The sequence below is a fragment of the Xenia sp. Carnegie-2017 genome, unplaced genomic scaffold (assembly GCF_021976095.1).
Source record: "Xenia sp. Carnegie-2017 unplaced genomic scaffold, XeniaSp_v1 HiC_scaffold_6, whole genome shotgun sequence".
In the NCBI taxonomy this organism is placed as follows: Eukaryota; Metazoa; Cnidaria; class Anthozoa; order Malacalcyonacea; family Xeniidae; genus Xenia; species Xenia sp. Carnegie-2017.
The window spans coordinates 5,418,285-5,540,692 of record NW_025813526.1 but is presented as its reverse complement, the minus strand read 5'-3'; the positions used below and the strand labels follow the sequence as shown (position 1 = coordinate 5,540,692).

The 122,408-nt window shown below is 35.1% G+C and overlaps 12 protein-coding genes and 3 long non-coding RNA genes across 15 annotated transcripts; 9 read left to right on the top strand and 6 right to left on the bottom strand.

Moving 5' to 3' along the window:
• Positions 1-8,365: 8,365 nt before the first annotated feature.
• LOC124456991 (craniofacial development protein 2-like) lies at positions 8,366-8,863 on the top strand. The gene has a single exon (XM_047007290.1). The coding sequence runs from the start codon at positions 8,366-8,368 to the stop codon at positions 8,861-8,863; it is 498 nt and encodes a 165-aa protein (XP_046863246.1).
• Positions 8,864-9,202: 339 nt separating this feature from the next.
• LOC124456990 lies at positions 9,203-10,432 on the top strand. Its single transcript, XM_047007289.1, has one exon. It carries the CDS (start codon positions 9,203-9,205, stop codon positions 10,430-10,432), a length of 1,230 nt encoding a protein of 409 aa, XP_046863245.1.
• A 53-nt stretch (positions 10,433-10,485) lies between these two features.
• LOC124456989 lies at positions 10,486-11,160 on the top strand. The gene has a single exon (XM_047007288.1). The coding sequence runs from the start codon at positions 10,486-10,488 to the stop codon at positions 11,158-11,160; it is 675 nt and encodes a 224-aa protein (XP_046863244.1).
• Positions 11,161-26,632: 15,472 nt separating this feature from the next.
• Positions 26,633-27,665, bottom strand: LOC124457805. The gene is made up of 4 exons (XR_006952806.1): positions 27,339-27,665; positions 27,101-27,139; positions 26,956-27,030; positions 26,633-26,887 (listed from the first exon to the last, which is right to left on the bottom strand). It is a non-coding gene; the product is annotated as an uncharacterized LOC124457805 (long non-coding RNA).
• A 2,446-nt stretch (positions 27,666-30,111) lies between these two features.
• Positions 30,112-32,104, bottom strand: LOC124456987. The gene is made up of 3 exons (XM_047007287.1): positions 31,906-32,104; positions 31,611-31,789; positions 30,112-30,669 (listed from the first exon to the last, which is right to left on the bottom strand). Exons 1-3 carry the CDS (start codon positions 32,102-32,104, stop codon positions 30,112-30,114), a joined length of 936 nt encoding a protein of 311 aa, XP_046863243.1.
• An 8,256-nt stretch (positions 32,105-40,360) lies between these two features.
• Positions 40,361-40,670, top strand: LOC124457980. The gene is made up of 2 exons (XR_006952928.1): positions 40,361-40,560; positions 40,626-40,670. It is a non-coding gene; the product is annotated as an uncharacterized LOC124457980 (long non-coding RNA).
• A 784-nt stretch (positions 40,671-41,454) lies between these two features.
• LOC124456986 lies at positions 41,455-44,030 on the top strand. The gene is given in 2 exon segments (XM_047007286.1): positions 41,455-43,123; positions 43,126-44,030. Coding segments are annotated over 2 exon segments (2,574 nt in total).
• A 73-nt stretch (positions 44,031-44,103) lies between these two features.
• On the top strand, positions 44,104-45,822 carry LOC124456985. The gene is given in 2 exon segments (XM_047007285.1): positions 44,104-45,266; positions 45,268-45,822. Coding segments are annotated over 2 exon segments (1,614 nt in total). The 5' UTR covers positions 44,104-44,207.
• Positions 45,823-47,051: 1,229 nt separating this feature from the next.
• On the top strand, positions 47,052-47,248 carry LOC124458195. The gene is made up of 2 exons (XR_006953067.1): positions 47,052-47,138; positions 47,204-47,248. It is a non-coding gene; the product is annotated as an uncharacterized LOC124458195 (long non-coding RNA).
• A 2,065-nt stretch (positions 47,249-49,313) lies between these two features.
• LOC124456984 (G2/M phase-specific E3 ubiquitin-protein ligase-like) lies at positions 49,314-50,338 on the top strand. Its single transcript, XM_047007284.1, has 2 exons — positions 49,314-49,682; positions 49,742-50,338. The coding sequence occupies exons 1-2, from the start codon at positions 49,314-49,316 to the stop codon at positions 50,336-50,338; spliced, it is 966 nt and encodes a 321-aa protein (XP_046863240.1).
• A 50,923-nt stretch (positions 50,339-101,261) lies between these two features.
• LOC124456983 lies at positions 101,262-102,707 on the bottom strand. Its single transcript, XM_047007283.1, has one exon. It carries the CDS (start codon positions 102,705-102,707, stop codon positions 101,262-101,264), a length of 1,446 nt encoding a protein of 481 aa, XP_046863239.1.
• Positions 102,708-103,954: 1,247 nt separating this feature from the next.
• LOC124456982 lies at positions 103,955-106,391 on the bottom strand. The gene is made up of 2 exons (XM_047007281.1): positions 105,927-106,391; positions 103,955-105,883 (listed from the first exon to the last, which is right to left on the bottom strand). Exons 1-2 carry the CDS (start codon positions 106,389-106,391, stop codon positions 103,955-103,957), a joined length of 2,394 nt encoding a protein of 797 aa, XP_046863237.1.
• Positions 106,392-108,547: 2,156 nt separating this feature from the next.
• On the top strand, positions 108,548-112,932 carry LOC124457873 (uncharacterized serine-rich protein C215.13-like). The gene is made up of 5 exons (XM_047008039.1): positions 108,548-108,668; positions 109,460-109,518; positions 111,317-111,478; positions 111,578-112,265; positions 112,581-112,932. Exons 1-5 carry the CDS (start codon positions 108,647-108,649, stop codon positions 112,838-112,840), a joined length of 1,191 nt encoding a protein of 396 aa, XP_046863995.1. The 5' UTR covers positions 108,548-108,646; the 3' UTR covers positions 112,841-112,932.
• Positions 112,933-115,297: 2,365 nt separating this feature from the next.
• On the bottom strand, positions 115,298-116,774 carry LOC124457874. The gene is made up of 5 exons (XM_047008041.1): positions 116,738-116,774; positions 116,231-116,422; positions 115,970-116,140; positions 115,777-115,829; positions 115,298-115,698 (listed from the first exon to the last, which is right to left on the bottom strand). The coding sequence occupies exons 2-5, from the start codon at positions 116,397-116,399 to the stop codon at positions 115,432-115,434; spliced, it is 660 nt and encodes a 219-aa protein (XP_046863997.1). The 5' UTR covers positions 116,400-116,422; positions 116,738-116,774; the 3' UTR covers positions 115,298-115,431.
• A 229-nt stretch (positions 116,775-117,003) lies between these two features.
• On the bottom strand, positions 117,004-121,300 carry LOC124456981. The gene is made up of 11 exons (XM_047007280.1): positions 120,925-121,300; positions 120,736-120,816; positions 120,147-120,512; positions 119,943-120,044; positions 119,400-119,638; positions 118,902-119,071; positions 118,597-118,690; positions 118,190-118,531; positions 117,827-117,979; positions 117,373-117,499; positions 117,004-117,101 (listed from the first exon to the last, which is right to left on the bottom strand). Exons 1-11 carry the CDS (start codon positions 121,160-121,162, stop codon positions 117,004-117,006), a joined length of 2,010 nt encoding a protein of 669 aa, XP_046863236.1. The 5' UTR covers positions 121,163-121,300.
• Positions 121,301-122,408: the final 1,108 nt, after the last annotated feature.

Here is a 122,408-nt window from a genome sequence, read left to right as displayed (position 1 = left end):
AGAATCATAAATACAATAAGAAATATCGTTATAGTTTGCCTCTGGAGAAAGATTAAATATTTATGCTTTAGTAACCATGTGATGCAGCATATTAATCTATAGAACTTTTGGAAGAGAAAAAGGCCATCCCAAGCATAAAAACAATCAAAATATGCATATGGTTGTGTCTAAATATATGTACTTATTTTACTTTGGGAAAAATTATTGAAACAATCTAGTTGCTATAAAGGATTGTTCACTTACATTTTTCCTTGCACACTGCCAATTAAAGACTTACCACGGTACACTCAACAAAAGTGAATGACAATTTATGATGCATGATATTAACACTGGCTTCTTAATTTGCATCTCTTTTGATGGACCAATCACATTACTACTTCTTTATGATGGACCAATTGCATTCCTAATTGGTGAAATGAAGAGAAAAGGCAGCAAAGCAAAGCCACTCCTTTGAAGATTTCAAACTGCCAGAAGAAAATTTCAGTTGTGTTCTCTGATAGGAAGTTACAGAATTTTGGTAAGAGTTTTGTCTTCTAAAAACATGAAAATGATCTCTAAACTGATCCGAGTAGGCTGTTGCTCATATTTTTGTAGAAGAAACTAACAAAAGGTAGAATGTTTTATTTTCTTGCTGATAAAAAGTAATTCCAAAGTCAGAATACTTGACATTGACAGGAAAATGTAACATACATACAACATACAATTTTCCAACTGGTACGAATATATTCTAGGATGTCCCCACTTTCTGACTTTTGTTGCCCTTCCAACGCCTTTAGACAAGTTAATATAGCTATCTTACCAGAAAGATAAAATTCGTGCGCAAATCAATATATTAGGATAAGAGACAGAGCTCTAATTTGCTTTTAAAAGTAGCTTACTTCACTCCTATCGTAGAAATGACTCATCATAGTGAAGTGCTAATACAAAATAGTGTAACGATACGATGATTCGAGACTGAATATAATCTATATCATTCTTTCCTATTCTATTAGGAATGTGACTGTTTCGCCCAATATCAGAGCTCATCAGCATGCCTAGGAACCACACCACGATAGGGTGGTGCAATTCCGAAATGGACAGCATTTTCTCATGATATAATACGAGAAACCTCTCAGCGCATTAAAGCAACCAGTTGCGTTGTCTGAAATTAATGCAGCAACAGCCCATTAAAGCAGCCAGTTGCATTGTCTGACAATGCAGCAATGGCGCATAAGAGCAGCCAGTTGCTTGTCTGACATTTATGCGTCAACAGTGCATTAGAGCAGCCAGTTGCGCATCAACGTATATGCAAGACAGTCAGTTTCTTTACTAATTGATTTTTCATAAAGCCCTAACAATACAAGTATTTGTGACATGTGTTGCTTGTCGTTGAAAAAAAAACAAACGTACTCACCACAATTATGATATTCCAATGTGAAGCTATAAGTTTGATTTAATGAAACAATGTTATCATTATGTTTCCATTGGAACTGTCTTGGTATTTCCCCATTTTAAAAACATTTAAGAGTTATGAGACGACCGACATTTTGCTTGTAAGGCGTTAGTATTTGACAACATCAAACGTCACGAGGAAATATTGTTTTTGAAATGAAAAGGAGTTCATTAATGTACAGCTCATTAGCAATTATTGGTCGCAATGCGTTTATCAAAAAAATATTTGGACTATGATCATATAAGTTCATTCTATAACGCTTTTTCGGCAAAGTTCTTTGAAGTAAAACACGGATGAAACAAAACACCTCGGTAGTGCCTCCTTAACATTTCATGAAAGCACTCTTTATTATTTGGCTGGCATACGGATCGAAGTTTTGACATAAATTGTGTCCTGAATGCAAAACTACGCAATCCAAACTTTTCCGTGTTTTTTGTTAGCAATAGAAGGTAACAATTTATAACCTCATCATTGAGCCATCCTGGTTTGGAAAGAACATATGTATTGTTTGAAAAACCCTTTTCCAAAGATTCAACAGTTTTGATATCTTTTTCCAGAAGATCGTATTCGTGTGCAGGGGCAGATCTAGAGTATGTCAAATCCGTCGCGCGACTGATGTTTGAAATTCAAAATTTACCTATTCATATTAATTAAAAATTCATTAATTCTTACTTTATTATCGCATTTACTTCGTGATAAAAATCCAGCTTTATTTATTATTGAAAACTAATGACTAATCCAATGAATATCTTGTTGGTAACCAGATAAGTTGAATTTTAATTGACCTGGAATAACCGACTGATAAGCGGGGTGGCTTGACTGGTTCGACGGATAAAGGAGTCTATGAACGCCAAAAACGCTTATTTTATTGGTCAGTGGCCAGATCAGTGGACAGTCTGCAATGGTCTCAATTGATAAGAGGGGTGGCCGGACGTATAAGGGAGTCCAATTGCTATCTTACAATTGGTTCATTTGAATTTTTGTTTTATTGTGATTGGTTTGACGGATTTCGACTGATAGCCAACTGAACTAACATAGTCAAGCTCACTGTCTGAATTGAATGTTTGATCGTTTCATAGTAATTTTTATAAGCATGATAGAAACTAAACTACAATCAGATGGAATTTATGAAAATCTTTTACAAATTCATATATTGACATGAATGCTGCTGTCCAAACTGTGAATTTTTTCAAGAGGGTGAAAAATTTATGGATAAATTGCAAATGCTTGGCAAAGACGATCTCGCGAGCGACATTTCAGTCATTAATGTTCAAAAGAAAGCCAACATTGTTTTGAGTTTTATCAGCAGAAATTTACATCGAAAATCGTAAGTAAAGGACAAGTGAAGTGTATGCATGAATGTAATATATCAAAGTCAATTTATGCCAGTGTGTGATGCGATTTGTCTATATGGCGTATGGTAAGCAGATTGATGCTTCTAAAATTGTTGTTGCTGAAGGACTTTTAGCTATGATTTCTTTAGTGCTTGGGGAATCGTGTCCGTTATATGGCAGCGAAATCCTACATTCCTGCAAATATATTTCAATGGACAAAAAATCTGTAGCCATAAGGCGCCATACTATTATTTACTTTATCATAAACAAATGTTTGGGGCTTTTCATTTTATGATCATTGATCATTCAATCATTGGACAGTTATACTACATATTGTTTAAGATTTGAGAAAACTAACATTTATTACATGAGAAGCTGTTTACTATAACCTGTGATTTTGAGTCTTCTGATCCATGAAGCTTTTTATTTTGACAATTTGACTGGAATGGTATTAAACCTGAGTATTTCACATACATGAAATGTTATCCCATGTCACATATTGTCACCTTTTCTAACTGAACACCTCATGTAGAGATGTAAAGGTGTGTTAATCTACGGCTCATACCAGATTGTTTGCCATAAATTCCAAAGGGCTATTGATGTATGAAAAGCATTTTCTATAAAGTAAAAATGTCTTTCTATGTATGCAGATAAACCTCGAAATTTGGCAAAACAGCAAAGTATCTTTCATGATCACTAGGTAATTTTTCTGATGATCATTATAATTTTTAAACTAAATTATTTCAGATTTACATTTAAACAAGCTTTGATCATATGAAAAGATATTTATCATAACCAGTAAGCATGACACATGAACCAATTTTAACATTCATGTAATTATATAATTAAAGACATGTTGGTTACATTCTGTTTGTATTTGCAAATACAATGCTACTAGTGATTGCTATATAGCACACCTTGCATATACTTACAGAAGATAAGAGTCCAGTGAAATGCCTAATAAACATTTATGGCATTAAGCTGTCGTTAACTGCAAATTTTCACTCTGATAATTTTTGCTTAATCTTTGGGAGAAAAAAATTTTGAGTTTTTTCTCAAAAAGTGAATTTGCTGGCACTGATGTGGAGATAAGGAAAGGGTTACAATAAACTTGCATGGTTTGAAGTCTGAGCTTTTCTATATCTATGAACTGTCACTTGTAGTACCAAATTTCTAACTTAACTCATTACATAGAGGTTTCAATGGGGGTCTCTAGGGGGGTCTATGCGTGACAACTTGATAGAAATTTTTAAAGACTATATCTGTTTTCGAACCTAAATAAGCCTAAATATTTGGTAAAACATTCAAGTATTGTTCACTTCATTTTTTTTGTGAAAAAAGCGTAAGCAAAATGTGTTGTTTTCACGCATAAATGATGCCCACAAAATACATTTTGTATTGCTCTAAAATGCTGAAAATGGCATTTTCAAGGCTCTGAAATTCAAAATTTCATGACATGACATGTAATGAGAGAGAAGATGAGCATATAAATACACAAATCATGGAGTGTCATGAGAGAATAAAGGAAATGTATTATTATATAATAAAAGGTAAGAAATTTGAATTTTTTAAAAAAAAAAAGAAAAAAATATGAATTGTTTTAAAGATAAAAAGATAAGAAATGTGAATTTTTTGAAGCTTAACAAAAAACACTGAATAAAAGGATTTTGTAAGTATGAAAAACATTTTAACTTATTATTAATGATGTCAAAGAAACTATTAAATACATCAAGAAACAATTTTCTTGCAAAAAATAATAATTGTCTCTACCTAGTTCATCATAAGAAATTTCCTAATACAAAATGTGATTCTAAAACTCTTCGGTTATTTGATGATTTTCTTTGGAGAGGAAATATTGTTCATTGGTTACAAAATCGGAAAGAAATAACTCAACGCCATCAACTGTTATTACCCAAAGTTCTAGTTATATGATGTCAAAGAAACTGTTCAATACATCAAGAAGCAATTTACATGTAAGAAACGATAAAAATTCAATCTACATGATTAACTATTGTGAAGTTCATAATAGGAAATTTCCTAATGCAAAAAGTGATTGTAAAAATTTCTAGTTATATGATGATTTTCGATGGAGGGAAAATATTGTCCATTGGCTGCAAAATCGGAAAGAAATAACTCAACGCAATCAACTGTTATTACGCGAATCTGAATACGTTCATGTTTGCAGTCACTTACTTTTTGATTATTTTAGGGGTAAAGTGAACTGTATTCCTGATTATTATTACTGATGGTTATATGTTGTCAAAGAAACTGTTGAATAAATCAAAAAACAATTTATATGCAAGAAATGATAACAATTCACTCTACATTGTTAACTATTCTGAAGCTCATATTAAGTAATTTCCTAAAAGAAAATGTGATTGTAAAGATGTTTGATTGTACGCTGAATTTCGTTGGAGGGGAAACATTGTTCATTGGTTGCAAAACGGAAAAAAAATAACTCAATGCAACCAACTATTATTATGCAAAATGGATTCGATACAAGGAGTGCGGTATCATCCATAATAATTTTGTCAGATTGTATTAGTTTTGGGACACACTCATTGGTTTGCAGATTCATCGAAGCAATTTTCAAAAATAGCCAATTACTACCAAGGTACACTAGAATTTGGGATGTACAATTAGTGGGAGACTATTTAAAAAAATTTCAGTCAAATAAAACCTTGACACTGAAAAAGCTAACACATAAATTGACCATGATGTTAGCACATATTTCTGCTCAGAGGTGCCAAACCCTTAAAGCGTTATCAATAGACAACATATCTTAGGATTTTAATAAGTATATATTCTTATAAAAATATCTCGGCCGGAAAACATTTAAAAACATTAATAATTAAAAAAATATGATCCAGATGAAACACTTCACCTGTTCAAACTCCTCACTGAGTTCATTAAAAAAAAACTATTAAAGGAAATTCCAAACATTTATGGACAGCACAAGATGGCTTGAAAAAACTTTAAAGCTTGCCAAAAAAATGAATTTTCTGGCCACAGCACAAGAGCAGCATCATTTTAGCTGCGAGTGAAGTATCTGTTTCAATTGAGGCAATTATTGAAGCGGTTGGGTGAAATAATGCTTTAACTTTTCAAAAATACAATAATAAGCCATTACAAACAAAAGTTGACTTTGGATATTTATTATTGAATACTTACACTAGTCGTGATTTTTTAATATTCATAAATCTGAAATGTAGCCCACCAAGTTCAGGATACTTTTATTACCTGTAGCCAGTATGCTAGAATTTCATTCTATTTTCACTATTGATAAGACTGTTATTTGTTATTCAAAAAAAATAGTTTCTTTACTGTAGAATTACTTCATAATAATTTGTTTGTATTCTGTAAATCACAATGGCAATGAATTTTCTTTTTGTTGAAAACACTTTGCTTTAGGTATCATGATTGTTTCACGGGTCGTCATTTGTAAACACTATTAGAAATCAGGAGGGAGTGAATATTAAAAATAATTTCCAAAGTGGAAGTTTTGACAAAATCTGCCATTGCTTCCATGTTTTTGAAAATACTTCCCTGATCTCTTCAAGGTGTTGCATAACAGCTTCTGCAAGGAAGGTGGATAAAGGAGAACCCATTGGTGTTCCTGAGATCTGTCGGTAATATGAATTTTGGAAGGTGAATTCAGTGGAGAGGCAGAGCTCGAGCAGGTCGATGATATTGTCTTGGTCTACTTCGGTTGTGATTTTCCACGAGTTGTTGTTAGTAAGTAATTCGTTTGTGACTTGTTTGGCTATGTTTAGTGGTATGGATGTGAAAACTGACACTACATCATAAGATATCATGATTTCGTTTGGTTTTAGTTTTACATTTTTAATATTGGTGAGGAAAGTGGTGGCATTTTTGATAGTATGATGTGATGGTTTGAGTAGTGGGTGCAGAATATTAGAAAGATATTTTGATAGTTCATAATAGGTGATCCAGGAAGAGATACAATTGGTCATAGTGGGTTGTTTTCTTTGTGAATTTTGGTAGTCCATAGAATTTGGGGTGGAGGAGTTGTTGGGTCAGATTCTTTTGTAGACGGTTCGTTAATTTTATTTTTGTCTTTTAGTTTGTTTTAATTTCTTGCTGATGCGGTTGGTAGTTGTTTTGTTGGGGTCTGTTTGTAGAGGTTCATACATGTTGTTGTCTTGTAAGAGGGTCCTCGCTTTGTTGATGTAGTCTAATTTGTCCATGATTACAGTTTTCGTCCTTTGTGGGCTGGTAGTATGACTATGTCTTCCTCATTCTGTAAGTTTGTGATAGCTTTTTGTTCTTCGTTGTTAAGTGTGACTGGTCTTTTGAGGCAGAGGTTTGTTGTTACTTTGTGGCGAATGTCCTCTTTGATTTTATCACTTAAGTTGGTGAATTTCAGTGTGGATTCTAGATCGGCAACGAAGTCTAGTTTGTCGGCGTCTTTAATGTTGTAATTTAAGCCTTTGCTTAAAATTTTAGTCTGCTGTTAGGTGAGTGGTTTGCTTGATATGTTCTTGACCCATGAATGCCTGTTGGTGTTAATTTCCTTAAATGATCTCGATTTTTGTAGTTTCCCTTGGAGTTCGTTGTGTCGTTTTGTTTGATACGCGTTTGTTGTTTCTTTGATGGTTTCCTAAATGGATTTGGCATCTGCCTTTGTGATGTGATTCGTAACAGTTTCTCGATGTTGGTTTGATTTTCGTCTGTAGATTCGTAAGCGGTTGTGAGCGTCAGATATGAGGATATTCAGCATACGTCGGTCGTTTGATTGTGCTATTTGTTGGGCATAATTCGTTTTTATTGGTGGTTGGTAGTTGATACTGTTCGGTAGGATTTGCTGTTGTTTGAAGATGTGTAGGAAGTGTAGTTGCTCCAATGTCGATATTTCCTTGCGTGCGAATAATTTCCACTTTCTCGTTATTCTGAGAGTATCCATCTCATATGTTGATTTAATATATTTGAAAATTGGTAACCCTGGCATATTATGATAATATTAAGGATTCTCTGGTTTTTATTTGTTGAGTTCGTGTTACTCGCCATATCACTTTCTTAGTATAATCTATACCTTTTAGTAACAACCACGAGTGAACTTAATGATCGAACTGATTTTTATTATTTTACAAAGCAGTATTTATACTATTTATTACAAACAACAAAATATTATTATTGGCAGGAGTAGTTCCTCTGTTTACGCTATATATGGTATATAAGGAAATTTAACTAACGTCAATAACTGTTCCTTGGCTCTTAGCCGTGTGGGAACGGATACATTAATAAACTAAACTGCACACATTCTATTTCCTTAACATGTTTTTGTGGTTTATGAGCATGACTCAACTCCCCCACTTGCTCATTAACTAAATTAACAAATTAATATCTATTTACCAGTTATAAATGTTTTGAATCTACTTAATTTAATCTTACTTACAGCTTTCGTAAATATATCAGCCACACTTTCATGTGTTGCTACAATGTGGCCTGGATGCTGGACAAGTCAATGCAGCAGACAGGATGCCGACGGATCGACATCAATCCGTCCCAAGCCCGATAAACACAGAGGGTGGATGTCAGGAAGAGCATCCGGTCCTAAAAGAATATGCCACATGATAATATGCCGGAGACAATCAGAAGAGAAGACAATGCTAGGGCATACCCCGTAAGCGATGCGCAGCGGCACTACTGTCTTGACGCTGTGAAAAGAATGCAAGCGAGACAGAACAGACAGAAGAGACAGAAGAACTTGAGAGTTGCGACCCTAAACATCGGGACGCTGACTGGAAAGAGCAGAGAAATAGCAGACGTGATGAAGAGGAGGAGGATCGACATACTATGCTTACAAGAGACAAGATGGACTGGTGGGAAATCAGGAGGGAAGGCAAGAAACATCGGAGAGCTACAAGCTGTACTACAGCGGAGGGGAAAAAAGAATGGAGTGGCTATATGCCTGAGTGAGGAATGGCAAGATAAAGTGATAGAGACCCAGAGAAAGTCCGATAGAATCATAACTATGAAACTGGTAACACCTGACAAGACGTTCAACATCGTGACTGCCTATGCACCTCAGCAAGGTTGTGAAGAAGACGAAGCAGAGATTTTGGAACCAACTTGAAGAAGTGACCACCAATGTGAAGGAAACAGAACAGCTGATCGTGGCAGGAGATCTCAATGGGCACATCGGAAGAGAGTAGAGGGATTTGAGAGATGGCATGGAGGAAAGTCAATCGGAAGAAGAAATGAAGAAGAGATAAGATCTTAGACTATGCAAGGAGCAAGGACCTCAGTGGTAAACACATTCTTCACACAGAGGGATGGAAACACCTACATACAAAAGTGGCCTTAGCCAGACCGTGATAGATTTCATCATGATAAGGAGAGATGACCTAGGCGATGTTAAAATTGTAAGGTTATCCCTGGTGAGGAAATTGCACTGCAGCATAGACTCGTTGTGATGGATTATAAGATCAAGAAGAGGAGAAGAATAAGAAGAGAGAGATCGAAGAAGATCAACTGGTGGAAACTACCTAATGAGGAAGGAGATGAGCTGGAAAGTAAGATCACAGAAATGCTAATGGAACAAAGCATGGTGGGAGAGTGGAAATGGAATGAAACATACCCCAATATACTAGAAGCAGCAAAGGAGACACTGGGAGTTAGTAGAGGTGGGAAATACATAGAAAAAGAATCCTGGTGGTGGAATGAAGAAGTACAAGAGGCTGTGAAGAATAAGAAAGAAGCTTTTAAGATATGGAAGAGATCTGGTTTGGAGGAAGACAGGGAGACTCTGAGAGAAATGAATAAGATCAGTAAAGAAAAGTGTGCGATTGTTAGAGAGAAAGGTCAGGAACAACTATACAAAGATCTGGAGCAAAACGGACCGAAAAGAATCTACAAGTTAGCAAAAACTAGACAGAGAAGAGCAAAGGACATTGACAAGATTACTTTTGTCAAGGATGAGCAGGGAAAGATCGTGAGCGAAGATGAGAAAATCAAGGAGCGATGGAGGAAATATTTTGATAGACTTTTGAACACGAAGAACAACAGGAAAGAACTTGACCATCTTGAACCAGTCCATGGGCCAGTACCAGAGATTACGGAGGATGAAGTGAGAAGACAACTCAAGAAGATGAAGAACAATAAAGCAAGAGGACCGGATGAGCTCCCCATCGAACTAGTGAAGAAATTGGGAAACACAGGAACAGAGTGGATGACATCATGCTTCAGAGAAATAATGAAGACAGGAATACCAGAAGAATGGAGAACAAGCAGAATAGTGCCCCTTTACAAACAGAAAGGTGATCCCCTAAGCTGTGGAAACTATCGAGGCATTAAACTCCTCTGCCACTCACTGAAATTATTTGAGACAGTGATAGAGGCGAGACTGAGAGAAATAGTGAAGATAAAGGACAACCAATATGGATTCCAACGCGGAAAATCAACCACTGAGCCGATGTTCTGTCTGCGGATGCTGCAAGAGAAGTATAGAGAATTCAACAAAGAGCTACATATGGTTTTCGTGGACCTTGAAAAGGCATATGATACAATCCCGAGGGAGCTAATATGGTACTGTCTAAGGAAGCGTCAAGTCCCGGAGGCCTATATTGAAACCATCAAAGATATGTATAAGCGCTCACCACTAGTGTCGCAACGAACGTTGGTGAGACTGAGAAAATTCAAGTAGAGGTCGGGTTACATCAAGGCTCGGCACTAAGCCCCCTACTCTTTATTATCATTATGGATGTAATCTCGGATGACACGACAGAAGACACACCTTGGAGTATGATGTTTGCAGATGATTTGGTCTTGTGTGATGAGAAGAGAGAACATCTGGAAGGAAGACTAGAAGAGTGGAGAAGAATATTAGAAGATGTTGGCTTGAAAGTTAGTAGAGCCAAGACGGAGTACCTCCCACCGAGTGGCTGCATAGGAAACATCAAGCTAAGAGAATATGCTGGACCCGGAAATACAGATCTACCAAAGTGCGAGACATTTAAGTACCTCGGGACCACCATCCATCAGGATGGCAGTTGCAAGACCGAGGTTGAACTACGGATTAGCCGGGCATGGAATAAATGGAGAGAGTTAACGGGAGTGCTCTGTGATAAGAAGATGCCGAAGAAACTGAAGATCCTCATCTACAGAACCGTGATACGCCCAGTGCTTCTGTATGGGAATGAAACATGGCCTGTTACAGACTACCTAGCAGAGAAGATCAGTGTATGCGAGATGAGAATGATACGCTATTGTCTTGGAGTCAGCCTGGAGGAGCACAGAACAAATGAAAGCATAAGAGAAGAAGCGAATGTCATGAGTATACTAAAATTGATGAGAAGAAGCGAATGTCATGAGTATACTAAAATTGATGAGAAGAAAAAGACTGCAGTGGTTCGGACATGTATGCCGGCGTGAAGAAGATGTAGACATTCGGAGAGTTTATGAGATGCAAATGGAGGGGAGACGGAAACGAGGACGCCCAAAGCATCGGTGGAAGGATACCATCAGGAGAGACATGCAGCTATGTGGTGTCAAAGAAGAGGATACCCAGGACAGAGCAGCCTGGAGAAGTCTCATAGAACTGGGTCTCCGGCAAAGACCCGCTACCCGAGCAGGACAAAGCGGAGAAAGGTGACCAAGGTGACCATTTTCATGTGTTGCTACGTACATAATTTCTATTTTACCAGCCCTTATTTCACTTCTAATAAAGTGATATCTAATATCTATGTGCTTAGACCTTTTGTGGTGCATAGGGTTCTTTGCTAAGTTAATTGCGCCCTGATTGTCAACATTCAACAAAACACAGTCGCCTTCCTTACAAATACGCAAATCAACACACAACTGTTTCAAAAATTTTGCTTCCTGAATAGCTTCAGTCAATGCCATATACTCAGCCTCACAAGTTGACAAAGCAACTGTAGATTGCTTCTTACTCCTCCAAGAAATCAAACCACCGTTTTCACTCAACTTGAAACCGTAGCCTGAAATACTACGCCTGTCATCTGCATCGGCAGCCCAATCAGAATCAGAAAAACCAACCAATTTTAAAACACTTTCACATTTTCTAAATGTAATTGTCTGATCTATTGTATCCTGTAAGTATCTGAGAACATGCTTTGCCTCTATTAGGTTTGCTTGTGTCGGTTTGGCCATCTTTTGTGACAGCTTTGTTACAATAAAACACAGATCAGGTCTTGTTCCTGTCATAACATATATAAGACTACCGACAATTTGTCTGTAAAGACTCGGATCTTCTAACTGAGGCGATTGATCATGCGACATTTTATTTGTATCGGAAGATGATGGAGTGGGTTTGGGTTTACACTCCGACATGCCAAATTTTGTTAGTAACTTAATAATATATTGCCTTTGACTCAGTGTTATTTCACTTTCTGAGCATTTGAATTCAGTCCCTAAGAACCAGGACAATATTCCTAAATCTTTCATCTTGAAACGGTCGCTTAAGATTTTCTTGACACTCTGCATTAATGTGTCATTGTTTGCAGCAATGATAATATCATCTACCCATACTATTAGAATAGTAACATCTGTTCCTTCAAATCGCGTGTAAACGCATGGGTCAACTAGTGATTGTTTGAAAGCTTTCCCTATTAAGTGTTCATGCAATACGTTATTCCAATTCCTACCACTTTGTTTTAATCCATACAAAGACTTTTTCAGCCTGTACACTAATTTTTCACCATTTTTATCTACTTCCTCATATCCTTCGGGTTGATGCATATAAATTTTGCAGTCTATTGGGGCGTTAAGATAAGCTGTTTTTACATCCATCTGATGCAATAACATGTTGTTTTGAACAGCGTGTTGAAGCAATACACGGATAGAACTCATGCGTGCAGTTGGTGAAAAGGTTTCGTTGTAGTCAATACCGGGAGTCTGCGAGTATCCCTTTGCTACATAACGGGCTTTATGGGTCTCTTCTTCATGTTGCCCTACTTTTACAGTGTATACCCATTTCCCCCCACTATGTCTCTATTTGTTGGGGGTGGAACAAGTTCAAACGTATCATTGTCAATTAACGCTTTCATTTCATCATTCATGGCTTTTTGCCATTTTACTTTCTCATTGGAGCTTATTGCTTGGGAATAGGTCGTTGGGATGTTGGATACTCTATAGCAATAATCTACGGTATATGAGACAGTATCCTCCCCTGAAACTTCCTCTGTCACATACTCATCAAGATATTTAGGCTTACTTCTTATCCTAGTGGGGTATCTTGATTCTCTAGATGTCTCTGGAGCACTAATGTCTTCGTTAGTTGTTTTGGGGTTTCTTTCATGCGATTTTTCTATCTGAGGTGCAAGTTCTTCATCATCTAATTCTGGCAGCTCCTTGCTACCCTCCCTGAAGAACTTAACGCATCTTACGCGCTCTACCTTGTTAATGTCAGGGTAGTATACTAGATATGCTGGACTATTTTTATCATACCCTACGAAAATACCTTGTTTACTTCTAGGGTCTAACTTTTTGGATTTTTGTGAAAAACCATAGCAAACACAACCAAAAACGTGCATTTTGCTCAAGTCTGGTTTTGAGCCTGTAAACGCTTCAAACGGAGTTTTGTTCAACCTCGAATTAAAACAACGATTCCTAATATAAGCAGATGCCATGACGGCATATGTCCACATGGATTTTGGTAGTTCCGCTTCTAGCAATAGACACCTAGCCATGTTAAATAGAGTTAACCACGATCTCTCAACTGTGCCTTTCTGGTGTGGCGAATATGGTGCACTAGTTTCATGCCTAATTTTGTTTTCCCTAAGAATCGATTTGAATTTCTCGCTGGTAAATTCAGTGCCGTTATCACTTCTTATGCGCTTCACACTTCCGTAAGGTGCAACATCTGCTAAAAACTGTTTTAATGCTTGTGGTGTATCGCTTTTATGCTTAAGAAAATAGACCATATTCAATCGTGAATAATCATCCACAAACGACAATGCATATCTAAACCCTTCTCTTCCTTCCGGATCAATAGGACCTGCAAGATCCGTATGAATAAACTCAAGAGGACCCCTCGCCTTTTTATCTTCCAGCTTACTTTTCGTCTGACACATTTTACCTTGCGTACAAACCTCACACTCAACTTCCCTCAAGTCTGTGATTTTCATCCCCTTAACCACCTTCTCTAGTTTCCTAACATCCTTGTAGTTGCAGTGACCTAGAACCCTGTGCCACTCGTAAAGAGAACATGCATTTTTATTCAAAGATGATATGCTATTTATATAGTAAAGTTTGCCTTTTTGTCTTATTCCAAACGTTGTGCCATCAGGGCACTGTACATGCTTATCGTGTTTATCTAATTTGACTTTTGCCCCCTTTTCTACGGCAGCATTTACTGAGAATATATTTTGATCGTAAGATGGAACATATAAGGCATTACTTAATAAGACATCCTGCGCATTTCCATGCAAGTCAACTAATTTGACTTTAGCAGTACCTTTACCGACTACTACGTTGGCTTTACTGCCATCTGCTAATTCAATAACATGCGCTTTACTATCGAATTTACTATCAAAATCTATAAATTTTGAGTTATCGTTAATAATGTGGCTTGTAGCTCCTGTGTCCACCAGTAGAGTGAAATTCGCTTGATCCTTAGTCTTCACATCTGCTTCAGCGTTCTCTTCTTCATCCTTTGACACGAATAAGAAGGAGTGTTGCCGTTCGCTGTCACTGCGCTGCTCGTCTTTAGCTGACTTGGACGTTTCTTTCGTCTTTCGGCAATCTTTCGTGTCGTGGGTCTTGGTCTTGCTTATGGAGCACCATTTGTTCCCTTCACTCGGCATTGTGAGCTTTTGTGTCCCTTTCTTCCACATTTGAAACAATTCCCGTCGAATTTTGGTTTCACATACATAACGTTGTCACCCACCTCAGTTTTGGTGACAATGGTTTGATATTTTCTTCATGACTTCGTAACGAGTTCTTAAATTCCGTAAATGTCATCTGTCTTTCCTTTGAACTGTTACGGTAGCAAAGACGTCGTACGTGCTTGGCAGACCCTTTAAAACCATTGCAATGAGTAGTGCATCACTTATTATCTCCTCGGCTTCTCTTAAGGCTGTTGCCGATCGTTCCGCTCGCAATATATAATCTGTGACAGTTTCGTCGTCACTTTTCTTCAGCGAAGTGAGTTCCGTGTAAAGAGCGATGATGCGAGGTTTTCCTCTGCCTTGATAGTGATGTCTGAGGATTTCTAAAGCTCTCCGTCCGTTGTCTTTTGCCTCCCGAATCACAAGAGACAAACTTCTGTCGTCCAGACATTGCACCAACTCTGCAAAAGCGTCAGCCAGTTTTGAAGCTGCTGGTTCTTCTCTCTCACTTGCTGATTCGATAAATACGTCGTACAGTTTTTGAAGACGCATATAGCCCAAGAATTTTACTTCCCATAACTCGTACTTGCTTTCGCTTCCATCGAAAAGCAAACCTCTCCTGGGCCCATAACCTGTTGAGTTCGTGTTACTCGCCATATCACTTTCTTAGTATAATCTATACCTTTTAGTAACAACCACGAGTGAACTTAATGATCGAACTGATTTTTATTATTTTACAAAGCAGTATTTATACTATTTATTACAAACAACAAAATAATATTATTGGCAGGAGTAGGTCCTCTGTTTACGCTATATATGGTATATAAGGAAATTTAACTAACGTCAATAACTGTTCCTTGGCTCTTAGCCGTGTGGGAACGGATACATTAATAAACTAAACTACGCACATTCTATTTCCTTAACATGTTTTTGTGGTTTATGAGCATGACTCAACAAAAAGCACTTCAAATCAATATGCCGTTTACTTCCATCAGTAAACTATACAGCAAGTTATTTTATAATTATTGCCTTCATTGTGGGTTGTGTTTTGATTACAAACTTTATTTGCTTTATAAAAAATTACCAGCACTAACTCAAGCAGAGACTATTGACTATCATGCAAACGTTTGCTGTAAAGAAAAAGAAGAATTAAAGAGAATAATTGAAGAAGAAATTAAATTAATAAAAGAAGAAGAAAAAGAAATAGAAGGACATACAAAAAAGAACTTTAAGAAGAAAAAAAACCCACTTTATTGTATGCTTTTTTCTTCACAAAAATGAATGAAAAATGTAGAAAATTATTTTAAAAATATTGTTTTACATGCATAAAATGTCAAAATCATTAAATGAAATTTGTTTGTCACCGGATTTATTACCATGAGCTCTATGAGAATGTGTTCGTTTTCATGCTAAATTTTGTTGTAAAGAAAACAAAGAAATAAGAGAAGAAATCAAATTCATTGAAGAAGTTGAAGAAACAAATAGAAGACATAATAAAAAATGAATGAAGATGGTGAAATAAAAACAAGCCTAATCGAATTATCTACATTTATTACAACAACAAACTTTTTACTTCAAAAAGAATTAAAAGAGATGAATGAAATGCTGATAAATATGGAAAAAGAAAATACTATAGTACAAAAGAAATTACTTGAAAAAATTAATATATTAGAAAAACCAAAAACAAATAGCAGTACTTTCAATATAATTGAAGAGCCAAAACCATTTGGTCTTCCTTCAAATAAGAAATTTTAAAATAAAACAATTTAAATTGTAAAAAACATGCAATTTATTCTTTTTTGTTTTTTATTGATTAAAATTGTTTTGCAATTTTTTACATTTTTTTTCATTTTTCAATTTTTTTTCAATTTTTTTCAATTTTTAGCAATAAATTTTATTTCTTACAGTTATGTCTCTATTTATACACTTTTATAGATCCACTACTATCATAAAGTATTCAGTCATCTAAAGAGAGAATATGTCATAGAAAAGTACAATTTCGTCATTTTTTCATTTGGTGAAATTTTTGTGGAAAGTGAAAGATTATTCATTATAGGTCTTTATCTTGACCGTTTTATTTTTTTTTCTTTACATAAATCATTGATGGCTTTAATCATCCAACTAATAATGGTATTTGCAATTAATTTCATCTGGATTTATTGGTAAGGACATTTAAGTACTCTTATTTATTAACATTGTTACACTTACATATTTAACACTTATACATGCTTTATTTAAATGAATATGATATTGAAGATGATTATAAACAAAAGTTTCTGTCATTATAAAATTGGACTCTGGACTATTTATAATATCGTTTAAAAATTGGACTTTGGACTTTTGTCAATGAAATTTTATGTATTGTATAGTAAATATTATTGTATAAAGGCAGTTTCATGTTTAGGTTTTTAATCATACTTGTGAGTTGTCTACTCATGTATACAGTTTTGTGTGTGTTTCACTTCCTGTATCCTACAATGCATTGCGTTCCGCTTTGTTTATTTTTCTTAGTTGATTCTCTCTCTTGCCAAGAGACATATTGTGTTAAATAAATAAGCATCCTAATCCATATCAATCTTAAATAAACAACAGGTTATGGGCCCAGACACCCATTCCAACTAAGAAAATAAACATCAGTGATCATGGATGATAAAAGCTGGAGTGTGGATAAGCTCACTACAGACAATTACTCAACTTGGAAATTCAAACTCAAACACCTTCTCATAGCAAAGGACTTGTTTGGATATGTAGATGGATCCATTACTCTGAGCAGTGAGGCCAGTGAAGCAGACAAGACCGCTTATAAAAAGAATCATAGCAAAGCTTTCTCCCACATAGTCTTATCAGTAAGCGACAATCTCATCTATTTGATCACTGAATGTGCTAATGCCCAAGCAGCATGGGACAGGTTGAGTGCTCATTTTGAGCGTGATACTCTTGCCAACAAACTGTTTCTCAAGAAACAATACTTTAGAACTGTTATGAAGGAAGGTACGTCTATGCAGGAACATCTCCGACATATGAAAGCAATAACAGACAAACTCGCAGCGATCAAAGCTAATATAAGCGAAGAGGATCAGGTCGTCACTCTGCTCGGTAGCCTCCCGATAGCTACTCAACTGTCGTAACCGCTCTAGAGGCACGAGGTGACGATATATCGCTGGAGTTTGTGACTCAGACATTACTTAATGAGGAACAGAAGAGAAACAAAGATCTCTGGCTCGACTGGCATATCTGGTAGTGGCAGATCTCAAGCCAATTCTGACACTGCCCTGCTCTCGGCCAATAGCAGAGCTGATCAGCAAAATAGAGGATGCTATATATGTGGTTCTTTGGACCACTATCAGAATGTCTGTCCCAGAAAGAGCAGTAGTGGTAGGGGAAGTCGCGGATCTCGTGGTAGTAGAGGACGTAGAGGGCGTGACCGTGGCTATCAAAATAACTCTGACAGACCTCATCATGCTAAGATGTCACAACAGGATGATGGTGATAGCGGTGAGACGGCGTTTGCTGTGTCCGAGGGTAACGCCGAACCTCAACTTTGGCTAATCGACAGTGGAGCTACTAGTCATATGGCCAAAGAACGAGATGCTTTCTGTGACTACACGCCTACTGCACCAGAATCACCCGAGTATGTTATGATAGCCGATGGTTCCAAGATACAAGTGAGGGGGAAAGGTAGTGTGAAACTTCAGGTCTGGGAGAGTCGAAATAAATCCAGATATGCTACTCTGTACAATGTGTTACATATCCCCGAACTAAGTGGAAATCTGTTCTCAGTAAAAGCCGCCACTCAGAATGGCTACGTAATCCAATTCGGACATTCTCGATGCTGGGTCAAAAATCGTAGAAAGATGGTGTGTGCATCTGGCACCATGAGAGATAAACTTTACTACCTCGATGTTAGAACCGATGATCATTCTGCTAGGTGTGTCTAATACAGTTCTGTGGCACCAACGTCTCGCACATGCTAATATCAACAGTATCAAAACATGACTCAGTGGAGTAACAATGGCTGTGATCTATCAGGTAACATTGGTGTGTGTGAAGCCTGTGTAAAAGCAAGATGACTCGTCAACCATTTCATACTGATAACATGATCAAATCAACCAGGGTGCTCGAGTTAGTCCATTCAGACGTGTGTGGCCCTATGCAAACAGAATCTATAGGTGGTAGTAAATACATAGTGTCATTCATTGATGATTTCTCGCGATATGCTCATGTTTATTTTTTGCATGATAAATCCAGTGTGTTTCACGTCTTCAAAGAGTATGAGTCTATGGTTACTAATGCTACCGGTCAGACTATAGGTACGTTGAGAACTGACGGCGGAGGCGAGTATGTATCTCACGAGTTTGAGAGTTACCTGACTTCACGAGGTATTCAGCATCAGCTGACTGCACGATACTCCCCGCAGCAGAACGGCTGTGCCGAACGTTATAATCGTACTATCTGTGAGGCAGCACGTTCACTCATCGCTCAATCCGGTCTTCCCAAAACGTTTTGGGCTGAAGCAGTAGCCACCTCTGTGTATCTGAGAAATCGTCTTCCCACGCGAGCTCACAGAGAGGTCATAACTCCTTATGAGAAATGGAACAATAAAAGGCCTGACCTCGGACACGTAAGAATCTTCGGATGTCTAGCGTTCGCTCACGTTCCAGATCAGCTGCGATGAAAGCTGGATGAGAAAGCAGACAAGATGATATTCGTGGGATATAGCCTCAGATCCAAAGCGTATCGACTCTACAATCCGCTGACTAAGAAGATAGAGGTGCGCCGTGATGTAGTATTCGACGAAACTAAGCTAGGTATGCCCAAGTCTACTGTCAAACCTGAGGAAGCTCGCTCTGAGACTTTAGAAGTAGAACTACATGTGAACAACACTGATGAGTCATCCCCACCTACCTCCGCACGTCCATCTCGTTCTACTCAACCCATCATCCGCTTCGGTATTGATGATCACACTGGTATGGGTCACGTTGCCTGCTCAGCCACTGATATCATAGAGCCACTGTCTTTCTCAGAGGCGCAGGAGAGTGTGAATCGTGACAAATGTATGACTGCTGCTCAGGGGCCGCGGAAGTATCTCAAAAGTGGGGGGGCACTGACCGAAAAGGGCATGTGAGCTTGCAGCTTACTGTTTTAGTATATTACAGATATGCATTGTTTCATGAATCATGATTAAGTTTCAAAGTCTGCAAAATATTGGTAAACAATCTTAAAATGCTATGCGTATTCACTACTGCTCGGCGTGCGTGCTAACAAACTAAGATGACTACATGAACAATTTTATTAAGTAAAGCAATCTCAATAAAATTTCCCAAAAAATCTAACCCTACGTTCGTTTTTCAGAACAAAGTCCTTAGTTATTAAACGTAAGTCCAGTTCGTCAGTTCTGGCCTTGTTTACATCCATAACAATAAGATTATTGTAGCGTGCTGCCGTCATTGTGCTCCTGAGATGTGTCTTGACAAGCCGCTGGCATGAAAAAAAAGTTCTCCAGAGGCTGCGCCATTGGAGCAACAAAGTAAATCAAAGTAAGACGTGTGCTTTATTTCTTCTAGTGTAGGATGGTAAGGCTGTCGGCCTGTACAGCACAAATTCTTACAATCGAGTCCTAGCAAACATTCTGTTGACTCAATTTGCATAGGTCCTACCAATAGGGTGGTAGTCGTGGAACTTGTCAAAGACGCATATGTTAGGTTTTGAGAAGGTGTGTGAACTGGCTCGGTCGGCGGCGCGACTAGTATCTCTAAAGACGATATAAACTCAGAATTGCCGAATTTTGGTTTGGAATGAGAATGAGGAGATGAATACGTTGATGGAGTTTCTGTAGCTGACGGCAGTGTCAAACTAGACCTAGAGTCGATGTTTTGGTCAACAACATTCTCTGCTGGAGCACTACTAAAAAACTCGTCAGTTTTCGCAACCTTTTAGCTGTTTCTACAAGCTCTTTTTCCTTTTCTCGTTTTCACCTAGCAGCTCTAGGCATGATGATTTTGATTAAAGTGATTTAAACCGCAAAATTTTCAATTATTATGATCATGAATTGTCAACAGTTTTGTAGGACCAATGGCCTGAAAGACAATACGACGGGAGCAATGCGTTGCCGAGAATTTATAGTCTCATGTGGATCATAAATTCGACTTCTCATTGGTTGATTAAGTTACTGGGCGGACGTCTGCGAAGACAACCCCAATCAACAAACGCGATTTTTGATCCATCTGGGTAATCAAGATAAAAAACTAAGCTATAGCTGATTTCGCATGATGCCGACAGACTTTGTTCTACTCTGGGGGCTACTTTTATCTAAGAAAAACTTCTTCAGTCCAATTTTACCTAAAACAAGGGCATTTCTACACCATGAAAAAGGGCACTTTCATTCCAGAAAAAGGGCAAATTTTTCCCTGTTGTAAAAAGTGGGGGGGCACTTGCCCCCAATGCCCCCCCGGTTCCGCTGCCTCTGCTGCTGCTGAAAGTGAGTATAAATCACTTATCGAGAACAAAACCTGGGAGTTAGTGTCGCTACCGTCTGATCGCACTGCTATAGGTTCGAAGTGGGTGTTTAAAGCAAAATACTCACCTGATGGTACTGTAGATAAGTTCAAAGCTCGGCTAGTCGCCAAGGATCGCACAACAAGCTGGTATAGATTACGACGACACATACTCACCAGTAGTTCACCGCTCTTCATTACGTGTGCTACTGGCTGATGCTGTGGAACGTGAAATGCTCATACACCAGATGGATGTGCAAACAGCCTTCCTAAATGGCACACTCCCTGATGACGAACAGATTTATATGACACAACCAGAGGGGTTTGTAGTTCCAGGTAAGGAACACTTAGTCTGCAAGCTAAATCGTTCGCTATACAGACTAAAGCAATTGCCGAAATGTTGGAACACTGTGCTAGATGAGTTCCTAAAATCTTTAGGGTTTACTCGATCTACTGCAGATAGCTGTGTTTACGTGCGATGGAAGGATAACTCTAAGATGATGATCGCAGTGTACGTGGACGACATTTGTATTATGTCTGATACAGACACACAGATGACTGAGGTAAAGTCTGCTCTCTCAGCTCGCTTCAAAATGACAGATCTCGTGAGAGCTACACCACTGCATAGGTATAGTCGTAAAGAGAGACAACTCCTCCTTACACCTCAGCCAGACACCGTATATCCGACAACTACTGAAAAGATTCGACATGGAAAACTGTAATCCTGTATCCACCCCTGCAGCATGTGATGTCAAGTTAGAAGAGAATGATGGTAGCAAGCCAGTCGACGCTAAGCTCTATCAGTCTATCATAGGAAGTCTCCTATACGCTGCAGTGTCTACTCGTCCTGATATAGCGGAGACAGTGGGAGTTTTATCAAAGTTCAACTCCTACCCATCTCAGACTCACCTGACGGCCGCCAGGAGGGTTCTTCGCTACCTCAAAGGTACCCAGGATTTAGGTCTCAGTATATCGAAAACAAGGAAAATCCCTATATGGATATACAGATGCTGATTACGCCAGTAGTGCCGACCGTCCTCGAAGTCTGGAGCAGTGTTCATACACCCTGGTGGACCGTGAGCTGGTGTAGTAAGCGTCAGTCTATCATAGCCCTATCAACTGCCGAGTCCGAATATATAGCTCTTCGATGGTGTGGTGGAGTGTATGGTTACGTCAGTTACTGTCAGATATTGGAGCCCCACCATCGACAGCCACCACCATTCATGTTGACAATCAATCTGCTCTCGATAGCAAACAACGGTAAAACAAGCAAGCGTGCAAAGCATGTAGATATTAAGTATCATTACTCGTGAAGCTATCGAAAAGGTGACATCGCTACTCAATATTGCCAATCCGAAGAAAATATAGCAGACATTCTCACGAAATCTCTGCCCTGAGAGCGATTCGTTTCACTTAGAGACATGTTAGGGTTAGCTTAGTCTGACCAGCATAGGACTAGATTTTGGAATGTGCTATTCCTGTTTCATGTTTTGTTAACTTGGTTGTATTTTGTTTTGGTTAAACATCAAACTGAGTGGGAGTATTGTATAAAGGCAGTTTCATGTTTAGGTTTTTAATCATACTTGTGAGTTGTCTACTCATGTATACAGTTTTGTGTGTGTTTCACTTCCTGTATCCTACAATGCATTATTTCCGCTTTGTTTATTTTTCTTAGTTGATTCTCTCTCTTGCCAAGAGACATATTGTGTTAAATAAATAAGCATCCTAATCCATATCAATCTAAAATAAACAAGAAATATACCTTTCTTCTCAAATATACTGGTTTTATATATGTGTTTTTTATTACATTTGATTTTAATATATATATGTATATCATCACAGGCTCATCCTCTCTATTTATGTTTATTACTGCTGACTACCTCAAAGACAATCCCCCCAGTTTTTTTCTTATAAATTTTATTATGACTATTTTTAGACGTAATACAATTTATAATAAAAAAATTGAAATATATGTAAAGATTGCCCCAAACAGTACATAGGACAAACATCCAAGAAAATTGAAACAAGACTCACTGAACACAAGAATGCCATCAAACGATGCGACCCAAAATCACGACCAGAAGAACATACCTACGATGACAACCACACATTTGACTGGACAAAAACCCAACTTCTTGGATGCGCACAGACAAAACACGCACGAGAATTAAAAGAGGCATGGTACAGCAAAGACAACAACACAATAAACAGACATATTGACATCCCCATCATCTATTCACAACTAAAGACAAAACCAAAACAACAAACTAATAACATAACGACTAAAATAAAACACTCGAATTTCATTAACGCAATCCATACACCCGAAACCATGACAACGCATCTTATACTATCCAATAATATCAACTCAACTACTAACCAACCAATCAGACGCTCCAAACGCCTACAAAATCTTTTTTAATAATATATTTTTACAATCTGACGAAGGCTCGAAGCACAGAGTTAAAAGCTTAATAAAAATTTCAAAATAATGTTGAGTCATGCTCATAAACCACAAAAACATGTTAAGGAAATAGAATGTGCATAGTTTAGTTTATTAATGTATCCGTTCCCACACGGCTAAGAGCCAAGGAACAGTTATTGACGTTAGTTAAATTTCTTTATATACCATATATAGCGTAAACAGAGGAACTACTCCTGCCAATAATATTATTTTGTTGTTTGTAATAAATAGTATAAATACTGCTTTGTAAAATAATAAAAATCAGTTCGATCATTAAGTTCACTCGTGGTTGTTACTAAAAGGTATAGATTATACTAAGAAAGTGATATGGCGAGTAACACGAACTCAACACTTTTTTCTTTTCTTTTGCTAGATGAATGCGATAAATTAAGACATTCATTAATTGATTATGAAAAAATAAAAGGGAAACACCAAGTGAAATTAATATTAGCACAAGCTAATTTGGATGAACTCCAAAATCATTATTCAAGTCAACCTGTATCAGAGTGTGATTATAAAACAATAACAGACAAATTAAAAGATGCTGAAGACAAAGTGATATATTTTTCTAAATACAATGATGCCTTATACATTTCAACTATTTTACTAATAAAACATTCAATATGTAATTGTATCTCATCTTTGTTAATATCATATGATAATCAAACAAAATCAAAATAACTATTACCACAGAATAGATACATAACAGAAAAGCCACTCCATGTGGGAACCTTTGATGTTCGTGCCCCCAGTTTTCGGTTTTTAACCAAAAACTAAAATAGTTCGGCACATTGGCAGTTTTTTTGGGTTTTTCGAGTAGAGACAGTAAATCGCAGCAAGTCTTCTATGTCTTATCGGTCAATTCAATATCGCTTTTGAAAAATAAGTGTTGGTAGCAACATTCAAAGTGGAACTTGAATACGGACGACATGTTTTCTGTCCTGGCTGTTCATCAAAGTTCTAGAGGTAAAGGTCAGTTTATTTTTCTATGTTTTTTCTTGGACTGTGAATATACCTGGTCTTCATTAAATTTTTCAATATTGCTTAGTTTAAAGATGTTTGACTCATATATTTCCGACGTTTCCTTTTGGTGGTGGTAAAGTAACGATTTGCAAATTTGATCGCGTAATAGATACGCAGAAGGCTTTACCAAATAATCATGTGGGAAATCTGTACATACATCAACTGGTGGAATTGCCTGGAGGACTTTTAATATATTTGCCCCAACAGTGGAATTTTTGGTTGTAGCAGAAGAGCAATTGACGAAAGTATCTTCCAGTGTCTTTATGTATTCCAGGTATCTTCTAGCTGGGACATTCAACCCACCAAAATTCTTACTATCATATGCTTTGAAATAACAGAAAAGCTGTTGATCAATGCCAAAATCAATTGATGTCAAAATTCTCTTGCATTCATCACAGCTGTGCATTATAAATGATTTTTTCAGCAAATAGCCAGCAACATAAGCAACAGCATTATCTTGAATGATGTTAGAAGTCACATTATGTTCTCTATAATCTGCTGGTCCAATTGAAAGAATGCTTGGATGGGATTTTGGCATGTTGTCTACATGTTTTGGCTTTGATATTATTGCTGTTGTGCGTTGAACCAAGAGGACATCCATATCTTTAGCACATTTGCCTTTTGATAATGTAAGAAGCGCACTAAAAAACAACTTTCGAAATGCTCTTGTGAGCTGTATTGGTGTGGGGTTGTCGGTATTCCCCCCTTGTTGTCGTATGCTTCCAAAAAAATTTTCAAGTGGGTTAGTGTTCGGCCTTCTAGTAAGTTGGTAAGTAGGTAAGTAAAGTTGTGGGCTGTTTGCAATGTACTCCAGATGTTTATAATTGCACTAATTGTAACCAACCAACCTTTTAGGGATTTTATCCTGCCTGTTACATCCTTATTGCCAATGAAAACTTTAATTTTTTTTATAAATTGTAAGGATTGTTGCAAAAATGTGATGTGTGAACTCTTTCTTGTGATTGGTCTTCTCAACTCTCTGATTGCTTTTACATTAGAGCTATTTACACAATCAAAGAGGAAATCAAACTTTAAGAGAAACTCTGCAGTTTCACTTCCACAAGATGATAATCCTCGCAAGCTAACATATGTGCAAATAGCTGCTGAAACGGTATGAATAAAAATCTGTGTAGCATATTTGACTTTCATTTTTTGGAAGTCAACTTTGGAGCAGTTATGATGGATAGCATTTTGTCTTTTGCATAGAAGTTCTCTATGTCCTTCTAACTGGCAACATGTTGTCCAAATTGGAAATTGCAGTTCATCAGATTGTTTCTTGTGCACTTTATTAGATGTGGTGGATCAAACATGAGATAAACTTTCTTGTTATTGTGCAGAAACAATGGTTGGACACAATTTACATTTAAGTGAAGAGATACGTTGTAGAGGTTGGACCCCATGTCTGATATAATGACAAGGACATTCAATCCAATTCCCTTCAATTTATCAATAACTTCTTTGATTATTTCTTCCAAAACATCAACAAGACATGACTCGTTGACAAGTACATTACCCAATGGTTGCTTCCACCCCCCAGAAACACTTCTTAACATTAGCACAAGACCAGATGTTGCAACTTTGTTTGTTCTGCACCCACCACCAAAGTCTTCCACACCTTCTATGTTGTCGTCTGTGATATTGTAGTAAAGGTGGGTCTTTAAAGATAGCTCATCAACACATAATGTACCGTCTTTTCTATTTCACTCATATGTAGCACTTTCTCTTTTAATAGGTTTAATGTTGTTTGTGGTAGGCCTGTTTTCATACAAATTCTTGAAACAAATCTTCTTATTGATTTCATTGATGGCAGAATAAAAAGCTTTGATAGAAGCCTGTATACTTTTCCACTAGCATGGCATGAATAAATAGCTAATGATTGTAATTCTGGTGAGTATCTTCGACCATGTTTCTTTTTAAGTGGAGCTTCATTTGTAACCTTACAAAGCTGGCTAGATGATTAGGCCGGTTTTTTAGTACAGCTTCTATTGTGCTTTCGATATCCTTTTCTTTCACCAGATTTTTTATCTTTCTGCTCAGCCTTCTTATTTTTATTCTTAGTTTGAATTTTTATTTTTTGTTTTCTCTTCCTAGGGGTGTTATTTGAGAGGGATTGGTTTGTTTGACCACTGAAATCTTCTTTTGAACACTCACATGCAATGTCTAAAGAAAATTTGTGGTCATTGAAAAACTTCGTTAACTAGCTTATAATGTGTTAAGTCTTAATGTAATCTAGCTGTTGCAAAATCATTACATTTTACCTTCTCCATTTTCATTTGATTGATTCTTGGGAATATTATACATTTGGTTGCCTTCAGTTGTTTGATTTTCTTCTATAAAGAAATGTGCAACTACAGGGTTAAATGCCACATAAAAAAATTCAAAAAGTGCACTCTCCAACCTTCCATCTCATCAATGTTAAAACTTTCCCCATGCTTATTGTCGCACTCTTTGCTAAGTTGCTCTCCTCTTATTCCTTTAAAGTGTTTTAATTTAAGTGAGTACCAACAACTTTATGTACATGGTATTGCATGTCACCAACTAACATGTAACATTGGCTATTTCTTCATGTCGAGATTTCTTTGCTGTAATGAATTTTTTTTGTAATCATTCAGTTCTCCCTGTTTCTTTGTCTCCTTCATTCTATGTAGCTTGCTAAGTGAATTATGTGTATGATTTCTAAGAATTCCTTTTGTAATTTTTTGTAAAAATGATGTTTCATTGTTTTATTTAAACTTACGTGAAATCTATTTGAAAATAAAATGTGAAAAATTACTTATTTACCTGATGGAAGATATTGAATTTCTTTTCTTTCAATTGCCCTTCGTTTTTTCCCAATTTGGGGTGGAGGATTGGGAATTTTGAATAGAGTTGGCTTACTCTGAGGATTTAATCTCTTCTTTTCCATGCTGGTGAACATGCAGTCCTCAAAATGATCTGAACACAGTTTACAATTGTTGTAAAGATATTCTGCACTTTTGCCCAAAAGATCTTCACGAGGACAATTGTTTACCCATTCCTTTGATCTGAAATACAAAGAAATGCTTAAAACTCAATTGCCCATGCAGCATTACATAAAATTTCCATAAGACTTGCAAACAAAAAATATGTTTACTTCTCTAAATCCTTTGGAAAACGAAAAAAACTTAAATCAGGACAAGTTCTTTTGCTTTGTGTGCAGATGTGATGGCAGCTCAATGAGTTCTTGACCAAACCTTTAGTTTGTTCTCTTTTGCCATGAAATATTTGTCTATGAATGACATAGAGAGAGTAGTACATAAAAACCTTGCAATAACTACATAGCTTTCCAGCATAAAATGTATGGTGGTCCTGGTTAGTAACTAAATATGCAAATTCACACAGCAAAAACTTTCCAAGTTTTTTATTAAATAAAGAGTTTCATCCTTATCATCCGAAAAAGCATCATTCGTCCAAGCAATTCCTCCATACTGTAACTCCATACTTTGTAACTTGTCACACTTAATTTGCAAAATACCATTTCTGACCTCTCTTTGATGTTTCAATACTGGACGATTTGTTTTACCCCCCCCCCCCTACTATCATCATGAGGATTTAAGTTATAAATAAGCTTTTTGTTTTGTTTTTCCGAATTGGTCTTTTTTGACCGTTTCGTTTCTGACCTTTCTTTTTATTAAAATCAATTATATCATTGTCATATTCTTCTTCTTCAATATCATCATTACCATCTTTTTTTAAAAGCGCATTAACTTTATCCAACAACCCGTCTGCATTTAATAAAGTACAATTCATATTTCCTTTTTGAATTATTTTTAATAGAGATTTGTCTTTAATTCGAAAATAATCGTTTCTTTGTATTTTTCGACGAATAAAATGAAAAAAATCAGCTTCGATATAATCCAGTATTAATTTTGCTTAGGTTAACTTGAACCTTACACAATAATTACACCATTGTCAGTTTTGAAATTTACTTTCGCAGAGTTCTTTAAATATGTTCATAACTCTATTTTTTTCAAAATAACTCATCATAATTTTTCCTACCAAAAAAAAGTAACATAAAATTGCCTTATACTTTTGTAAAACCCTTAGCCTGATTTTTTGGATTATGCAAATAAAAATACTTAACACGTTATTAAGATCTTTAATATCATTGAAGTTCTTTTCATATTGTTTTACTTTTATAATAAATTCTTTTTGCATCCATATGAAAAATTCTGCGGGTAATTGATACACTTCTTTACAATAAGACTTTATAATATATTCCCATCCTCCAAAAAAAATTTCATCTAAATGATACAAATACTCTTTCAAATGACCCATTAATCGTTTTGTATACTGTGTGATCATCTATAAATTTTTTCCATGAAATAATTTACATTCAATTTTCTAACATATTTAAAACATACTTTGTAAATAAAATACAAATTGTATTAAATTCTTACCTGTACACGTTTTTTCCCCAATAGTCTTTAGAATAGTCTTTGGAAAGAAACAAACAGGCTTTAGCGTAACTAGAGAAACGTTAATGCAATTGTGATATTAATAAAATTACCTCATAAATAAAAGCAAATAGCATTAAATTCTTACCTGTATACGTTTTCCTCAACAATATTTGGAAACAAATAGCGAGTGGTCAACGATTTCCACCAAGATTCAAAACGATTTCCAACAAGAAAACTTTAAGCCTGGCGCACTCGCCATCGGCTGAGTGGTCAAGTTTTGAGCAATATTCGCCTCGCGCGCCATCGACGCGGAATATTCAACATGTTGAATAAAATGGTGCACGAGTGAGCATTGGCTCCAAGTGTGCGCGCGTTCTGAGCTATTATCTCAACACATGAAGAAAATGCGCATGTGTTCAGCAACTTTTTTACATTAATCCATTGCAATATGGCGGATGCCAGGGACTCGAGTTCATCAGACGAGGAAGGAATTTTGCTGCTGCTTATGTTAATGCGCCAAAGACGAAGACGTTCGAGAGCGTCTTACAGAAAGACATGGACCAATTCATGGATTTCACGCCGTGACACACTCGGAGCATCGGCTATACAATAGTGGATGAGTTCAATTGTGAGGACCCAGAGAAATTCCGACAGTATCATCGTTTAGATAGGATTTCATTCGAGGAAATATTGAATATGGTGTCGCCACTAATTCAGAAAAACGACACAAAACTACGAAAATCGTTTCAGCCGATTGTCCGTAACATTACGCTTTTTGGTAACATTACGCTTTTTGGCAACATTACGCTTTTTGGCTGCAGGTAAGAAAAGACATTAAAAAATAGCAGTGGGTCTTTCAAAAGTAAAGGTATTACAAACCATGTATATTAAATGATTGTCTGTATTTTGTTTATGGGAAACATTCAGAAGTCTTTCTTTTCAATATCGGATAGGTGAAAGAACAATATCTGGTATTGTGGAGGAAACATGTAATGCCTTCTATGCAGCAATGAAGGAGAACTATATGAAGGTTATTTACTCTATTCACTTATAAACAATACTTTTCTACATCATTTATTTTACCCAAATACATGCAAAACAAGCCATAACTACAAAAGTGTGCAAATGTGAATGTATCAACTTTGCCAGGCACCTGACATATGCATATGGTCATCTCTGTATGATGCATTGTTTTCATAGTACAGTGGTGGTGTTGAACTTGATGGCATACCACTGCTTACATTTGGATTGAAATAATTTCTTTGTGATTGTGCACGAAGCATTTGTGGGGGTATTTCTTGAGTTGGTACTAATTGACCAGCCTGTGCTTGAAAAATTATACCATTTATTTTATTTTGTGCAAGGTGACAAGTTCTAGGATCTAATTCCGAAAGTGCCTTTGCCACATAGACTCCAAAACCATCCAACATGTTGCCACCATTATTTTCTTTTCTGCGTTTTCTCTTCTTGGCTATTGAACTTGACAAACGTTTAATCAAATTAAATTCTTCTTCAGCCTGTCTCTTCCTTGAAGTAGTTGGCCTTTGTATAGGCTGACTCGTAGACCTTGCTGCTGCACCATCCACTCGATGATGTTCCATTTCATTTTCACTTTCATTAATATTTAAATCATTGTTGTAATCATCATCATCCTCTTGGGTGAAACTTGTGTCTTGAGGAGTGCCAACGGATTCCTGAAATTTTTAAAATAAAAATCATCATTTTTTAGATCCCAAGAACTACCAAAGACTGGCTTCGAATTGCAAGGGAATTTGAGAGCAGATGGAATTATCCCTGTTGTTTGGGAGCTATTGATGGGAAGCATATTGCAATTCAACAGCCAGCAGACACTGGTTCTTAATTTTTAAGTATAAGCACTTTTCAGTGTTATCTTGCTGGCTATGGTTGATGCGAATTACAGATTTGTCTAAGTTGATGTTGGTGCTGCTGGAAGAGCTGGAGATGCTGGAGTTTTTGCTGATCCGCATTAAGACAAGCACTTACAGCAAACTCTTCAGACATCCCTGAACCAAGTATATTAAGAGGAACATCAAAAGTAGCAAATCATGTTGTGGGAGATGAGTCCTTTCCTTTGACATCATACATGATGAAGCCATATCCTCATCGCAATTTAGTCAAGCAAAAACGAGTTTTTAATCATAGATTGTCCCGGGCACGCCGAGTTGTTGAAAATGCTTTCTGAGTTTTAGCACATAGATGGTGCATATTCTTAACAACCATTAAATTATCCCCAGACAAAGTCACTGACATAATTTTTGCAGCCTGCTGTCTTCACAATTTCATGATTGGCAAGAACATTGAAAATTACAGTGGTGTTACAGATGTTGAAAATGAAGATCATATTGTAATCCTGATGTGGAGAACTAATACATCACTGAATGGCTTACAGCCAGGCAGCAATCGTAATTCTCCAAAAAATGCAAAATGCCAAAGAGAAGTGTTGACTGACTATTTCAATAATCAAGGTTCTGTACCATGGCAAGACAATATGATTGTGTAGAAAATAATTTTATAGTTTGCTTATAATTAAATATACTGTAATGACTTTGATTAAATAATTTCATCACTCTATGTCATATAAATAAATTGAGTAAGAACTTTGAACGAAACTTACAGAGTTAATATTCGAAATTGAAGTCCGTGTCGCAACATGAGGTGCTAGAAATTGTAACTTCTCTAATATCCAAATGGTTCGATGAGATGGATTTTTTCTAGCACTGCCAGTGGGTGGAGGTTTTTTCGCCTTTACGAAACGATTTAGCAGTGATCGGATTTTTGACTTTACCCACTCAACTAGATAGAACAAAAATAATGGACGCATGATGAATAATAAGTTGTCATGATCCAATACAACATTTGGCACAACAGGTTATAGACACACACAGACCCAAGTTTCGCCTGTACGTTACCTGTTTTTCCGAGTTTTTCAGCGATTTCTTCGTACGCATTTTCACGTAAATCCCGATTTTTAAATTCGGGACATCGCACGTCATAAAGACAGGGAAAATCTGGCCAAATGTCAGCCAAATGATCTTCCAACAAAGCTTCTGCTTCAACGACACTACCAGAGGCCAAGTTCAAATGATTGAGGGAAGAACACATGCGCATTTTCTTCACGTCTTGAGATAATAGCTCAGCACGCACGCACGCACGCACGCACGCACACTTGGAGCCAATGTTCACTCGTGCACCATTTTATTCAACATGTTGAATATTCGGCGCCGATGGCGCGCGAGGCGAATATTGCTCAAAACTTGACCGCACACTTGACAAAATTGCGTGCGCCAACAGTCACGATTAACTCTCAGCTCAACCGATGGCGCTAGTATGCGCCAGGCTTTAGTGGAGCTTGAGAAACATTGATGCAATTGTGATATTTACACGTTCTTAAATAGTCTCGTTACAACAAAATACCCTTTGTTTCCCTTTCAACTTGAACGTTGGTATCTACATCTCAATACACTGTGTCTTTGTTTGCTACTTGCCCTTGAACTTATATATTTCACTTTGTCTACAGTACCCTTTAATTCGTCTGTCATCGCTTTTGATAACACAATCGCTTCAATTTTGAAGTTCATCCAAATTAGATTGTGCTAATATTAACTTTACTTGAGGATTTTCTTTTATTTTTTCATAATCAGTTAACAAATGATATAATCCATCACATTCATCTTGCAAAGCTTGATAGTCTTTTAAATATTCAATATGTCTTGCTTTATTTTGCGCTACCCTCTTTCAAGTCTTCATATTCAGTCACCACATCAAATAGTTGTTTTTTTTAACTTGCGAATTTCTTTGTGATTTTCTGCAAGTTCGATATTTACATCATCATCATATCACATATATAATAAAATTTTCTTTTGAACCAATTTAATGTGTTTGGAGTTGAATTTTCTGATGTGTTTGGAGTTGAATTTTCTGATGTGTTTGCTGTTGAATTGTCTGATGTGTTTGCAGTTGAATTGTGTGATGTGTTTGCAGTTGATCCTTCTGATTCCAGTGTACAAAACAAACTCAAATCCATTTTATAAAAGAAACTTAACAAACATATGACACGTTAGTTTTTCAATGCATACAATTTCAAACAACGAGTCTTTTATATATGATCAATAAAGGATTTTTTCACAAAAAATAACAAATTTCTTATAAATTTTGTATTTCATATAAAAAAATATTTTTTTTGTATGAAAACCAAAATCGTTAAAAAATTTAGACAGAAAAGCCAAAAAACATCTAAGTATGCAAATATGAAGCGTTCAAGGTTATCATGCATAAAATAAACAAATATAGTAATAAAAACATGTAGTAATTCTTCATTGACGTCAAAAAAATGCAAAGCATCCTAATTAGTAACTTCTAGACATTCATTAATGTCAATCAAATTGAAAATTCAAGGTTATGTTCTAAATTTAAGCAAAAATTAGTATCAGGTTGTACCAAGTACAACCAAGGGTAATCATACCGTAAATGAATGAAATGAAAGGAAATACAATTTTTTATATCAAATTCAAGTAGTATATAAGAGTGCTCGTTAAAACTCCTTATTATCAAGAAAAATGGAATCAAACGAGTTTTACAAAAATTTTATTTTATTTGAAAGATATAAGAAACAAAAACGTTTTGATATGTTTGTAAAGAAAAATAAAGAAAAAAATTTAAAAGCATCAATAGAAAATCAAGAGGAAAATCAATTTCAACAAGAAAATCAATTTCAAGAAAATCAATTTCAAGAAAAAAATGAGTATGTTTCTCCACAAACGCCAAAACCGAATTGGGCAAATACTGAAACAAATACTGAGACAACCTGCATCGAAAATCAAAATCGTGCATCACCATCACCAGATTCTCCACAACCCATGGATGAAGATACAGAAAAAGTGATGGTAAAATAAATTCATGTTTGAATACTTATCATAATATTCAAAAATCACCTCCTTTACCTATAATTAAGAATGTATATTCATCTAAAAATTCTCCTAAAAAAGATGCACCTTTTACTCTTATGAATCATGTCTCCAATCTCAACCACAAGTATTATGTCAATAAGCACGTATTCTCTCATAAATTACAATGTCCCCACACCGCTTACTATTTTAAGAGGACTGGAAGACGTTGAATTTAATCAAGATCAAGGATTTACAACTCCTTCTAATAATAATACTATGAATCAAGATCAAAGATTTACAACTCCTCCTAATAATAATACTGTGAATCAGGATCAAGTATTTGCTCATCCTGATCAAGTATTTACAAGTCCTCCTAAGAATACTACTGATTGGATAGGATAAAAAGGCAATTAATGGATGTTACTGAAAGTATAAAAAAAAGAAAGAGAGGACGCCCCACCAAAAAACAAACTTGAACATTACAACAACGAAATCATTAAAAATCCTGAATACAGTTGCAATATGTTATATTTAAACACCGAACAAAATTGTGTTAGTAGGCTTTTTTATTCACTTATAAAAGGAAATATACATAAAGATGAGGAAGAAGTAAATTTCTTAATTGATCTATTTGAGAAAAGAAAAAAATTACTTGATCAATTAAAAGAACTCAACCAAGAAATTAATTTAAACAACACAATGTATTGAGTATTTTTTTGAAAAATGAGTTAAAATTCACTTATATAACAATTTGTAAATACTTCATATAATACTTCATATAATGCTTCATATAATAAAAAATTCATGTTTTTGTATTTTCTTGAGGACAGTATCAGATCGTACCAAACACAGTTATTAAAGATGCTCGTTTAATTGATGTGGTGACAGTTGGTGTTAATAAATCAGTTAAAACATATTCACCACAAAAATAATCAGCTAACTTTTTCTCACACTTGATACAATGCTGAAGAATTCCTTGCTCAAATCCACAAAAATTACACATCCTGGAATATCTTTTGATTTGACTTTTCTATTTGCAAAAATAATTTTTATTATGACAATGATGACATGGATAATATCTTTCACAACATTTAAAATAAAAAGGAAAATTTTTTTTATTGTGTATACAATTTGTACACATACATTGATACTTCTGTATCCTAGACATTTTTCCATCAATCTGTTTTTACATGAAAAGAGTAAGTTATATATACACACCTATTCAGCTACATAAAATATTATTTTTTCAACATTACTGTTCATAAGTAATTTCATTTGTTCAAAATGTTGATTATCATCATTTTCATCCAACTATTTCTTTAATACTTTCATAAATACTTCAATAAAAGATTTTTGTTCGAATATATATTTATTTTCATATGCGTCAAAAATCATGCTTAAACTAATTTCTTGATATTCAACAATAACTTCAAAAACCCACATTGCTTTTTCCAACTCAAAATGACATCTAAAGACAGAAACACTTTATTCAAAGTTTCATCATCATCAGTTATGAATATTATAGTTCTACTGCACCAATCTGCCATTATCAAAAAATGATACTATACATTTAACACTCAAATGTCAATCAGACTTCATCTTCTACATCATTTATATATATCATATAAAAACTGAAGCAATCTTGTTTCGGTTGATGATCGATAGTATATATAATACTTTATCCATCTTAAATTTGCATTTGAAGACCACATCCATTTTTCCGAAATTTCAGCAATTAACACAATAATTCTGTACAAAACAACCATATTACCAGTAAGAAATGATATTATGCAATATCCAATACTTTTCCATCTTATATATATCATATAGTTACTATTACAATTTTTCAATAATATTTTTATAAAATACTTTAATTAAATCAAATTGTGTAATATGTATATAATTTTCTTTTCATCATGATAATAAAAGTAGTCATCCATTTTTCTATAAATATGTCAATACTATCTTTTCGGTGATTATCATCCCTTCATCACATAATTTAAAATTAAATTTTCTTCCACCTTGAATTTCTTTATTAAAAATAATCATTCCACTACCATGAATGAAATTAGATATATACTCTGATTTCATAATAATTTGACTTAAATCTTTTAAAATATAAAAGTAATACTTTCATTTGAAGATTTTCCCATCATCAATTAGACAGCAAAACAGTCAAATCAAAATAAATTTTTATTGAAGATTTCACATTATCCTTGCCAAAAAGGTAAGAAATTGAATTTTTTTAAAAAATAAAAAGTGAGAAATATGATTAAAAAAGTAAGAAATACGAACTTTTTTTATAAAAAAATATGAAATATGATTTTTTAAAATAAAAGATAAGAAATGTTAATTTTTTCTATTTATTTTCTAAAAATGTAATATATCAATCCTTAATATCATTGTAGGGGAAGATAAGCATATTGGTATTGAATAAAGAAAGATGGAAAAATATAATATGAATGATGCGCATAACCCTTCCAAAAATAAAGGTGGATTATTTGGAAATCCGTCATTTGGGTAGTTGACATTTCGTGAATTTAATAATTTTACTCACATCATCATCTTTCTCCTCTAAAAAGATGTAAGCAATCATTGTGTACAAAATGTATCTATTGTCAAATTGAATCTTCTGTAGAATCAAAAGTTTTTTCTGAAATTAACAAAATAATACTAATAATAAATGGAGAAATCACAAAAATGGAAGAAAAACTTTCAAAGAAAATTGATGAATTTATAAATCTTCTAAGAATGGAATTTGTGTTTAATATTAAAGAAATATATGAGAAAATAGAAAAAGATATAAAATAAGAATTTTTTTCATTAATTTAAAATAAAATTATTACAAAATAATTATGTGGAGTTAGTACTTGTAAAAAAATTAAAAATAAAAAAAAGAAAGAAAGAAAACCATAAATGGAAGCTTCACAATGATTGTTTACTAATAATTATTGTGACGCTTGCTTTCATGGTATTATTTACATGATATCAAAGAAACTGATAAATGCATCAAGATGCAATACAAAACAGGTAATTAAAAAATTGAACTGTAGTAACTATTTTGATTGGCATTATGAGAAATTTCCTAATGCAAAATGTGATTGCAAAAAGGTTGCCTTAATAGATCATTTTCTTGGAGGGGAAATATTGCTAATTGGTTGCAAAATCAAAAAGAAAGAACTCAATGCAATCAATGTTATATGATATATACTCAACGTTATTGCGTGAATAAGATTATATTCATGTTTGCAGTCGTTTACCTTTTGATTTTTTTAAGGGTGAAATTAATTTTATTCCTTATTTCCTTTACCCTTCTCGGTATGATGTCAATATTATAAAAGTACGGTCGTTATATGATATTTATAGTCGTTTTTTTAAAAATAACTCATTGCAATTATCAAAGAAAGTGGTAAAATCATAGTAATAGCTCATAATAATAATCATTACGTGCTGCTCGTCACCGGAGGTGTGTGGTAATCGTATGAAGTGGAGCAATACATATTGTGTATGTTTAGAAATAAGGACGTTGCTTCATTTTTTTTTTATCAAGATTCTATTATGGAAGACGAGTGGTATTTTAGAGTTTTTAACAACACATTGCTATATTCCAATTTATATCACCAATATATATTTCAAGACTCTGATGTATCATCATTGGTAGAACCATCAAAATATACAATGTGACATACCAGCTAAGTGGAATTCTTTTATGCGTTTGTATACAAATAGAAGATTGGCTTAACTGGTTTAGGGATACTAAAGTTGGTGAAAAGACTGACTCATATTTGGATTCTTTCTTGTGGATAATATATTAAAGCGAAACAATTTGTATCATCAGTAAATTGGACTTTGGACTTTCCATTATATCATTTAAAAAATTGGACTTTGGAATTTCATCAATGAAATTATTTTGCATTCTATTTGAAATATATCTTTTTTTTATAAAATATATTTGTTTATATATATTATTAGTCTTGACAAAGTAATATATATATGTATTTCATCACAGGCTCACCCTCTCTATTTTTATGTTTACTACCACTGACTACTTAAAAACGATCCACCCCGGTTTTCTTTATTATAAATTGTATTATGACTATTTTTAGACATAATACAATTTATAATAAAGAAAATTGAGCCTGCAATTAAATATATATATATATATTAGTTAACTACTGTAAAACTCAATCACACCACATTAATGCCACAGTATTACGATACAACTCAATCGCAGAGAAAATTTAATACATTTTTATATATGAAAATTAAATACAATTGTATATATTTTTCCAAGTAAATTAAAAACAAGTTCTTGTAGTAGCTTTGCAATATGTTAATTTCAACATGGCCTATCCAACAGAAGACCTTTATTAATCAACCTATTGTTATATCTTGCTTCAATGCCAAAGCATTACATATTTTGATACAAGGGCACAAGGTTGGAATAGTGATTAGGCATTGAAATTCTAACAATAATTTTTAAAGGCTGTCGTTTCCTTGATACAACCTTTAGTGTTTTTGTGAAGAAGAGGTGGGGTCATATGAAAAATAGGCCGTGTCTTGTATTTGGCAGTTAATTGTACACCAAAAAAATTTCCATAGTACTAAGCATTCTAAAACCAAAAATTGTGTTAACTGTTGGCTACCATGTACAATACTATGAACAAACATTAACTCACCAATGAACATTGATTGATAATCTTTATACGATTAGAAATAAAGTAAACGAGAAACTTTCCTCGTAAAGTCAGTGTGAAAATTGAATTACTCTTCTGACATTGGCAGCGCAGTTTCATTTCTATTCCAAATACTCGGCGCCTTTTATAATTTTCGATTTTTTGACATAAATTGTCGATATATTAAGCGTTAAATATTACCTTGCTCTTTATGACGATTTTCAAACAAGCTGTAAGCGGTGAAACCATAGGCATTATTACAAGTGGGGTGCTGGGGGTGCTGCAGCACCCCCAATTTTGAGAAAAAGGAGTAACGTCGGGCAATTTCTATTCAAACGTTGGGAAATAATTGGTCTTCTGTAGACAAAACAATAAGCAAATTAATCACTTTAATTAACAAAACTAATTTTAACAAGGAACAAAGAGGAAGAAATCTTATTACACGGCAAATTCTCTTTGACCTTTTCCTTTGCTATTTATTTCAACAGTGCTGGCAGATAGGAGCATTTGCGCGCAGCTTAAATATGTAAAAAAGTATTTTTTTTATGTAAAACATATTTTGGGTGCAGTAACTACAAGGCTTTAAAATTTACCTGGCAATATTTGCCATCCGTCATTACATCTTTCTGGCTTTCACATTTAAATTGAATTAAATATATATTAGTGGAATAAGTTGATAGTTAAACTTCATATGACGACAGAAATTGAAGAGATTGACCAAGAAAATTTAACTCACATGAGAAAGATGATGACCATCATGGAAGAACTAACTGAATCAATAGCAGAAGATTTTGCTATGTTGACGAAGGTGATGCTGAGCCCACCACAGCTATTACATTCACCACAGCAACCACAACCACTCGTGAAACCTCACTACCCACCACACCATACATTAACTGAGTTGACACGACTTCAAAAAACTGGAGATAGGGGACACTTTCTTTTTTCTCAAACTGTATATTCCCAAGATAGTCAACTTCCTTTCTAAGAAACTCAAACTATATGCTCAATGTTTATTGCCTTCTTTTTGTTAACGAATTTTTGTTTTTAATTTGTTGACTAAAGAAAATTTTGTGATACTGAAACAAAATAATTGGAAGGGTTTCTTTATCCATTTTACAAAAACTTACAGATAAGTAATTTTAGAATTGAATAAAAAAAGGCAGATCAAAATAATTTCTGATTTTCTTCATTTGTTAATATATAATAACAATACATCTTAAAAAACATATTTTCATCCCAAAAACGAAGGTTACACTTAGTGGCATCCTACACAACTTCAGACTTAACACAATTGTAATTTAAGTGAAGGACTTTCATACAAAAAATCAAAATAGAAAACAATTTAAAAAATTTACCAAAATGGGGAGAGTATCGCACATAGATTGGTACTAATAATAATATATTCCAGGTTCCTCAAGGAGGGCGAATTATTTGTTGTACAATAAGTTATAAAACCCGTTTTTATTAGCTGCATTTTTAATGTGGCAATTGTCAAAACTGCAACTGGTTAAATCGGTACTAAAGGTGGCTCAGAGAAACGTTACGCAGGAGACAATTGTCCCCTAAAACATAATGAATCAAACTCATCACTAACCCTGAATAAACAGAAGAATTTTGGATTAGCACAAAAAATAACATTATATACGACTCTTCCTAAAATGCAAAGAGAGAGATTGTTCTTAGCATTACACTTGTTTAGATTGGGGCAGGTAGACAGGAATGGATTTATTCTTTAAAAATATGCTTAATTTTCTCGAGAAAAGTATATGCATTATAAGAACAAATATCAAAACGCATACTATACCCATTGTAGGATCGAGATGCATAGAGCTTAGGTTATGCTAATTATTATGCTAATTATTATGCTAATTATTATGAAAAACAAAAAGGGACCCGTATAAAAGCATGGTTTTTTGGGGTCTTTTGAGATTGAGCACAATTCATGTATAGTGGTGTATTTTTGTACATGGATGTTTATATTTAGTGGCCAAATTACGAGGTAACGATGATTACGGCTCTAGGCCTCCTTGTCGGTTATGTTAATATCTATACTCTGTCGTTTAGAACCGTACGTTTGACGCATTGCATTGAAATAAAGACTTATCTGTATACCGGTCGTCGTTTTAATAGTAGTTTATGTACGAGTATCTTGCTGGTCACATAAGCCTGGAATTGTTGAAGCTTATATAGTTCTCGTAATTGTTGTTTAATCGATCAGCAATGACTCAGAAACAAAGGGTCAAGGTAAAAGTCGAAAATTAAAGGCTTATCAAAACGCGTACTTCAGCCGTCTGGCGAACAGTTAAGTCCTCCAGGTCAAGTGAGTCGAGCTAAATCTGGAGAGAATTCGCTTAACAATACGAATCAAGACATGATTGAATCCGCTGAAGATGACGGTAGCGAGCGAGCTGAAAGCGGACCGAACGTCGTCGTACAAAACAAGCAAGTTGTCGTTTCTGACGAGGCTTCGACGAGTTTGGGTTCGCCGGAGCGAGTAGCAGACGAACAGGAACAGGAGCTTGAACTTGGTCTAAGTCAGGTCGCTTCATTTTTGAAGGATAATTCGGTTTTATCGCCTCTTGCTCCTGTATTCCAGTCCAATTCTAATATCGGTAAACAAGCAGCTTCTCACGTGAACGTCACGCGGACTGCTCGTGCGTGGGAAAGCCGACGCAAACAACAAATTTTGAAGACAACGGGGCTGGAGTAACGAGCGCGCTTGATTCAAAATGGGCAGAACGGTTTCGTGAACTTGAAGAATTGGAAATTAATAGAAGAGAAGAGCTGAACAAGCAGATGAGGGAGGCAAGGCTTAAACTAGAGAAAGAAATGCATCAGGCGAGAATTGAGCATGAGATGGCTATGAAGAAACGGGAAATACAACGACGTCGAGATGAGCTTCGGAAGCTTGAAGAAGAAGTTTTTGGTAATGATATTGAACATCAACTGTCGGACAGGGAAAGTAGTAGTAACGCTCGTGAACCAGATAAAACCCAGTCCAGCAACCTTCAACCCAATCGACAGAAGCAGTTTAAGTCAGCGCTTGGCGATACCTCCTACCGGAAATTGTGTACCCCAAGAAAGTATAATAACCAGTGGAACTGGATGTCAAACTCAGCAAAGCTTGCAACGAGACAATTCGTCGCAGTTACAATATCTATTAGAGAAGCAGCAGATTACGATGGACGAAGTAGTGAAGGGATTAAGAATGCCTCAAAGGGAATACATGAGTTTTGATGGCGAACCTCGCAACTTTCCGTTGTTCATGAAGAATTTTGAAGTGAATGTCGAGAGTAAAGAAAGTAATGATGCAGATCGACTGAATTACCTTATTCAGTATTGTAAAGGAACAGCAAGACAAGCGATAGAGCATTGCATCATTATGCCTCCGGATCAAGGATACAAGCGTGCTAAGGAAATCCTGAGAAAAAACTTTGGTCGAAATCACATCGTAACCCAAGCATTCCTTGAGAAAGTCTTGAATGGACCGCCAATTAGAGTAAACGAAGCCGAGAAATTGTCGCAGCTAGCAAGAGATATGGAAACGTGTCTCCTTGGTTCTATTCAGTTAGGAAATCGGGCAAGTATCAATTCGATGGACACTCTGGGAAGGGTAGTTAGCCGCCTTCCAATGCATCTCAAGTCAAAATGGGCTGATAAAGCAAGCCATATGTACGACAATCACATCACACCAGATTTCTCTCATTTAACTGAATTCATACAATCCCGCGCAGCCGTGGCTAGTACGTACTTTGGTCAAATGATTACCTCGAAAAATGAAACCCGAAAGGATGGAACTGACAGATTGAAGAAGAAATCCTTCTTGTTTAGTGGGAATAGCACAAACTTAGCAACTCACAGCCAGAGAATATTTGACAGTAGTGAATCAAAGGGAAGAAATTTATCCTGCGTACTATGCAAAGGCACACACCATCTTGAACGCTGTCACAAGTTCAGGGCTCAAAATCTTCAGCAACGACAAGACCTAGTAAAGACGCACAAAGTTTGTCATGCTTGCTTGAGCCCAGGACATTTCGTGAAAGACTGCAGAGGTGCCCGCATATGCGGTGTTGAAGGTTGTCAGAGAAGGCACCATCCTTTGTTACACTCATCCGAAATAAAGGCTAAGGATTCTAAATCAAGTGAAAGGAGTAATTCAAATCCTGAACCATCTGAAAGCGACAGCCAATCCAAAGCACTCCCAACGTCTGGAGTTGGCGCGACAAATTCATCATATAGCAGTTGTCGTATAGGTTTGCAAGTTATTCCAGTTAAGGTCAGCGCACCCTATGGTAGTCGTGTGATAGAAACTTATGCGTTCTTAGACAGTGGCTCCAACACAACCATGTGCTTAACCAGTTTAGCTGAAGATCTTGGAGCCGATTGCTCACCCATCGAATTCACGTTAGCGACTGTTTCAGGCAGCCACAAAAGTAAGGGTCAACAGTTATCTCTCGATGTGGTTGGAGTATCCACGGGCAAAGGTGTCAGACTAGATAAAGTTTGGACGACCAACACTCTTCCTGTTGCTCTAGAAAGTATTCCCACGAACACTGATGTAAAGGGTGGTCTCACCTTAAAGGCGTTAATCTAACCGATTTAGTGGATAAGAAAGTCACTATCCTTATTGGAAGTGACGTTCCCGAAGCTCTTTGCCCCTTGAAGTGCGTTCTGGAAAAGAAATCAACCCTACGCAATACGGACAATCCTCGGTTGGACGGTGATGGGACCTCTGAAGGAAAACCTTATCAAGAAGCTCAGATGAACTTCATTCATGTTGATCAAGCTCTTGGGTGTATGGAAAGGGAAGATGGTATGAGTTCCATTCGTCAGCAATTGCAAAATCTCTACAATTCAGAGTTTAGCGAGTCGGCTGCTGACGTTAAAGAATGTCTGTCGGTCGAGGATCGTCGCGCAAAGGCAATAATGGATAGAACTGTCAAGCTAGAAAATCATCAATATGAAATTGGTCTTCCTTGGAAATACGATGACCCACTCCTCCCGTACAATAAGTCTATGGCTGAAAGGAGACTTGCTTATTTGAAGAAACGACTTGAGAGGGACCCCATACTTCACGCAAATTATAAGGCAACGATGAAGGAATACATCTCAAAAGGGCACGCTAAAGTAGTTCAAGTGGATAAACAAAATACACAGGACGAGTCACTCAAAAAACTGGTTTGGTATCTGCCTCATCACCCTGTGACACACCCGCAAAAACCAGAAAAGACAAGAATCGTTTTTGACTGTGCTGCGAAGTTCCACAACGCATCCCTAAATAATCAGCTTCTTCAAGGACCAGATTATACCAATTCATTAGTTGGTGTATTGTTGCGGTTCAGGCAGGAAAAGATAGCGGTAATGGCAGATATTGAGAAGATGTTCCATCAGGTGAAGGTTAAGCCAGAAGACTGTAATGCACTGAGATTTCTATGGTGGCCAGAGGAGATCTATCCAAAGAACCAGTAGAGCATCAAATGACTGTTCATTTATTCGAGCAACCTCTTCCCCAAGTTGTTGTTCTTACGCGTTAAAAGAACAGCTTCAGATAATCGGGAAGAATTCAGCAAACAAGTTGTCGACACAGTTGATCGTAACTTTTATGTAGATGACTGTCTCAAGTCTTTACCAGAAAGGAAAGAAGCAATGAAGTTGGTAGACGAACTACCAGTTTTGCTGTCTCGCGGTGGATTCCATCTCACAAAGTGGGTGTCAAATGATCGAGAAGTCTTATCTCACGTACCTAACAAAGAAAGAGCGCCATGCGTCAGCCTTCAGTTGGAGAAGTTGCCGATGGAGAAAGCATTGGGCGTTCAGTGGAATACGGAAAGGGACACGTTGGGATTCCGGGGAAGCAAATTGAAAGCAGAGTCAAGAAGAGGGATTCTATCGTTCATAGCTTCGGTCTACGATCCCCTTGGTCTAGTCGCTCCTGTCGTTTTACCAGCCAAACGCATAATGCAAAACCTGTGTCGAGTAAATCACGGCTGGGACGAAGATCTCCCAATCGAGACAAGCGAAATATGGCATGATTGGCAAAACGAATTCCATTCCCTTGTGAAATTAGAAATACCTCGATGCTATAAACCGCACGAATTTAACAAGACAAGGAATGCGGAACTCCACTATTTTGCTGACGCATCGACTGAAGGATATGGGGTAGCAACGTACCTTCGGCTGGAAGATACCCAAGGAAGGATTCATTGTACCTTAGTTATGGGCAAATCAAGAGTTGCACCTCTTAAAACAGTCACGGTACCCAGATTGGAACTAACCGCTGCAACATTGGCCGTGAAGCTGAATAAACAAATTTGTGATGAGTTGGATCTGTCAATAAGTCAAATTGTTTTCTGGAGCGATTCAATGATAGTGCTGCGTTACATTAAGAGCGAGAACAAAAGGTTTCAAACCTTTGTAGCGAATCGATTACAAGTTATTCACGATGCTTCTACTCCGAATCAATGGAGACATGTGCCAACCAAGCTCAACCCAGCCGACCTTGCATCAAGAGGTATAAGTCTTGGTCGCGCAACAGGCCAAGACCAACGGGACTTGCAGTTTTGGTTGAACGGACCCGATTTCCTTTGGAAAGATCCCAAATTATGGCCAACGCAGCTAGATGACATACCAGACGTAGAAGACACAGATGTGGAAGTAAAGAAACCTAAAGCAAGAGTTGGTGCCGTCATCAACTCAAAGGATGCACCCTGATTCGCTAATACAACTTATCCATCGAACATCCGAATGGTACAGATTGCAGAAGTCGGTTGCATGGCTGCTAAGATTCAAACAGTACATCTTAAGCCGTTATCCAAACGGTCCAGGATTAGAAGTACAACGTGGTCCTCTAAAGGTAAAAGAGATTGAATCGGCAACCCAGGAAATAATTAAACTTACCCAACGAAGTTCATCTATCAACGAGAAAACTATGAGAGAGAGATACGCCAAACTATGTCCAGTCATCGCCGGAGGAATTGTGAGAGTTGGTGGACGTTTGGATAAATCATCGCTGCCGGAAGAATCTAAACATCCCGCAATTCTTGATTCCAGTCATCACGTTACAAAGCTCATTGTCCGGTATTACCATGCAAAGGAAGGTCACGCTGGAACCAGTCAAACTCTAGCAGCAATACGGCAACGCTTCTGGATAATAAAGGGACCTAGCACTGTGAAGAGTATAGTCAATAATTGTGTTCCGTGTCGTCGCCGAAACCAGTCTCCAGGGAAGCAGATAATGGCCCCACTGCCAAAGCTCGTGTGAAATCTGGTGAGTACCCGTTTTCATCTGTGGGAGTCGATTATTTTGGACCTCTTAAAGTCAAATATAAAGAGGAACTGAAAAACGATATGGCTGTGTATTCACTTGCTTAGCCATAAGGGCCATACACATTGAGATTGCACATGACCTATCGACAGATTCCTTCATTCAAGCCGTATGTAGGTTCGTCAGTCGACGCGGACCGCCGAATGAGTTGTTCAGTGACAACGGGACGAATTTTAGAGGAGCGGAATCTGAAGTTAAGCAAATGTTGCAAAATTGGAATCAAGCTAGAATATTAGATCGTCTAAGAGAAAAGGAATTCAATGGCATTTCTCTGCTCCGAAAGCAAGCCATAGCGGGGGAGTTTGGGAGCGCATGATCAGAACAATCAGGAAGCAAATGCGTGTTATAATAGGAGACCGAGTTGTTGATGATGAAACGCTCCTTACAGTAATGTGCGAAGTCGAGAAAATAGTGAATGATCGGCCTCTTGTACGGCAGTGTGATGACCCTCGAGATTTATCAACTCTTACACCAAACACTCTACTCCTGCGTTATCGAAACATAAGCACAAGTGCAAGTTCTTCACCTACGGCAAATAACCCCCGAGAAATATGGAAACGAGCGCAGAAGTTAGCTGACCAGTTTTGGGCAAGGTGGTTAAAGAATACCTGCCAAGTTTGCAAGAACGACAGAAATGGCTACACCCAAAACGAAACTTAATCAAAGGTGATGTCGTTTTGATGGTGATGGAAGATACTCCCAGAGGTGAATGGCCTCTAGCAATAGTTGAAGAAACATTTCCCGATAGCAACGGACATGTTCGGCAAGTAGAGATCCGCACGGCGAATCAAAGTCGTTATCGTCGAGATGTCAGGAAGTTGTGCCTATTGGAGACTGCGAAGTAAAGCGAAATTCTTCAGAAAACGAACGTTATTGTTGTTGTCACTTAACTGTTATTATTATTTTGTTTACGTTAAACGACGGTATCTATTGGTTTATGTTTGGTTATTCGACAAGATTGGTGGACACATTGTTTAAAACTTGCGCAAGTTAACATTGAAAACATTTGTATTGTAGCTCTCGATCCTTTTTGAATTATTGAACGACGTATAGTAGGTCGTTCGGGGCTGGTATGTAGGATCGAGATGCATAGAGCTTAGGTTATGCTAATTATTATGCTAATTATTATGCTAATTATTAAAAAGGGACCCGTATAAAAGCATGGTTTTGGGGTCTTTTGAGATTGAGCACAATTCATGTATAGTGGTGTATTTTTGTACATGGATGTTTATATTTAGTGGCCAAATTACGAGGTAACGATGATTACGGCTCTAGGCCTCCTTGTCGGTTATGTTAATATCTATACTCTGTCGTTTAGAACCGTACGTTTGACGCATTGCATTGAAATAAAGACTTATCTGTATACCGGTCGTCGTTTTAATAGTAGTTTATGTACGAGTATCTTGCTGGTCACATAAGCCTGGAATTGTTGAAGCTTATACCCATCATTTATAAAGAAAAGCCAGTCTCCTGCGTTTTTCTACAAATTTTTCAACCACCTCATTATGCAACACTTCTGATTCCTCTTTTTGTTCAATGATATCTTTGTGAATTTATATTGTACACAAAGAGCTAAGCCGACCTTGACCCATTCTATTCCTCAAATAGCTTTTTACCCTTTTCAAGCAAGAAAACGACCTCTCTACTGAAGAACTTGCCACTGTCAAGACTGAAGATTAAATTTATAGATGTATTTAAGCGCCTTGTTACTACACTCTTTGTAAACGTCCTTGTAGCTGTGAATGAAGGAAAGTTGACGCTCCAAAGTTTGGATGTCAAAATAAGGATTAAGGACTATATTTATCCTTGAGAAGATTGATCTTCTCCCGTGGAACTATGCCCTTCCATGTAGTAAGTACTTTAGGATTTACAAGATCTAAAAACTCCAACTGATTACTATCTTGAAATCGTTCACTTAACATGCCTTTAATGGAATCAATAATCTCAAATTAAAGCTGTTTGTAATTGTATCCAGGGGCGGATTGAAACTACGTCACATTCAGCACGCGACGTAGTTAAATTCTTCACAGCAGCGGAAAAAATTAATCAAATTTTAAATGTACCTAGTTGAAAATAAAAACAATTTGCTCGTGTGGAATGAAGTCCGTTTTGTCGAAAGGACCAAGAGCATTTTTCTATTCGTCTTTCGCAGGTTCGAATCTCGTCTCGGTATGGTGTACTTTGTTTCGTTGTGTGAATAATGATCATGAATTCTTTATCCGAAAATTAAATTTTTTGTGTCCTCACAACAAAAGCATTAGAAAAATAGACATATTGTCAGGGTTAGGGATAGTATTATGAGAAAATTGTGCAACAACGTGCATTCACTGAGCAATGTTATTGTTCCCAGGACCTGGATTAAGCATTGGATTAAGGGATCAAGTGGCTAAAAAGCATGGCATCTTTCACTGATCGAGTCGAAGATGCTTTCAGGTGCGGATCTAGGATTTTTCAAACATCAGTCATAAAACGTCGGAGGCGCTCCGCACCTGGGGGGTCTGAGGCTTCTCCCTTAAGGAATTTTGAATTTCAGAGCCTTGAAAATGCCATTTTCAACGTTCTAGAGCAATACAGTGAAGTAGCCACATAACAAGCTAAATTTTTAAAGAGCAGTTGAAAGAACATTAAAGATTTCTCTTCTTTGACGCATAAATCTCTGGCATGTACTGTTCGAAATAATCATATTCATGTGTCTATTTTGTCACACAGGAACAGAGTAGACTTGGGTCCATCGATTTTCGTAGCTTCTTGTTCCTAGTTGCAGTAATAAATTTTCAATCTTTTGTAGAGCTACGATATCTCAGTATAGGTATAATCGATGTAATATACAGGGGCAGATCCAGCTCCAGAGCTGACCGTGTCACTGGGTCATTGCGAGCAGCAAAGATGCAAGCCTTCCCTAGAAGGTCTGGGGGCATGCTCCTCAGTTTTAGTTATATCTGAAAATTCGACCATTTGAAAAGTGATTTTCAGTATTTTCAATTAGCTTTCTATTAGCTTTGTAAAAGTCAAGTATCGTACAGTCACATAACAATGGGTGTGTTTCTTCTCTTTCATGATTTGTTTTTCATTTTTGTTAATTCTTAGGATAAAAACAAGTTGTACGTACTATTAATGTACCAATAGAACAAGTCACAAAAAAGGCTAATAAAAACTGAAACTTTTCTTCATATTAAAAGTTTAGCTTACAAAATTTTTCTAACTTCACTTCCTATCATATCGCACTTTAGGAAAGATCCGAAAAATTCTACAACACCACTTCAACAAGCCACACAGCTTAGTATTACAGGCGAAGCAGTCAAACACCATCAGGGACTCGTGTCACAGACCAAGAAGACACATGTTCAACGTACACGAAAACAAGCAATTTAACAACCCAACCACTGTATGATACATGCCCACCCGAAAGCACGGAAACTTCCATAGAAATGAGTAATGAAACAATTCATGTTATTGAAGAACGTGATAATATTACAGACTTAGATATGATGTATGGAACAATGCTATTTGAAGAAGTCAATGATGCTACTTTACTTGATAAATGTGAGGATGAAATTATGGTCAACGAAAATGAAGAAAGTCCACTCGACTCGGACACAAGTACTGCAAAGGATACGCTTGAACCAGAAAAGGTTTTGGATTTAAATGACATTTTACAACAGCTTGCTGGCAATCTTGATCCTCTGCATATTTCCAAATTCAACATATGCCGAAGTGATATTTGGGCTGGGATATTGCGAGAATGTCAAGAAATCTTTCTCCCAGATAGAAAGGTTTCAGTAAAGTTCACCGACGACGTGGGTCATTCAGAGGGCTGTTGATGTAGGTGGACCCATGAGAGAATTCTTTACTTTAGCTATTGAGAAAGTATCATCCGGTAAACTTTTCTGTGGAAAGGAGAAAGGTATTATCTCTTGACGCTAAGGCTCTGAAAGAACAAGAATATTTCTATGCAGGGCAACTCTTTGCTATGGCAATAGTTCATTGTGGAATTGGCCCTCGTTGTCTTAATCCAGTCTTGTTTGATTCACTTGTAAATGGGCCAAGTGAAATTGTTGTACCTGTCGAATCTGTGTATGACCTAGAATTGCAAGTAGGCCTACAGCAGTTAATATCTGCTGAATCAGTGGAAGAGGCAAATGAAATAATTGCAAATAAGAAATTAGATAGTGTTTTAGAGCTATCTGGTTCGTTGAGATCGAGGAAAAGTGTTGATGATGTTAAAGATGTTGCACGTGAGACAGCTTATTGGTATATTCTGGGTAGGACTCGGCCTGCGTTTGAAAGTTTCCGTAACGGTCTCAATTGCTTAGGTGTTCTTGACTCTATTCTTTGCAACCCTTCCACATTTCACAAGGTTATGTGTTTTCACGAACAACAGCTTTCATCAGTTGTACTTGGAAATCTATTTTCAGTTCGTAAGGCGAGGTGGAATCGAATAGATGGAGAGTAGAAAGCAGAATTCTTGCTTTTTGGGAAGATCTTTTACTGGACATAGAGAAGGATGAGGTTGAACTATCGTTTTCTGATATTCTGTTTTTCACTTCAGGATTAAAAACTGCTCCTTTCCGTACAATTAAAATGGAAATAGCGTTTTTGCACCATCCCGAAGCCAATGGTTTGCTCTCCAATTTTCCCAAAGCAAATACTTGTTCTTGTGTTCTGTATTTGCCAACCACTCATTCTGTTTATTCTGCTTTTAAAGGGAGCTTTTACATTTCGTTAATAAACGCCAAAGGTTTGGATATGCTTAACTTCTTAACTTAGCCACTAAACACTGCACAATCATAAAGGATATGGGAACATTGTTTACAAGTGGCACAACCTTTGTTGTAATTATCTTACAAAATAAAAGGTAGCCCGACCAACCTCAAACAAAGAAGATGTTAGGGACAAATATATGGCAAGAATTGTTTGCAATTTGACTTCATTGAAACAAACTCAAAATCTTGTACCAGTTGCAGATTTTACAATTTTGACAGTTTCTTTTTTCTTGATTTTGCAAGAAATAACTTACAACGAGAGTGCTTCTTTACAACAATGAACCCATATTATGCACTAAAATTTTATTGGGATATATATTGAGTTAATTATGAGTTTTCTTCAAAGAGTTATTGTTTTCCCCATTATATTTTTTGTGTTGCGCTCGGTGTTTCGACAATTGTAGTTTTTTCATTGAAACGCCTTTTGTTTACATTGTTTATTGAAAAAGAAAATAGATTATCATTTTATGGTGGTTGTCATTGACATTTAAAGTGGATTGTAGATTAGATATTACTAGTTGCTCACATATTTTCATGATAAATTTTGTTTTGTTTGGTAATTCAGAAACACGCGTTTATGAATAATAGATTCTTTCATTTACCTTATAATTGGAATAAACACACAGTCCATGTCTATTTCCTTTTTAATTAAGATGTATTGTCAACACCATATCAACATGAGAAATAAAGATGTAGAAATTCTTTGTTCAATTTCTAATTTTTTGACATATCATGGATCGGAGAAATTCATTGAAGGTTACCGTGAATCCAGTTGTTTGACATAATCTCTTATCACATAGTACTGCTCTATAACATCGCCATTAGCTTCAATAACTTCACTTAAAATTGTATTCAATTCATTTATCACTTCAAGTTCTGCTGGAACGAAGCCTGTCTAGTCTATGCCATAAGTCTCCCAGTCTATGTTTTCATGAGGAAGAGCTGCGTTTTGATTCCAACGCATGCCATTGATCCAAAGCTGCAAAGGAGTACTGTTATGCTCTGTTCGAAGTGGATGCCTAATCCATGCTTCAAGCCATCGAAACAGACAATAGTTGATTTCCTTCATAAAGACGAAGTGAAGAGACCAGATGTCTGCTTCATCACCAGGATTCAAAATCCCATGATCCTCCATTGAATGAACAAATTGTAAAAGGACTTTAAAACACTTTCAAACACATCACGCCAAAGACGCTCTATTCTCTGGTTATGCACGCTTTTCCCAGTAATTGCTGATCCTCGTCCAGGGCCACGTTGAGGATGATTTAGCATGTACTGCACAACATCAACATTTTCCTCCTTTATCGCATCGTACACGTGATGGAAGACCCCAATCATCAATAGCTTTCCTAAACAGGCTAAGAACAGTAGCTGCTCTGTTATTATTACCACATTGTAAGAAAACAGGGATACGAGTGTATCCATCGACACACCCATGAACCACAAAGCCAACGATAAGTTTATGGTTTCCATCTAGTGCCATAAAGCAAGAGGTCCAGCAACATTATACACCCTACGATGGACAGCCCTGCATCGCCTGGCAAGAACACCTAAGGAATCTACGAGTAAAGGGATTCTCGGACACGCGTCTTTGCACACGAATATTCATTGACCGCAGGTAACGGAAAAAAGCTTTGAACCGCAATCGGGCGCGATTTGTTTAACGTAGTTAACATTGTTATCCAGCTGTTGATCGCTAATTTCTGTAAATCTGTTCACTCCTGTCAAGTTATATGCACTCATACGACGTTCTATAGTGCGCTTTGATACATGTAGTATTTCGCTGATTTGATTGACTGTAAAACTGCAATCCAGAAGATATTCAATTTGCTCTTTTCCGATAATCAGTGAAGGCCTGCCAGCATTAGCAATATCGCACGATCATATTCAAAAGTGGCTCTGATACTTTCCCTGGATAGCGTGTTACGAGCATGGATTAAATAGTTTAAAACCTGTTCAGAAACCCTTCTTCAAATGAATCTAGTAGAACAACGTATTGTATCAATTCATCGACAACTTCCAATACGTCTTGCATTTCTAAATTGACATCACACCGATTTAAACGATCTCTTACTTCTAAAATTCTCCAACGAATCATTTCCTCAGTGTTTGTGTTTCACCTTCTACTTCCATCACTTCAACCAATTTTTCCCTCGTTTTTTTATCTTTTCAAATGGTACCTCAAAATCTTGCTATAGCCACAATAACAATAACTGTTCTGTCTGTAAGTTGAACTAATTTAAATAGTCTTTACCGATCGGTATTGCAAGTAAGTTTTATAGCCAAACAAACGTAAGTACTAGTAAATAATTGAAATAAGGCTGAATAATGATAAAAATGTGCTGAATAATTGAAATAAGGCTGAATAATGATGATAAATATGTGCTGAATAATTGAAATAAGGCTGAATAATGATAAAATATGTGCTGAATAATTGAAATAAGGCTGAATAATGATAAAAAATGTGCTGAATAATTGAAATAAGGCTGAATAATGATAAAAAATGTGCTGAATAATTGAAATAAGGCTGAATAATGATAAAAATGTGTGCTGAATAATTGAATATAGTGTAATTTTGGCGGATGGCACCCCATAGATATATTTGAATCGAAAATTTTCTTTTCGGATACAGCTATCGTCCACACGCACCACGTCAATTAGCATGCAAATCCGGATATTTTGAATCCGCTCTCCAGAGTGGAAATTTTTGAATCCGATAACATTTCAGATACGTGTGGACGGTCGAATCCGGATATTAGGGACCTTACGATGCGACAACGGCAACTGCGACCTCAATCTACTCTGAAGGGACTGGATCGACTAGTTGCCGTTGCCGTTCTCGTTGTAGCTAATTTGTCCTTACGATAAGGCGACGTTCGTAAAAGCGCGGGAAATCTTTATGTTGATAAAAGTTTTCGCTAAACAGCTAGCTTCCATATTTATATATTTTCCATGATGCCGTGCATCAGAGACGCTCTATTACTTTCTCATGGTGATGGTTTTCTTGGTGTAGATGACTGCATGTTGCTATACGAAATATATAAACCAAAAAACCCGAATATGTGTTACAGAAAGTACGACAAGTTTTCCATTCACAAGTTTTCTGACGATGAGTGCAATAACAATTTCGATTTTATCGCAACGATATATACCACCTACGCGACGTAATGCAGCTACCTCTAGAGGTAACTTGTTATAATGGTGTTTCAAGTCGCGGCATTGAGGCGCTTTGTATATTTTTGATGAGGTTTGCTTATCCTTGCCGCTTTGCAAATCTGGTGCCAACATTTGGAAGACCTTTTCACAGCTATGCATGATAACAAGCAGTTATCAACTTCACATATGAGCGATGGGGACATTTGTTGTCTTCTTTAAATTAACCCTGGCTTTCTCCCTCCAATTTACAAATATTTGCTGATGCAGTACACAGCCAAGGTGCTCCATTAGCAAACTGCTGGGGGTTCATAGATGGTACAGTCAGACCTGTGACTAGACCAGGAAAAAATCAACGTGTACTTTACAACGGTCATAAACGAGTACACGCCATAAAGTTTCAGTCTATAGCAGCCCCTAATGGACTAATTGCTAATTTGTATGGCCCAGTCGAAGGAAAACGACATGACAGTGCCATGCTGGCAATGTCTGGTATCTTGAATCAAATGCAGCAATACTCAATGAATCCTGAAGGAGATATACTTTGTGTGTATGGGGATCCAGCTTACCCTCTTAGACCACATCTTCAAGCTCCATACAAAGGGCTGGGCTAACAGCAGAACCAACTTGCATGGAACAAATCTATGAGCTCTGTCAGGGTGGCAGTAGAGTGGGTGTTTGGTGATGTTGTTAACTATTTTAAATTGTAGACTTTAAGAAAAATCTTAAAGTTCACTTGAAGTGCAATTAAGGGAAAATGTATGTTTGTTCTGCCTTAATTCATAATGCCTTTACTTGCCTATATCAGTCAACAACCTCCACTTATTTTCAGCTTGATCCACCTGCTTTAGATGAATATTTTTTTGACAATGAATGAAAGAGGTATTATAAATGCTGTATTGTGCTGCAATATTTACATAAACGTTTGACATGTTTTAACAGAGTACAGAATGAATAAGACAAAACAATAACTAAAAACAACAATATTCAATACAAACAATACAAATAACAATGTAAGTTAGACCAAAAAATTAGTCCTAATCCTTCATTATTCTTATTTATGTTTATGTTTAGAAATATAAATGTCTTATAAACACTGTCTTTCAACAGAACAATGATAATGCAAACAAAAATCAAATAAAACACAATGATTATTCTGGTTTTAGTTGAATTTGTTTATAAACTTTTCTAATATAGCTACAAAAGAAGCACTTTGCTGCTGCTGCTGTAACATCATACCTTGAGTCACTTCAAATAGCTTTCTGTTTCATCTGTTGTTTGTTGCATCATTTGGGAATTAATTAACTGCATAACTTGTTGCTCATTCTGTCTTTTGGCGTTCAGCTTCAAGCCTTCTAATCGTAGTTCTTCCTGCATAAGTTAGGTAATGTCGTTCACTTTCCGTTCTTCTCAGCTCGACTTCATCAGCTTCATTTTTATATCAATTTCGCTTTTTCTCGAAGGTATGCATGACATCCGATCCACTGGTCCTTTTCTTCTTTTTAGCAGATGGCTCGTTATTTTCTTCCTCGCCATTCCTCTTTTGTTTCTTTGAGCGTTTCCATTGAGCAGCGACGCATTTCTACAGCCTTTTCAACTTTGCCTAGCTCTCTGTTTTTCTCGAACGTAGTTGTTCATTTAAATAATCAGCTTCCTCAAACTGAGCTAGGATGTCCTTATATAAGTATACAGTACATGGGGTAGGGGATCAAAAAAACTTTACTTTTTATCCAGCAGCTTCAATACTTTCACTACCATAACTTTTTATTAGTCTTTATCATAAAATAAGAATATTCTGGTTCATCTTTTATCTTTATCAAAATCTTGTATAGACATCTTCAGTTTCAATTTCATATGTTAAACTATCTGTGTCTGTGAAAAGAAGTTTAGCTTTATCACCATACCGCTTTTGATATAGTTGTAATGAAAATCATACATAAGAACTTTTACTCAAATCTAAGATACACATACCCACATATGCTGGCCTATTAGGGTTAGTGTTTCTTTGATCTTATGCACAGCCACAAGGTTCTCATTGAAAATTTTACTACTTACATAAGTAGGTTTTGAAGTCAACTTTAATAATTTATTTTTATTAGTTACTAGTCTAACATCTACTCTTTTTCTTAAGTTTTCCATCGTCTTACCAAAAACACTGTTATTCATGAGTTTGAAGAAGTCTTTTTCAAAAGAATTTTTTGCATTAGTTCTTTTTTGAGTATTAAAGTCTATGTACTGCCTCAACCATGGAGATTGATTAAATTCAAGTACTCTATGTACTTTTTTTAACTTTAACCCAAGATCTAAATATAGTTGAAGATTTCTATAATGTAAAACGTATTTGTATTTATTTTGTAATGTAGGAATTAATTTTGAAACTAAACCTGTTGATATATTATAATTAGAAGCAATTGTCTTACAATATTTTGACAGCATGTCGCTAGTTACTTTAACTTTTTCTGGTGCAACAGGATAATCGTTATGTAAATTATGTAGTTCTTCAGGGTATTCTAAATCAACTTCTAAAATTAGACCTTTTTTACTATCTGCTTGATATTTAGCAAGGTTTATGTTGTTAATCTGTTTATCAGTTAACCATTTGAAACCACCAGTAGGTAAGTATTGTGACATAGCCCATCCATATAAATTGTTTGCGTCAAGATACATTATATATTTTGAGGGTTTATTCTTATCAAATGTTTTCATATACTTGTTATTAGCCTTACCATATCGATTAGAAATATAAGAAACACCTCCTCTCATACCCTTTTCAATGAATTGAAACATGTCAATATCAGTCATTAGTTCTAATTTAATATCTGTCATTTTAACATAGCATCCCAAGACAACCCGGGTGATGTAAAATAATGACATGGGTCTAAGTTATAGTATTCAAGACATGTTTTCGAAAGTTTTCAAATACATCAGCTAATAACAAAACGTCTGATTTTAGATACAAATCGTGGTAATCACCCATGTTTTTGAGATTGAATGTATTCCAAACATTTTGAGCATGATTATAAGAATCATCTGATATATTTTCATCAGTAAGAATACTATAAAAGTCTTTTGAAGGCAACTTCTCATCAAACTTTTCAAAGCTATCCATATAATCATATGGGTATATACCTTTTAGTCATTAAATTAAGTTTTCACCTTGAAACTGCTTAGAGGTATATTTAAATGAATCTTTAGGTAAATTACTAACAAGCTTTTCAAGACTAGAGCTCATAAATTGAAAACTATCAAGAAATGTTAAATGGTTACCTAACATGAAAGCCATATACTTTTCCATATTATTAGGTATAGCATTTATATTCATATCTTTTCCTTCACCTTTTGTTTTTGTATGTATGCTTATTAACAATAGCTCCGATTTCTTGCATAATAAATGGCTATCATATCCACAGATTGTGAAATATTACTGGGATCTTTAATTTATCAGAGTCTATTCTAAGTTTTAAATTACAATCTTGATGTGCTGAGCCTCTGTATTTCCAGTGATATGACAATGGTCTCGAACTCGAATATCTTTGTTAGTATATTTTTTGTTACAGATGTGACATTCATCAGCTTTTTTAAATTCTTCTTCATCATCAGAGGTCATTTTTAATGGTTTATTAAAGTGGGTTTTCATAATATTTTTACAATATTTAACTTCTTTTAACATAGCTTCCATAAATTTGTAAACAGCCTTTTCACCTCTATATATTTGAATTTGTTTAGTAAATTGATCATCATAGCAACAAACAACTTTATATCCATAACCGCAGTCAGTATGCTTCTGATAGGCTTCAGTGAATGATTTTTTATTATCTTGTTGGCAACCAGATATCTTTTCTGTAATAGCTTCAAAATCAGCGTATATAACAAACGGAACAGCTTGTTGTTTATGATAGTTGTTGAATTTCAGTATGTTATTATTTTTATCAGGCATTTTTATTGATTGTATACCATTTATTAATATACAATTTTCTATGTGGTTATTTAATATTTTTTCGGAACTGAAACACTGAAGACACCTCATACAGAAATGTTTTCTTTCTTTATGTTTTGTATGATTATACATAAATGCATTAAAATTTTTTATTAGAATATAATGTTTGTTTTCATTATCAGTTATCAATAGTAGTTCCATATGGTCTTCAAATTTTTCTTTTGATATATAAATGGATATGGTTGTTTATCTTCATAACCAAAACATTAATGTTAATTTTGTTTTGCTTTTCGATTTTATTATAATGTTTAACAGTCACTGGAAATTCAACCCCAGAGTAGTTAACTTTTAATATATTCCTTATCAGATTTTTAATTCTTTGTGGGTATTTATTTTGTGGGTTAATATGTCTAATATGGCACCACATAAAACATTCATTATCTTTATTTTTGATATTTATCAAACCTTTAGAGTTTTTAAGTTCTTGTGGTAAATTAATGTATGAAGACCCTTGTAATGGCTTGTATTTAACAACATTAAGATAATGATTATCTATAAAGCGAATAACCCATCCAGAACCTTCTTGTGTAAATTTATCAATCTTGTTTAATATATTTTGTTTTGAAATTTGTAGTGATTCAGTAATATTTTCATTATTTGTAATTGTTAAAGCTGAGCTGTTAAAATAAGCAACTTTTGTTAAAAAACCAGCAGTACCGCCATCTTATTTCAAATTTTTCAAATGTTACCTTAAGCGTTTCGACAAATTTAATTCCTTTCATTGTTGTTAATAATTCTTTAATATAATATGTAAGATACTTTCTAGTGTTCTGCAATTGTTTAATGGATCTTTATTGTTAATAATGCTTATTTCATATGATTTGTATAACCTTTAAGAGCATTGTTTGTTTCTCTTATTTTAACTCTTGTGTTGGTATTGGTTTTTATTTTTATCTGATAGCATCTGTGTATTGTTCTCATACTCTTTAATCATCTCTTTTACACTTTTCTTGGTTTTGGGACTGGTGTTAATACTTTGATTAATTCGTTTTTCTAAGTTTATAATAACCTTTAACCTTTTTTCTTTAGCAATAACTTTTAACTGAGATACAGTCATTTGTTTGATATTGATTGTGATAGTACTTTTGTACTGGTTTGGAAATTGAAGTATTATTACCTTCAACCACGGCTTTTGATTTAATATTAAATTAATTAAATCGTCTTTAGTCAACTTTTGAAGTTCATCTTTATTCATATTAGGCATACTATATAAAATACTCATGTCTTTAAGTACTTTATGTTTTGTTTTATCTTTATTCATTTTGCATATTATATAATATAGGTTTGTCTTTAAGTACCTTTCGATTTAAATAATCTCTATTCATATATATACTATATATTTTATTTTATTTTTTTAAACGCACTAAATTTTTATAAAACTATATTATTTTTAATTTTTTGAATTTATTAAATGTTTTCTAGTTTTAGATGTAAAGTTTTATATGCTAAACTATATGTTTTATTACATAAATCACAATGCCATGGTTTTGAGAGCATATATAATGTCCTATGTTGTTTGATTTGTTCTTTAGTATAAATTTTTGGTCTTCCTCGTATTGGTTTATCTGAACACATATATACTAATACTATATATTTTATTTTTTAAATAGTTATTTAATGCGTTTGAGACAAATTTTAATAATACCAGAAGCAGTTATATAAGGACCATATTCATATAAATCAAATTTTATAACATAAACATCTGTATCAATATTGTTGATTTCATACTTAAAATAACAATCATCCCATCCATGATATTTATTAAACAAAGCTTCAGTGATATGTGTAAACTGTGGTATATAAAAATCACTACTAATAGTATCTTTATTAGATGGTTTAAATGTATTCAATATAACAGGTTCATAATCAATATTCATTGCACACATAATATGTAAAATTTTTGTTATATTTTCTATATTATATTTATTTTTGAAAAAGATAACCATCATTTGTGTTTAATTCATAATATTTCTTTATATATCTATCAATATCGTCTTTATAATAAAGTTCGTACTTTAATGATTTAATATACATGTTTTTATCTTTCATAATTTCATCTAATAAATCTAAATTAATTTCATGTCCTTTAAATTTATATACATCTTTGTTTTTATAACTTTCACCATTCTATATAATTACTATATATATTATTTTTTAAGGTGCGTTTAAATTATCTTTTGTTTTATACAATGTTTTTCAAAATCCTTCAAAACACCTTCTATATTAGAACTAGTTTTTTACAACATAGAATAAAATTTCTAATCTTTTTAATAGATCTTTAAGATTCATATATAATATAAATGTTTTATTTCTTTGACTGGGCCCAGTTGTTTATAATAAGTACAGTTAATGTCTTTATCCCACTTAAGGATTTTATATACTTCACCAAATAATCTATCATCAAAAACTCTTTTTGTCTTACTATTTTTCATATCTCTAACAGGGTGTTTTAATGGTATACCCCTTCTACTAGCTAAGCGTATTATATAATAGTTATACATACTAATATTTTTTTTGAATCAACTTATGTTTAATCATAGTACTAACAACCTTTATAAAATCATTTGTAATTTCTCAACATATTCAAAAGTTACACACAATCTAATTTTATTATAAAACCATTTTTTCTTGAATGAACTGATTTTTGACATTTCCAAATTTCTGGTATCCATTCATTAACTATTTATGTACAGTGAACAGAACCACAGTGTATACAAACATTCATTTTATTATCTGAAATAATTTCTTGATTTTCGCAACATAAGTATGTCTTAATAGATCTATTAATATAACTATCACATATCTTTTTATCACAAAAGCAACAATTTACGTAACCAAAAAACTCTTCTAACTCTTTATGAATCAATTTATTACAATACATATACTAATACTATATATTTTATTTTTAAGTAATTTTATATAATAAATATCCAGATATAATACCAATCAAAACCATTGTACCAGATTGATAATTTTTCATATTCTTAGATGGTTTGTAAAAGTCATTTAATTGTGGTTCTCTATGAAATGTTAACCCGTTGTAATGTATTGTTTTTACTTTTCTAAGCGCATCTAAAGCTCTGTTTGTAAGTTCTATATCATTATCAGCATATTGAAGTTCTTGTCTTAGCTGTTGTATTTTATCATGCTGCTTGACTTCATTTTCATAGAATGCCTCTTTAGCCTTTTGTAGTTTTACTAAAGAATCATGGTATCTTTTCATTTCCTCAGTGTAACCGTTTTTATCAAGTTTATGAAATAGCCAGCCTGCTAAACTGAAACCTAGGCCGTTAACAACAGCTCCAAAAGCTGTTCCTACTCCACTAGTAATAACACTTGTCATATATATTTATACAGATTTAAATGGATTTTCAGGAACCCATTTTTTGTCTTGAGCATATTTAACTAACATTGTTGATGTTGTAATAGCAATAGCTAGTTTTGTAAAATCTTTAATATTATCAGTATCTGTTAATTTTTGACCTAGTAGTTTTTTAGACGCCATAGAAAGACCTACAGCAGTTGCTGTCACAAGCACTGCATCAAAAGCTTCATTCATAAATTGTTTCTTATTCATAGTATTACTCATATATAATAGGAAATATTTTATTCAAATGAGTCTAAATTATATTGTTTATTTTTTTGTATCAAAACATGTTTTTCACTAGTTGTTTCTTCTCTCGCTTTATCGTTTGTTAATTTTTCCTGCCTTTTATCATTTTTCCTTGTATAATAGAGACTAGCAATAGCAGTTAATACTCCAATAGTCCCAAATAAAAATCCATAATTAATATTCCAGCTATTATCCTCAATTTTCTTTTTATTTTCTAATTCAATCCTATCTCGCATCTTTTTTTCTTTAGAAGCTTTTGATATAAGAGCTAAGCGTTTACCAGCTTCGACTCTAACAGGGTCTTTCTCTTTCTTAACTGTAGTAATTTTTAGATTTTCTTCAGACATGTTATATAATACTGTAGATTTTGTTTACAGATAACTCACAGATAACTCATAGATAATCTTATAGATAACTTACAGATAACTCACAGATCTTTATATTTTTTGTTATATTTACTCACCATACTATCTATAGGAGGACAAAAGTCAACTATAATATCATCGATAATTTTTACGTCTGATAGAAATATCACTGGATCATAAGCTAATCCTCTTAAATAAGATCTTATATCTGATAGTATTTTTTTATAAGTTGTATATGCAAATTTACACATTTCTAAGTTATTATTAATTTTACTTTTAACAATATAACCTTGAACTAAAGCACCTAGACCTGATAGGGTAGCAATAACTATCGGGTTCATTGTTATACTACCAACAATACCACCAGTTGATACTAGAAAAATACTTCCCATGTTTAATGATAGTCTAATTTTCTTTAATTTATTATACTTCCATTTATAACAGGTGTACATCTTATGATAGTACAAATACAACTTTTTCAGCTTTTCAAATTCTTCTTGACTTAACTTACTTGAGATATGATTAAAATCTAGAACTTTTTTCATATTATATTATAAAACATATTTAACTAATATGAATGTTGATAGCATTGATATACTGAGTAAAGCAATCATATCTGTTTGATGGGGATTATTTACTATTATTTTTGTATGTTTATGTACTACTGGTTTTTATGAACTTCATCTAGAGTATCTAGGTGTTGTGATGGTGCATTATCTTGATGTACTTTTTAGGTTCTTCCTTTTAACTCCATAATAATTTATTTTAGAATTAATACCGAATTTCATAGTTTTATTAGCTAATGTTAAAATATTATTATACCCATCAATCTTTTATCTAATATGATCATACGGCTGGGTATTAAAATCATACCAGGGCTGATTGCCATATTTAAAATAACATTCGTGTCTTTTATAGCTTTCTCATGTTAGATATAAATACAGTCGTATCATTCTGTACTATAGTATCCTCTAATAATTTCCTAAAACGTTTTGAGTTTGCATGCTCTTAGCTCCATGATTAACTATTGACCATCTTGTATTGGCTTGGGCTCCTAGAATTGTATAAACAAAGCTTTCAATGCTCTCTTGCAAAAGAATTTTTCCGATTAATGTAATCGCTTCGGAATGATATGCAATGAAGCTACGATAATCAGTAGTCGAATATTGAAAATTAACCTAATACCCATCATTGTTTTTATCAAATTTTAAAATACCTTTATAAGGTATATGTTTTTTCAATTCCGTAAAGTCATATTTATCTAATAACGATGGGTGCTTCATAAATTTTTTAATCTGATAATATAAATGGTATTTAACAAGGCTTTGTATAATTCTACTTTTATCAAAATTTAAATGATTAAGCCCAATACCAGATAGAAAAGAAGCCACATAAGCCCCACAAATCATAGCGTAGTACTTCTTGTTTATAATTTAAATGATTTTAATATTGTATCTTATACCAGTAGGCTGTTCTTTTTTACTTTTAATTTCACTTGTCCACGTAGCTGTTATAGGTGGTAAATTACTCATAAAATAATCATTCTCTGTGACATACAATCTGAAGTTACAGATATCGACATTTACCGGCCTTTGAAATGTAGGTTTTACAATAAATTTTGAGGACCACCTATGTAACATATGATCGAAATAATCCTGGTAATGACCTTCATCTCCATTTTGAGCTGCTATTAGATTTGAAAACAAAGGTGTTTTAGTTGTTTCTAAATATATTTTTGGCCATGTTGGTACATTTTTTGAATCATCATCACCTAATTTTATAGCATTTTCTTCTATTTGCTTGTTTGACATATAATATAAGCTATGTTATATATGAAGTTCACTGTTTTTATAAACGGAGATAGTAAAAAAATTAACTTACAAGAAAGTATAGTAACAACTAACTATTCATATTTATATATCAAGAAAGCTTATGTGTATTGGGAATATAAAAATGTGAAATTAAATAATACTTTAGCTTTTACAATAGGCACAACAAAATATAATATAGATGCTGGTTACTGGACTTTTAAAATGCTTAAAACATTTTTTGAGTCTGTTAACGTAAAGCTTGAAATGATAGAAAACAATGGAACTTGTAAAATAACTAATAATAATGATGAGGTATTAGTATTATCTGATACTCTTATTAAAATGTTAGGTTTTAATGATACTATAAAAACTATGAAAAAAGGTATCGTACAAAATGGCGTCTCTAAAGTTGATATAAACAGAGGATTAAACTATATTCAAATTTCTTCTAATATTGTAAATTCAAGTTATAATTATAACCCTGAAGGAAAAAAGTAATATAGCTTTAACTTTACCAGTAATAACAATTCAGTCGTTATTTGGTACTGTATACGAATACAATGATATTGAATCTAAAGTTACAATTATAAAAGGAGCCTTTAACGAGCTAATATTTAATATATTAGATCAAGATGGTAACCCTGTTAATGTAGGTAGTATTCTACTTGAATGTTATCTTGAGTAAGTTAAATGGATGAAGACATTAAAATTGAGCAAAGTTTAAGAGATATTTATTATGATCCAAAACAGGGTATCAATCAGCAGAACGGCTGTATCAGAAAGCATTAGAAGAAGGTATAGATGTTAGTAGAAAACAGGTTAAAGAATGGTTAATATCTCAAGATACATACACTAGATATAAACCTATTATTAGGAGACATAAATTCAGACAAACAAGGGTAAACTATCTTGGTGAACAAATACAAATGGATTTAGTTGATATGGGTTCTTATAAGTATAAAAACAATGGTTATTATTGGATATTAACAGCTATTGAAATATTAAGTAGATATGCATTTGCTATCCCTGTTTATAGGAAAGACACAAATAATATGACAAAAGCTGTTGCAAAACTATTAAGTCAATTTAAAGATAGATTTAATGATTACCCAAACTAGCTCAATTTGATGATGGTAAAGAATTTTATAATGTAGGTGTTAAATCATTATTAGAGAAACATGGAATTAAGTACTTCTCTACTAAAAATGATAAAAGGCTGCAATTGTCGAACGATTCAACAGAACGCTTAAAACATCTATGTGGAAATATTTTTACAGTAAAGGAACATATAAATGGATTGATATATTAGATGATTTAGTATATAATTATAACAATACAAAACACAGTACAATCTTGATGAAGCCTAAAGATGTTAATAAAATAATGAAGATGAAGTATGGAATACATTATACGGTCATGAAGTTGCTTATTTACCATTACCTAAGATTAAAATTGGTGATATGGTTAGAATATCAAAGTATAAATCTATATTTACGAAAGGTTATGAAGCAAATTTTACAGAAGAGTTGTTTAAAGTGACTAAAGTTATTAGAGGAGATCCGAATTTATATGAGATAGAAGATTTAGAAGGAGAGCCTATAATTGGTAAATTTTATGAAGAGGAACTATCAGTTGTGAATAAGAAAGATGATGTTTATAGAGTTGAAAAGATATTAAAACGTAAGAAGGTTAAAGGTAAAAAGATGGTTTTAGTTAAATGGTTAGGTTATGATAATAAACATAACAGTTGGATTCCTGAAAGTGAAATACAAAATATAGAGTAATCTATATAATGGCAGAAGGAGGTTTTGATTATATTGAATTAGAAGATAAGAAGCAAGAAGATAATAACGATGATAATAAAGATGATTGCAAAATCAATTTATTGATGATGAAGATAATCAAGAAAATAATGAATATTATGAAACATCATTTACTGATGATAATTTTGGTGTAACAATAAGAAAAAGACAAATAAAACTAATACTCTTCCTGATGTTCCTACTTCCACTCCTGTTTATATAAATATTAATAGACCTGAAAATGAAGTTTCTTTTGCTGTTGAAGATTTTATTACAAAAAATATAAAAAAAATTATAGAAAAGAGTTTAAATTTAATAACCTAAAAGGTATGGCATATGATGAAGCTATTATGTTTAGATTAAATTTAGGTAAAACTGATTCAACAAATAATATTACATATAAACCATTAAATAAAAAAAAATGAGCGAGGTGGTAGCATAATTGTTTTAAAACGTAATAGTAATGGAGTACTACAATACAATAAAGCAGAAAGTGCTAAAGAAGCTGTTAAACAATTTAAAAACGAAATTAAAAGAATTATTAATTTACAAGAGGAATTTATAAAAACTGAAGAGAGTATGCCTATGGTTGATTTAAATAATCAATATACAGAAAATTTAAATCAAATAACTAATGAAGAACTTAGAGAACATATAGGTGTAATGACCCCTCTGGAACTATTGATAAAAGAACACGCCACAATTCATAAAAGCACAAATAAATCACTTTGCTGAAGAGCTAAACAAAACTCAAGCTAGAATAAATGAAATAGAAAATGAAAATAAAAATGGTATTGACAACAATATTGATGAATTAACTAATTTGCATGAAAGAGCCGAGGAATTAGAAATTATAATTAGAGAAGAAGAAGAACAATTAGAGAAAGAGGATGTACGAGATAAACAGGAACAAGACATTACTATATTAAAACGTTTTAAAGAATGGGTTAAAAAATATCCCAGGATTATCAGCTTTAGCTATATCTGTGGCTGGATAATTACAGCCATTATCATTGGTGCAAGAAAAGCAATCCTACAAGGTGCTCAAACTACTAGTAAATTTTCTAAGGCTTTATCAAATATAGTTAAAAAATTATGGCCAGTGTTAGGACCATTATTGAATATTATCGCTCAGGCTATATCATGGGGTGCTAAAGGTCTAGCATGGGTAGCTTCTAATCTATGGATTTTAGCTATTGCTGCTGCTTTGTTAATATATGATCAGTATAAACAAAGAAGAAAATAAAATATGTTTTAATATATATGAATAGATTATTACAAGAAGAGCTTTTACCTGGTTATAAAAGAATTAATATGGCAAAAATTAAAGGTACCCATACTTTTTATAGTATAACCTTTAATCCTAATAGTGTTAAACCGAATGAACAAATTTATGTTAATATACCAAAATTGAAAGCAAATAGTTGTTTAGTCCCTGGTTCACTTAATCTATCATTTGATCTTAAAATCAGTAATACAAAAAGTCACTTTCTAAATAATCTCAGTCAGATTTTACAACATAGACTACAAATTAAAGTGGCTGGAGAGACCCTTTACGATTGTAGTGAACATAATATTATAAGTGTATACAAAGACCTGTGGTTACCTAAAAGTGATCGACAAAGCCTTATTGAATATGGTATATGTAGACAAAATTTAAGAAAACTTATTTCTAAAGATGATAGTGCTGCAACAAGTGGAGATTCAGAAAAGTATCAGATAAATTAATGTATGATATTTATGGTACAAGGCAGAAAATTAATATTGATAATATTCTTAAAGACCATGGTTGTATTGCCCTTTCAATATGAATAATAACTTTCAATACATAATAACATTACCACCAAGTGATCAAGTCCTTATTCCTCAAAGTGGTCAAAGTATCGGTGATTATGAATTAGAAAATATTCAGCTTGAATATGAAACTATTGAAAATCAAGAAATTGCAGATGAGGTGACAAATTTATATTCTATAGGTAGAAGCCTATTTTACCAACATATAACCCTCTTAAAAAGGAAAAATGGGATAAGTCAAGTACATTACAGAATATTAATGTCAATGTGCCTCGTAAAAGTATGAAAGGCATTGTACTACTATTCACAGAAAATTCAGTTAGTGATAGTGAAAATTTTATATATCCCAATATCGATGAAGTTAAAATCACTATTGAAGGGTCACCAAATTGTATTTTCAAGGTATGAATAAAAAGTATTTTATGAAGAAGCAAGAAAATTTTTGATAGAACTATCCAATAGATTGCTTCATGACAATTGAAAAATTTTATAAGGATAAATTTGCATTAGTTATCGATCTACGCACCTTTCAAGAAAAAATATTGCTGGTAACGGAAAAAATCATTAATACTCAAAATGGCATTTTACTTGAAATTAAAAAGAGCATATACAAAAGATTTAAACTGTTACATCTATGTTATTAGTGATGCTCTTGTTCAATTTGTTAATAATGATTTACAAAGTATTCAATACTAGAATAACCAGTAATATATAAATGAATACACCCTTTAATATGATTATTGTAGGTATGACGAATTGTGGTAAAAGTCATTACCTTCTCAGAATGTTAGAAAAAACTTTAATAGACATTTTGATTATATTATTTTATTATGTCCAACGCTATCATATAATAAAACCTATCAAGAATGGAAATATATAAATGATTCTGATTTAATTAAGGTAGAATGTGACCAAGATCAGGTAGATATTGTTTTAAAATATGTTAGTGATGTATATAAAGACAAATAGTCTTATTATACTTGATGATGTGCGAGTTGCTTAGATGTTAAAAATAGGACATCGAATTAATAAGATTAGGTTAGTGCTCGTCATTATGGGCTTTCTACTATTGTGATTACACAGCAATTGACAAGTATTTCTAAACCTTATCGTGAAAATATAAGTTATTTAGTTACATTTTATAATACAAACCGCAATGATATGAAAACAATATTTGATGATTATCTTTATGGTGTTGAAAAGATGATATAGAAGAAATAACCAAAAATTGAAAATAATAAATATGCACATTTATTCAACTTGTATATCCATACCAATGGAAAATTGTTATTCCGCAATAAAACATGTGTTAATATATATATGCCAAAGCGTAAAGAGCCTGAAACAATTGATGATATAATTAATGAGATTGATTCCGCAAATGATACTATCAAAGATGCTGTATGTGATGATAATATACAAGATAAACCGCAAGAAAGTTTTGATAAAAGAGATCAACTACTTAAACTAGCTGAAGATGGTGATTTAGACAAGTCAGTTGCTTACATTAAAAAGCTAAAAAATTATTGATAAATTATACACTGAATACGAGAAAAACGATTACAAAAACCAATGAGTTTTTAACTGATTTAGTTATATCAAAATTTTCAGATATATTAAAAGGGTTTGATGCTATTGAAGATTCCAAAGAATTAACAAAACAGCTTAAATCAGACGACCTTTTAAAACGAGATGTGTATAGTTTAGTAGAAAAAATATCACCAATTTTACCTTTTTTAGGTTTTTTATCTGGTAGTTTAACAACAGTTAAACATGTTTACGAACATAAAAATAATAAACTGAATATAAAATCTGAGGAATAATATAAATGAGCTTATTTTATGGACATGATAAAACAGATATTAATGTAAATATACAAGGATCATTAGATAAAACACAACTATCAGATCACTACTATACTAAAACACAAGCTGATGGTAAATTTAATGACTACTATACTAAAACACAAGCTGATGGTAAGTATGCTTTAAATTCTAATTTAACTAACTATTATACTAAAACACAAACTGATAATAAGTATGCTTTAAATTTAAGATTAGCCAACTATTACACAAAAAAATGAAATAGATGATATAGTAAATAGTAAAGTAGTATATCAAAGTAACCAATTAAATTATACCACAAATGATAGCCAACGAAATATTATCAGAATTGTTTTAATAATATTAAATTTATTGAATTTACACTTTTATTAATAAATCCATCTGATAACTCTAAAACAATTAAATTAGATATTATGGTAGATAAGATTAAAAAAAATTTATCATTAAAATAACAAATGATAATGAAAAAAGATAGCTAATGCATTACTAGATTTATATTACGTATACTGTTCTGATGATAATATAAACTATATATATATTATTATTGAACAAAAAAAATCTGCAGTTTCACTAGGTTATAACGAATGGAAAAGAAAATGGCTGACAGCATTTAATGGATTAACCAAAATTCAAGTTTATTCACACCATCAATCTACATTATCTATGAGATATAATGGTTATTCACAAAATTTCGGGCTACTATAGAAGATAATATTCTATCAACTAAAAATTTGTAAATGATGAAATCGAAAAATTAAAAATTTATTAAAGATAACTATCAAGCTAAAATCAAGATGAATAACTGTTTGTAATAAGTAATTAATACAAAGCGATATACAAAAGATTCAAAATCCTGAAACAATTAGTAAAAACACTTTTAACAAAAATTATATAAAACATTGTTAAACATGTACATGTGACACACGCTTGACAGACAAATTAAAAACATATAGATTCCATAGTTTTGTAAAACATTGTATTATTATACATGCGCTGATGAAATGTGCTATCTACATTAAACAACCATTGTTAAAAACATGCACTAAGACACGCTACCTGACAGATACAGATTAAAAACATATAGATTCCATAGTTTGTAAAACATTGCATTATTATACATGCTGATGAAATGTGCTGATTACATTAAACAACCATTGTTAAAAAACATGCACTAAGACAACGCGCCAAGCATAAAACAAATATCGCTGAGGACTGATATTTTAATAACACTTGATTATTAACACTTTGATTATTAAAGACCTGTTTGAAGAGCATTTTAAGTCTGTTATTCTCGAATATTCTCGAATATTCTTCGAATCCAATGGGAGGTGACTCCCACCTCTTTTCATTTCGTGAAAATTTTCCTATCGTCGCTTATAATTTGATTGGGCTCCATCCCTCTCTGAAGACTTTGTGCCTGCTGCCGAGCCCCATCAAAACCAATGCTTTATTAACACTTGATTATTAAAGACGGTTTTTAAAGAGCATTTTTAAGTTTCTGTTATTCTCGAATATTCTTCGAATATTCTTCGAATCTACGGGGAATCCCTGAATTTTCACTTCAGAAAATTTTCCCACCCAAGTTCTAGAATTTTCGGGGATCCATTCTCTTGCTCAATTTTAGCTACGCTAAAATTTGCGCTGCTGATCCCTCCGAACCGATGCTTTCTTAACATTTGTTTGTAAAGATAGTTTTAAAACATATAGATTCCATATTTTAAACTATATATTATAACCTCGAGATTTTTTACCTCTTTGAAATAATGACTATTTTTACACAGCTTTTATACGACCTTTACCAGAGGGACGTCTTGAACCATGGTCTTAGATTTATTGCTGTTATAAAATAGTTTTACCTAGAAAAGTAGTATATACATATGTGATGGGATAAAAGTAAACTTTTTTTGATCCCCTACCCCCATGTACTATACTACTATAGCCTCGTCAAGTTCACTCTCTTCGGGTGAAATACCACTGGCTCTTTCTTCTTCTGATTGTTTCTTTGTATTTCTTTCGAGCAGTTGATATCGATGTGAACAGATCTTTGAGATACATGGAATTTTGGCATCGCTAATGAGCGATTTAGAATGTTTTCCCAAATTTGGCCTCTTTCAGTTGATCCCTCTTCTGTGAATCCATGGTCTAAATATAAGATTTCGATAAAGCTATATCATGGCTTGAGGACCATTTCATAGATGCACGCGGAAACAACAGTAGTGCTACAAAGAGATATTCAGAAAAAATATGTAAGCATTTTGGGTTTTCATAAGTAGCCATTTAAGCATAAAGGCTGAGTCAACTAACCTCATTTATATATATTGTTAAAAGATAACAAACTCACCTCGCCATTTGACAATCGAATGATTTTTGCAAGATTTTTGATTTTTCTCTGCCGTTCTGGAAGCGACGCCAAAGTTGTTGTTTCTACGTCGGTTCCGTCTTTCAAAACGTAAACAACGTACAGATGGCGTGCGCATGCTCAGTTGTGGGACCAAACTCCGGTGCCGTCGCAGTTGCCGTTGTCGCATCGTAAGGTCCTATTTTCTAATACGATGACGTCAAAATTGGCGCCAGTGTTCACTGCAAAATTTAAACATGACGGACGATCGAAAATAACTTCTGATCATTTGGCTTATTTCTATTTTAGCATGTATGGAGCTGAATGTCGCTTTACTAAACGCTAAAAATAAGTTATGCTAGAAGGCGGCTCGATATTTTCGCCATTTTGTTCGTTATCTACGGGCAAAACGTCCGGTGAAACAATAAACTTAAACGAGCAGGAAAACAACACCGTCCTCGACGATTTTGGGTTACACTCTGGACGAACCAGTGCCTGGTAGGATAATTTTGTCAATCAGATCGTGATTGCAGAGGAATGGCAGAAAATTTCTGTATGAGCAGAGGCCTTTATGAATTAGCTAATGAGCTACGACCTTATATCGAAGGCAAGACAACAGTCATGGCTCCAGTAGATGTAGAAAACAAGTAGCAGTGACACTTTACTACTCTGAGCCACGCAAATCGAGCAAAACGCAAATGCTTTTAGTTGTCATGTCAGTTGTGTCTAACATCATCCCGTAGTAACATGCAAAGCCATTACTTTTCACCGTATATCACTTTTACAGAACTGAAGTAAAATGTCTCGTGAAAACTTTAACGAGCACATGGTTTCTATGCATTGAGCTCATTGATGGAACTCAGACGAAATCACAGCCAAATGTCAATTCCACTGATTATGTCAATAGGAAAGGGCTTACATACCTTGAAATTGCAAGCAGTTTGTGACTTATAAAATTTCACTGCTTTGATGAAGTTGTAAAATGGCCAGGAGTACATCGATGCAAGAGTATTTTCCAACTCAAAGTTAAATGATTTCTTAAAGAGTGGGAAATAATTATATTGCAAGGCTCATATAATGCCAGATACTCATTGATGCTAAGGAGTGTTCTTACTCGAGACCCAGCATATCCTGACGGAGGAAGATTAACACAATGATTAGCTTGAAAGCAAGGTTTGGGGCTTTAAGAAGGGCCATGGATAAATAATGATGTTGCTTGTGTTACATGGTCTTGCATAATTTCTGTGAGCTGCACAATGAGACAATTGGAGAGGACAAAGCTTTCATCAGCCATAGATTATGATAACACTTCCAGCCGAAGCAGCAACTAATAGTTACAGAACCTACTGCAATGAAGTTGAAGGGAAAAGTAAGGAGAATACTCACCAACTTTTTGATCCATGAAATATCCCTGAAAATGATTACCATGGACTTTAACTAAGAAATGATGGTAAATGATACTTTCTAATTAATGTTTTCATTTTTTTCTGCATCCATTTAATCAACATAAAAATGGCTTCTATGAGCATGGTTGAAACCAAGAAAATATTAATGATTACTGAATGTTTATCAATCCTAAATATTCATAGCATCCTGTTGACCTTTTAAATCTTTTACTAAAACTTAACTAAGCTCTTTTCCTTTATATTGATGAAGCGTAAGTCTAAAAAGAGCTGAGGATTTTCAAAGAAATCTAATAAAAAAGCAATGTCAATTTTTAATATTTATTAGATTTTTAATGCTTTTACAGTGACCAAATCTAAGTACTTATTTGCTATAACTTTGGAAATACATTAGAAAAGAGCAACAAATCTTCAAATGATGAAAATCCTTTGTGCATGCAAATTTAATACTTTCAACCTTCATGTAAATAACTTAAATAAACTATAAAATGCTTTAAAAAAAGAGGGAAATTAAATGTCAGTATTACAATAAACTAAAACATGTTTTTCCAGGGGTACATTGTTTGGGGGTATGAAAGTTGTCCAGCGTTTGATGTACTAGCTGGGGTCCTAAACTGTGAAGTGTTGTGGAAGATGTAGTCTCGCTTTGGGGAGGAGGTGTGGCTGCATGTACTGAGGTTCAATGGCAACTGATGGTAGACCCATAATATTTCTCAGAGCATAGCAATCCATCTGATATAGATGATGTAAGCTCTTTCCATGTTTGATAGAGAGTTTTTCCAAGTGACTAGAGTAGGTTGTGAATCCATAGATTCCATCTATCAAAAAAGTTTTTTTTTATTTCAAGTTCTTCTTCAGGATATGGTTAAGAGCTGTGAGTCTACAGGAAGCTTCCTTTTAGTTTTTCTCCTTGTAACCTCGTAACTTGAATCAAGCAGCTCTTCTTTCCTTGATTGTCTTGGGCTTTGCAATGCTTGGTGTTTAGGCGTTTTCCACTCTCATGCCTTTGATCATCACTCTCATGCTCTGCATATGGCTGTCTGTAGAACTGCCAATGCTGTTGTCTCATTGATTCAAGGTTGTCTTCATCGTTCAACTCTACGATTTCAGTGGTCCTTCCTTCTGTAATCTTATTCATTGTATGAGATCCAATTCCTATATATCCTCAAGACAGTTCAAAAATATTAATAACACTACACGCCATGCCTCCACTCTTTTCGGCCAGAGTCCACGGCCTGTCGGTATTTCTCCTAATCATTTTAAGTTTTGAAGTGAGAATTCCCTGAAAAATCTGTTCTCAGTATGCGGAAATCTTCTGGATTATGCAGCATTTTCAGTTGATATTGTTTTTACAAAGCGATCTAGAATATTTATATTTACTCTGGCAAGACTCAGTCAGTGTTCTCCATGGATTTTATGCTTTGTATTCAATTGCCTTTGAATAACAACTCGACTTTATCGTCGCTCCATATAAATGATTCAGATTTGCTGCCCTTTGTTTTTATGGCTTTTCTGTAATTCGAATATGACATGTTTCAACAGTTTCAAATCGAGAATAATACAAGAGAAAGCTTGGAATTCCGCGAGCGAAAACAGGCGTAGCGCATGCTCAGTAACAATATTGCAAGGTTTCCGGAATGAATCCGAATACGTGTGGACGGCGAAATCAATACGAATACTGATGTAGTCTCAACGTGGACGGAGATATTTTTGTATCCGAAAAATTTTTACGGATTCAAAGGAATCCGCATACGTGTGACGGGTCTAAGACGGCAGCGTGATATCTTGCGATAAATCCAAGATGGCGCTGAACAGGCAAAAACTTAGGGCAACTATTAGCAACTATTAGGCAATTGTTGTTTACTTCTGTTTCAGTAAGCTAAACCTCCAATCAAGTTTTATTGAAACAAAGCGTTATTAATAATGTTTTGAAGCCATATTGACAATTATTATTGGAATACGTTCAAATACCGCTATGAAGTGTTGTGTAAATTGGTCGTTTGTTGTTCTCGAGCCGTTTGTCTACCAAAATAAACGTATTTCGCCTTGCTTTTAGCCCCATACTGGTTCGGCCCACGCTTTTGAAATATACATCATATTGAATACATACAAAAAAGATGGGGAAATTAATCTTCATATTTTTGGCATAAATTCTACTTCAAGATGCTATTCTGTTCTTTCAATCTTCAAATGTGTGTTGACACTTAACAGACAGAGTCTTAATCATTTCCAAAAGGATGAGTTTTGTCAGCTTTTGCCACTTAGATGGAGCTCCTTTACTTAACGATTCTCTCAGAGTACACTTTGGAAAAACTGGTGTACAAATATTTTACTGTACATGTATGCTATTTTCGGGAACAGTAAAAACTTAGGCAACTATTAGGCAATTGTTGTTTTTTATGCTTATTTCGTTTCAGTTCAAACCCAAATCAAGTTTTATTGGAAACAAAGCTATTAATAATGTTTTCAGCTTCATATTGACAATTATTATTGGAATACGTGCGAAAATATCGCATGGTGTGTGTAACTGGTCGTTTGGTTTTCCGAGCCGTTTGTCTGCCAAAATAAACGGATTTTGTCTGCTTTAGCCCCATAATTGGCCTGCCCACTTGAATTACATCATATTGAATACATACAAAAGATGTAATCTTCATATTTTTACATAACCCACTTCAAGATGCTATTCGTTCTTCTTAATCTTCAAATGTGTATGACACTTAACAGACAGAGAGTCTTAATCATTTCCAAAAAGGATGAGCTCTTTGTCAGCTTTTACTTAGATGGAGCCCTTTACGAACGATTCTCTGAGGTAATTTTGGAAAAACTGGTGTACAAATATTTTACTGTACATGTTTGCTATTTTTCTGATGAGGATGGTGATGGCATCATCGCAAAAGCTCATCTAGTGCATGAGTTTCCTTAGAATGCTGCAATAGCGACTGGAAATACATTTGGCTTTAGTTTCTTGCAGGACATCTCTGCATAACTTGATTGTTTTTTTCTGACAACTGACTCCCAATTTGTTGACCATTTTGTGAAGGGCTTTATCTGCTGCTTTTACTACTTTTACCAATGAGGGAGATGGACTTGTAAGCTTGCCATAGGTCTTGAAAGATGTTGCTTGACTTTTTAATGAACTCTTCATGACAGTATGAGTGGTCAGGTATGAGAGAGGTTATCATCATTCTTTCTATGGTTGGGCGCAGTTGCACATTAAGGACACTTGATGCAACTTGTAATTTTCTTTGGCTATGTATCCACTTTCGATATAGGTCAGTACATCATCATGCCAAAGAGTGGAAGTGTTAATAATGCTTGCAACTCTCCTATCATATTTTGTGTCTCTTTTCAGATTAGCTTGCTTTCTCATTTTACAACACAGACAGTTGGCAGTTGCTGGGGCTGTCACTTCATTCTTTTGTAAATAGCCGGAGTGCCCACTTCAAACTGTAGAGCATTTGCATTGTTATTCCATCCTGCACGACTTTTTATCTTGCTAAAGAACATTTCAGCTGATCTTGTGAAACGTAGGTTAATAAATATTCAAAATTGTTGTAGTTTCTGTTGAATGATGTTTAGCTAGTGCTAAGATTGACTTTGATGAAATTGAAAATCCTATGGATAAATGTTTTCTTTGGTCCTTTAAATAGTTCGATTCCATCATTGTCCTTAAACCTTTCAGGTAACTTATGATATCATTTATGTCAATCTGCAGTTCATCCAAGTTACTCGCTGTGATTGGGCTCTTGTAATTTTACCAAATTTACTTTTGGAATTTGTAGGAATAAATATGTTGTTTATTTCAGAAGGAATTAGCTGTTGCTTCACTGTTTTCAAATACTGCTTCAACTTGAGCTGTTGAAGGTACATTAAACCAGCTGCAACTGAAAGACTTATGCTCTAGTGCTGCAATTGCTACATTCATTTTTGATTATGCCATTTGATGTGCTTGGTGCTTGGTTTTCAGTTTATTGCCAAGATGCAAAACATCTCTAGTTTGTACATTATGCAGCTCTGTGATATACTTCCAATTGATTTCATCCCCTTTCTCTGTGTAAAACTTTTGTCACCTGCAATTTCGTGCAAGTTTTAACATGTCACATGCATCCAAAAATAATGTACAGTGTTTTGTTAGGCCTTGATGGGTGTTTGAATGATCCATCAAGTTTCTAAGGTTGCATCCCAGGACTTTAGCTGTTGCCAGATTTTTTGCACAACCATCAAATGTAACACTATGCACATCAAGTCCTGCTTCAGTTAACAAATTGATAGCCTCTTTGATTATCTGGGCTTGCATTTCAGCTGTGACACGGTCCACCAAGAAATATGCTATGGGGTGATACCATTGTTTTTTGAGCCCTGCAGCCATGACAACTAAAGCATTTGTTGCAATGCTATCCTGTTCTTCTGCAAGAATGGGGCCATAATCTGTATTGCCAGCAATTTCTTGTTTTTCACATCCCAAATTACTTCTTTTTTTATGGCCATTTCATCTACTATTAGGATACAATCTTTGCAGTTGTCTTCAAGACCATTCTGCAAATGTTCAATGGCATTGCTTAAGAAACCAGGCTCACAGTCAATGACAGCTGCCCATGTTCAGATGGTTGATGGACATGGTAAGTGAAGTGCTCGTCTTACAAAGTTGTATGCCCTAGGACTGTAAAATGCAAGGAGATAGCAAATTGCTTCATGGTATCACTGTATTTTGAATTCTTTGACTTGTTGGCATTTTTCTTTCGTTTCAAACAAGTTCTTAGTCATATGTCCAAAGTTGGAGTTTAGAGTTTGACTTTGATCCTTTGACAAGTGTTGCATGCATTCCAGCTTTTTTAATAGTCCTTTTATTGTTTTCTCTTTGCGAAGATTTTTGCTTGTCAGTGCTCTTATCTTTTTTTTTCTAGACACTTTTTCATTTTGGGGATGACTTTTCTTGGGGACATGCTGTATGCATGATCTTGTATATCTGGATGATCAGATTGCCTGGGTTTCTTTATAGCCACATGTTGTGACTGAAAGCTTTTCTCTTTCTCGGAGATTTCCTTTGCCCATCTTTGTTTTGGAAATTCAAAGGAAAATTAAAAACAGATGGTACTGCATCTGCCTTCAAATACTTTTTGGTTTGATCAGCACATTCCATTAACTGAATTCCAGGTGTTGCATAGTCTTGCAGTTTGAAGTGTTTCTCACACAAAACAGAGTATTGAGATGGCTTCCATTTATACCGTTTCATTGCAATTAGCCAACTTTTTAATAGACTAGGATTGTTTAAGGGAAATCTAAATAAAAAGCACTTTTTATATTTACGTACCAAATAAATTAATAAAATATGACGATATTGGCTTAATTTTTTTTTATTTCTTTACAACATATGTACATGCTAGCATGTCATCCTTTTCAAATCGACCTTACAAGAGTAAAACTTCTACACTTATTGCAATATACTCACAAAACTGTTAAGTCTGTGGGTGTACTTACTTGTGAAATGACAAGTTAGAATTTTTCTTCCTCGTCTGTTTGTACAGTTATAAGCCGCACAATTCGGCATTATCCTTGATTCGAAATAGCCAAATATTATTTCGCTCTCACATTAAGGTAAAAACAATGTTGAGTATCTCTTTCTTAGTATACTTTATACCTTCAGTAACAACGACCAGTGAACTTAATGATCGAACTGATTTTATTATTTTACAGAGCAATATTTATACTCTTTATCACAAATAACAAATATTTTATTGGTCGGAGTAGTTCCTCTATTTAAGCTATATATGGTACATAAGGAAATTTAACTAACGTCAATAACTGTTCCTTGGCTGTTAGCCGTGTGGGAACGGATACATTGATAAACTAAACTACGCACATACTATTTCCTTAACATGTTTTTGTGGTTTATGAGCATGACTCAACAAATGTTATGTATCTCCTTGCTCCTCTTTTCATTCATTCAAAGTCGGATGGCCTTTCTAAACCGTGTTTGAATCTCACATATCTCATATCAGTATGAGTACAGTGGGAGTGCTTTCTCGAATAAGTCGCTTTTTCTCAGAAATATTCAGATTGATTCCCAATCTTTCTGTAAAGTGTCAATATGACATATTCCGATGCTAAACAAATCAGTATGGGAGTTAAAGCTGAAAAAATCTGTTTCTCTTTGTGGACAAACGACTTGAGACAAACCAAACGACCAATTTACACAATATTTCGAAAGCGATATTTTCACCCGTATTTCAATTATAACTGTCCAATATGGTTTCAAAACACTTGAAATAAAGATTTGTTTCCATAAAACTTCATCGGAAGAGTTTGAAAACAATGAGAAGAAGTAAATTGAAAACATCAATTGCCCTATATTGACTCCATGTTTTTTGCCCAATTCCCACGCCATCTTGGATTTATCATGGATGTCACGCAATGTGGCGGCTCGTCAGCAATCTAGTCCTACTATATCTATGCCTTTATCCATCGAACCAGTCAAGCCTTATCAGTCGGTTATTCCAGGTGAATTAAAATTCAACTGATCTGGTTACCAACGAGATATTCATTGGATTAGTCATTAATAATAAATAAAGCTGGATTTTTATCACGAAGTAAATGCGATAATAAAGTAAGAATAATTAATGTTTTTAATAAGAATAGGTAATTTTGAATTTCAAACATCATTCTGGATTTGATATGCCTGGATGCTTTTATTTTAACTCTACGAGAGATGTTTGATCAAACAACAGCATTGTTACCAACGATAATTTGTTGGATCGTCTCGTGTTGATATTTTCTGTAAATATCAATGGCCCGATTTATACTAGAGACGAATCATCCGTCTGGACGAACTTGGGCAAGAAAACATAGTTCGTCTTTAAGTTCGTCTGTGTTTAAATACGGGCAAACAGACGGATCATCCGTCAAGACGAATTATCAGAATAGTTCGTCTGTTTAGACGAATTTGCATAGGTAGTTCGTCTTGACGCATCATCCATCTGTGAGTATAAATGCACTACTGTGACGAACTACCAAAACAAATGATACTTCGTTACTCGCTGTTAGCGGATTTCACCCATAATAGTCAATATGGTGGATAGAAGCAATGATCGTGTTCATGAAATGGTTCATGATTCGAACAAGAAAAATAGGGCTAAGAAAGAGCGAGTTTGGACCGAAACTGAATTAAAATTCTTTGCAATTGTACTAGCAGATGAAAAGAAACAGTATGCTGTTCAATTAGAAACGCTAGCATTAAAGAAGTCGCAAACTTGTGTGTTTATGAAGAAATTGCAAAAGATCTTGAAACATACCTAAAATCTGACGAATTCAAAGAAGAAAGCAAACGTGAAAGAGAAAATTCGAAACGAAAATTGAAAGATACCCCCCTGGAAATTACTCCAGCTAGGCTCCGAGTTATGTATAAGTTTCTTAGAAGTCAGTGGCGAAAATTTACAGATCGTGTTAAAAAGGATTGTTGAGCCAGAGTGGTTCACCATCATTAATCCAATATTTTCTGATACCATGGGAGATGCAGATGTTGCTTCCTGTAGTGGTGATGTTCTGTTATCTTACGAATCAGACAATTCATTGTCAGATTCAGACAAGGAGGATGAGACAGTTGATAGATCAGATACACCTTTTAGTAATACCAGCGGCCTTAGCATTGAAGCAACTGATAATAGTGGCAATGATGATGTACTAGAAGCCAGTACAAACAATAGCTCCAGCAGTAACACCAAAGGGAAACATAAAGCTAAACTTGAAATCAGACCTTTTTTTCAAAAAGAGTAAAAAGCCAAGCACAAGCAATTCAGAATATGGCCAAGTCTTTTTCTGATATGGGAGAGATGCAACGAAAGCGTTCAGAGTTATTTTCTGAAGCTGAAAAGAAAAGGCAACAGGAGTTCTAAAATTTTCGAAGAGAACAAGCAGAGCTCAACAGCCAACACGAAATAAAGATGTTGGAAATGATCATGAAGTACAGTAGACCTTATCAATCAGAAGCCCCACATCTTCGCCCTTTAAATATCCAGATTGCTCACCAGCAGTCTCCTCACAACATGTATCCCTATGGTGGTTTTAATTTCAGTCAACTTGAACTGGTACAAACCACACATGAGGGTACCACTATTGCAAGTCTAGGTATGCCAATGTCAAATCAGCATAACCAACCTTGGTATGAACGTAATTAAGTTAAGTGAAAACAGCAGTGTATTAACTACATGGTCAGCATCAACAATTAAATAGTATAGTTTAGTTGTCAATTCCAAAGATTTGATGTTGTTTGTTTTTATTTTTCTGTGTTATAAAACTGAATCAATAATGTTAATTGAGTGTCAAAGTACCTATATATTGATGACAAATTGTGCAAAATGCATGAAAACATTTAATTTACTTGTATATGCTTGTTAATTGGATGTTAATTGTGACTTTGAAATATCAATGTAAAATATTCCTTTATTTGATTTTATTAATATTTTGATGCTGATATTTTTCTGTTTTCATGTAATACAAAAATATTGATATTTTTTCCATTAAGTGAACACATTCCAGTATATTTGTGTACAATGTATACATTGTACACAAATCAGAATGCCAGATGTATCATTGATTAAAATGAAATTTTTTTTGAAGGGAACAAATTTACAACAAATTTACAACAAATTTACAAGTATATTGTATAGGTATTTAACTTCATCAATAAACGTGAGTCTTACACTAAATTTTAATTTTCCCTGAGTTTTCCAGCTAAATACAAGTATATGTTTTATTCTTGTTAGGTTTGTTCTTTGTGTGAGAGTTAACTTTTGTAATAGTCTCTCTGGCCACAAACTACTGGCTGATGAGAAATAGCCAAATGCTTGAAAGACAGTTTGGTTAGTGATGCACCTCACTGAGGAAAATGCATATTAGAAGATGACTTATGTTGTAACAACAACAGGTTTTTATGAAACACAAAAGCAAAAATTGCTAAACTATTAAACTATTAAAATTTATTCATAATTTATATGGCTCTTTCTTGCCGCAATGTCCATAGCCAATTAGATATCATGCATCTTACCTCTTCAGCTGCATTTGTTGCTTGGCCAGATCCACGAATGAGATTGAGCTGGTTTACTTCAAGGCGCCATCTGGGCTTACATGGATCATTTCTTGTCAATGCAAATGTTATGTAGCAAAATGCAAGTCATGATTAATATTTGAATATTATCCAAATGGCATTCTGTCTTCTTGTACAAGATTCACCATCTACCTTTAAGCATCCCATATGCATGCTCGGACACAACTCGGGCAGAACAAAGCCTCCTGTTGAAGTACCTTTTGGGGTTCTCGCCTTCTTTGTATGGCTTAAGCAACCACGAGTGGGATGGAAAGGCTGAATCACCAACAGTTGTAAGTGGTATTTCTCCATAGGGTTGTAGGTTCAGTGATTTTTTTGGCAGCACTTTGCCATGTTCAATTTCTGAGTATACTTCACAATTCTTTAAAAGCCTTGAATCATGAGTTGAGCCAGGTGCACCTACTGCAGCAAACAAACCTTTTATTATATCCAATAAACCCCATATTAGTAACAGAATATCGCTTCTTGTAACTATAAAATTCTTCAATCTACTCGAAACATATACATGAAAGCCATCCCATGCCCCAACACATGGAAACTCCCAATTTTCAAGAAACCCTTGGAGTTCGTGTGTCCATTCATCTATTGTCTTTGGTAGGTAAATAAACCTGTCATACAAGATCTTGATCAGCACTTTGCAAACGTCCATGAAGATGCAATAAGCAGTTGATGCAGCAACACCAAATAAATCTCCTACTGTTAGATAGGTAACTCCATGTGCCAACCGATACAAACAAATTGCCAATTGTGTATCAAGAGTTGTTGGATGGGGTTTCATTCGAGTTGGTTGTTTAACAATTTCGTGACCAATTTCGTTTAGAAGAAAATCAAACGTCGCACGAGACACTCTGAAGCGCCTCTTGAATGCTGCATCACTCCAAGATTGATAGCCTTCAGACCACCAAGTATTTCTCCTGCGCTCATCAGGACGCCTGTCCTTCCTTTGTTTTCTAGTGAGAAAAATAACAGATGATGCTGCAGCAAGCGCTAGTTCGATCTCATCAGCTAATTCATCTTCGAAACGACGCTTTGCTCGTGTAACGCTCTCTTTGCCACAAAAATAATCTTTCTTCATTTAATTTTCTTTTTCGAGATAAATGCTTCACCAATTGCATTTCTGCCGCCATTTTGAGTTTGAATTTTCCGCCATAGACGTTTGCTGCCGAGCCTCCGAATTGACAAGTTCGTCTCGTTCGTCTATATGAATTTTGTGTGGATAGTTCGTCTCGTGTTTATACTTAGACGGATGATCTGTCAGACGGATGATTCGTCCAGACGGATGATCCGTCTCTAGTATAAAAAGGGCCAATGCCGAATTTTACATACCGCAGAGTGCCAAGACAAAGAACACAAATTTGGTTGCCTTAAGGTTAGAAAACTTATGACATGTTATGCATGCATGCTTACACAAGAATATATAAGCAAATATAAATTGACTTGATGTGATGCCCAATGGATTTGTCATTTGTGTTTTATTTATGTGATTCAAAACAAAACAAATTTTCAAATTTCGATCATATTTAAAACGTTTCTATTGATTTATTTCTTGATGTGTTCAATAGTATACTTAAGATAAGATATACAAAAATGAACTGAAGCATGATATTTGAAATTTACATAACATTATTTCAGATCTGCTACAAATGGCAACTGCCTCTATAGTTCATTGTCAATTCTGCTTGTTGGTGACAACTCTGTGGTGACTATTTTGAGGCTGATGACCTCTATAGAATTATTTTTATATGCTGATTATTATGCGAAACATCCATGTTTTTCAAATCTTTTTGAAACTCAGCATAACAAACACTATGATTCTATCTCAAGCATGGTGGCCATGTCAGTCTCTTTTGAAGCTATTGATAGTGCTGGAAGTGGTTGTTCTGTTGCTGAACTGGTCAGAGCAGAAGCTGTGTTAAATGGAAAAGATATGGCATGGACTGGGTTTGTTTGTTTGTTGGCACTCTCTTCAGTTACATCCTGTAGCATTTTTTCTTAATTATCCTGACATATACTCTAGTGCTTATCGGTGGAATTTATTATTTAACCAAAGAATTGAACCTCGTATTCGATCTAGAGCTTGTGCTTCAACTAGTAATTATTTGCGAGTTTTGTTTTGCTTTGAAGGTTCAGCTCCTCAAGCAACTGCATTCAAACACAATCACTATGTGCCTTTGATACTTGGTGGGAAGGGAACTAAAAGAAAGGGAAGTTGTCACTTGTCACAAGCTAAAAAGCCCAGTATACAAACAAAGTTCAGGTTTACACCTTCTGGTCCTACTGAGACAACCATGACAACTAAGGCTCATCCATATGGTATATCTCACAGTAGCTTTGGGTTCTTGTGATGCTTCTTTATTTCATCTTCTACCTTGCAATTACCAGATAATAAAACTGCAAATGCTGATTTGCCTAGAAATCCATATGATGTTGGTTTTTATAGAGAAATGGTGAGAGGTATGGAAATTCATGAAATTGAAAAACTTGTGAAGAATGTATTCGTACCTGATGAATGCTATGAATTTCCTAAAACTGTTGATGCAAATGCTCAGTAGGTCCTTTCGACATGATTGGCTGAAGGATTATCTTTGGCTTTCGATTCTCCAAGTCTTAATGGTGCTTTTGCTTACCATGTGTTTTGTTTGGTGATAGGTTTCCAAAAAAAACAGTCGAATTAAAATATTTTTTTCAGAGCCATTAACACATTGGCCTGATGCTAAAAGTGCAATAAAAAGGCATATAAGTACATCATCAGGTCTTCATGTTCACATTTCAGCTCTTCTTAAGGATATCTTGGATCAGAGTTTCGGTAAAAGCCAGCCAATAAATGTCATGATTGACAGTAACTTAAAGAAAAAGATTTCAGAGAATAGGAAAAAATTAGTGCTTGTAAGACAAGATGGGTCGAGCGTATTACTAGCTTAGATACTTTTGAAGAACTGTATGTTGCTATTGTTTTTTCCTTGGAAGAAATGAGTTTTAACGTCGAAGGCAAGTGTAATCGTGAGACCTCTAGTAAAGCTTCCCCTCTGTTACATCTTTTGACATCTTTTGATTTTATTGCAGCACTTGTAATAACTAGGTGCATTTTTGATCTTACTCTTCCAGTTACTCAGTTACTTCAGTCTTCTAGTAATGATATTGCTGACGGTTTGAACTTGATTGAGGCATTAAAAAAATTGTCGAGAACTGTAAGAAATGAAGTCGATGTTTATCATGCTAACTGGTACAGTATTGCATTGACAATGGCAGAAAAAGTGGGTGTTGAAGAGAAAAAACCTAGAACTTGTGGTCGTCAGGCAATTAGAAGTAATGTTCCTTCTGAATATGTATCTGATTACTTTAAGAAAACAATAACCATTCCTTTAGCTGATCACTTGTGTTCTGAGTTAGAAAAAAGGTTTGATTCATCAGCAACTAGCATATATTATGGCTTGTTTTTAATTCCATCCAAGTTACTTTTGTGTCTTTCTTGTGGCGTTTCTTGGAAGGAAAAATTTTACTCGTTTTCTTCTTTGTTCTTGGATGATCTTCCAAATCCAAAGGCTTTAGATGGTGAACTTGATCTCTGGAAGAAATACTGGGAATCGTCTTCTACACCTTGTCTTCCTGAAAATGTCTCTTCTACTTTAAAGTCGGTAAATTTTCCAGGTTTTGAGAACATAAAAGTATTGTTAAAGATCTTAGGTACTATTCCAGTCACTTCTTGTGAGTGTGAGAGGTCGTTCTCTGCTTTCTAAAGATTAAAGAACTATACAAAAGTACTATGGCTGCTGACAGGTTAAATGGTCTTGCTTTATTGTATATTAATCAGGACATTAATCTAGATATAGAAAAGTTTATAGATCTTTTGCAAAAGACAAAGAAGAATTGAACTAGCTTTCTAGTTCGAGGAAAGTTCTTCATGCCTTTTTAAACTCTTGACTGTAAAGATGACTGCCGCTAACCTCAGTCAATATAAACACAAACAATCGTTCTCAGGACTTTACTTACCTGGACGACCAAATCTACAAACATTTTTTTGCTTTTTTTTATTGACAACTTCATTTGATAAATTGACATAGAATCGTTTGCATAATAATCAGCATATAGGTATGACTAGACCATTATAAAATGAAATTCCATATTAATGAAGCGTAAAGAATTTTTGTAGGCTAGGTTTGTAATGAACCAGGCCGTCCATGTCGGTAGCCCTCAAAGCATATTTTTCTGCGAGTTTCCTAGGCATGCTGATGAGCTCTGATAATGAGCGAAACGGTCAAAAATCGATAATTTATGAGGAAGAATGTTAGCTCATTCCAGTAATAAATATTTTAGAAGACCAACTGCAAAAACGCAGGAAATAGCGTTTTTCGCAATCCAATTTTAAAATTTTACCGGGGGGACATGTTCCTGGACCCCCCCCTAGAAAAGTCGTGCTGACGGTGCGACATTGTGCCTAAGTTCATATACGAAGCTGGATCCGCCCCTGATTGTATCTACTAGTTTTTTTACAACTTTAGTAACATAACGAGACACTACAAGTAAAAATAAGGCGAGTACTCAGAATTCTGCAAAAAAGTGTCGATGAGGACAATATTGCTTTCCTGGTTGGCCAAACAGAAAAAGTTGTATTAACAGTCAACAACAGAAGGTATCTCAGTACATCGTTTCCTCGTGAGTGTTACATGATAGCAACTACTATCATGTAATATCATTTGTAAACTATTATTATATCATATTATAATTTCATATTTTTATATTTTGACTTTCAAATGCATTTTGCAATGTCATTACTAATGAGGACATTATCTAGAAGCTTGCTTACATGCTAAACATATTTTAGAACCAAACCGCATTTGCTGTTATTGTGGTTAACTATATCTTGCTGTAACATACTGTATTATGGGATGTAAAACACAAAACCACAATACTTCCCATTAGATTATATATATATGAGTAGTTTAGACCACTGAGTACAACCGACGAGGGCAACCTACGAGGAGACAAACTTAGGAGGCATAGCCTACCAAAGTAGCTTGACAAGCTAAAATCTACCAGACGACTATCTTGGCTTTCGTGCCATAACTATCTTTTGGCTTCTGTGCCTTTAATCTATTTGGAAAACTACTGTGAGTCATTGTTGGACTCACGAACGCTCAAGAATAAAGACTCGCGGTTGTACTCAGACAGAGAAGATAAGTTTTACTCATACTTGTTAATATTATTGTTAAGATACTTATATACTTTAATATTTAAGCGTTGATAAATAAATTGTTTGAGGAATATAATTGGTTCACACTATCTTTGTTGCGTGTGGAAATAGAACCAAAATTAATAGTTATTCTTTCGGGACCACGCACGTAACAATGTGAGACAAGGAGAAGCTGAGCAAATTGACAAAATTGGTGAGGAGACATTAACTAAAATTGTTCCTCAGCAGTACGCAGTTCTATGTTCAATGCATTCCGCTAATTCTATTCGCCATGAACGCAGCGGTTGCAAAATCACTAAGTACAGCACGAGACAACAAACGACAGTTGGATAGGAAAGAATCAACACCAATCTTCCCCTCATGAAAGTTGTTTATGCTATCATGTATAATAGGTATGGTCAGTACAATCTAAAAGTAGAAACATATAAATTGTTATTTGGTAGATTAACAACAAGATACAATGCTAGCAAAACGTTTGGATAAAGATTTAAACAAATTGCTTCAACAAGTTCTTCACATCCAAACTTTTGTGTTAGTGATAAAATAACATACTATGTTATAAAGAAATTGTTCTCGGGTGTCAGTGTAGATACATGTAGGTAAATGTCTAGAATTTTCCCAACCAAGGCATCCACAAAGCCATCGAATAACCTAACAGTGTGCAACTGTTCTCAAATATCTACGTATGACAATTTCAAACCTGTAAATTTATATTTGTCACTTACTTATTTTGATTTAACACAACAAAATTGTGAAGCAACACAAATTACAACACAAGATAAAGATCCAAGTAACGATCCATGGCAAGATTATGATCTTTCCTTACAAATTAAAATTAGAAATTAAAATGTACTAACTCATTTTCATGTATTCCACGATGCTTCTGTCTTGATCTCCCTTATGTGGGCCAACATTCTTCAAGACAGTAGCATGTGTCAATGTCATAATGGTGTACTCTTCATAAAGAGTAACATCAATGCAACCATCGAATACGACTTTGTGTAAAGTAGACCAAACCTCTTTGCAACAACGGCATTCAATGGCATCAGTCACCAACTGAGTAAGACAAGCTACATGCACACTTTGATATAAAACATACTGTTGTTCTTGTATTTACACACCATGACATACGGACAAAATAAGAATTTTAATTTCTTAGAGAGTTCTAATAACATTCATCAACTTACAATTATCTAATTGAACGGTTCCTTCGAACTTCGCCTTTAATGTTTAACGTTATAGAGTTATATCGGGGACAAAATCCAGTATAACGTTATAGAGTTATATCGGGGACGAAATCCAGTATATGTTTTCGAACGGCGTGCTCAGATGTTGAGCGTAATTTTTATATGTACGAGACCCGTATGTGTAAGTATTCGCGCGACTCGTGTTGCATATTATAGCGCGCGAGTATGGTTTGCATGTTATGGCGATGACGCCTGCAGTGAATATGGTCAGCGTCTTGTTATTTGTGTTGTACATTATGTTATCAAACTTTTTATGAAATGTAATGCACATGGATAAACTATGGCAGAAAAAGATCAAAAGGATACGGTTAAAGAAGTTGTTTCAATTTTAAAAACGGCCCTAGAACAATTGCAAGATTATAGCGCAAGTTTGAATTTGCACCCTGAAGCTAACTCCGCTATACCACAGTCCCAACAACTAAAAGAAAATGTGCCACATCAACGTTCATTCAGTGATGCTGTTAGAAGAGATTTCTGGTATTCGGGATTAATAATTTTAAAAATGTGCGTCAATAATGTCATAGAGTATCGAACGATAATGAAAGTGTTTAATCACATGTTGCTAGTCTGGACGCGTTGTGCACAAAATATTACTCGTTGAATGTAACTATATAAATTCTAAAAGAATATCCCCAATTCTGTAAATTGTGTTTTAGTTGAATGACTCTCTCCCATGGCTGTATTTTAACAGCAAAATTTTTACCTCCCTACAAAATAATTATCAACTATTCTATTTTCAGCTTATCGTTTCCAAGTATTGGAGCTGGGTGGAAAGAGAATTCCTCTTGCAAATTCCACTCGTGAAACAAAGAGGGCTAATGTGATGTTCCAACCCAGAAAATCTTGGAAACATGATTTCTGCTTGTTATCAGAGCCAAATTGTTATGTTACTCCATCTGTTCAGAAGCTGGCAAAACTCAAAGAAGCAGGATTAGGTAGAAAGTGCATTGTTTTCCCTGATAAGAAAGCAGTATTTTTAAAAATGAAGCAAATTCTTCTAACAGAATACCCAAAGCTCACCACTCAAGATGGTGCATTTGAATTTTTGCGAGCAGAAAGTGGGGGTAACCCCAGACCATTGATTCTGATCCCGATACCCTCTGCTGGCTACACCATCTCATACATTAAAGAAATGGCTGGCCCAGGATCTTTGATCTAAGACCAATGAAAACTGCCATATCATTAGAAAAATAAGTCGACACCAGAACATCTGATTCACCAACCACTGAATGTATTAAATGTAACAATATTATACCCATTTCGAATCTTCGTCAGCATAGCTTAGTATGCAACACTTTTAATGCTGCTGCTAATGTAAGTTGTGCTGATGATGGTTCATCCATGGCTAGTACCTCAAGTCGGGCAACAAGCAATGATATTTGCTCTAAGGAAGTGGTAACATTGTCTGATGATTTTGCTGGTCCCTCAAAAGTAACCTGGTCAACACAACTAAAACAGATATTCCCTGAAGTCGAGTTAGAGGATTTAGAGGATGCTGCTCTACTTTCATCATCAATGGATGAAGCAGCTAGTCTTACCATGGAGAAAACAATTACAGAAAAAGAAAAAATGTTTTTGAGTCAGTTGAAAATGTTATTGATGTCCTCAAAAAGATTCCTCAGAAAATTATGAGGAGAAGTATCTTAGCATTGATAAAAATTCCATCTAGATGGATGCCATTAACTTTTACAAGAAAACTCTTTCCAAACCCTCCCTTCTAAAAAAAGATTTGCGTGTGTCATTTGAAGGTGAAGGTGGCTTGGATGGGGGAGCTATGAAACAGAATGTTTTACCTTAGCTCTCAAGAAGTCAAGAAAAGCTTGTTTGAAGGAAAAGAATCCAATATGGTGCCACTAAAAGATGCCATAAAGGATGTCCTATTTCAAATAACAGGAATCATTGTTAGTCATTCTTTTCGCCAGCAAGCATCTGTTGGTTTTCCTGTTCTTGCTTCATATGTATACTGGCATCTTTGTGGTTCACCCGATGAAGAAATAGAGTTGTTGATGAAAAAAGATTTTATCCCATTGGATGCAAGTACATTTCACCTTTATGATTTTCTAAATTGCTTGCAGTCTTGCAAAAGTAATGATGATATTGACATCCTCTTGGAAGGAAATCCATCTGGTGAAGCTTAGTGGCAATTAATAAAATCCTCTAGATGACCTAAGGAGCAGGCAATAAATACTACTATTAGAGAATACCTTTTTCCAAAACAATATGTATCTTATCAAAAAATGAAATTAATGCATTTAAAGAAGGATTGAAATCCCTGGGTCTTCTTGAATTGGTTAACAAGTAATGAGACATTTGTGAAGTCTTTTTCTGTGCTTCAGGACAAAAAGGTCATGATCCTGAATATTTCAAAGATATGATTTTGGATACTAAGCCATCCAATTTTTCCGAAGAGCAGTCATACAAATGGTTATTCGAGTATATGCAACAGGAAAAAACTGAAATGTTTCCTGGTGATAGCCGCTGTCAGTCACTGCTACAATTCTGGTCATGTTGGTCAGCTATTCTATTTGGTAGTCTTTATAAAAGGCTGAAGATTTTGTTTCTTGCTGATGATGACAAGTATAGTTTGCCTACATATCAGCATGTACAGCTGTTCTACGTTTACATACAGTGCATAGCTCCCGACCAAAATTTGGATGAGGCCTGTAAACATGGAAAATTTGGAAAATTTGAATTTGGCTTTCAACTTTGAAGAATTACTGACCTTAGTTGCACCAAAATAACACGCTGGCATGTAAGAAGAGAAGCTATTGGACCTGCAGAAAGGCTTTGCGTCCACTTTAAAATATTTAGTCACTGGAGACGTCTTTAGAACTATTGCAGCAAGTTACCGTTTAAGTGATACTGTTGTAGGACGAATTATAAGGGAGACTTGTGAAGCTTTGTGGAATGCTATGGCAGAAAATGTTTTTTTATCTGTTCCGAGTTCCTCTATAGAATGGCTAGATGTAAGTCAAGACTTTGAGAGAAGGTGGAATTTCCCGAACTGCGTCGGAGGGATTGATGGTAAGCATATCATTATCCAGTGTCCTTCACGAGCAGGATCTATGTTTTTTAACTACAAGAAGTTCCACAGTGTTGTCCTGATGGCAGTTGTGAATGCAAAATATCAATTTACGATGGTTGATGTAGGCGACTATGGACGTCTAAGTGATGGTAGCATTTTTTCAAGTAGCCAACTCGGTATTGCTATGGAACAGAACAAATTAAACCTTCCACACTCAAGACTGCTACCTGGGACCAATATTAGTGTACCATATGTGTTTGTTGGAGACGATGCTTTCCCTCTTAAAAAAAGTTTTTTGTTTGTGCATCTGATTGTTTGGAATATTCATTGGGGTGACGTTTATGTTGCTTTCTGTTTCACGATAGGAAACAAAATCACGTAAAAGGAATTGCTCGAAGAATTTGCATGTGGGTATCTTTGTAGCACCCGCCCCAGACTTTTGTCCATCACTTATCTTTTTTAAGCAACGCATCATGCCATCGCGCAAGTTTTTCCACCTTCGTTTGAGCATTCCATCTAAAATAGATAAAAAATACAAAAAAATTAGACAACACTTTTTGCTCTGTAAATTCAAAGATGGATGGCTTTTGTTTTAATATTTCAAGTCAATATTTTAATATTGTTTTAATATTTCAAGCTTTTGTTTTAATATTTCAAGTTTGTTTTAATATTTTAATATGGTACTTTGCGTCCTTGTACTAACCTCGATAATCGATCATGGGTATAAAATGTTATCCAGAACAATTTAACATCAAAATGATGCCGATAGCTGTAAAATATCCACGTTTGTAATCGTTTTAAAGTTATACGTTTTTAATGAGAGACTCTATTTTGACAATTGATTGTTGTCCGTGAGAAAATCTATTTCGTCCCTCTGTTTCAAAGGGAAGATAATTCACAACTTCTTTCCTAGCTCAGAGGCAGTTACGCTCGAGAAAACGCTTCAATACAAATGCGATAAAGGCTATTCTTTTTTTTATTTTCTAGAGATTTTTGTATGTTATTCTTGCAGTTTGCTGTGACATCGTTAGTCATGTTTTTACTGGTATTCAAACAAAACAAGTTTACTGAGATTCTACCTCACTTTATTTTTAGTTTCCATTTCTGTTGCCCTGTTGCAGATTCACTTTATGGTTTCTTAAACCAACTGCTTCGTGACATACAGAGCAGGTTGTCTTCTTTTGCACCATTTGGGCAATGTAGCCAGCCTTGTATGATATTGCAGCCTTTTTGAATTTTGAAACTGTGGAAAATCTAGGTGCATCACTGTAATCTTCATCGTCATCTTGGTTGTGGTTTGTCCCTTGTAAATCAAACAAGGATGAGAGCAGCATCGTCAATTGTTATGTTGGATTCTTTGTTTGCCATCTTATACCTGTCCACAATTACTTCTAGTATTTCAGTTCCATCTTATCTGGTGCAGTTCCCATTGCAGCCTTGGATACTGCTTCTCATCCAAAGCCTCTTGTATGCAGCCGAAATTGTTCAGCTGTTGGATTGTTATTAAAGCCACCTGAGGACCAAATTGCTCCAAAGAAGAGCTCCAAATGATCTTAGCTGAATTTATAAGTCAGAATATATTTCATCGGTACATCTTCCTTTTCAACCAATTCAACAAATATTTGTTTGATGGTATCAACTGCCACAAGAAAGCCAACAAAACCAGTTTTGCGACGAGTTGTGTACTTGAGATCACCTGATGCATTTTTCAGACCAGCAATGTACTTACGGGCTTCATCAAGAAAGGGCTCCAAACTTAACTTGTTGCTTTAACAAAGAGCGTCTTTAAAACCTTTGGAACATGGATTGCAAGAGTTGAGGATGTCGAATAAATGGTCAAATGTTTCTAATAAGGTTTTATGTAGTTTCTGAACCCTGGAAATGTGAAAGCTTAAGAGTTTCCCTACAGTAATCAATTGCATCTGCAACACTGGCACTGAAAGTCTGAGCAACAAGATTAACATTCAACTTTAGTTGCCACCTTTGGATATGTGAAAGCTTCAACTTATTTCCAAGCCTCAACCCTTCTGTTGTTTTTAGTTTTTGTAATTCAGCCAAATATGCCCAACAAACTCTATTTCCATTTTTATCAAGTAATATTGCACTACCCCCCAAAGCGTTTCTTTCTAGCTTAATCTTATGGCACACGTCAAGAAATATAAATATCTTCTTCACTTCATCTTTTGAATGTGAGAAATATGGCTTGCTCTCTGGGGGATTTCAACTGAGCCCCAAGTCCATACAGCATTGCAAAGTCATATGCTTTGGCTGAGTAGAATTCTAATGTGAAAGCAAAGGATTTGAGTTCTAGTGAGTATTTGCATCCTTTACCAGAGTTTGATGACATTCTTTTAAATATTGATATAGGTACTCCAGAAAAATTTCTTTGCAACATCCCTTCACATGCAGAAGAAATTAAATCCTTTTTTCTTTAACTGCCTTAAAATATCCTTTAGGGATGAATTCCTTTTCTTGTAGCATCTTGCCTTTTGTAGACTAGCTTTTAAAAACTTTAGTTTTCTTTAAAGACATGACCTCTATATGATGAGCTCTCTTTATATTTTCAATGTCTTCAGCATAATTGGCTACAGGAGTATCCAACTGATGTACATCACTGTCAAGCACCATCTTCTTTGCTGAGGGAGGCTCACATTCATCAGAGATGCATTTTTGAACAGTGGTACTTGTGTTAATATTGTCAATAGTTTCCTTTCCAAGTCTGTTTGGTGTTTACGTGGTTTTTGTTTCTAAAAAAACAATGTTTGACCATAGACTTTTGACTAATATATGCTAATTAACTTAAACAACACGAAAAGTCAGACAGTATGTATTGTAAATAAATGTGATGAAAACTGACAATTAACAGTTTATTAATTTCTATTTTGAATATTTATTAATTTTAAGGAACCAAATAATTATTTAATGCTTGTTTACAAATGTTTTGAGGAGTTGCTTGTGCTTATAAATATCGAGTTCATCCTAAGGTCAAGGAAAACCCCTACCAAGAGTTTTGTCCAATTAGCGCATACTAATTTATTTAGTTGATATTTGATTTGTTGCTATCAGTGTTTGTTGCGCTTGCCTAAAATGTTGTATTAAAAAGCATGACCAGAAAAAATGTTTACAAAGGATTGAGGGGAGATTAAGAGTTTTTTTGCAAGAAGAGGATAAGTACCTTTTAAACCGAGTTGGAATAGCGTCCTTTTTAAGCCTTATTGTCTTTCCAGCTCTCTCAAAACAACTCTCGGTAAAATGGTCTCAACAAAGACGAGTGCTGCTGTTCAGTGACCAGTCTTTTGGATATTTTCCATCCATATTTTCTTTTGGCTTGGGTCACGGAAACCTTAGAGATCAAAATTAAATTGGAATTTTTACTTGTTTTCTGAAATAGTTTTAAAACCAGGACCATGGAAATGTATGTAAAGTCAAAAATAATTGTTTTACTACTTTTTTCTGAGAACTTCATACCTGTGGAACGTGCGAACGTGTCGCCTTTTTGATTCTGTCTCTTCATCAGATGTGCCATCACTATCACTCCGATTTAACTTGGTTGTTTTTCTCTTCCATCTCTTTTTGCACCCGAATGCACAACATTGCGTCCCTCTGCAGAAATAGCAACTTAAAGTTGTTTATTGATTATTTTATCGAATTTCCGAAATCGCAGTTGAAAGCAGTGTATATAGTCGTGTGTGAAAACAGCGCCAGTTTATAATTCGTGCCCTTTTTTCATACTGATATCAACTTTAAAAAAATTTCCACTTTAAGTTCCAATAAAGAAAGTATGCAATTCACAAGTTTCTTTAATAATATGATCTTTAATATACCTTAAGACACACCCAAGTAGGAACAACTTACTTTTCAGAAGAAATAGGACTCAGTAAAATAAATTTTACTTACTGCAAAAATGTTCTTTTTGTTGTATTTATTTCATTCCTCCTTGTCGGTGCTAAATGTTTTCTGGAATACTATACTTAGTTTATATAAATGCAATTTTACAGTATGTACATCAATGATATTTTTTCTTTATTACAAAATTATTTAAATTGTCAAAAGGTATGAATATAGTAAGGGATGACAAAGAAAATAGTGTATTTCTGTCTCCCATTCACCGGCTGTCACTCCTTACAAATCCGTACTCAAATCAATCGTCTCTACAACGCGTCTCAACATTCTTCTCCCATCTCAATGTCAGATTCGTCTTTCGTACCCCCACACGAATCTCTTCATTTTTTCCCGTTAAGGATAAAATTCCCAAGTCTCTGAGATCTGGTGTTGTTATTTATACACGTATCGATGCTGTTCCGCGTCGTATGTGGGTCAAACCACACGCCACTTACACACCAGAATCTCGGAACACTTGGGATCTCTCCTTTGACTGGAAAACGCTTTACTTCCCCATTAATGTCAAGTATTCTTTCTCATAGTAACTCCACTAACCACCCTGCTTCGCCAGACGACTTTAAAATTATCTCATCCTGCTTTGACACATTCGACCTCATGATTCACGAAAGCCTCCTCATCTCCAAACTAAAACCTTCACTTAACACCCAAGGCAGCTCCATCCCACTTAAGCTTTTCTAGTCTATACAACTCACTCTTGCTATACATCACATCACACTTACACATCCACAGTAATCTGATACCTCAAGCTATGTAAATAATTCTATACATAAAAGATAAAAGTTTCTCCGGATTTTAAATGATATTTATTGAGCTTTCGACTCGTTGCTTCGAGCCTTCATAAGAAAGATATAGTAAGTTATATACAGTTGTTTTTTATTTGTAGACACTTAGAGCGTCTAATTAGATTAGCGGGTGGATTATTGTGATTGGATGGTATAGAATGCGTTGTCATGAGTATTGGTGTATTGCGAATATGATTGGTGTTAATATTATAGAGTGCAATGTTGTAGTTTTGGTGTTGTTTGTAATTTTTTGTCCTTTTTCTTTAGTTGTGAGTATAGGAGTTATTTGCATAAGCGAATAATAATTTTATTGCTTCCGCGGATTATTTTGTAGTTTAAATTGTAAATAGAGTTATGTTAATCAGGGGGAAAGAAAGAGAGGGTGGGACACACTCTTAACATATAAAAAAGTACTGGGAAAGTTTGTTACTTTTACTCAAAGCAGTCCGCGTTCTAAGGTCATGGAGTCCAAGGTTCATTGCGGATGCTACAAGTGCAAACAGGATGTTGCCTACAGCTATTTGCATTTTGTTCACATGCACGTAGTGTGATTCACGTGCACAGGTATTAGCCTTATAGGTAATGCACAAACAAATCACATATCATTCAGCAAGTTGCCGTCGCCAGGTGAAATTTATCGAAAAATACCTTTGCACCCTGTGCTCCCTTTCTCTCTGTTGATTTTGCATGTACTATTTAGACTTGTTTCCGTGGTGGCGTTCTTATCACCCCACCTTTTCTGTGCTATACAGAAAAACTTTATTCGTAAATATTTTTGTTTAAATTGTGTAAAATATTTAATTTATATTATGTTATACTTGTTATTTCTATTTTAATAAATCGGCATGTGCTTTCATACATTGCCAATTTTTACCCAAAAGAGAGTACTCTTTAATGTCATGCGCACAGAAAACATAGCTCATCAGCCCAAAACCCAGGGGCGGATCCAGGATTTTTAATTCCTTAGTCGGAAGGGCGTGGTCGAACAAAATTTTAATAAATGGGCGTGGTCGCATTAGCTAAAAATTCTGCTAACGCAACATTGTTAATATGATGAATTATAAGGACTGTTTCACCCTATATCAGAGCTCATCAGCATGCCTAGGAAATGGCACCCTCACCACGTGAAAATGCAATTTCGACATGGACAGCCTCAACGTAATGAGAAGCCTTAAACAAAAAGAGAGCAGTCTGGTTTTAAGGCGCCAGATACTAGCCCTTTCACACCTTTGCAACAAAGCAACAGGACTTTGATTAGAAAAAGCGACAATGTGGGACATTTCAAAAATGTAAAATTGCTCAGTTTTCTACATCATCCCTGTCATTCTAATCCTTTAACCTTGCCCCAAGAATATGCACACACATAATCTGAATCTAATGTTTATTTTGCCGAGCTAAACAGTAAAGTAACACAAACCACCGCTAAAGAAAACGTCGAAACGCTGACCTAAACATTCAATTTCCATAAATTTTGACGATACTCCAAGCTCAAACTGATTTCTTTTATAAAAAGGTATTGTTTAGGAAAAGATATGCTATTGACTGGTGACACAGTTAACTTATTAATTCCTTTGTGAGCATGACTCCAAATGTCAGTAACCCTGTTAATGATGAAGTTAAATATTTGGTCTTTCATAAGGTCAATTGTTCCTTCACAAGTATCACAATTAGACAAAGTTGTTGTTATTCCCAGATCAAAACGCATATGCATTAATTAAGACCTTACAAAAGGTGAATATTTCTTGTATGTTAGGTAACTTCATCAAAACGCATCATATATATTTTAAGATGTAGATCGCCTGGTTAGTATAGTCCTTAGAAGGACTGTTGGTGTTGATGTTGACTGACGTTTCGACAACCTTAGTGGTGGTCATTTTAAAAGTCTAGTGACAGAAGATGTTGTATATTTGTACCATTTTCACAGAGATACAAAAGCAATTGTGCTGTGTATGACACACATAAATTGACGTTTTCAATGTTCTTTTAAAAAGTGCTACGAGAAAGAGATGAAATACTACATCCAATATTCCTAATTCAAACTTGAATAGACATTTTAAAATGATGCAACACATCATACAAATAATTTCAAAATGGTTTCACGCAGGCTCAGAGGATTACCCATAGTGAAATCATTTAATATACAAAATTAAGGCTAAGTGACACGTTTGTCACTAAGATTTATGAGATATCATGACTATACAAAAAATTAGAAGCTCTTTCTTTCCTTCTCGTCAAAACTATCATGACCAAGCCTAAAAAGTCAAATTTTTACAATTTCAGTTCTAATCGCCGGTTTCCATACGCAAATTTATTGATCACCTCATCAACAGTAGGCTCTATTTCCTGATGTATTCGCATTAGTGCAAGTCCATTTAAGCGTTCTTCAACCATCGTACTTCTGTTGTAAGTTTTAAGCATGCGAAGTGCTGAAATAGAGCGTTCGCACTCACAAGAAGTAACTGGAAGAGTGGCTAGTAACCGTAGACATGCCTTAATATTCTCAAAACCTTCAAACCCTAAAGCTTTAAGTGTGGAAGCTGCACTGTCCCGTAATGATCCCTCATATGTTGTCCAAAACTTTTCCCATAATTCCAATTCAGTATCTAATCCTAAGGGATTAGGAAGATCATCTTTGTAAAAATCTGAAAACAAACGAAAATTCTCTTTCCAATTCTTTTGTTTGGTGGAAGACTGTTAATTAGCGAAATCATTTTGATGGAACAACGCTAAAGCCGTTATAAACGTTGATTTGACTAAAATCAAATCTTGCCTGAAGATCAGAGTTTAAGTGGTCTAGAAAAGGAATAGTGAGAGCCTTTTTGTAATAATCTGAAGCGCTAGAAGATGGGTGATTCTCATTGTGAACTTGTCTGCCAGCTGTTCTGGGCATTTTTTCATCGACATCTACGTTTTTAGCTAAAGAAACTGCTTCACTATACCATTTACCATGATATAAATCAACATCATTCCTCAATAAAATTCCCAAGTTTTTTAATGACTCAATTAAATGCATTCCATCCATAACATCACAGGTTTTAGCTTGTAATAACTGAGTAACAGGAAGTGTTAAATCTAAAATATTTCTACTAATGACAAGGCTAACAATAAATCTGAAGGTGGAAATCAATGCTAGGAAAGAAGAAGCTTTAGAAGATGTTTCTGGATTACACACATGACCAGCATTATGGCTCATTTCAGTTAAAGTATGAAAAATTGGAAGGAATAATTCTTGAAATATATCTAGACCATCTATTCGCTCAATCCATCGAGTTCGACAAACATCCTTTAACTTTGATTTACCTGAATGTGGCAATAGTCTTCAACTGCTTTTGAAAGTAACATTTGCCGTCCATCAGAGAGATTGAAAAAGTAAGAAAGTTCTTTAATTTGACTAAAAACATTTCTGACAAAGGGGACAGAACATGAATTACATATTGCAAGATTTAACCTATGGCTGTAACAGTGGGTGTAGATTGCTTTAGAATTCAAACGAAGAATGCGTGCAGAAAGACCATTGATATGCCCTGCAACAGCCCCAGCTCCATCATATCCCTGACCTCTGCAATCCTCAATGCTTAATTTTAGTTCTGTTAATGCACTGTGAATTAATTTCTCAAGACTTTCCCTGATAAACCCCATTTGCAGTGCAAAACCTCACAAAATCTTCTCTAACATTCCTATTGCTATCTACAAAACGAATCACAAGAGAAAGCTGCTCTTTGTTTGCAGAATCTGCTGCTTCATCAGCAATTATACTAAAAAATTTATTTATTTTTATTTCACTAGTTATTTTTTCAGTGATAACCTGTCCACAAGCAGCAATTAGGTCATTTTGAGTAGTCTTTGAAATATAAGAAGCATTCTTTGCACAGTTTTTCAAATGATCAGCTAAAACTGTGTCACCAGCCCAAACACGAAAATTTAACAATTCAACATAGCTACCAACACCACCTTTTGAGTAAGAACCAACCTCCGGATGATATGAAGAATCATCACGGTGCCCTCTTAATGCTAACCCAAGTCTACCACGAAGTTTAATAGTATCAATTATTGATACAAGTTTTTCCCTATTTTGCCTGATGACTTGCTGTTTGTGCTCATCAATCAACACCTCAATCTGCAGTCCTTCTCCTGATGCCTGACCAACTAATGACAAATATTTATTACGTGTGCTTTCGTGCAAACCTGCTCTGGTGAGAGCCTTAGAACTCAAACCAATATGGCGTTTGAAGCAAGCTTTAGCATCAGGCCAATATGTCATTGGTTCACTAAAAAGGTTTTTAATTTTTGTATTTTTATTCGAAACTGATCACCAAACAAAACACAAGGCAGACAAAAAGCACCATCCAAAGAAGGGGAGTAACACAACCAAGAATAATCTTCCAGCCACGAATAAAGAAAAGATCGACCATCAGCTGATTTAGGAAATGGGTAGGATCTATTCGGTTTAAAAACATTGTGAATGAGCTGGAGCTTTTGAAAATCATTCATATTTCTAGCTTTTTCTCTAAAATATCTCACATCATTTGGATATTGCTGTGAAAAATGTAATGAAAATGATTGCAAAAGTTCTTGTTTTGGGTTATGTATTAAACCAAGACTAGTGATGGCAGGCACCTTTTGTGTTGATTGTGTTTGTGTAGTACTAAATAATTTGGGTAAAATAAATTGTTTAGCCTTATTACTTGCTGGGGTTGAAACTGGTTGAAAAAAATTAGAAATGTTAACAGTAGAAGACTCTCCTTTCAACTTTGCCTGAACATGAGGAATTTTCTTGTTAGCTTTTCTAACAAAGCAGAAGCCTTTCTTTTAGTTTTACTGATAGGTTTGAAAATAAGAGGTGCAAAGTGATTTGGCTTAAAGACTTTACTAGAAGTCAATAGAGTTGTAGAACAAAACAAGAGGTATAAATAGTTATATTGAGTAGGTGGTGTTGGTAAAGGAAGACGAGGTGAAATAATTTGGTTGAATAACAACTTAAAAGAAACTTCTCCACAATCTGGATGCATCAAAGAAATTTTAATGATCATTCGGAATATAAATCTTTGTACGAAATAGAAACAAGATTGTTCGCCATCGATATGTATATTTTACTGACATTTTGATTGACATGTTTTTCTTCTATTATGCATTTATAATTACTACTCTGATCTTTCTTACACTCCCCAGGGTTGACATAACAAAATGTTGTCAACAAACAAAACAAAAAAAACAAAACTATTTTTAGCTAAGAATGTACAGTTATTTAGAACTTGTTTGTATTCTGCAATCTTCGCAATTGTCCTGTTATTCCCGCGCTGCGTTGTGGTCGATCAGTTGGACGAAGGACTTCTTCCTTTTCGCCTTTCTTATCGTTTTCTACTCTTTCGTTAATGTCTTCTTCCTGATGAACCTCAATTGGAATAAGTTGCCTGATAGAACGCTGCAACAAGTGTGAATGACTAGAGTCTCCACGAAGGACTCTGACTTGTGCAGCTCGTGTAATTCCATCGCCACCTTGTAACAATTGTTCAACCTTCGCCACCTTCCAAAAGATACGTTTTGTTTGATCGTTGCGAATAATGACGATATCTCCAACTGCTATTTCGGGATTTTGATTACCTCTTGATTTTGAAGTGTATTGCTCTCGTAAGGCTAAAAGATACTCGTTTCTCCATTGAAGAGTAAAACGTTGCAGTAAATTTTTGTGATGTTTCGCCTTTCTCGTCAAAGATTGATAAGTGCTCTGAATTTCAAAGTGCTCACTGTTTGGCATGGTCGTTATTCGTCTTCCATACACCAAGTGCGACGGGCTTAGCGGAAGAGATACAGCTTCTTCATCGTCGTACACGTAGGTTAGGGGTCGTGCATTTATTACGCCCTCGATTTCAACCACAATAGTATGCAACTCGTCGTAGGTTAGATTGGTTCTACCAACTACCTTTCGCAACGGACGTTTCACGCTTCGAATCAAACGTTCCCAGAAGCCTCCCCACCAAGGGGCCTTTTCGACGATAAATTGCCATGTAATCTGATGGTTTGCAAGATAGCGTAACACTTCCTCAGAACGACATAACTTGCGAATTTCTAAGCATGCAGCTCGGAAAGTCTTAGCATTATCGGATATAAGAAGAGCTGGCAGTGCTCGTCGACTAGCGTATCTGCGGAACGCGCGGAGAAAGGCTGGAACGCTTAAGGAAGGAGTGAGCTCCAGATGAATGGCTCTAGTAGACGCACACGTAAACAATAGAATATACACCTTTGTTGGATTATCCGACAAATTATTCCTTTCACAACTCTCTCGTACGAACAAAGGTCCGGCAAAGTCCAAACCTACGTTTGTGAAAGGGGGATCATCCGACACTCTGCTAACAGGAAGATCTGGAGGAGGCGTTCCCCCATAAGGAAGACCTTCGGCTTTACGACAAACGACACATTTCCTGACTATTTTCTTTACTGCTTCTCGACCACGGATTATCCAAAAATGCTCTCTAATGGTTGTTAGTGTATCACGAATCCCGCTGTGCTTCACATTGTGGTGAACCTCGCATATTAATAACTCCACAAATCTTGATTCCTTTGGAAGCAATACAGGATTTTTGCTCTCCAGATTCAGCAATGAATTCTTCAGTCTCCCACGGCACCGCAGCACGTGATCACCGTCGAGAAATAGCCCAAATTGTTTAACGTAAATGGGTATTGAAGAATTCATATTCTTTGACAAAAGGAATAGTATTTCCTTTTCAAAGGATAGTTGTTGAATAGACCTTATCCACAGCAGCTGCGTTCCTTATTTCGTCTGAGCTTAGTTCTTCTGAGGTTGTGAGTTTGTTTGTTGTTCGCTCGCACCGTGGCATCTTCTTTAATATGTTGATGAATCTCATTACATAAGCAGTTGTTCGAAGAAGTTTCTTCATGGAGCTATAACGAGTAGTGTCGATTGCTTTGTTAAGATCTGGCATGGCTCGTTGTTCGATTTCATTCGAAACTAGTGATCTTACGACATTCGGATGCTCTTTCACAATTTCCCTCAGAACTTCGTCACTTTGTGAGAGGTTGCCAACTGGACGTTTTGGCCACTCTTCTTCGCCCTTGCCAAGAATTTGGGTCCATTGAACCATAAGGAAGAATTCGAAAGTAGTTGCCCAGAAATACCTCGTGAGGGTAAATCTGCAGGATTAAGTGATCCAGGACAAAAGTTCCAAGATTCCGTCAACGAAATACTTCGAATCTTGTTCACTCGATGCTGCACGAATGGTTTCCATGCTCGATCGTTTCGTATCCAGTGGAGTGCTGTCATCGAATCAACCCAATAAAAAACTTCCAGACTCCACTTGAGTGCCTTTAACAAAGACTCTACTAACTTCGCTAGTACAGTCGCTGCCACCAGCTCTAAACGGGAATCGTTTGCTTTTCACTGGTGCGACCTTTGTCTTTGAAGCGATTAATTTCACGTCGATGGTACCATTCTCATAGACTGTTCTTACATAGACAACAGCACCAATTGCACTTTCAGATGCATCACTGAATCCATGAACTTGTGTAGTAAGGTATTTCGGTTGGAGTAGATAATAGCACCTCGGTACACGAACATCATTTAGAAACTTTAACTCTGACAATAAAACGTTCCACTGTTCACGTAGATTGCCATGCAGTTCACAGTCCCATCCCAATCTATCCAAGCACATGATTTGAAACAGAATCTTGAGCCTTATCGTAAAAGGACAAGAATCCAAGGGGATCGAAGATTTTAGATGACCATTTCAACAACGATCGCTTTGTGACAGGTAAAGAATTGGCGTACTCGATTATTTCAGTCAAATTGAATAGAAATGTGTCCTCCACCGTATCCCACACCATTCCTAGTACTTTGACTTGAGTGGGTTCCGTGAGCAGTGACTCTTTGCAATTGTCGACTTTGTAAAGGACTGATCATCTTGAGTAACGCTTGATTTGTCACTAATCAAGCTCAAATTCTTTACCTTCTAACGCTTCGATAGACTTCACTACGTTACTGGAATTCGAGTTCCATTTTCGCAAGTTGAATCCACCCTTGGCCATCAACTGCTTTGTTCCTTTGTATATTTGCAAAGCGGTTTCATCGGTTTCAGCACCGGACACAAAATCATCGACATACAGAGAATTTTTCAAGTGTTCAACAGTTTCTGGCTCCTGCTTCTCGTGTGTCTTCAAATGATGGTTGATAGTAGCTCCTAGAATTGCTGGCGAAGGTCGTAGACCAAAACCCAATCGACAAAACCTTAGCTTTAATACTTCTGAATGAGGATCCCTAGCGTCCCTTAGCCACAAAAAACGAAGCATGTCTCTATCTTCCTTGTCAATTCCAATCATTAAGAATGCCTTCTCAATGTCAGCAACTAGCCCAATCTTGTTTTGTCGAAATTTGACGAGCAAATCAAAGATTTGTGGAATGAGGTTCGGCCCGGTCAGTAAGCAATCGTTTAGTGAAAATTTGCGCAAGTTCGTCGTAGCAGATCCATCATATACAACGCGTAGCTTCGTAGTAACCTTATCCTTTCGTATGACACAATGATGGGGAAGATAGTGAATTTTACCACAATCCTTATCAGATGCCGGAACCCTTTCGACTATTCCTGCTGCCAATTGTTCAGTAATACCATTATTGTATTCTTCAAGATTTTGTGGATCCTTTAGCAGTTTTCGATGCAATGATCTCAATCTATTATGACAGAGTTCGTAATCGTCATCAATTTGCACATGATCATTTTTCCACGGCAGACCAACTTCGTAGCGTGTTCCAGTGAATTGAATATTTCGCACAAAATCTTGTTCCTCGGTTGAGTTCTCTGAGTCAAAGGAGTCAATGCCAACGTTCTCAGTTTCCCCAAAACGCTTCAATGATATTGTTAGCTCATCCCTATCGGTTACGACAGTAGAATTATCAAGGCAGTCGGCTGCTAAAATGAGGCTGTTCAGAGTATGTTCGTCTGATTTTTGTGATGACCATCCAGACAAAAGCCATCCCAATTTGCTGCTCATCGCTGTTGGACCATTTTCTCCTCGTACGACATCACCTGTGACTACGTCCCAATAATGATCAGCTCCTATCAAGATGTCGATTGAATCACAGCTACCATTGTTATCGGAAGAATCAAAGTCTGCAAGTTCTAAACCATGGAGATGTGGATAATCGTCTATATTTATCCTTGTAGGAAGTGGTGCACATATTGTTGGAAATGCGATTGCTTTAATCTCTACTACCTCACCTCCACTCTTGTTTGCAATGCTCACCTTGAACACTTCGCAGCTTTTTCGTTTACTCTTGCTTTGGCCAAAGGTATTTAATTGAAGTGTCTCCTTACCAATTGAATTTAACCTTAACCGGCCTTGAAGTGACCTTCGAATGTAAGACCTTTGGCTTCCAGTGTCAAAGAGAATTCGTGCTGGAACCGATTTTGATCCGTTTGATACGAGAGCTCTGGCTGTCTGCAAAAGAACACTTCCCTTGACAGTTCGTGTGACAGCTGTTGTGGTTGGAGAGTTTACACCTTCTGATACCTTCTGTGGATAGGTGTTATCAATTGCTTTTTCATTTTGGACACCCTGACTGTTGGTAGCAGGATAGCTGCAAATAGATTGGTGATGCCTCCCGGAACAATGTCGACATTTTCTTGTGACTATACACTTGTTTGCTTGGTGTCCCTTTTTTAGACAAATAAAGCAACGGTTGGAGTCCCTTAGAATTTTAACTCGGGCTTCCCTTCCCTTTACCTCTTCACAAGATGCTGAATAATGTGATCCTTGACAGTATACGCATTTAACCTTGAAGCTATGGGCACCGTCTTTATCATTTTTCGTCACTACAAATGTTCCAGCTGTCGATGGCTTGTTGGGCTTATCTTTGTTCTGGGGTTTCAATTGAACGCGATGACTCGCTCATTTCACGTGCCTCAACTTCAAACTTTATGGTTTTGAGTAACTCTTCAATTTGCCAAACATCACCAGTAGCTTTTCGTGCTACCTGCAATCTTATTTCACTCGGTAGTTTGGACATAATAATTGGTATGAGCAGACTGCCGTACTGGTTTGCAGATACCCCAAGCGAATCAAGTCCTCGCACTTGAACACTTATTTGATCGAAAACATATCTCAATTGCCCAGTACGATTTTCAGAACATGCAGATATTTGTAGGATTTGATCCATATGTGCGGCAATGACCTGTTGGGTTCGACCAAATCTATCTTGCAGAATCGCAATTGCTGCGTCATAATTTGCGGATGTTAAGGTAAGTCCCTTTATCGAACGTGCTGCACTACCCTCAAGCAATGAGAATAGATAATTGAATTTGTTTACCTTAGACATACTCTCGTTGCTGTGAATCGTAGCATTGTATAAGTCCCAAAGGCGTTCCATTCTGTGATCTTTCCACTGAATTTTGGCAATTGAAGTTTGGGAAGCTTTGGCATCATTATCGCTGGTGTTGTTCTGACAGGGCATTCAAAATCGTAGAATTCGCATTTATCACTTCATTCGTAATCGTATCAATAGCATTCGTGTTCCTATAGACCGTATTCGTGTTCGTATAGACCGTATTCGTGTTCGTATTAACCGCATTCGTATTCGTGTTAACCGCATTCGTATTCGTGTTAACCGCATTCGTATTCGTGTTCACCGCATTCGTGTTCGTATTAACAGCATCCGCGTACGTATTATTCTCATCGTTGCTTATCGTTGTGTTACTCGTGCTTGCTGTTGCTACCACTAAAGGAATCTGTTCGACTTGTGGTGTAGGACTTTGCCTTCTTTTTATAGTTTCTTGACAAATCTCCGGTTTTCTTGCTCCTTCGATTTTACGTCTAGTGCTTAGAATTCTATCCGAGACGGCGGCTGCTTCTTCAATTTCGTGTTCAATATCCGTTACATCGCATATCCCAATGATTTCGTCGTTTATTTCGTCTAAGATCTTCATCTTACACTCAAGTTGTTCAGCGATGACATTACATCGTTCGATGTCTACTTCAGTGGCATCCAGAAGCTCGAGTGCTTCTTTTACAAGCCTTGTACAAACGCCACGATAACCGCCTCGTTTGGCGCGAAGTCGTTCAATATTATCCTTCGACATTTCTTGGTTTTCGAATGAAGCTGTTCTAGAATACCGTCGTATACGTACTTACCGGCCCCACGTTGGGCGCCATTTAATGATCATTCGGAATATAAATCTTTGTACGAAATAGAAACAAGATTGTTCGCCATCGATATGTATATTTTACTAACATTTTGATTGACATGGTTTTCTTCTATTATGCATTTATAATTACTACTCTGATCTTTCTTACAGAAATGATTCTATTAGTAACTGAGGAGAGAGCAAGTATACACAAAAAACTACCCCAAATTTTATCTCTACAGTTGCAAAGAGCTTCCATTTTAACAAGATCAAGCCCTGATAAACGTGAATCCACACTTTCAAAACAACAGGACATAGCCAAAACATTTTTTGCACTGACAGAGACCTTGTCACCATGCTTCTCTAAGGTGGAAGTGAATATTGGATGATAACAATAATAATTTGCATATATAAAAAGCTCTATAGATACCATAGCTCTCAAAGTGTGAATGAGAGCATTGCTTCCAACCAAGGCCAGAGAAGCAGAGCTGTATAGACAATTTTCTAGATGGTTCAGATCTAATAAAACAGCAGTCGAAAGATTTCTTGATTATTATAAGACTGCAACAATTTATGCAATGTCAACAAAGCGAGTTAAAAGCGATCATTTCAACAACAATGAAATGTCAACAAATCGGCAGTTTTGGTCTTAACGTGTCATAACAACTACGCAATTAGGCTTATATTCATTTCTACTTATCTTAATTTAACTAATTTTACCTTAGAGCAACCGATGGCTTCGTATTGTCGGCCTTCACATGATGAGGCAAATAGACTGTCTCAGCATTTACATCACGATACAAAGATCGTCCAATTAAAGGAAAATGCTCTTCAGGCATTAAGAAACGAGAAGAATTATATATACCACATAATTCCTCAAAGGTCTTAAGCAAAGCAACATCATAACTTTTTAAGTCAGAGAGAACCCGATCTAAAATACTGCTAGAGTTAGCCATGACGATCGATAAATATTCAAGCGCAATGAAGCAGACAAATATATTCCGACTAAGTTCGCTACAACAACCAATCAAATCCGAAGATTCGTCAACATCATATACCAAAAATAGATATATCCTGCAAAAAACTAACAATATTGACCAATCACAAGCTTTAAATTGGTATAGATCCTGCAAGAAATCTCCACAAATTACAGCTATATAGCTGGTTCGTCTGGGCAAATCAGAATCACAGAATGAACATAGATCCTGCAGATCCTGCACAACCCAGTCTCTTCCTTAAATTAACTCTATACGCTAATTGTGAAAATACCCTCAAATTGACTCTATAAGTCAATTTGAAACGTCCATTCAAAAAACAGGCCTGGTGACTTGCCTGCCTGGTCGCAACCACGCAACCCATCATTTACCGCAATCTACTATCCCGCGAAGTTTTGCATATCCTCAATCGCTTATTGTAAAGTGTATGCTCTTCTGATTGAATTTTTTTTTAAAATTCAATTTAAACTTTAATATTAAGTTGCGTGGTTCGCATTATTGCTGAAATGGAAGAAAACAATGGTAGTGGTAAGTAATTTTACACATTACACTTAAGTTATAAAATTACAAATACTGAAATACATAGGCCAATCCAGTGGCTAATTTATGTATTGAAGGCTATGTTAGCTTTTAGGAGACCTATACTTTGCTTGCTTTTTGAAAAGATAAACAAGAGTGCTTATCCATTCTCTTTTTGGTCATAAATGCATCTTAATTAGCAAACATCAACTCTAGTACACTATTTTACAGATAGAAATTACTATACAAAACTAACAATAGCATGCACATATGAGTGATATGATTTAGCTTAGTTAGCTACACCCGACTGACAGAAACAGTCCACAAGTTAAGGTAACCTTGAGCGAATATTGATTGTATAAAACAAATAAGCTTCAAGATTACAATGTTTTAAATACTAAGTAACTTAAGTTTGTCCAAAAGACTTATATTTTGAAAAAGAAAGTTATTTCAAGTTAACTTGAATAGCTGCCAGTATCATATTGCTGTGATCACCTGCAAAATACATGTCAATCTGATGTTGTACATATTTTTTCTTTGACAAGTTAAATTATAACAATTTACATATGTAAGTGTGTACAAGACTTTCCATCTGGCAAGTTAAACTGTAAACTGTTTACCATCAAAAAGAAGGGTATTTTCATGTTCAATGTAAAAATTATATAGTTGGACTAAAACCTTTGGCATTGTTACCTTGCTGTTCCTCAGTATGTTTTTCTCGATATCACATGCTCATTTATTTGTGAAGTTTGTTAATTAGTAATTACAATATTTTAATTTTTAAACATTATTTTTTATAGGTTTTGATGTACTAGAATTAGATGATACAGAATATGTTGATGTATCTTCCAAAAAATTTGTAGGTTCATCAAATATTTATTGCAAATGAAATACGAGAAGTGTTATAGTATATTAGAGTCATAATGATTGTGCCCAACAGTGATATAGCAATCTCAATAGTTTGGGGAGCTGGTATTCATTTGAGTGCTTGTTTTGCCATGCTAAGTTCTTAAAATAATTGTTTCTTCTGGATTAAAACATGCATTAATTTTTTACTTCATTGTTGGCCAAGGTTTCTTAGAGCTTACATATACAGAAACACAAAACAGCTCAGCAATATAAATAGCTTGTGCACCAACTTTCATTGATGCTTTCAACATGCCTAATTTTGCAGTGAGACTAAAAGTGGAATACCCAGCTTGTAAGTTGTGATCCTGCTCCATAAATTTTAGAGCATTATTATTTCATTTCTATTGAGATCTATTGTTTTAACTGTAAATGAGAACATAGGAGTTAACATAACTGGACTTAAGACGTGGGGTGAATACACCAGTGATTTTATGTAAATTTGCTGTATGTATGCAGCATATCCACTGTGTAAAGAATAGATTTCAAAAGAAATGGATATTGATAAGGTTTGAAATTTACATTGCAAGAGTAAAACTTGCAAGCTTGTTATGCTATGCTACCTCTGCTAACATTTGATTTGATGGTGATCAGTGCCATCCTGGACATTAATGAGGGGGTGCTATTTATTCATACATTCACTTGTGCCCACTTGGTTTCTTTGAAAGCAATTCATTTATAGAATTAAGCATTTTACTGTAAAAAAACACGTTCAGGCACAACTGAACTTATGAATAGTACACATTCCAACCAATTTGCATTGTCAAGACAACTCTGATGATTGCAATTTTGGAAAATATGCATCTGTGAGTCATTCTATTTGAAAATTAATCAGCATATTAATTTCACAAAAGAACAAAGTAAAACAGTATATAATAGTTTCCTTGATGTTTCCTTGATGTTTGAAATGATGACCTGTTGTTGTAGTTAAGAAATTAAAAGCAATTACTTTGTTCAACAACTCAACAAGAAAACATATAAATTAGTAAGTACAATGCAGGGAATACTGTTTATTAGGTAAGGCTCAACGACACACATATAATTAATGTTCTTGTGCTATTCTACCCCCTCATCATTATCATGTAGCAAAGGTTTATCATATATCAAACGTCTATGAAGCGTACACTGTGTATTAAAACTGTGTTTTGAATTATTGCTTTTATTGTGTTTAAATTGTGTTTTCAATTGTATGCGTGTTGCTGAAACTGGGGATTAAAAATACACAGTTTTCTTGCACTTAAAGGTTACGTAAATGATGTGATTAGTTTCATGTTTGAAGATGTAGATCGTCCAGGTCAGTAGAGTTATGAGAAGGACTGTTTTGTTGTTGTTGACTGACGTTTCGACAACCTTAGAGGTAGTCATCTTCAGTCCTTCTAAGGTTGACTCTGAAGATGACGACTGCTAAGGTTGTCGAAACGTAAGTCAACAACAACAAAAACAGTCCTCAGGACTCTACTGACCTTGACGATCTACATCTGCAAACATGTAAAGATATTCCCGGGTTCAAACCATTTACTTTATTACGATGATTAGTTTCCGTAGTAAAGGAATCACACAACTTGTTACTGCTTGTCTTGTATCTTCACGTCTGTAGTATTACTTTTTGTATTATTCGTGTATAAATGCAATTATTGCTTCCTATAAAATACATCCAATTGCCTGAAAGGTTTGTACAGTAATTTTCTGGAAAAAATAATTTTTACCAAATTGGTGGTAAATTATGTTATAGAGGACTAAAATTTTTTTAGACAACCTCTCGAAAGAAAATATGTAGTAATTGCTCTACTGCGGTGGGCAATGCATGTAAGCGATGCTCCAACTGTGGACAGCTCATTCCAAAGAGGCCTTCTTCCGTGTCAATACCACAATATTCGACCACGACAAGACAGAAAATGCTGCTGATGAAAAGGGTTAGATATGTGTTCTTTAATGTATCTTAGGGTATTGGAGCAGATGTTAAAATATCAATGTATAATTTGATTGGTTTCGGAATTTGACTTTTTTTGTAGGCTCAGACTCTTCATCAGAACCACGGTTATCATGTGGTGGTAATGTATTATCACCCATCAACCACTGGAGGTCCAACCGTCTGGGATTATGCTGCAACTCCTGGCCTGGCGACAGATTTTATTAGCAGCAGTGGTGTAAATGGAAAATCAGCCAGAAACTTGTTTCAAACTGGGATGAAGAAGTTATGGCAAGATAGAAATGAAGATAGTCAATCTACAGATCTTTCATCTACGAATACTATCCCTGCCTCTACTATCCCTGCCTCTACTATCCCCGCCTCTACTATCCCTGCCTCTACTTCCCCTTCCGTGTCGTTTTCTGTTTCTCCTTCTTTTTCAGCATCTTCATCTGTAACTCTTTGTAGCTCTGTTACAACCTCTCTTCCAGTTAGTAGCGCTGCTTCAACATTCAATCCTATATGCAAAGATCTTCATTTTAATACGATTTCCGCAACTTTCGAATCTTCCTTCCTCTCTGCTGCTACAAATACCAATACAAATGTCGTCACTGATTCTTTTAGCACTAATCCCACTCTAGCCTCTTCCAGTGGATGTACCTCGATCGGCAATTCTTCATCTGTTTCAACCTCTTCTTCCTCTTCTTCAAGCTCCTTCGTCGCTACAACATCTGTGTCTACCATATCTAAAACGACTGCCCCATCTGTCCCTACAGCAACTTTTAGCACAGGTCAGGAATAGTGTACATAGGTATTAGCATTAGAATGGTTGATTTTTTTAGTTTCTTAGAAGTTTTTTAGGTTGTCGCAAAACAAGTTCGATCTTTTGTTGATTAATTTTGTCATCAACATGGAACACATTTCACAACAATAAGCATGTCCAAACACACATGACTACTTTCAGCTTTAAAATGTTAAAACTTGATTTGGCTCTTTGGCAGCTACGTACATGCCGATGATGCGTAGCAATATTTCTTCTGTCATAAAGAGTGATCAACGAAGCAAATGGCTATGTCTTGAATTTAAATTGTTTCATGTACACTTAGGAACTGTTGTAGCATTGGCCAACGAGAATGGTGTAGTGTGTGGTTTTGGATGTGTCTCAGGAATGTCGAAGGTGCATAATCGGCCCGTGAATCCCGGCTACCTATCTGTCTTTTTTACTAGTGTGGTACCGGGGAAAACAGTTGCTCCACCATTTCCTGGTCCATTCGACGAAGATGTCGTAAGACCTGGCGAGTCTTACATTTGGCCAGTTGACAGAATGTTTGTTGCTGGACCAGATGATTTTACTCACAATATATAGCTACGTAAATCTTCTGCATTTTTTTTCTATGTGGATTTTATTATTTTCGTAAAGAAACTTCCTTGTATATGTATATTATAGTAAATTTTCTATTTTTGTGCCTGATCTTTGAGTGGAAATATTTTTGTTTAATATCATTGTATTATAAAAGAACAGATTTTATATTATGCGCGTCATATCACGTAAGAAGTCCAAATAAAAATTTCCGAGTCGTGAAATAAGACATTTATAACTACTTTGAACTTCACACTTTTGTACTGCAGAGGATTCTCTTGTAAATTATTTCTTAAAGTTTTCACACGGTATATCAATGAATGGAAAATGGCGATTTTGATGGAATAAAAGTGTAGGGTAAGGCAGCGTGCTAAAACGTTTATGCATGTTTTACAACAGTGGAATGAACATGAGCAAAGACTTTAGTTTCTCTTACTAAAATGTTTACAAAAACAAAGACATCGTGGAATTTTTATTCAATTCTTCATTTGTTCTTATTTGAGTTAAATATTTTTTAAGTTTACGTTTATGCGGATGCTTATGTCATGTTCTTTAGAAATCAGCCAATAGTGAAAGATTTAATGCCTGATGATATTATTGTGCAGATTTCACTGTTACACTTTACGTTGAATTTCCAAAAACAATAACTTGAATGCTAGTTGCAACATAGATATATAGTTTATAACCAAATGAAATGAGATGCACTTTCTCACGTAAAAATTGACGTATGAAAAATATCTGTAGTCGCAGCCTAATGACAGAGCATGAGAAAATACAACAATAGATTAAATACTAAATATATGTTCTACTTCATAGATCATACACTCATTCTTTCATAATTGCATTAAAAATATTCCAAAATAAATAGATTAGAAAATAAAATTTGCGATATGTCTTAGAACAATTAGAGCTCATTTATTATCTAAAATATTTATGTAACACACGTACACGATTTTATTCAAGTGTTGTTCACCTATTAATCCCAAAAATAAGATGATTTAAAAGTTTTTCTATGGAGATGCATAATAAATTCAGAAAAAGCGTCAACTGTTGCGTCAAAAAACACTAAGACGCCAACAACCAACGAACTATATTCCAGGTGTATCAAAAAAGTAGACTCTTGGAAAAGTTTCTCTAAAATAAGACACGCATGTGTATTTTAACGTTCTCTGGTACAGCTGGTAATGATTTATTTGCAAATTGAATAAAGTACAATATGAGATTAAGAAGCCAATTCCTAAGGTAAGTGAAATGCGAAAAAGCAAAAAAAATTCAAGTGTTTTAAAGATCTTGCGTTGGCCAGCGCTTGCCCTCAAATTGCTTACAATTAAGATAGCTTGCACAACCTCTTCCATATTTTGACTCAAGATAATTAAATTGTCTTTCAATGAAAATTTTTCGTGAGCAAGGCCTGTTTTGAAGGACTTTTACCAGCAGATATTTCACTGCTATAACATTTTGCATTTTGAAACTTTCTTTCCAGCTGTACTGTACCGCGCCTCTTGTAAGAACTTTTACCATAATATACTTTTGATACATTCTTACTATACACACGATATATAAGCAATACACGTTATATAGGCTATGCACACTATACACACTATATACACTATATAGGCTATATACACTATATACACTATATAGGCTATATACACTATATGGACTATATAGGCTATATACACTATATACACTATATAGGCTTTGCACACTATATACACTATATAGGCTGTATACACTATGTACACAATGCATAGGCTGTAAACAGTAAGTGTTTTCGCCAACGTCACAACGACGTCACAACGACGTCACAAGTTTCTACTGTCCGCTATTATATAGACGGAGTGTAACACAAAAGAAGAAACAATGGAAACATAAAAGTTAGATCATAACGTATAGTAAGAATATTGTGTTTAATATACAGTTTATAACATACATCAAACGACTTTTTCTGCATACGGCATTCCCATATCATACCTTGACGTTCTATAAAGCAATTGGTGACGTATTACTTGTCATTCATCGTAGAAAAACCGGTTAAGGCTGCTTTCATGGAGTTAAGTACCAATTGCACAATTTATTAACCAAATTTAAAACAGAAATGTCTACAATCTTGATGAAACATGTTTTCAATCACTTTTGTTAACAACTTATAACAGCTGCAAAAGGTGAATGGCTTCATTACATCCAGGGTGTCTGAGATATAGATTTGTACGTAGTAACCATTTTCTTGAGAAGTATGTACTGGAATTGAACCAGTATACCAGCTAGTGGCTGGTAGCCATTCATAGCTTTTTTGGTTATGTTAGTGAGAATGAGCGACTGTTAAATCAATAAATCTATCACAGAGGAATCAGAAATCTAAATATCAAGGAAAAAGACAATTTGTGTTGCGAAAAAGGGCAATTTGTAGATCATAGATTGTTGCAAAATAAGCTGTTTGCACTGAACAACTACAAATGCGTGTTTCTTCTTAGATGTATATACTTGCAAGTGTATTTGCATACATTTTATTTACAAAAAGAGCAACATGCAAATAATTTTCTATTTATAAAAATTGCACACAAAAATATGATAGCACAGCTTTCAGCAACAAAATACTACGAATTATATGCATCTTCTTCTTCAACATCTTCATAAACGTCATCTTCACGAACGTCATCTTCATCGCTACAGTCTGATTCACTGTCACTACCGTATACGTTGACTATGGACTGTTCTAAGTCGTGAAAGTATTGAAAACCTTTTTTCAACTGCACTCTGGCAAATGCAATTCCGCAGTTTGTGATGGCGAGACGACCATGCAGAGTCTTCATTGTGTCTTTTCGCACACAATAGCGATGTTTATATTCATCTAGAAGAAAGCTCTATAAAACAAACATAATAATGTCAATAAGTATGTTCGTATTTTAAAAGATTGGTGTCATTTTCACTACTTATCTGACCTCTGTTTCAAGGAAAGAATAGTCATCAGATTCATCAACATTATTTGTAAATACTAAAAAATTAATTGCAAAATATGTTAAACGCATGTACACATGGCCTACTTAAGTAGGCCATGGTACATTACATTCCACAGTATATAAATACGCAACCTTTAAGCTTGTTTTAACATAATACGAACATTTATCTGTATACCTATCCTATCTTTAATCTTCTCTTTTCTTTCACAAAGGAGAGGCAAAACGTTTTCCAAATAATAAATCATATAATTTTTCATCTCCATGTTCAGAAGTGCTTTTTCCTCTTCCAATCTTTTAACTAACATGTACTTATCGACAATTTGTGCCTTGAAACGCACAGGTATATCTAAATATTGTTAAGTAAAATAGTTGAAACTAAAAGCGAGCATGGACGTCACAATATACATAGAACTATATTTGCAATTCTTTTACACACCAGGTGAAGTCGTACTATCTATGTCACACTGGTTAAACGACCAAACAAAATATCCAGACATGACTTCTTCCGCACTTGTCGTAGGAAGACCACACAGACTTGAGAGGCAATTTAACTCTTCTACGGTGGATGTTATTTCGGACTTCTCTTTAGCGCATTTCTTTCTCATGGAAGATCTTCGTTTGCTAGAATCTACAGTACGTACATGTATAATATACGTAACAACGACAAATCGCAATTTTACAGCAATTTGGCAAAATGCTTTGAAATAATTCGGCACAAAATAAGTGTAGGGTGGCCCATAAATATAAGTCTACATATTTCTACGAGGATGGTGTAGATGGTATTTACCCGTTTACTTTTAGATAAAGCACAATTTATCTCGAATAAAACTGTTCCATATTTTGCATTTTGTGTCGCCTACATCTAAAATCTAACTCACTTAGATTTTGCAACAAACTTTAAAATAATGCTTACAGTTACTCATAAAACCCCAACAAAACTCACCAGCAAGAGAAGTTATTTCTTTTGTGCGTCTAGTGACTGAAAATACAACATTTCTAATCTCTTCTGCAGCTTTGCTACTGTCGATTTTGCCAGCTGCGACTTTCCTTGCTCAAGAAGCTGCTCCTCTGTCACATGTCCATCTAAAAGCTGTCTTTTCAATTCCAGCAATCTTGTTGCATTTCGTTCAAGTTGTTTCACTTTGTTTTGAGCGTCATGAACGAAACGCCTATCACCCAATAATGTCTGCGTTTGATCATCGTTGGCTCTTACAAAATTCTCCAAATGTTGAGCATTTTCAACAGTTTGATGCAAAGGAAGAACTCTTCGGCGGCACCTTTCAACGAAGAAACTCCAATTTGTTGTTCTAAAGAAACAACAAAAAATATTAATTTATCTACGTAATTACTAAGCACTCCATACAATACTGTATAGCTATATATTTTCCGGGGGTAAAATGAATTGTTAAAAATAACAATTGCCAAACATAAAAATTTGAGCCAGGCCAAGAATTATTTCATATAGTTTCGTTTTAAATGATGTTTGAACAAAAATCAACCATAAGTACAGAACTGTTCAATACTAAACCATGTTTCCAAAAATATTTGAAAGTAAACAATGTTATAACAGAGGTATACCTCTCGCAAATTGTTGAACTTCTTCTTTCCACTGCATTATCGAGTCGTCCAAGTCAGAATCCTGGACATTAAGTTCGCTTCTTAACTTTACAAAATCGTCCCTGGCAGATGAAAGTTTCCTTTCGGTCTTCGAAATACAAGTACACATAATGAAAAACAGTGAAAAATAATCATATTAGCGCAGTAAACGTATTGGGTTCAAACAAGACCTATACACAACTATGAACTGTAAATTCATTTCATATTATACACGTACGTAGCTATAATTTTGACAATTAACTGAAGATATATACAACGTGTAACCTTTTTCATTCGAATAACAAGTGATTTTGCCAAGTTTAAAATTTTTCGCTTGTTCCAACTCAGAAGATGTTCAGTAATGCATTCTTCTCGTCCTTAATACGTACAACCATTAATGCGCACATTAGTTCGTGGACTTAATCGACCAAAATACCTGAGTGGATATACAGATAAGAAAATAATACTCACCGGAGGCCGTCATATTTTTAGTAGTCGAGCCAAGTCTTGACAAATACGAATTTATTTGCTCAACTTCTTCGCCAGCAGTTGCTGCCGCACCACTTTGCCATCTTCCGCTCCAAATAACCTAAAAAAGTGTGAAAAGAATCATCTATTCAAGACAACCCATTTCAGATTTATGTAACCACGGTTTAGTTACGTGAAATACAGTATTATTACAGTTTGAAAAAGCACGCTTTGTCTCATAAAATCTTTAATAGAGCATTATCGTCGGCGTATGTGGTATTTAGCTTACGAGTTATTGGGTAAACAATCATAACTTACGTATGTAACGTACCTGACATGACCAACTGTGTGATTTCCCATGCATTATAGACAGTGCTGGTGCAATATTTTTTAGCGCATTTTGATTTTCTTCCGATGTAACACGTAGAGCCCAAGGCCAATATTTGCATATAATATCTTCCCACATATATTTAACTTTATGTGGTTGTAAAAAATTCATATGCAAGTAGTGAGCATAGCCATAAATTTCTCCTCTGAACATGTTCAAAGTAGCTTGAGCAATCGAGTGCCTGCATCCAGCAACTTCAAGTCCAGTCTCGTCTTGGTTTTTCTTTGATTTGGAGACCATTTTTGCAGCTTTCCAATGGGTGTCGCCACAAGAATTATCTTCATTCTATAAAAAATGCTTTAACCTAATAATAGATTACTACCTTTCAATCCTACTTCATAACACATTACCTGAATTGACTTTGAACCAAGACTTTTTAAATGAGAGTCCACAAAACTATTGTTTGCAATCAATACATCACGATAATAACACTGGACTGGACCCCTGTGGTAAAAGTAAGTTATCAATTTAGAACACAAGCACTCATAAACTCAACAATGCAGGTAAAGAATCAAACATGAGCAGTAGGTCTTTTTCTTGGATTTGTTAAATTGGTTCAATTTATTAAAACATAAAAGTATCTGAATCGTTTACAAAGGGTAATTCCATTTTACAAGTTTGAGAATTCGCCATCCAATATCACAAACCTTGGTACTTTGCTGAATCTGTACACTTTTGATTTCCATCAATATGACATGAATGTTGATCAATACTACAAGGAGGGCAATTTTTCCATGTCTGCTCATGAAGAAGGTCAATTTCATGTTGGCAATAGCTCCATTCAGCAAATGATTTTCTGAATGTGACTGAATTGATAACATTTTCCTAGTGAAACCAGTTCCAAATCAAAACATAGCACAATTATATACTATTTGTTGATTATGCAAAACCCACTGTACTATAATATAGTTCTCATACTTCAAACATACACATTATATGAAGCCTACAAAATTGACATGTGCTTGTTACAAATTTTAAACAAATTTTCCTTGACTTCCCAGAATTTACCAAAATTCACAGAAAGAAATGATCATAAAGGATTATTTTGAAATCAAGATTTACGTCTTGTAGCTTTTGGTTTGCAAGACAAAAAATATACACAAAGTAAAAAGCACACTAACAAAGATATGTAGATAGCATAAAAAATAATCACCCTTCCTCTAGAGCTGGAAATATCTTCCAAACTTCTTACAAAAGCAGATTGTGATGACCCAGGCATCCTCTTTCTAAATGCATCCCACAAATTAAAGACATCTTGACTAAATATGTAATGAAAATTTTCAGGGCTTCCAGGCCACCAGCCACTCTCAATTATACTGTCAACAGAAATTGGTGACCACTTCCATTGACAAGATGAGCAATGTACAGTGAACCAATTAAGATCAAATCGTCCTGTTGAAGACAAAATATAATCAAGAATAACCAGTACAGTGCTCAAAATATGTGCTTCAAAGAAATCAAATCCTGGGGTTTCATAAGAAGCCAGCAACTTCATCAATGATTTGAAGTTTTTAGTTTCAATCTAAAGTCTATGAATTAGTGTATAATCCAACCTGCTGCCTATGTACTTTTCTAAAGGTGACTAAGATAATGAGCCCCTAACAAATCCGATTTTAATAAGATGCATCATATGTACATCCATATATCAAAAATTGTTATTTGGACTCTGTAAAAAATTGCATAAGGACATTTTCACCTTCACAAGTGATCATAATCACAAGAGAGCTGTTGGTAGTTTTGATGATAGGTTCATTACACAACTGACATGATGATGGGTAAAGGATGGGACATGATCGATCTACAAAGATAACAGCATCATCACAGAAAACATTTCTCTCATATCGGGCACAACAAAAAACAAATATTTATATAAAATTAATAGTATGTACATTATACTTACCAATGCTGCAAATCTTTCCATCAGATGAAATGGATTGTGTTGGCTTGATATATTGAAAATAACCATCCAACCACACTTCTCGATCATGGAGAGGATTATTCTCATGGACATCATCATCGCATTCTCGACAAATATATCTCAACACACCACATTGTCTGCATCTCAGTACAGCTTCATTTTCATTGCATCTAGAACACTTCATAGCAGATAAAGGAGGAGCAAATGATGACACAGTGACATTGAATATTTTTTCCCTCATACTTTCCCAATTTTCTTCTCGATTTTCCATTCTTTTTTGCCAAGCAGATGGCCCAGTATCCACTTCTCCAATAACCAACTGACAGCTTTCAAGAATGGCTTCAAGATCTAAAATGAAAATGAAATGATTTTATGACGTAAAGCTGTTTCTTTTTCTATTTTTTTTTTCTAAAATATGACACAATTATAAAAAGAGCACATTGAAGTGTTAAAAGCACAGTCACATGTGTATAAAAATATAAAAAACTATGTATAGATGCAGTGGCCTGGACAGCACAAAAGTTTTGCTTCTGTTATGTAAAGTTGAGATGTAAGAAGTATTATCAATAACCTCTTTCAGTAACATTGTCATCACATAACATTTCCTGTGGAACATCACGTAAATCTGACGATGTTGTAGGCATTTCCTCATCTATGATAGTGATAACAACAAGTAAGATAAAAATGTAACATACAAGTTACACAAAAATCTAAAATGCTTCTATTTCTTTGATAAAAGTATTATTTCCCCAGCACACACCTCTTTGTGTATTTCTATTGCTCGGAGTGCTTTGCCTCGGCTTATGAATAATCCGTTGGCCATCTTCGTTTCTTTGAAGAACTATATCTCTACTGGCATTTTTCTTCTTAATAGTTTTACTTCTACTTCGAACACCTTGATTTGTAATAGCATTGACATTGCTTATTGCAGACAGCAGCTGCTCATCAATCGTTGGTTTTCTCAGCTTACTGCGTTTATGAGACATGTGTGATAGCATAAATAAGAGGTGAAACCCCGATGTGTTTAATATTTCATAAAAATACTGATACAGGGTACTGTAAAATATCTTCGCTCCAATAACAAAACAAAATGGCGCGCGCTAAGTTTTTTGGTTTTTTCATTTCGGCAACTGGCAAAGGAGCCACTCATGTCACAGGCCTGTTTTTTGAATGGACGTTTCAAATTGACTTATAGAGTCAATTTTAGGGTATTTTCACAATTAGCGTATAGAGTTAATTTAAGGAAGAGACTGGGTTGTCCTGCACGATACGCTAACCAATGAATGCTCGCAAATTGATCAATTTAAACCAATCAAAATCGGTATATGGACCCAAATCCTGCGGAAATTTTAAAGCACTGAAGTGTTATAATTTAAGGAATACCCACGGAATTTTTTGAAAGTGACACGTTAATACGTTAGTCGCCCGACTTAGTTGACTAAGTTTAAATCCGCCTCTGGAACCTCCTTGATTTTCGATTTGTTATGCTTAAGCGGAAGCGATAAATGATGGGTATGTCGATATGTCTGTTTATTGTTTCGTTGTCTTTACTGTACCAAGCTTCTTTAAATTCGCGTGCGTGTTTAGTCTGTGCGCGTCCGAGTACTTTAGTTTCTGTCCAGTCGAATGTGTGGTTGTTTCCGTGGGTATGTTCTGCCGGTAGTGAGTTCGGATCTCGTCGTTTTATGGCGTTTTTGTGTTCTGTGAGTCTTGTTTCAATTTTCTTAGATGTTTGTCCTATGTATTGCTTTGAACAGTCTTTACATGTATCATGTAGATCGCGTCAGTTGTATCATGAATTGTTGTTTTGTCTTTATGTTTGGTGAAACATGATTTGAGTTTTTGTGTAGGTTTGTGGGCGACGAAAGCTCAATAAAAAAGAACTTAAAATCCGGAGAAACGTTTATCTTTTATGTATTCAATGCCTGGATTACAAATTTTCAAACTTTTAAATACTTCTATATATATCTATAATTCTTGTTAACTTCCTTATTAGTCTGAAGATGTCTAAGTCAAGACGAAACGTCACTATTTTAAAAAATTTCACAAAACCAAATTGTTTATGACCATTTTCAAAATTATTTGTTGGTCTCTAATATTTATATTGAGAATCCGTTTCCCGCCTGGCACTTCATTAGCAACAATATTGATAGGATAGATTTAGATTTGAGGACGCGACGTCTAAGACGACGTGAGTTGACCGAGCTGCGTCGACAACCCCGTCGTCACCGTCGTCTTTCATGT

Excerpts from the sequence above, each read along its gene's own strand:
- LOC124457874 (XM_047008041.1), bottom strand. The coding sequence starts at position 116,399 with ATGAGAAAGAAATGCGCTAAAGAGAAGTCCGAAATAACATCCACCGTA. Across the intron at positions 115,830-115,969 it reads GAAGATTAAAGATAGGATAG|TATTTACAAATAATGTTGAT; the intron begins GTATACAGATAA and ends TTAATTTTTTAG. Across the intron at positions 115,699-115,776 it reads ATTCTTTCCTTGAAACAGAG|AGCTTTCTTCTAGATGAATA; the intron begins GTCAGATAAGTA and ends TTTGTTTTATAG.
- LOC124457873 (XM_047008039.1), top strand. The coding sequence starts at position 108,647 with ATGGAAGAAAACAATGGTAGTG. Across the intron at positions 108,669-109,459 it reads GGAAGAAAACAATGGTAGTG|GTTTTGATGTACTAGAATTA; the intron begins GTAAGTAATTTT and ends TATTTTTTATAG. Across the intron at positions 111,479-111,577 it reads AAATGCTGCTGATGAAAAGG|GCTCAGACTCTTCATCAGAA; the intron begins GTTAGATATGTG and ends CTTTTTTTGTAG.
- LOC124456989 (XM_047007288.1), top strand. The coding sequence starts at position 10,486 with ATGGATGTAATCTCGGATGACACGACAGAAGACACACCTTGGAGTATG.
- LOC124456981 (XM_047007280.1), bottom strand. The coding sequence starts at position 121,162 with ATGCTATCACACATGTCTCATAAACGCAGTAAGCTGAGAAAACCAACG. Across the intron at positions 120,817-120,924 it reads CAATAGAAATACACAAAGAG|ATGAGGAAATGCCTACAACA; the intron begins GTGTGTGCTGGG and ends TCACTATCATAG. Across the intron at positions 119,072-119,399 it reads TTTCCAGCTCTAGAGGAAGG|GAAAATGTTATCAATTCAGT; the intron begins GTGATTATTTTT and ends TGGTTTCACTAG.
- LOC124456984 (XM_047007284.1), top strand. The coding sequence starts at position 49,314 with ATGAGTAATGAAACAATTCATGTTATTGAAGAACGTGATAATATTACA. Across the intron at positions 49,683-49,741 it reads CAGTAAAGTTCACCGACGAC|CTATTGAGAAAGTATCATCC; the intron begins GTGGGTCATTCA and ends TCTTTACTTTAG.
- LOC124456991 (XM_047007290.1), top strand. The coding sequence starts at position 8,366 with ATGCCGGAGACAATCAGAAGAGAAGACAATGCTAGGGCATACCCCGTA.
- LOC124456990 (XM_047007289.1), top strand. The coding sequence starts at position 9,203 with ATGGATTATAAGATCAAGAAGAGGAGAAGAATAAGAAGAGAGAGATCG.
- LOC124456983 (XM_047007283.1), bottom strand. The coding sequence starts at position 102,707 with ATGAATTCTTCAATACCCATTTACGTTAAACAATTTGGGCTATTTCTC.
- LOC124456982 (XM_047007281.1), bottom strand. The coding sequence starts at position 106,391 with ATGGAACGCCTTTGGGACTTATACAATGCTACGATTCACAGCAACGAG. Across the intron at positions 105,884-105,926 it reads CCATAAAGTTTGAAGTTGAG|AACAAAGATAAGCCCAACAA; the intron begins GCACGTGAAATG and ends TTGAAACCCCAG.
- LOC124456987 (XM_047007287.1), bottom strand. The coding sequence starts at position 32,104 with ATGCGCATGTGTTCTTCCCTCAATCATTTGAACTTGGCCTCTGGTAGT. Across the intron at positions 31,790-31,905 it reads TGAAAAACTCGGAAAAACAG|TTGAGTGGGTAAAGTCAAAA; the intron begins GTAACGTACAGG and ends TGTTCTATCTAG. Across the intron at positions 30,670-31,610 it reads CAATTTCGAATATTAACTCT|GAATCCGTTGGCACTCCTCA; the intron begins GTAAGTTTCGTT and ends TAAAAATTTCAG.